Source organism: Girardinichthys multiradiatus, chromosome 5 (genome assembly GCF_021462225.1).
Source record: "Girardinichthys multiradiatus isolate DD_20200921_A chromosome 5, DD_fGirMul_XY1, whole genome shotgun sequence".
Lineage (NCBI taxonomy): Eukaryota > Metazoa > Chordata > Actinopteri > Cyprinodontiformes > Goodeidae > Girardinichthys > Girardinichthys multiradiatus.
The window spans coordinates 44207034-44318234 of NC_061798.1; the positions used below are offsets into that span (position 1 = coordinate 44207034).

General features: G+C 39.7%; 1 protein-coding gene across 1 annotated transcript; it reads right to left on the minus strand.

The window, feature by feature from the left end:
* Positions 1-5761: 5761 nt before the first annotated feature.
* On the minus strand, positions 5762-90337 carry tll1 (tolloid-like 1). The gene is made up of 21 exons (XM_047366840.1): positions 89791-90337; positions 58889-59011; positions 58653-58730; positions 56624-56797; positions 56406-56523; positions 54026-54204; positions 52323-52428; positions 50645-50769; positions 49052-49167; positions 48500-48602; positions 46850-46966; positions 46462-46607; positions 43995-44190; positions 43428-43553; positions 35394-35554; positions 35123-35303; positions 26831-26956; positions 19878-20005; positions 9452-9665; positions 8952-9202; positions 5762-8545 (listed from the first exon to the last, which is right to left on the minus strand). The coding sequence occupies exons 1-21, from the start codon at positions 89969-89971 to the stop codon at positions 8411-8413; spliced, it is 3084 nt and encodes a 1027-aa protein (XP_047222796.1). The 5' UTR covers positions 89972-90337; the 3' UTR covers positions 5762-8410.
* Positions 90338-111201: the final 20864 nt, after the last annotated feature.

Sequence of the window (111201 nt, forward strand, 5' to 3'; positions counted from 1 at the left end):
ATCTAGTTTAATCTGAAGAAGAATAACCCCAGAACCCAATGCTGCAATCACCTTGCTTCACTAAAAGTATGACACTATTATTTACCTTTAGTTTGATGAGACCAGAACTCTGTCTTCCATGGAATCTTAGATTATTTTAGCCAGACCTGAATGTTTTGACTGTAAATTAGACATTCTGTTTTACTCGTCTGTACTCCGGACATACAGGAAGAATCGCTCCACAATGAATGCTGTCTTGTTAGCACTTCACACGGCTCTGACTCATCTGCAGCACCCTAACACCTTTGTTAGGATGCTTTTTGTGGACTTCAGATCACCCTTCAAAACTGTCTTTCCTGACATGCTGGCCGTGAAGTTCCACAACCTTGGTTTATCTGCACCACTTTGCTCCTGGATCAGTGACTTCCTCACCAACAGGCTCCAGGTGGTAAGGATAGGAAAACTCACATCTGCCCCACTGATCCTCAACACCGGCACGCCGCAGGGTTGTGTTATCAGCCCTGCCCTCTTCAACCTCTTCACACACACGACTGCTCTGCCTTTTCTTTCAGCTCTCGGTGGAGGAGGACGCTTTTTCTCTGTCTCCCGCACCCCTCCCATATCTGCCCTGCTTCAGCTCTGTGTCTTGTCTTCTTTTTGGAGCCTCTTTTTGCATATCTTCCAAATTCTGAGTTATGGATTTGGTCAGCTGGTCTCTCAATGCAATTGATCAAATTTTCTCGACGAGAAGACAGGGTGAAGGAGAGCCCACTTGTCCGGACGGGACGTTTTTCTCTGGATACACAATGGACTCCTGGCAGAAGTGGAGGATTGAGTGTTTGTCGATAATGTCAGTCGAGGATGTGGAAGATGTGTATATAATTGGATGTTTGATATCAGGATTTCTGCTTTTTGGAGTCAGCGGTTACCTGGCATATCGAGAAATTCGGAGAATGTCAGCAGCTGTTCTGGCCATTGTGAGGCTGCCTGGCATGTGTGATAGGATCTTCAGGGTGATCAGCACTCAGACTGAGATGTTATGTGAGCTGAATTGCAGACTGGATGTGATCCTTACACAGGATCGCAGGCAGGTTGCGGTTCCTGGACTCAGGAGTGAAATGGGATAAATCTTGGAGAAAGTTGTTCGCTCGGATCTAGCGAAAGACTAGGAATTTGGCTGTTTGGATTCGCCTTTGAGAAGCACCAGCGAGACTCTCAAGGCTGACGGAAAATTAAGAGTCAGCCTAACCCAAATAATTATTGTTTTTCTGAATCCTGTGAGTGGGCAGCAAAGCCTCGGTGACCCGTCCCCCCCTTTGTCTTGTGTCATGATGTATGTTTGGATGGGTTGTACTGGAATTCTAATTTCCCCTCGGGGATCAATATAGTATCTTTGAATTGAATTGAATTGTATTCACAAAACAAACATGGTTGTAAAGTTCGCAGACAACACTACCGTTGTGGGTCTTATATCAAACAATGATGAGACTCATAACAGAGAAAGAGGTTCATAACCTGACACAGTGGTGCTCCAGAAATCCTGAACACCAGCAAGAACAAGGAGGTCATAATGGATTACAGGACGTCTAGGAGAACTGAACACACGCTCCACCACCTCCTCTGCATACAGGGGAGGTGGTGGAGCGTGTGCGCAGCATAAAGTTCCTGAGCATTCACATTTCCATTAACCTCTCCTGGACTGAGAACACCTCCCACCTGGTAAAGAAAGCCCAACAATGGCTCTTCTTTCTCAGGAAATTAAAGTGATCTGGACTCTCCTCAGCTACTTACAAATTTTTACAGGCCACGGTGGAAAGCATCCTGTGTCTCAGCATGACAGTGTGGTATGGGAGCTGCACAGCACAGGAGAGGAAAGGCTTTGCACGGGTGGTGAGGACAGCACAGCGGATTGAGGGTTGCCGTCTGCCAGACCTGGACTTGGCTTATCTTACACAAGTCCAGAAGAAGGCCAGATGCATTGCCAAAGATCCCACCCACCCGGGCTATTTGTCCCACTTCCGTCGGGATTGTGGTTCAGCTCAATTAAATCCAAAACACAGACTTAAAAACGGTTTCTTTTCCAGAGCTGTGAAGGCAATCGCCCCCCTGTAGACACTCAGTTGTCAATTTCATGACCAATGTCCATTCATAGGCTGCTCTACCACGAGCTGCACTTTATGTAAATACGTCATGCTACATCCCTATGTACATATTTCATACTTGTCTTTAGAGATGTTTTCAGCTGCTATTAGTGCTCCAATTGTCCTCCTAACATGCCTTATAAGTTTTATGTGTGTGTTTCTTTTATCTTTGTGTATTCTCAGTCGAGTGTCTCCACAAGAAATTTCAGTATGGGTCCATAATGACAATAAAGATGATTGATTAATTGATTGGTGGGGAATACACAAAATTGTTGTCGCAAGTCAAATACAACCAGTGCTGACCTGTAGGTCCTTCAGTGTTACTGCCAGTCTCTTGGAAGCCTCTCTGACCGGTTTTCGTCTTGTATATACCGTTTTTATTGATGTCTGTCTTTATTGTTTCAACAGCATATAAAGAAGGTGGTGAATTTTTTGCACACTTCCCCTGACTGATACCTTTGTATATTAAGATCATTTTGAAACCTCTTTGCAAACTGACTGTACCTAAAGGATGCATGTGAACAGATGTCAAAAATATTCTACTTGGACAGCTTTATTAAAGGTGAAACAGATTCTCTTTAACTCAAGACATGGTTGAAACAAGAGGACTGAATGCTTGTTTTGAATCAGAAGCTGTTTTAACAAAGAATTAATCAAAGAGGATGCATATGCAGACCTATGCAACCATGTAATTGCAACTTTTTTAACTTTGTTCCCTGATAGATTTGTATTTCAATTGAATTGTTCAGTCGATTTGGGAGATTAAATGTGGAAAAAACTTTGAAATTATTTATCTTGGTCTTACGTTTTCATACACTTTTTTGTATCACAAGATCTTGGTATTTCACAAGAATTTTTATATCCACTGTGTTTGAAGACCTACTCAGTCAACCATGGTAGTGACTTGAACCTAAGGTGTACTGAACTCCTGTAGGAGAACGCTGCAAGCAGAAAGGTCTAAAATCCAGCATTAGCTGAAGGTGGCAGCAGTAAAGTCCTCCCCGGTGATTTAATGGGGAAAGACACTATTGTACTGTATTTGTGCCTTGCTTCCAGGGAAACAAATTTTCCGGTAAAAAGGTCGGATTAACAGTTCATCAGGATTTCTGATTCTGATTACCTCAATTTCACTTATTTTCCTTACAGTGATTGAATCTGACCACTAAAGCACTTTCTGTAAAGTGTGTTAAAAAATTAGGGGAAGAATAATCAGCTTACTTCTGGAAGGTTGAGTTTAATTTCTGCACACAACATGCTTAAAATGTCTTCAGGCAACAACGTACACAATGTGCCCCACAGATCTACGCGTGAACAGGTGAATGCTACTTGTAGTGAAAAAGCACAGAAACACAGTTAGCTGGTTTACTATTTATCATTTATCATGGTATGTGTCATCGTTCAATATATCAGGCTTTCAGCTTATTAAGGAGTCCACCTTGTTTGTCCTTAAATACGTTTTACTGCAGAAGAAATTGGCAACTATTAACAACTGCTAAGTTGTCTGTTGTGTGTCCACACAACACTGTTTTGTCTCTTGAGTTTTATTGCTAAATAACTCTTGGTTCAGTTTAGTTTTTCTGAAAATGGACAATGCTCATTAATTAATATAAGGGGCTGCACGGTGGCACAGTTGGTAGCACTGTTGCCTTGCAGCAAGAAGGTCCTGTGTTCAACTCCTGGCCAGTGGGTCTTTCTGCATGGAGTTTGCAGTTCTCCCCGTGCATGCATGGGTTCTCTCCAGGTACTCCAGCTTCCTCCCACATGACTGTTATGTTAATTTGTCTCTCTACATTGCTTTCTTAGTTCCATGCACAGCCATGAATGTGTGCATGGTTGTTTGTCTTATGTGTGTCTGTGTTGCCCCGCGAAGGACTGGCGACCTGTCCAGGGTGTACCCCGCCTACTGCCCATAGACTGCTGGAGATCGGCACCAGTTTCCCAATGACCCACTGTGGAAGAAGCGGTAGAAAATGACTGACTGACAATCTGTCATGTTATTGTGCCAGATTTAGCCATAGAGGCTAATTTTCATCTGCAGTCCCTGGCAGGTTGATGATTAAAACATAACATTTTTACTAAATACCGAAGAAGTAATCAAACAACAATATGATTATTTATTATGCAACTATCACTTCTCAACATATGATTACAGATTGGATTAGGTACCAACCACTGTTTTACAGATTTAGAAATGTGAGGTTCCTCAATTCTGTTGGTAAAGTATTTCAAGTATGAACTGCCCTGTAAGAGAGGGCTAACCTTTCCGACATGGGATCTCCTCTACTTAAAGCTCTTTTGGACCAGGTTTTAGTTTTATTAATAAAATAAGTTTTTAACGGAGGAGGGGAAGACCATGCAAAACTTTATATTCTAGTGAAATATCCAAGAATTTAATCCTGTTTGCCCTCGATAATTATATTTAGTTAGAATTCTGCAGTAATAGAATGAGTTAGACTTTCTTTTTATCCAGTAATTTCAAAGTTAGTATATATAGTCTTTCTATTGATTGTATTGTAGTCTTTCCTATTTGTGTCTAACTGGTCATACAGTGACAGACTCCTGGCATTCATGTACATCTGTGAAAGTAAATTATGTCTTTTGTCTCTAAAATTAATCAAACCGATTTTAATTCAGTAAAATTGTTTTAACATGAACTTTAAAGTAAATTGTGATTCCAATACCACATCAAGATATTTATAATAATGTGCTATTGATAGGTTTTGTTTCCTGCTAATAACATCTGGGTCACAACTTATGGGCCCTGAAAAAGAACATAAGAACATTTGTTTTAGCATTAAAATGTACACGAGTTACATAACCAATCAGAGATCCTAACCATCAGCGCAGATAGTTCTTCTGCAAGTCTGTTGTTTGTTTTTTGCATTTGAATACACAACTGTCATCTCCATATAGATGAGCAAGGTCAAAGTTGAGTTCACTTGAACAAAAATGTTTCCATACAGCTATTGTATATTCCTACACACCCATTCATTCCTAAGAGAAATTTAGGGTAATCAGTTGACCTTTTAGTCAACTTTTTGGACTATGGGGAGGAAGCCGGAGTACCCAGAGAGAACCCACAAACTCCATGCAGAAAGACCTGAGACGGGGATTCAAACCTACTACCTTCTTGCTGCAAGGTAACAGTGCTTCATTTTTTTAGGCAATTAACTTGTAATTGGAGGAAAGGTCTGAACATTTTTAAAGAGATCTTTAGAGAGCCTGGAAATGACTAAATAAGGACACTTAAAAATCTGGCTTCTTGTGAGCAATGCCTACAACCAAGGGATGACTGAAGACTTTCAAGGTAGGTCACAGCATAAAATTAGGTGGTTTTCAAGCTTTGTGGCTGAACATAGTTCAGCAGCTATGTAAGTAATAAAATAAATGTAGTTTTAATGAAATCAACATGTCCGATCAATTTAGATCAGTTGTTCACTGCTATTACCTGTAAAAGTATCAATAATTGTGGCACCAGCAATTTTGTTAAAAAATATTTAGTGGAGGTTTGTTGCCCAGTAAATAAATGTACTTGAATAGTATGTTGTTGTTTTGTTTTTTTTCAAAAAATGTTCAGTGTGAGATTATCATAAAAAACATTAATACCACATTCAGCAGGGAGACATTAAGTGGGAGAGAAGTTTGAACCTGTGTGTATTTTAATGAGTGATGCAGCGGACGTCAATGTCTCTGAACTACAGACATGGACATGGAGTGAGAAAACAAAGTCTGGGATAGATCAGAGTGGGTCACTTGGAGCTTGGCACATACAATGAAATATTCAATTCAAGCACATACAACTTACAGACAAACACATAAATGTTTTCCTTATAAATCAGCTACAACACACACTTACACGTTAGAGTTTAAAACAGAAAAAATGCAGCAGATATTCGTTTGACTTCTTCCTCTTCATGCTCCAGATATACCATGAGAAAGCGTTCAGATAGAATCCGTTGGAATGCGCAAAGACATAAAGATGTTCTGTTAGCATGTGAGCGTCACCAACACAAACACGCATGCACTGTAGACACTCTACCGCACATACAAATCACACTTCCGGTATGTTTTCTTTTTACAGTAAAACCACTCTATATGCAGTCAAACATGTGTAGACAGCTATGCAAGAGCATAAGTGAGACCAGTGGAACCATAAATTTGGTTGTAAGGCATTATTTAGTGGTCCCACAGATCTGGAGAAGCTGATGTTGCAGCGTGCCTTTTGCACATTGGCTGGACAGTGCCTTGCAAAGTATTCATACCCCTTTAATATTTTCACATTTTGCCACATTACAACCACAAACTTCAGTAATTTTAAGTGAACTTAAACTACTACAAATTTTTCCTTCACTTGTGAAGTGGAAGAAAAATTAAGCATGGCTTTAAAAACTGCTTTGCTAATAAACATGAAAAATGTGGTGTGGGTTTTTAATTCAGCCCCCATTCACTCAATACCTCTCAAAGAAGTCCAGTGCAACCAAATGCGTTCAGAGGTCACCTGTGTGTAATTTAATCTCACTATGAATACAGCTGTTCTATGAAGACCTCAGAGGTTTGTCAGGCCTCGGTTGCTGGAGGGCATACTAACCACTTTTCCTTACGCTGCTGCTCTTTCTTACTACTTTCTGTTTGTGATTACCTGTGATGTACCATTAACATTATATTCTCTCTGTGTTTTGTTCTCTCCATAGAAGTTTTTACCTGGCTCAAAGTTTCTTTGTTAAGCTTTGTCATCGACTGACCTATGGATGTCAAAAACTTTATGTTCTCTCTCTGTAGATGACATACTTTGTAGTGGTGGGGATATTTTTGTTCAGGAGGGACAGGGAAGCTTATCAGAGTTGAAGGAAAGATGGTTGTAGCTAAATGCACACCAATCCTGAAAGAAAACCTTCTAGATGTTGTAAGAGATTTGAGACTGGAATGGAGGTTTCCCTTTCAACAGGAAAACAGCTATAAACATACAGCCAGAAGTACAATTGGATGGTGTAGATCAAAGCATGTTCATGAGTTAGAATAGCCTAGTCAAAGTCTAGGGCAAAATCCAGTTGGGAATCGGTAGCAAGACCTGAGAAAACTTGACCTATTTCGCAAAGAAGAATAGGCAAAAATGTCCGTATCTGTGCCAAAAGCTTAAAGTTGTCATTTGAATGAAAGTTCGTTTCACACAGTATTGACTCAAGAGGCCCGATACAAACCTACACCCCACTTTTCAGATTCCATGTATCCTTTCCTAATGCTTCACTATTATGCAATACTTTGTGTTGATCTATCACAAATAATTCCAATACTATTCAGTTTGTGGTTGTAACGCAACAAAAAGAGACAAAGTTCAAAGGATATAAACACCTTTGCAAGTAAATGTATCTCCATTAGAAAACTTTCATTCAGTTTTATTTTAGCACCATGAGGGTCTCTCCTTCGACAATAATGAGAGTTATTCCCTTCAGATATCCGCTTATATTATAAGTAAAAACAAATACTGTGGGGGTATGAAACTTAACACCATCAGTCAAATATGTTTGTTAGGGCAATGCAAACTTATAACCACGACATAAAGCAAGGCTTAACATCACTGTTACAAATTATAAAATCTCCATTATTTGTTTTCTGTTCCAATCCACAATGATCTGCATGAGCTTTAAGCAAGCAAGGCTTAAAGGACGGACTTCAGCCTTTTGTTTGTTCTTTGCTCCGCAAACTCACGCTCACATAAACACACAGTAAACACATTGGGCTTAACAATACACAGAAATAAAATTATCTGCAGCCGTTCAAAGCTGGGCTGAAGAGGCCAGTTCCAGCCATCCAAGGCAAATAAAACGTCTGTCAGCAGTCTGGGTTACTGTGGATGTAAGCAGCCATCTGGTGACAGAAAATTGCACAGAACAAAGAGCTGCACAGAACTCTTGTCTTGACTCTGTTCATTAGTCTCCTTCACACCCAGTTTATAATTGAAGATATGAGTCTAGGCTGTCCTGTAAGTGGTTTCTTTGCGTTTGTGTGTCCATGAATAATACCTCAAACAGATCCGGGTCTCCTGCAACCCTTTTTCTCCGGATCTCCTGCAACCCTTTTTCAAGACTCAGACTTGATTCTTGAATTCTCATTTTCATTTTTGCTTCGTCTCAGAGTTTGATGACTCTTTTGTAAACAAATGTTTGCACCAACAGCTGTCCCCTATCTGGGCGCTAGTCAATGTCCTCAACTGTCTGTGGGTCAGAGATATATGGAAGAAACTGTATTTTTCTTATTGCCATGCTGCAGAGGTCACAGGTCTCAGTGTAGAGTCATTTCCTGGTGTGAAGGTTCTCCTGGAACTTGCTGCTTGTGTATCGGATGTGGAAACCTTTTTTGCTGATTGTGTCGTCGCTGTGGAACCGGATCAGCATGGCATCTCCCGGGGAATAAACCCCCTCTCTGGGCTGAAGATGGGGACACAGAGAAACATCTGTGAAACAGCACTTTTGACTTCTACCAGTTGATATGAGCACTGTTACATACAGTGAAATATGAAAGTACATATTGATGATTTCAGTTATTAGCTTTTACACATCAGGACGTGGGCTGGTCGTGGCTAGGTCCTACATTTATTCAAATCTAACCTCAAGTCTGCTAAAGCAGTATTTATTAAACAAAAAAACTCTTGACATCAAATTGTTGTTTCGGAATCTTGGTCCGCTCTGTGGCCTCTATAGATGTTCTCTAATATGAATCTAATGAACTGGTTTATGCAGCAGTGTCAAACCTCAGGTTTAACTTACTTCAGAAGGAAAAAGAAAGCATCAGTTCTGTGATACATTGACCCATCCTGAAAAATCTTAAACCTACCCCTGAACCGCAGAAGCGGCCTAATCGGTGTGAATTGGCATCATATCCGTTATACAGCTCAATGTAGTCATAACCACAGTCTGCTTCCTCCTCCACTTCAAAAGTGATGAAGCTGAGCTCGATGCCGTAGCCCTGTTCGGTGGTCAGCAGCCACTCGCAGTCTGTGTGACCCGGGTAATTGTTGTCTCCAAACTGGGAGTGGGAGTAAAGGTTTTTCTGATGAGCTTCTGCTTTCAAACGGCCTCCACACTCTAAAATACAAACAGATAAAGGAAAACATGCTGGGATTTGCGATTCTAGATAAAAACATGAGAATTTTGGGGGATCTTCTGATGAAGTGAACACATTTTTTGATTGCCTCACTCATGCATGTGCTTCAATAAACCACTAGAGGGAGATGTTACTCCTTAGATCATTCACCAGTTACTGTGACTGATTCTTTCATAAACTCACACAGGGCTTCATATAGAAGTGTGTTTATGACTGGAATGTATTCGTACCTGTGGAATGAGTAGCCTGGAATCCTTTCCGTTGCACCGAGGCGTCAGAAATGAAGCGCAGGTACATCTTGTTCCCAGTGGAGACCAGGGGCTCTGGGATCTTGCTGCCACACAGACGACCCAAGATGGCCGCTGTGTCACTGTCCCCGTCAAAGGCCTCCAGATGGTCATAAGCACATTCCTGATGCTGCTCAATCTCAAATTCACTGAACACCTGCAGAGATCGGCAGAGAAAGACCAGTGAAAGATACCTCAACCAGTTTGTAAATAAAAGTAATTCCTTCGAACATTTTTAAGCTGGAGAGAAAATCTTGCTACACAAAAAGATCTGGGTTAGAACCAAACCTAAACTTGTGAATTGGATGGACTTCTTTGAATCTGGAGGCAACTTTAGAGCTAAAACAGGTTTAAATTATTTACAAAAATGAATGTATGGTAAATTACTCTGACTTAGAAGAGAAGGCAGAAAAATTCAGATAAGAGAGAAAGTGAGGCTTCTGAACATGCAAGAAGAGCTACAGTTTTTAAATGTTTCCACCAATAACTTGTCAAACTAAAAACTAAAACATTTTTCCTGATAAAAAGAACAGTATCCATCATCTATTTAGCCAATCTCTTAGATTTATTTCCAAACAAATCTAGAAATATAATAAAGAGGGACTTTTTCCATTGGTTCAAATATCCAGGCATGTTTTGAAAACAAATCTATTTGCCTTTGATGCTTTTAATTTAAATTTGTCATTTCAGACTTCCATAGTTTTGCTTAAAGTCACATATTTCTCACAGATTTCTGCCCAATTTTTAAGATTGTTCACTATAAATTTACTGTAGATGTTCTAAAGTGTTCAGAGTTTAAAAATGGACCCTGTTAAAACCAGAGAATGTGACTTATATTGACTAGGGCTGCATGACATCAGGAAAATATGCAACTGCGATAATACTGCTGATGCAATGACACAGTGATGCAATGATGATACAAGTTACAATTAACCAACATTTTTTGACTCTTAACAATATGCACCGCATGCCCGTACGTGTAGGCATTAAGGGCAGGTAGAACCCATGCAGCTGAACAAACATATTATGATATGCAGAGGTTGAACGCATGACACTTGAAATACAGCATCACACCAAATCTTGCGTCCACGGAGTCTGTCATTGTTTTTAAGGCTGACTTGACGCACATGCAGAGAACACTCACAAACAGAGAAGCGTTTCTTTCAGAAATGTATTCACTCAGCACAAGGAAAGGAATGTGGAGCGTGGGAATCTGGTTTGCTGGCTCGTTGAAAAGGAAATGGCAGAGGTGAGCTAATGGAGCGGAAGAATAGATCAACTAATACGGTGATCAGCTTATGGTTCAGGAGGGGGTTGATCCACCAGGGGGAGAGGTTGTGAGTCTAGAAGCAGCGCGGCTGCGCCGGGTCTGCTGGAGCTTCAAGTGAGGTGATCCAGACGGGGCCATTGGAGGGTGGACAGGGTTCGCTTGGTCAGGCTGGCGGAATTGCCAGGTCAGGCTGCCAGCTGGGAAATGATCCAGAGTCCAGATTATTGTTCGAGGAGTTCTTCAGTGGTGTCTCCAGCAAGGAGCGTGCCTTGGTTAACCGCAGAGGGCATAACACTCAAGCGTAGAAGTGCTGGCGAGCCACCATCATATAGTCCTCCAGCTGATGAGACAATGATGTGCACCTCTCACACCCTCGGTCCTCCGACTCCAGCGGCACCTTAGTGGTGAGGAGAGGTTAGCAGCAGGCCAAGTTGCAACCAGACTCTGACACCACCTCCCCCTCAATGGCCGCCACTTGGCGGCCCCGAGGAACTGGCCTGGGAAGCCCAGAAGTCCTGGATGAGCGTCGGGTCCAGAATGAACGACCGAGGGACCCAGGTGCAATCCTCCGCACCGTAACCCGCCCAATCGACGAGGTATTGCCACCCCTTACCTCGCCGACGGGAGGCCACGATCCGGCGAACCGAATAGGCGGGGTGGCCCTGGAAATCCCGGGCGGGCAGAGGGGGGTCGGCCGGAGGGTGCTGGATTGGATGGGTTTTACTTGGGACACGTGTAAAACGGGGTGAATCCGGAAGTTGGCAGGCAAACGAAGGCAAACAGAGGCAGGATTAACCAGAGACTCGATGGTGTATGGGCCGATGAACCTGGGAGATAACTTCCTGGACAGGGACTTGAGAGGGACATCCCGCATGGACAGCCACAACTGCTGACCCGGGGGGTAAACTGGAGCGGGGACGCACCGCCTGTGGGCGTAACGCTTGTTCAGAATCAGAATCAGCTTTATTGCCAAGTTCGTACATACAAACAAGGAATTTGACTCCGGTACACTTTGCTCTTTTGCTCTGTTTTTGCATTACAGAATATACAAATTTACAATTTACAATATACACATATATAATAAAAAGGTGCATTTACAACATCTGTATGCTGTTGTTTTGTACTTTATTGAATGTTCATCAGAGAAACAGCCTGGGGGAAGAAACTGTCTCTGTGGCGGCTGGTTTTAGTAAACAGTGCTCTGTAGCGGCGGCCTGAAGGTAAAGCTCTGGACAGTTTATGTGCAGGGTGTGTGGGGTCTGCAGAGATTTTAGCAGCTCTTTTCTTGACCCTAGACCTGTATAAGTCCTGGATGGAGGGAAGGTCAGCCCTGATTATTCTCTCTGCAGTCCTGATTATTCGTTGCAGTCTGGACCTGTCCTGTTTTGTGGATGATCCAAACCACACTGAGATGGATGAAGACAGGACAGATTGAATGATGGCAGTGTAGAAGATGACTAGCAGCTCCTGTGGAAGGTTGAACTTCTTGAGTTGCCTCAGGAAGTACAGTCTCTGCTGGGCCTTCTTTCGAACAGTGTCTATGTGTGAACACCATCTCAGGTCCTTGTTCAGAGCTGCAGTCCAATGGAGAGCCTTGGTGGTTGCGTCCCAGATGCTCCTGCTTCTCCGGACGTGCTTCTCCGGACATGCTGTCGCACTGACGTCACTGCGGTTTCCCTCTCATCAGATGGGAACAAGGGTGGTTGATACCCCAGCGAGACCTGGAACGCATTGAAACCAGTAGCTGCTGATACGTGGGAGTTGTGTGAGTACTCGACCCAGGGCAGGTAGGTGCTCCACTCAGTGGGGCTGGAGGAAGTTACACAGCGGAGCGCAGCCTCCAGTTCCTGGTTGAGCCTCTCCACTTGGGTGTTGGTCTGCGGGTGATAGCTGGGCATCAGCAAAACCTTAGCCCCCAGGGTTGCACAGAACTCCTTTCAGACCCGGGCGGTAAACTAGGGGCCCCGGTCAGACAGCACGTCCTGGGGAATCCCATGAAGCCGGAACACTTGCTTGACCAGGAGCTTGGCGGTCTGGAAGGCGGAAGGTAACCTCCTGAGAGGGACAAGATGGCAGGCTTTAGAAAATCTGTCTACAATGGTTATAATGGTGGTCATACCCTGAGAGGTTGGGAGGCCCGTGACGAAGTCCACTGTGATGTGGGACCAGGGTCGATGAGGGATGCCGAGCGGTTTTGTGGTTTTGCGGACACATACTCTTTAACATCTCGGTGGACCGTGGGCCACCAGAAGCACCTGGCAATTGCGGCGATGGTTCGACTGGCCCCCGGATAAATGGTGAACTTGGTGGAGTGGAACCAGGCAATAAGCCGGAATCGTACTGCGGGACGAACGTGCGATTCGGTGGTCCAGTTCCAGGGCCCGGGTCAGCGAGGAGGGCCCGCCGTGAGCAGTCCTCAATCTCCCAGGTTACGGCTCCAACTGTGCAACAGGGTGGCAGGATGGGCGCAGCTAGCTTCTCTGAATCATCAGAGGTAAATTGTCGTGACAAGGCATCAGGCTTGTTGTTCTTGGTACCGGGTCTATAAAAAATCAACAGGTTAAAGTGGGAAAAAAAAAGTGACCAGCGTGACTGACAGGAGTTTAAACGTTTAGCAGATTGGATATATGACAGGTTCTTATGGTCAGTCCAAACCAGCACAGGAAGGTCAGCGCCCTCCAGCCAGTGCTGCCACTCCTCCAAGGCGAGCTTGATGGCCAACAGCTCCCTGTGCCCGACATCACAGTTCATCTCCGCCGCCGATAACACGTCGTTTAAGAGAGTCTGAAACACTGCAGGAGCATTGCATAATCCAAAAGGCATTACAAGATACTCACTTTGAGTATAAGTGTCCAAGTGGGGTTTTGAATGCCGTCTTCCACTCATCCCCCTGGCGGATCCGAACTAGGTGGTACGCGTTTCTAAGTTCGAGCTTAGTGAAAATTGTCGCCCGTGAACCGGCTCGAAGGCTGACGAAAGCTGAGGTAATGGGTACTTGTTCTTAACAGTAATTGTGTTCAACCCCCTATAGTCGATACAGGGACGTAAGGAACCATCCTTGCCAACAAAAAAACTCCAGCTCCGAGTGGAGACGAGGACGGCCGAATAATGCCGGCTGCGAGGGACTCTGCTATATAATTCTCCATTGCCACCCTTTCCGGTCGTGAGATTTTATACAACTGGCTGGATGGTAATGGAGCGCCCGGTAGGAGGTCGATGGCGCAGTCATAGGGGCGGTGCGCAGGAAGAGACACGGCCTGTGACTTATTGAACACCAACTTAAGGGTGTGATATTCACATGGCACCTAGGCGAGATCCGGTGGTTGGCCCTCCTCTCCCTCCACAGGTGTTCTAGGGGAGACGGCAGACTGCAGGCAAGATGACAAGCACTGGGTGGACCAGGATTCAATGCTTAAATCCGTCCAGTTTAGATGAGGGTTATGGGCCTGTAACCACAGGAACCCCAGGACCAATAAAGTCTGGGAAATGGGGAAAAGTGAGATGTGCTCCCTATGGTTACTGGACAGCACTAACTCTAGCGGCACAGTCCTGTGGATAATGCTATGGAGTGTCAGGCCATCTAAAGCCAGAACCTGACGTGGCGTGGGCAGTAGTTCAGTCTTAATGCACTTCTGTTTAACCAGATCCTGGTCAATCAGGCTCAGCTCACACCCCGAGTCTAGAAGAGCGGTCAATGAAATCAATGAAATAGTGTGTTGATTTACTACTAGTGTGGCTGGCACAGTGAATCATGTGGGCAAACAACAAGGTTTTCGGTCCACCGGGCGCCCCATCAGAACCGACGGACCCACCCTTTTGGCCGGACCTGACATGCTGACACCAAATGCTCTGGGGAGCCACAGTAAAAACACTGGCCAGCCTCCCTACGATGCTGCGCTCGTCATCAGGGAGCCAGTCCTCCCCAGCTGCATGGGCTCGGGCTCGGCCTGGCACTGTGACTGCACTGGCTGGGCCAATGACTGTGGAGAGGTGGCGAGCTGCGCTCTATTGGCGACCCGCTCAGCACGGGTCCACCTCCTCTCCCTCATCCTGGTGTCCAGCCAGGCAGCCAGGGCAATGTACTCCTCTAATTCCTCGGGCTCATCTCATAGAGTGAGCTCGTCCTTCAATGCCTCATCTAGAGTCTGAAAAAATGTTGATTTTAAGGCGCTGGAGTTCCAGCTTGAAGCTACTGCCAGCATGCGAAAATCTATGGTGAACTTTGTTAGAGGTCGATTGCGTTGCTGAAGTGCACGAAGACGACAAGCCACACTAGACCGATCCATATCTATGTCAAATGTCAATTTAAAATCCTTGATAAAGTCCTCATAGGAACTTTGCCTCTGCCCACCGGAGTGCCCTGCCGGTCAGTAAACCTAAAACACAAGAGATCTTCATGTCGTCGTGGGGGAACGACTGTGGGGACCTATTAAACACTAGGGCGCACTGTAACAAAATCCCACGACAACTTCCAACCTCCCCAGAAAACTTTTCTGGACTGGGGGAAGTTACGTCATGACCATAAGGAAGTTGCTGCGTTGCCAGGGGCCCCGCAGCGCCTCCCGGTGGTAAGGCGGGCCTGACACTCAGAGTGTGCTGCATTAGCGCTGTCATCTGCTGTAGCTGCTGACTGACCTGCCGCCGTTGGTCAAGGAGGGAGCGGAGGGTCGAACCGTGTGGTTGGATTAATTGACCGTGCTCTGAAACGGTTTTCTGGAGTGCCTCTGCTGGGTCCGGGGCCTGAGTGTTCTGTCATCGTTTTTAAGGCCGACTTGACCCACATGCAGAGAACACTCACAAAGAGAGAAGCGTTTCTTTCAGAAATGTATTCACTCAGCACAAGGAAAGGAATGTGGAGCATGGGAACCTGGTTGGCCAGCTCGTTGAAAAGGAAATGGCAGAGGTGAGCTAATGGAGCGGAAGAATAGATCAACTAATACGGTGATCAGCTTACGGTTCAGGAGGGGGTTGATCCACCAGGGGGAGAGGTTGTGAGTCTGGAAGTAGCGCGGCTGCGCTGGGTCTGCTGGAGCTTCAGGTGATCCAGGCGGGGCCGTTGGAGGGTGGACAGGGTTCGCTTGTTCAGGCTGGAGGAATCGCCAGTGCCGGCTGCCAGCTGGGAAATGATCCAGAGTCCAGATTATTGTTCAAAGAGTTCTTCAGTGGTGTCTCCAGCAAGGAGCATGCCTTGATTAACTGCAGAGGGCAAAACACTCAGGCGTAGAAGTGCTGGCAAGCCACCATCATATAGTCCTTCAGCTGATGAAACAATGATGTGCACCTCTCACACCCTCGGTCAACCAGCTCCAGCGGCCCCTTAATGTTGAGGAGAGGTTAGCCGCAGGCAAAGTGACAACCAGACTCTGACATAGTCGTTTGCAATTGGGATATCGCTCATACTAATGTTGTGATGACGACTGGGATTCAATATATTGTGCAGCTCTATAGACAACTGAGTTTCCAGACTCATTTTTTTTCTATACATATCCAGACTTGAATAGGTATGTTTGCATGTCTTGAGAAGCTGGAGTTTACAAAGCTGGTATTCTTGCAAGCGGCTGATATTCAAAATCCCAGCCGGGATTTAAATTATGAACATGTATTTTCAAGGTTTATTACCATCTGAGATGCAGTCAGCAAGAGATATTTAGTGCTGTCTTAACACTTAATAAGCAGATTCACATTTCCTTTTCATGCCTAAATACTGTCTAATTAACAAGCTTATGTTACAAGCTTATACTCCTTTTAAAAAGCAGAAAAAGTAAAACTGAAGAATTTTTCCAAAGGTGGTATAGTTACATTTACTTGAGTAACGTTTTGAAAAAGATGTACTTGTAGGTGTAGTTTTTACTTACTTTTTACTTCTACTTCAGTAATGTTACTTAAAAGTAACGCTAATCTTGCTTGAGTATGATTCCTGGCGATTCTACCCACTTCTGGTTACTTCAATGAATGACAAACAAGCACATTTCAACCAAAAATGTACCAGAGATACATATCTGGTGAAATTCTAGTTTTTTAACAAGCTTCATTGTTCTACTGTTAGTCTCTATCTTCTGAACCTGATGTGTAAAATGAAGTGAATATACTTTAAACAGAACGTGTGCAAACCTAGAACTTCATCTAAATGCACCCCATGGTAACAACCTTTGTGTTTTAAAACACAGACGTTGGCTTCTTGCCATTGTAGCTTCAGTTACACTGATAAAGAGTTAATTCACTTACTTTACTGCTGAATGTGAGTCATATACTAAATTTAGTGTTGTTTTTTTCAATCTGAAAGAGATAGCAGGAAAGCCTTTAAGGACTTTTCACAATTGTTGTAAAACTGTATTTCTTCACAAGCTCAAGGAGGACACCCTTCAAATTGAAAAACGTTAGCCTGGGTTGCAAAAAATGTCAATCAGTTCAGTGATTCACTACAATATTTATAGATGGATCACTTAAGGTGAAAACATTAAAACCTTTGGAAAGAATATAAGACTTCACTGAAGTCACTGAAGCAAAAAACTGTATTGTTCAGGTTTCACCCTGTATAATTCACACCCTTATAATAATAGAGCTAAATAAACACACTTAATACATTCAGATTTTTAGATTTGTGAACAGAATTCCAGCACAGGTGCAAAAAGGTGCAGCTGTGTCAGTTGTCACTGATGACGTAAAATATTTCCAGTTACATAAGCAGATTAAACAAATTAAATGACATTGGATGGTGAATATGATATTCTGCAGAAAGGCTTGCACGTGGCTGCAGCGAGAAAGCAAAGTAAGAAGATGTTTTGTTGAACTACAAACTGTGATCTATAAATGTATGTGTGTGTGTGTGTATGTGCGTGCATGTGTGTGTGTGTAAGTGTGTTTAAGGTTATGGTCAGGGTTAGGCCATAGAAATGAATGGAAGTAATGCAAAGTCCTTGTAAAGTTGGAAATATATAATTGTGTGTGTGCGCGTGTATATGGGAAAGCCTTTGTTGTGTGGCTACAATAGAATATTAATGAACTTTAGGAGGACCAACTGAAGCAGAAAAAGGTGACCATGTACTCATACCTTTGTGAGGACATCTTGGATCAATCTGCTTATATTATTCACAGGACTATACAGACGTTTTCATCCCTATTTTTGAAAACATTTGATTAAAAGAAGAAAACCACATTGTAATGTGTTGTAAACAGTTTTCTCCAGATTTCTGAAGAGTTTCACTTTTGGTTCTTTGTCCACTCATTTCAGACCTGTCACTGATTTCAGAGAAAAGGTTTTTCTTTTTTTTGTTAAATCCCTTAATTCTCCCCCATGCATTATTAAAGCATGAAAAGAACAGGCTCTAGATTGCAGTGGTGTGTCTATACAACATAGACAACTTTCCACAGAACCCAATGAAACTGAATTTCTAGACATACTGTTGCAAAGATATCTTTGGTCCAATTTCTTTGGCTGAATCTTTGAAAAAAAGGTAACAGTTTTTTTAGGATGGAAATACAACTATAGCACCAATAAGCTTATTCAAACAGATCTAAATGCTGAAAACACATTAGGAAGTAGATGATCCTCTGGACTTCTTCTTGGCACTCAGACAACCATTCTGAGAACTACTCTGCCGAACCGAACACGTAAAAAAGAAAAGAAAAAGAAAGTAGATGATCAACTGAATGATGAGCATTTCTCAAGTCCTGTGCCATTGCTTTTCTGCTTTTATTCCCTTATTGGCATATGTTTTGGCAATTCTTCCTTTTGTCCTCATTCACTTACCATATTTCAATCAGACACTGCACCATATGCTGTACTGGTTGATGGGTACAAAGACTACACTGAAATTTAGCCATAAAACAACCAAAATCCAAAGAAAGCCTTTGAAAGATGTTCAGAAAACCTACATTATTGATCAAAACAACTTTAAATGACAGCGATGGGTTTGGCTGAAGAAATAACAGATGGATTGTTAACAAACTCAAACGAGTTTTTATTTATTATACCTTTTCAATTATTAGGGTTAAGTCAACTTTGAGCTTAAAAGGATTTTTTTTTAAATTAAACATAAAGCAAACAAAGAGATTTGATCCATTGATTATTTAATTCTGAAAGAAGGGATTTTGTCCTGTCTAAACCTGTCGGAGACGTGGAATTTATTTGACTTTTAACTGACTGAACAGTATAAGAAGAGTGTCACAAACTAAAGGTCAGAACCTTTGAGTCCTTCTAAGTCGGTAATGTGTTGATATTTCTTTTAAAGATTTCAGGATGGAAAACCATAAAACATCAAGCAATCAAGAGCTTGAGACATATTTCAGATGGCAGAATAGTCAGGGATGGGTAGTGTCACACCAAAAAGGAAGCACACCTTCAGTTCATTTTAGAGAATAAATGTTATTTATGTGGTTATGATGATTAATCTTGAGCAAAAGTACAATAGCATTCTAATCAAGCTCTGTTTATGTATTTACATGTACAAACACTTCATTACATGTAAGCTGTCTTGTGCAGATGGCCCTTAACATCTCAGGTTGCATTAAATCTAACTAAAAGCCTTTCACCATCTGTCAGAACTAATTAGCCGTCCCAGACATTCATATTTTCTCCAGTTTCTCCATTTGAACATGCTTTGTAACCTGGGGCTATGCAACCATAATGATTCCTTCTCCAAAAAAAGGAATGAGAAACAAGTGTTTATGTTGCTGTTCAGCAAAAGCTGAACTCAAGCCTAGAAAATCAGTCCAGCTCAGGTCTAACAATAGTGACTAAGACTGTTAGGAAATTTATTAATTAAGTCATAAATGTGCACCAAAAAGTGGAGACCTCTCTCTTTCTGTGCGTGTGTGTGTGTGTGTTTACACACAAAGACACAAGGACACAGATGGCTTCTGCCCAAGGCTTCTTACTAACACATGCACACGCAATTGCAGTTAACCCAAATATCTGAACATGTGCTTTCTCCTCCATTCACATTTAGGTCTCTTGAAAAGACCAAGAACAAAGAAATCAAGATGTAAAAAAAAGAAGAGACGCCTTAAGGCCTCTACATGCTGCATGGTTCTGCAGACAGAAAGACGAGTTGTTACTAGGAAGGCTGTTTCTCCAGCTTCATTTGGTTGCACACTTACTATCCTGACTCTGTGTCCCGGTGTGGCAGTTATGTTCCAGGTGCACTCCTTACGGCTGGGATACTTGTCAGGCCAGTTAGGGCTGCTCAGGGTCCCGCTGGGGCTGTGGATCTTATGCTTGCACTCAGCTGGACACACACACACACACACACACACACACACACACACACACAGAAACACAAGAACACACACACATAGGAAGGAAGTTAAAATAGAGGCTGTACAGGAAAAGGTCACAGGAAATGGAAAGGGAACATGAAGGGGAGAAACACAAGAACCAAAGGAGAGGGAAAGGATTTCAAAGAAGAACATCCTGGTCACAAGTTCAGGGTGAATTTTGCAAGAGGGCATGGAACACATGTAATGTGCAGACAACCTGCTGCTGCAAGACTGCTACACAAAACATTGCTGATTTGCATATTTGCAGTCCAAGTCAACATCAAAAACCTGATTGAAGAATTAAAAAAACCTTTCAGTTTGCTGTTTCTTCAAATTTATCAGGAAGCATGTTTTAAAATGGAACCAAGCCCTGTATTTCAATGCATAGTGATGTAAGCAAATCAAAGTAAGTGTTTCTTTCAATATGAACATGATGTATTCATCATCCAAAGGGCAGACAAAATACATACATTTTATAATATAAATGTTTTTGTATTTTATCACACCAAATCAGAAACCTCAGCTAGTGGGATTTTATGTGACAGGCCAACACAATGTAGTGCATAAATCTATTCAAAGCAACTGATCAAGACAGGAAAAAGGAAAGATCTCCTGATCCTATTGTTCAGGAGACTTAAGTGCTTTGTTACGTCATGGACTCTTACTTAGCAGTTCACTTTTGTTGCTGACACTGCTTGTTTCTTTTGTAAGAATTTAACCTAGAAATGTTCTAGAAATATCACATATTCATCACATGCTGATATCGTGCAACATATCAGCAGCTGAGTAACAAACAGTGCATCACACTGACAGAAGTCGGCTTCTTAGTGGTTAAAACTGGTGGTTACTTTAAAAGCTTAGCTCCTTAAAAAACTCCAGCAAACAATGTCAAAGGCAGCCACCATGATCACATGTGGCATTTGTGAGGATCTCCTGCAAGTTAGATGAATGCTATGTTGGGTGTTGAAGGCCTGAAGAAAAGATTAAAATATGTATCAAATTTATGCACATAATAAAATGGTTTGAAAGTGATAAGTACATTTATCTTATTTGACCTAAACCAGGGATCTGCAACCAGAATTCTGAGGCTGCTTGTGGCTCTTTATGCCCTCCACAGTGGCTCCTATCAACTTTGGTCAAACGTTACATAGAAATGAGCAGTGTTTTTAAATATTAAGATGATACGAAAGGGGTTTTGGTAGTTTTTCTGTGTTTTTTAACACATGCGTGCAGTACCCATATAAAGGCAACTGTGGCTCAGTAGGAAGAGTAGTCGTCTTGCAATCAGAAGGTTGTGGGTTTGATTCCAGCTTCCTCCTGCTATATGTTGATGTGCCCCTAGGCAAGGCACTTAACCTCAAGTTGCCTACCAATTTGCATATTGGTGTATGAATGTGTGAGCGTTAGTGAGTGCAATTGGGTGGATGTGGCTCTAGCGTAAAGCGCTTTGAATGGTCTGTATGACTGGAAAAGTGCTATATAAGTTCAGTCCATTTACCATAAAACCAGAATAATGGTTTTGTTCCATTAGTACCTACTCGGCTCAGCGCTACTTGACTCGGCTCAACTCGGCTCTACTGGAATTCACATGGTTTGGGTTGTTTACAATTACATTCGTGTACCACCTCAATGTGTGTATGTGACAAGCCACTACCTAGCTTCCTTTATATTATCTTATCAGCTACCAAGCACAAAAATATCTGGACCTAGTTGGACCACGCTGTTGATTTAAGTGTTGCCATTTTCATTAAAACTTGAAAGACGCACAATCTCTGATGCAAGTTTTTAGAATTAGCGGATTTGATTCTTGTAATGGAGTTGCTCTCGTGACTTAACCAGGGACACTACCCCTAGCCAATAAGTGACCGGCAGTCTTTGACGTTGCATTTTCAGCTTGACTCGGCTACCTTGGAACACCAACCAAGTAGATACCAAAAAAGGAGCTGGTACCAAGAAGCAGCATCTAATGGAAAACCCTAAAGACTGAGTTTCCTAATAGGAAATGCACTTTTTTCCTTTTAAAAAAAAAAAAAATGAAACAGTGTATTAAAAAAAGAAAGGTTAGGTGTTTTCCTTTGATCTATACTCTAACAATAGAAATAAATTGTGGTTGTTTAATTTACATGTATTTAAAACAATTTTATATTAAGTGGATCAAATTGATAAATTATCTTTTTCCGAAGGATGAAACAGTGAAAATAGGTCTTTCAGATTGACTTGTTTCTGACCCCTGACCTAAACCATCACACAGAAAAGCTGACAATGTTCAAAGTTGAAAAGATAACAAAGTTAGATGCTTTTTTTTTACATGGTGAAGCTTTTAGCTCTGGCATTTTGAGAACTCACATCACCAATAGCAGTCTATTAGTGACAAAACAGCTTTGCAAAAATATTCAACAATTAACCTTGAACCTTTTTGAAGTTTGTCACATTAAAACTGCAAACTTTAATGTATTCTATTGGGCTTTTATGTCATAGATGAAAAGTACTACATAATTGCTTAGTCGAAGGAAAATAGATACATGTGTGGCATGTGTTTGTACTCAGTGCCCTTTAGTCTGAAACCCTTAAATAAAAGCCGGTGCAACAAGTTGCAAAAGCCATATAGGGGACAGAACAAATGTGGAAGAAGGTGCTCTGGGGAGGGACTTTTTGGCTCACATGCAAAACACTTTATGTTGAGGAAAACCTTTCCTCTCTGTAAAATATGGTAATAGTGGCAACAGACTTATGGAATATTTTTTTTTAGCAGAGACAGAGATACTGGTTCAGAGTTGATGGGGCCATTGATGGAGCTAAATACAGGGTATTCCCAAAGGAAACCTTTTAGTGGTTGCAACAGTAAGTCAGCAACCCTGGCCAAATAAACAGATCTACAATGGGATGGTTTAGCTCAAAGCATACTCGTGTATTAGAATGGCCCAGTCAAAGTCCAAATTTAAATTCAGCTGAGAATCTGTAGCAAGATGGGAAAATTAATGTTAAAATTCTGTCTGTAAATGTACACATACGCGAGAAGTTTTGCAGCTGTAATCAAAGCAAAATTGCGATCTAAACAGTATTGACTCAAATGCATCCCTATCTTTGGGAATTTTATTTAGATTTTTTTTTTTATCTGAAACCCAAGCTTCTGCATTACAACAATGCAAAATCTGTGTGGATCCATCACATACAATCCCAATGAAATGCATTAATCTTTCTGTAATGTGGCAAAATGTGAAAAGGTTAAATTATATGAATACTTTTAACTGTTATTACTTTCAATTAAATAGATAACAATAACGAAAATTAGGGTGCGAAAAGATCCCTGAGCCCATGAAATACCTACATTAAAGTTTATGTGTACAACCACAGATATAAGTCAACTGTGAGCAAAACCTTGTCATGGGAATTTGGATTTGAATGACTCTGCAAGGTTACAGGATCACGAAGATTTAATGAACATATAAGATACACGTGCAAGTAGGAAGGCAGTGCAACATGCAAAGCTTTGGAGCTCCCAGATGTTTGAAACATGATTCTCTTTATGAGAAACACGGGGAGCCTTTAGTAAGTTGTTCATAAGGGTACTGATGTAGAGTATGTGGGTGTCTGCAGATACAAACGTTGAACTTCACAGAGTGAGGATTGAATAACCCCAACCCCTTGATTTTATTTAATGTGCATGGTTTTAAATGATAATTATGCTGTAATTTTCTAATTTTCCTTGTTTTGGCCCGTTGCTCCTTCATCTTATCGCTATTTGGCCATGTACAAATCAAATAGAAAACCTGATACAAGCTCTGAGTCTCAAGTTCGTTGGAGAATTTAAGGGCAAGCTTGGGACAAGTGAACCCAGGCACTGTGACTGTGAAGCAGTTGTTTGAGAAAGTACAGATTCCGCCACAAGACAAGGACACCAAATCTCAGGTGCTCTGGCACACGTTCAGAGTAGAAATGGTTGTAAATTCTTTATAGCAAGTTAGTGGTTTGTATAAAGAAGTCCTTGTGGAGCAAGACATCTGAGACAAGTCCAAATTAAATCAAGGCATGCTGTTCAGCTGGCATTAGAGGTCCAAATTAGGTGAACAGGATAACAGTAAAATGCAAGTGATTCAATAAAAAGCACCTGAACAGGCTTTCATGCTTTTTTGGAACCATTTAGAAATATAAATATTATGAACCATTGTGGGACTGGATGGTGTTGCAGTGGTCAGCAATGTGGCCTTGCAGCAAGAGGGTCCCTGGTTCGAATGTAGATCTGGGTTATGCATGGATTCAGATCTCATCAAGTTCTTGTTTATACAGTTTCCTAGCTTTGCTGTCAGTTTAAAGATGAATAATACATTAGGTGTTTCTTTAGCACGGTTGCCTTTCCATAAGTTCAAATGCCAGCTGGGCCGTCTCAGCATGGAAGTTGCATGTTCTCCCTACGCATGCGAGGGTTCTCTCTGGGTGCTCTGGATTTTTCCCACAGACCAAAAAATACAGATACAGTATGTGTGTTACCCTGTGATACCTTACTTCTCACCCCAAAGACCCCACCCCAAACCAAGACCCTGCATGGTAAGGATGGATGGATGGATCATTGATAATCTTCTCCAACATATTAATAATCAACATTTCAATTTGAAAACATGCTTCAGAACTTGTAGTACTAGATCACCACTATCTGCTATTATGGTGACATTTAGTCAAGTTATAAGTCGCTGGGGGGAAGTTTCTCAAGTCTCCAATAACTGAAATAAACATTTTCTCATCAATTCTCTGGCATCTACGTCTCCTCTAACCTTGCATCTCTGTAGGTTTAGAACCCGAACCTGTACTGTTTGTCCTAAGACCTAATTTACCACATAAACATTTAAAAATTACCTTTCAATCTTCAGCTTTATTCAACAAGGACTCTGTTTCGCTTGGTCTCAAAGAAGACATTTACAATATTAATATATAGAATATGGGGGATAAAAATGACAATAAATATATACAATGTTTTTACAAACACGATTTTTACAAACAAGATTTAATGCTCAAGGCTTTTTTCTATTTTTAAAAAAAATGCTCAAATGTAATATTCCCTCACACTCACGAGTGAGGGAAGAATGGAGCGGGAGATCGACAGACGGATCGGTGCGGCTGCCGCAGTAATGGGGGCGCTGTGCCGGTCCGTTGTGGTGAAGAGAGAGCTGAGCCGGAAAGCGAAGCTCTCAATTTACTGGTCAGTCTACGTTCCTACCCTCACCTATGGCCATGAACTTTGGGTCATGACCGGACGAACGAGATCCCAGATACAAGCGGCTGAAATGAGCTTCCTCCGTAGGGTGGCCGGGCACTCCCTTAGAGACAGGGTGAGGAGCTCGGCTATCCGGGAGGAGCTCGGAGTAGAGCCGCTGCTCCTCCACTTCGAGAGGAGCCAGTTGAGGTGGCTCGGGCATCTATACTGGATGCCTCCGGGAGGTATTCCAGGCACATCCCACTGGGAGGAAGCCCAGGACACGTTGGAGGGACTATGTCTCTCGGCTGGCCTGAGAACATCTTGGGCTCCCCCCGGAGGAGCTGGAGGAGGTGTCTGGAGAGAGGGACGTCTGGGTGTCTCTGCTGAGTCAGCTGCCCCCGCGACCCGGTCCCGGATGAAGCGGAAGACGTCGAGTACAATGTAATATTTACCCCTTTAGATATATAAATAGGCATTTATGCTCAAATAAAAATAATAGAAGGAGATTAAAACCTGTTAATGTTGAATTTCTGAATGAATAAAATAAGGTGTTCTTTTGTCTTTGTAATGACAAAGTTAACGCCTGTTATTCCCTGTCTTCATATCCTCCGCTTCATTATATTGAAGTAAATATAGTTTGGAGGGTTTTTTTCTCCTCACTCTGAGAATATTTAATAATACCTGGAAACCATTTTCTAAATCCACATCTAAAACCTTTGTTTTTAACTCGAAACAATAAAGATGATCAAATTCAAAGTATAAATTACAACATAATAAAGTGTATGTAAATAAATGAGAGTTAAACTTCTTAATGAACTAAACTGGGTGTTCCTTTTCTTCTATATATTTTCACTCGAAGTGTCCTTGTGATGTAGCAGCTAGCTTAACAGAAAGAGAATGTCGAATAAGTTAAGTTTATTTTGTTCTGAAATGATCCAAAATCATTTAATACAGCGTTCAGTTGGAGAGACTTTCATGCGGTAATTATTATGGCACTTTTTATGAACCAAAACATCCCATAATAATCCACCAGCATTACTGGCTACTAATCAAGTGCATCCTATGATCAGCAACTGCAATCTGTAGCTTACATACCAACCAGCTTTCACTTAATAGTCGAGACGGAAATGTATCAAACTCGAGTCGCCATCGCTGGTGAATGCAACTTCTAGTGTAAAAGCAGTTTTTTATACCTTGGCTGCACAAATTTTCTAAACACAAACTAGAGACAGCTATTAGTACAAATAGGGTGTTTAAAAAATCTAGATAGATCCAATATGTGTCATAGACCACCAATGCTCAGCCAGGGAAACTATTTAAGGCAGAGAGACTGACTAAGGCAGTGTACAAGTTAACATAGCATTCACTTGAATTGTCATTAAATGATTTTATTCCTGTATCAGGTAGGTTCTCTGGTCAGACACCCCTAACATTTTCTGTTGCAGATAGGGATGAGTGTCACTTAGTGGGGCCTCAGTGGGAAAATTTCAGTTTTCATGACTGGGCACATGATGTCATCATGAATGTGTTGACAACATGCATGTGCAGTTGGTGTGGAGTTTTTAAGCCAGTGTGTGTACACGTGAGTGCAAGTGGGACCCACCTTCTTTACAGTCATGTTTGTTTTCATGCAGTACAAAGCCGTGGCGACACTGACAAACGTACGAGCCCACTGTGTTGATGCACTCGTGCTGGCAGCCGCCGTTGTCCTTGCTGCATTCATCTTTGTCTGTGAGAGACACACATGCAGCACATCACTCATGTGGAAACAACTGAGATGAAGTAGTGGGAAGTGGGAGGAGAAAGGAAAACAGAGGGTGAAGGAAAAGGCCCCAGAGGACAAGGCGTGGTGGGGGGGGGGGTACGATGGAGAGAAAACCACAGCAAGCAGGTCCAGTGATGTAAGGGAAGGTGACAGAAGTGGTGAAAACATTAACATGCACCGACAGAACATTATTCAGATTTCAAGCTTAGCTTTTCAACATAAGGCACAAAATTGAATCTAAAAAAGGGTCAAGCTTTAAACATTTTATGCAGCCCAAAATTTTGCCAAAGTAACACCTGTAACCTTATAAAAGGAATTTTACAAAGGCTGGGTAATAAATGCAGAGATCAGGATAGAACGCATTAGAGACGTTAGTCCAGAAATGTTGAGTCTGTGTGTGACATTTGTGTGACTTGTAAGCCAGGTTCTCTGGTGTACCTTTCAACACAGCAAATACTAAAATGGCTACATGTTCAAATATTATATCACACCCATTCATTTTGTAAACTTGTAGAGGCCCTTTAATAGATGGCAGGTCTGTACTGACTCTTATTTAACATGAGCTTCAATGTGGCAGTTAATTCTGAACACAGCCACATCCCCAGTTATAAGAGGGTGTGCCCACATTTGCAACCACATTATTTTAGTTTTTTTGTATTTATTTGCCTGCCACCTCCATAAAAAGACTTAAGTTTGTTTTCCAGTTAACTTGTGCCGGTTAAAAGGTCACATTAAAGATATACTTTTTACCCACAAGAGAAGATCATTTAAAATTAGCAACAGGTTTGTATGAATCTATACCATCAGCAAAATTAAGGATATTACAACCACAATCTTGGGTGTCAAATATTGGGATTTTATGTTACAAAGCAACACACAATTGTAAATAATTGTAAAGTTGATAGAAAATTATACATGGTTTTCACATTTACTTTACTGAGTAAAATCTGAAAAGTGCAGTGTGTACTTGATTCCTCCCCACTTTACTCAGATACTCCTAAATGAAACCCAGATCAAATAACTGCCATCAGAAGTCATCTACTTGGTGAATAGAGCCCCTTCTGTCTAAATTATCTTCAGTATAACTCCAGGTGTTCTGTGAAGGCCTCAGAGATTTATTAGAGAACAAACACCGTTATGAAGACAAAAGAACACAGCAGACAGGTCAGGGAGAGTGTTATGAAGAAGTTCAAAGCAGGGTTTGGCTACTGAACAATTTCCCAAACCTTAGACATGTCACAGAGCAATGTTCAATCCATCACCTGAAAATGGAGAAAGTATGGCAGAGCTGCAAAGTATGGCTGTCCAGCTAAACTGACAGAGCAGATCGACAGCTCAGGTGGAAGAATCGTTTGACAATACATCTTTAGTTGTGTGATCTACAGCCCTGGTCTGCATGTAAAAGTGACGAGAAGAAAGCCAGTGTTGAAAAAAAGCCATCAAAGGTCTTGTTTCTGAGTTCTCTAGCCAATCGAATGTTTTAGATCACAGCACATTCAGCCAAAGTACAGCAATATTCCAATTTTGAATCTTTGGTAAAACAAATTATTGTTCAGAGTTGCTTTCCATACAACCTGACCGAGCTTAAAGCTATTATGCAAAGAACAATGGGCAGAAATTTCTCTGGATATACAAGTTTAAAGGTTTCTGGCACAACTTCTCTTACTTCTAAGGTCAAACTTAATTGCTCTTGTGCTGCTGTGTAAATATATAAACTCTCAAATTAAATTATATTTACATTATCGTATGATAGTGTGTTAAATATTTTGGAAAAGAAAAGCTAAGAATTTTGTAGTTCTTAGTTATTTAAAAAGTATGATGAACTAGAACTGTTCAGAACATAGCTTTTCTAAATTTTTTTCACAAATATTTTGAAGCTTTTGGACTGAGCCTCTGAAAACTCTAAATGGTTTAAATAGAAAACAAAAACACCAACACAATAGGAGTGTGCCTCTCCTCAGTCATATTCTCCCTCTCATCCCTTAATTTGCGGCTTCTCCTGACAGCCCGGCTTCGCCTCTGGGTGGCTGGCTGATGACAAAGCCGTTTAGAGAAACTGGTCTCTGCAGCGACGGAGCAGATGACAGGGTGGAGGTGAAAGGAGCAGGACTAAGTTGCACACATCTGCCACATTGAAGATAACCCGACAATTAAAATAAGGAGAGAGTGTTGTGATGTGTTCAAGCCTGGTAGCAAGATTCCCCTACAAAGAGGTGTAAGATTAGACACAGATGATGCCTCTCACCTCAACTCAGCGAGATCTGATTTTAATGAAACCACTAAAGCTGTGTGTGTGTGTGTGTGTGTCTGATATGGTATTACAGTGCTATTGTGGGCTCAGTCTCACCCTATCCCTGGCTAAGAGGCTTTGCAGCCGATGCTGCACAGTGTTCATTGAAGCCGTCTTCAGGTCAAGCACAAAATGTCCACACATACACAAAAGCACATTCATACACACATGGATTAGTAGTTGTCAAGGTGGGGTTTCGGATCGGACCAAAGTGCAGACAAGAGCTTGGCAGCCGCATCTTAGCAAATTTTTTGTTTATTCTCAAAGATCAAAAACTTACAAAACACTGCAGGTACTCATGGCAAAACGTAGCATCGGTTTCCAAGCGAAGCATAAACAAAGCATAGTCATTGGAGGGAACGGGGTTGTGACGAACAGGAACCAGCAACAAACAATGACACAAAACCAACTAATATACTGAGGGATAACAAAGGGCAGGTAATTAAAGAAACAGGGAACAGGTGTGACAAGGAGGCAGAAGGAACAGGTGAAACAAATACAAAGACTGAGCATGGTTGAAGTGACTAATAACCAATAAACAGAAAACACAGACCAAGCAAGACTATAAACAAAGATAAATAATCAAATGAAGCATTATAAAACTAGAATAACCATGAACTAAAGTAAACAGAGAAACTAGAGGGAACATAGGAACAACAATAACAACCTAAGAACAAACAAAGAACCTATAAAGAAAACCTGATTACAAAAGTAAACAAACCTAACCACACTGACTGATTTAACTTGAAAGGAAACTAGTAAACAAGAAGAGTGCAAAGGAACAAATACCAAAACATAAATACCCACAAAGATACTAAAAGAGAAATTAAACTAGAGAATCCAAGGAAGACCAAGAACTATAATAATTACAATAATAATAATAATAATAATAATACCACACAAAGTAATAAGAAAGCAACCACAAAAGAAAACTAAGAGCAAGAGGAAGAAAACAACACACACACTAGGAGGCAGGAGAGAGAACAAAACTAACTGTTATGATTTGGGTTTGTTTGGTTTTTTGGTTTCGGGTTGTTTCTTTATGTTTTTCAGAGTTAAGGTTTTAAATCGTTCTTCTGTTTATTATTATTATTATTCTTGTTAGATTTTTGAATCATGTTTCTGTTTGTTTTTCTGGTCATGCTTTAGTTTTGTTGTCTTGTTCATGTTTTGTCAAGTTTGGTTTTCAGATCTGGTTATGCTTTTGTTTCATGTTTTTCTAGTTTCTGTTGGTTTGTGTTCAAGAGTCTCTGTTTTGCTCCAGCCACGTTTTGTTCTTCTGTCAATTAAGTTTATTTGGATCACCTGCACCTATGAATCTGTCTTCTAGTCTCACCTGGTCAGGCTCCATTAATACACACCTGTTCAGTTATTCATCGCGGAATCATTTTCAAATCATGCTCATGTCTAGTTCTCAGATCATGCTCATTTCTTGTTTTGTGGATCATGCCATGCCTGTCCTGCCTGTTCGTTTATTGTTCTGTTCCTGCCTCTTCTAAGAGTGAGTTTTTGTTTTTTTAATTAAATCGTTTTGCACTTACCGCCATGCTGCCTGCTAGTCTGCATTCCGGGGTCCTCTATCTCGCAAGCCCTAACACTAACATCAAATTAACTGGAGAAATAAACAACAAAACTGCTAAGGCCAAAGAATAAGATATCCAACTAAAAAGCAAAACACAAAGACAAACAAAGTCCAAAATGTCAAACCCTGACAGTAGTATTTGGGAGGCTAAACTCTGGGCTTATTGCCAACAAAACCCTATTCCTGGAAGGTGCAAATCAGCATGCATTATTTGAACGTGAGGAATTTCTCCACAGCCAAACTACAAATTGTGGAGGCTCTGCAGGTAGTTGGATTTTTGCAAGTTTGTCTGTGAGAGTGTATGCACCGACGTGCAGACCCCCTATGTGACTCCTCCAGTTTCATTACTGAAAAAAAATAAAGTGGATCATCATGAACTAAGTCTGTTGGTATTCATCTTCCATTCTTGTGACACACGACAAAATTGTGACTGCTGAACTAATTAGAACTGCATGATATTTGGAAAACATAATGATGAAATCGAATATAATCCACCCTTATTTTCCATCCTACTCGATCTCTTTACTGTCATCACAAGCTCTGCAACACCTGATATTGGTCAATAAAATCTACATGAGCTGTTGACATAACAGATGATAAAATCCCATCCAAATTTCCAAATGTGTCATTGAAAAACAGAATTTTAAGGTAGGGCCCCTGAAACCTTATAGCTTGACAAATACTGCAACGAAGCAGTGATTTGCAGTTGAGATACTAGGCATGTTTACATGGACATAAATATTTGGAATTAAGGGGCCAGTCCAAATAAAAATGCGTCATGTAAATGCGGCATTAAGATTTGGCTCAATCCAAAAGAAATTGTATTCTGAATGAGAGGAATCCCGATTGTCAATCCGGGCATGTAAACGCTTGTTCGGATCATGTCATTCTGATTGTGGTAAACTGACCTGACTGCACATGTGTGCCCTATGTCAAAGCATATCCGCTTTTAAGGGCAAGACGTACAATTGTGGGGAAACAACTGGTCTGTTGCCACATTAAGTCTGTAGCTTAATTATGGAAAGCAATAATGCCTCAACTGCTCTCCGAGCCTGACACGGCTCCATTCTGGGTGCTGACAACACTCAGAACCAACACACTTTTGTGGTTTTTTTGGTTTTTTTTTACAGCACAGGCGAAAGTACAACTTCTTCTGTGGTTGGTTTAGGGAAATCCAGCTTTATCCAATCCAGCTTTATTTGTAAAGCACTTTAAATTATCACAGGGACCAAAGGGCTGTACAGAAAACATGAGGTACTAAAATGACAAAAAGCCAATTACACTTTCACAAAAACATAAAATAATAAAAATTGTTAGATACTAAAAACAATAAATAAAATACTAAAAAGCATAAAATACTGAAGACAAAACAAGCCAGAGTGCAATTTATTCTGTAAACACTTAACACTTAACTGGAACCAAATTAAAATGATCAAGAAGTCATAGCAAACCTGTTAACACTCTATTACAGTCTGCATGTTTTTCTAGCATGGAATAAATAAGGACACCCCCACCCCCGCTAAAATTACACACAGGCATATCGCATCTGGTTCACATGATGAGAGCATCAATAATCTGCATTTTGAAGGAGGTTTGTCTTGTTTACACCTCAGGGATTTAGTTTGGTGCTCCTGACCTTGAAAACTGGCTCAGAGTTTATCTGTTCTTTCTTTCTAGGTGAAACGACTAAAGGAGCTACATCCCTTAACATTTACTTTTCCTTCCCATAGAAAGTACTCCTGGATCAGTGCTTCTTTGTTCTCTTTGTGTCTGCTCTGTTCTCTCAAACCCCCAGTCGGTCGTGGCAGATGGCCGCTCACACTGAGCCTGGTTCTGCTGGAGGTTTCTTCCTGTTAAAAGGGAGTTTTTCCTCTCCACTGTCGCTACATGCATGCTCAGTATGAGGGATTGCTGCAAAGTCAACGCCAGTGACTGTCCACTGTCTCTACATGCTCATCCAGGAGGAGTGAATGCTGCAAGTCACTGACTGGATGCAATCTGCTGGGTTTCCTTAGATAGAAAAACGTTTTATCCAATTTGAATAAAAAGCTAACTCCGACTGCACTGTTCAATTGTTAGGATTAATTGGAATGTATGAACCTGACTGTTGTGAAGTGCCTTGAGACAACATGTGTTGTGAATTGGCGCTATATAAATAAAACTGAATTGAATTGAATTGACAGTTGAAGTGAGCGTGAACACCATGGTGAAATCCAAAGAGCTGTCTGAGGCCTTCAAGAAGAAGACTGTAGCAGATTGTGAGTTTGGAAGGGATCTAAAGAGGTCTCAAAAAGATTTAAAATCAGTTATTCCACTGTATGGAAAACAGTCTACAAGTGGAGGACGCTCATAACAGCTGTCGATATGCCTCGGTCTGGCCTGAGGACACTAATTGGCAGAATGATTTCATGATGACAATATATCAGTAGCATAAAGTAACCGTTCAGTGTTGGTTGACATTCATTAGAATAGATAAGAAACCAGGTCTGTGAAAGAGAATGGATTATTCAATGCTCCAGATAACAGGATCCATCATTTCCCTCATTTCACACAGCAAACCTGAGCCAATCGGAAATCCCAGAGGTCACATAACCTCTGACCTTTGAAGACGTTGAGGGGTTGTTGCTGATACTACTATGAGTGGGAGAGCGGCCGGGCTTTATGTCCTGGCAGGACTCAAACACAAACATGCGTTCCTGACACAGTCCCAACCTGTCTGAGGGGCGAGAGGGCAGGGTGGGTGCAGGAGGTTACAAACCAGGAGGAGGACCAGGAGACGCAGCGTGACAGGCATGTACAAAAGCCTTATATACACACAGACATGGGTATTTCTTGAAATACTAAACCTCACAATCCTACAAAAAACACAAAACAGAGGAAAACAGAATGTAAATTTAGACTTGTTAATGTCTATTTTTTAGGAGCACTGGTGCCTTCTTGAAGAAGCTTTTTCTGTTTTTATACAACTCATTTTTAGAAACTACTGTAGCTGTGCTGAAGGATTTTTTAGTGCCTTACAAATTTAAATGGAACTGCATTTTATTTACCAACTGACAACACAGAGATAATTTGAACATTAAGTCCAAAATGACTGAGAAATAATTAAAACCCTTTTTGTGAGAGTATTAGAAACATTGAACATCACCTCTGCATACACCTCTGGATTGCAAAAGCCTTGAGTTGTCCTTAATTCCTTTAATGTACAAGCCACATTTCTTTAGATTTTTTTCAGTTATATTGACATGTTTTCTATGGTTTCAGAATACTTTTCTCACTCAATTATTAAAGGAATATTCTTCCTTTAGAGCGTTAGGCCAATGAACTCTGAGCTACGACTCATTAGTGCATCCAAAATGCCTTTAAATCTAATTAAGTGCAAAAAATTGTTTTTAATGGATTATTGAAATGGGTATAAATAATGTTTAACATGCCTTTTTTTACTAAAATCTAAACAAAAACGGATACTTTTTAAAATAAATACTCCTTTTACACTATGATGTTTTATAATCTTTTGAGATATGCCTGCCTCCTTTTCTACCAGAAACAAAGTTCTTGGTTGAATGAAAATCTGCTTGGGGTATGAATAATTTAGGATGCAGATTATTAGTTTGAATCAATAAATTACTGACAACGTTTCTCCCAAATTCCTTACAAAAATATATTCATTTTAAGAATTTATTTGCAGAAAATGACAGATTCATTCAGATTTCAGTTTTCAGACCTCAAAAAACACAAAGAGTAAAAGTTAATATTTATTTTAAATCAACATGGTCAGAAATCTATATTTCATGAAACAACCTTTTCACGTTGCTGTTTGGTTCAGATGATTACTTGATAAATACCTAATTAAACAGAACCATGTGTGTTTGTGCTGGAAATCATTAGACGCTGGACTGAGCTGTAAATTCTGGTTCATTGTAAAAACAGCAAAGGTTTTGGATGGGTTAATATCTCGCCTGTGCACACACCTCACAATGAGACTGATTTTCTAGAAACATGAGCATGATCAGTGCCAGTGCTCAAACTTTCCAGATTTAAAGCTAGGAGGACAGGATCTGAGCTCAGCTTGATGTTTTGGCAGTTTCAGTGAATTCCAGTGGTGTTAACCATCAAAACCCACAAGCCACTTCTGAACTGTTTTTCATTTCTCCCCTGTCTGTCCGTCTACTCACTCTGGGTGTTCCTGTTACTCTCTGTTCGATTAAAATACATTTAATCAGAGCCCTCTGCCAAAGACAAACCCGTGCTTGAGTCTTACCTGAAAAGAAGTGAGCTTTGAAGCCTTTCTTGGAAACTGTGTTGTCTGACTTGAACTCAATCCTCATGTTGTTGTATTGAGAGGTGATGACCTCAGGGACCTCTGTGCCGCAGTATTTCCCGTGCAGCTTAGAGTCGGACGAGAGGCCACTCCGCACCTCAACATAATCGTATTTACAAACCTAAACACACACACAAGGATCATGTTAGGGTCTTAAAGCGCTGGTGCAGAAGGAATCGGTTGCATGTTGCCAACACACGGACACACTCACCTCGTTGCCCTCCAGCTCAAAAGCCTCAAACTGCATGGAAATGCGGTACTGAGTGGGGGCCACCACTTGCCACACACAGTTCTTGTTGGGTGGATATTCTTTAGGCCAACCAGGAGTGCTGATGGTTCCATTCAGCTTGGACAGAAGACCACCGCAGGCAGCTGAAAACACACAGATGTAAACAAATCAAGCCCAGCAACAACAAGCATTATTTTATATTTAAAACAAACAGAGGGTACTGACATTATGTGTGAAAATCTGTCCTTCAGTTTCAATCATTTTTATCCAGTTCACTTTATTTACGTGTTATCCCAGGCAAAAAAGTAAACAGGTTAAAGTTAGATTGAATCAAATGCAAACCCATTTCATTGGAAATGAAATACAGCTGAAACCAGTCAGATTCAGTAAATTAATCCAGTAAAAAGGTGTCCTATCTATAGGTAAAAAATAGCCAAATTCACTATTATTTACTTTTTGTTGCATTTTTCATGCAACTTTGCACTATTTTGTAAAGAGGTCACAGTTGTCTTCTCTCAACAATCTAGACTTTCTGCCACAAACACAGCATGTGACAAAGAGAGACATGACAAAAAGAGAGAAAACTGTGTCGCAAAAAGTCCTGTTTTTTAACAATTTGACACTGTTTTTACCGGCTGTAAGTGTCATAAAGAGACAAGAATATTTGCAGGTTTACCTCCAAATGCATTTGTAGTATGTCATTAAAAGCAAGTAAGCTGGATCAGAGCGATGCTTTTTACCTCGCAGAGCAAGTCAAGATGCAAGCTTCTTTTGTTAGGATTTTGTGAATTAGACGTACTTGCAAAATCAGTTTTTGGATGCGATATGTGTTTTCTGTAGAACGTTTTACCCCCATGCATTTTCACTGCATTAACCAACGTTAAAAAAAATTACCAGGGTAAAAATCTACTGCAGAAAAGACTGGTAATGAGGTAGCATTTTTAACCAGATCTTTTGCATGAAAGTGATGTACAGGAACATTGGTTTAATACACTAAAGTTTCTTGGTTTAATATCAGAATTCAATCATATCAATTTAAAATAGCCTACATCTGATTTTTTCTGTTATCTTAAACTGTAATAGTTTTTAATTGATTCCATTATCAGTTGTCTGTGGTGAAAGCTGGCGCAAATCCTACATTTAAAGTAATATTTTAGGTTTTACACTGTTTACATTCTGCCACACAAATAAAAACAACAGATTATTTAGAACCGGGGTCCTGGTATTTCTTGGGATACATCTCTCTTTATTTATTAAACATTTGTGAAGGTGACAAACTTCCTCTGACTTTAAATTTATTTTAATACATTTTCTCAACGTAAACAATTATTCAGGCTACATCTAATTTGATTTTAAACTGTTTCAAAAAAATGTTTGTAGGAATTTTTTCTTTTTACTTTTTAAAAGACAAATCATAACATTTGTGTTTAGAGCTGCTAACGTAACTCATGTACCATAAAGTTTGCCGTTTTACTGTCATTAACAGGTAACATTCAAACAATGACTGCAATTATTTTTTGACTCACTTTGTACAAATAGGTAGCCCAGAATTATTCATACCCCTGGCAGATTTAAATTTAAAGTGGTCTTTTGATTTTACCAACATGTTTCTTTTGACTAGAAGCAATATTAACATTTTGAGTGACCCATCCAGAGTCATAACTTTAATCTGACAAGGGAAAAGGACATGTTAAAGATAAGGGTGATGACAAGGAGGTCTTTCAACCTCAAATACTTGGAGCCAAAGTTAAATCAACATAAGGAGGGTTTCAGTGCAATAATGATTTGAGATGGGTATAAAAAGGTTTGAAATGCCATTTCTTATTAAAATGTGAACATAAACAGTTCAAAATGTATACACCTTTACTATTGTTTTATTATCTTTCGAAAGATGCCTTTTTTATTTTCTATTGGAAACAAATCTCTTGGCTGATTATAAAAATGCAACTGCCAGGCGTTTCAATACTTTTGGGCTAAACTTTAGAACATCTTAAAATAAATAAAATAAATTAAAATATCTTAGTGAGAAATGAAAAATATTCTTCCTAAAAGACAGGAATTAAATTATGTGTTGTGTGGGAGTGATATAATGCAATATTCTGGCTCTAATACATTTACAAAAAATAAGTTAATAAATAAGAATAAGAATAAGCGGTAGAAAATGACTGACTGAAGTTAATAAATAAGTGCCTGAAAATACTTTTGTGAATGCAGAAATACTGAATAAATTTACAAGGAAATCTAGTGAAAGTAGTTTAAGGAGCAAGCTGCAAAAACAAGGCAAATCCTCTGGAGAAGCATAGGAAACACCAGGAAGAAGCTCGCAAGAAATCCTCCAGGTGTTTGTTTAAACATTGCCAAAAAACATTAAAAATCCAGACCAGTTTCCAAACAGCATTTCTTCCTTCTGTTTCAGAATGACAGGAAGAACATAACATGGAGGGGTGGGTGAGACTGACACATGAGCCGAAGCAGATAGATCATCTGTTAAAGTACATAGAAGCAGTGTCATGCTTTGGTTCTGAATGATTTTCAACAGCTCTTGGTCTCTAGTGTTTATTGATGATGTGACAGGAGATGGAAACAGCTAAAAGAATTTAGAAATGTACGCACCCAGCCAAATAGTAAAAGTTGACAACATCAGACTATGCTGTATAAAACATAAATCATCTGCCATTTTATAGAGCCTTTTTAAACCATATGTTGGAAAAAAAAACACTTCACAATTCACATTCACAATTTCGTCGACAAACAGTCTGCAAAACCCTTTCTGACGGCAAAGAAGAATATTTCCCATGGAAATCCAATCAACCTATATTTCTATTATCAGAAATATACCTCTCCTTCAGCCCCTTTTTATTGTGGTGTACCTCAAGGAACTATTTTGGTTCCTACCCAGTTTTTATTAAATTTGCTGCCTTCGGCTCAATGTTCAGGAACTCTTGAATACCTCCTTTCATTCTTATGCTGATGACATTCAGATTTATTTCCCTTCCAAAATGGATCCTTTTTTCAGTGCAACAGCCTCTGTTTAACTGTCTACAACAGGGTTGCTCATTACGTCGATCGCGATCTACTGGTCGATTGTGGAGGCAGTACTGGTCGATTGCAGCGTGACGTTAAGAAAAATATTTGTCAGCCTATCAAACATCCCGTCACTTGATTGACATACAGGGCAACCATTCAGATGACAACTGAATTTTGACCTTTAGGTCACCGCTCATGTGTAAACGACGGCGCTATCGCAGCAAAACAAGCTAGTTAGAGAATTACCTTCAGATTTTAAGCCCTTGCTAAAACATATGCTGATCAAAATGAGTGAGAAAGCTGGACCAAGTAAGAAGGCAAAAACATATCACTTTCATACGGAATGGGAGGTGGACTTTTTTTTCACGATGTCATTTTCGAAGTGCGTTTGCCTCATCTGCCGGTCTACCATCGCAATACCAAAGAAGGGAAATGTGGAGCGGCATTTTCGGACTGTTCATGGAAAATACGACATCGACTTTCCGCCGAAAAGCCAGCTGAGAAAGAGAAAGGTGGAGGAACTAAAATCCCAGTTGTCTGGACAGCAGTCATTTTTCACTCAACAAACTTCAAAAGCGAAAGCCGCCACCGAAGCATCGTTCCGGGTGAGTCACGCCATCGTTAAAAACAATAAGTCCTTCCAAGACGGAGAGATGGTAAAAGAAGCATTCGTTGAAGCAGCTGACTCATTGTTCCGAGACTTTAAAAATAAGGCAGAGATATTATCTTCAATCAAAGCTCTTCAGCTGTCAAGACATACAGTTACACGGCGCTGTGAAGCCATGGCTGAGGATTTAACCCAGCAACCCAGTTGGACGAATCTACAGATGTGAGTGACACAGCCCAGATGTGCATTTTCATTTGTATGGTGTTTAGTGATCTTAGTGTAAAAGAGGAGCTATTGACAGCACTTCCCATGAAAGAACAGACATTTTTCAGACGTTTGAAAACTTTATAGAGAAAACTCAGCTCCCAGTGTACAAATTGGTGTCTTTCACCACAGATGGAGCACCTGCAATGGTTGGACGTGTTAATGGATTTATTGCAAAGTGCAGGCAGGACGATGCATTCCCAGACTTCTTGAATTACCATTGCATAATCCACCAACAAGCGTTATGCGCTAAAATGCTCAACATGAAAGAGATCATGGATGTGGCAACGAAGATCGCCTGTTCTATTCGAGCCAGATCTCTTCAAAGACGGTTATTCCGTGCACATCTGGAGAAGGCTGACTGCAACCACTCTGAGTTGTTGCTACATACTGATGTGAGATGGCTTAGTCGTGGGAAATTCCTCCAAAGATTTTGAGAACTCTGTCCGGAGATTAAAGAGTTTTTCTGTGTATCTGGACATGCAGAATACAAGCAACTAAATGATGGTCAATGGCTGGTTGACTTGGCATTTTTAACTGATCTGACAAACTTGTTGAATGACCTTAACCTTGAGCTGCAAGGAAAAGACAAAACGGTGACCAATATGATTAGCTCAGTTAACGCTTTCAAACAAAAGATGCAACATTTAGCCCGAAAGCTGCAGCGCCATGATTTGGAAAATTTCCAGAACCTGGCGTCAGAGCTGGAGACGCAAGGGAAGGCCCGTGAGCAGCTTGACAGTGCACGCTACTTGGAGCAGATGAACAATTGTCTGTCAGAGTTTGACAAACGCTTTCAAGACTTTTCTTTGCTCGAGCCAGTCGCTACATTCATGTGTATGTGCTATCCTTTTCAGGAAGATGCTGAGGTTGATTCACTCGCATCAAACATTGCAGCACTGTTTCATTTTAACTCTTCTGGAGTGGAAGATGAGATTTTGACTCTACAAACTGACATTGAACTGAAGTCGAGAGCTCATGGACAGTTCTGGAACTTACTCACAGAGGAAAAGTACCCCAACATGAGGAAATGTGCTACCTCCTTGACTGCATTATTTGGCTCCACTTATTTATGTGAGTCAGCCTTTTCCTACATGAAGATCATTAAGTCTAAATACCGTTCCACCATGACTGATGAACATTTGAAAATGTGCTTGAGGCTGGCTGTCAGCAGCTACTGTCCGGACTATGCATCCCTGGCTGATTCAATTCAGTGCAAGCCATCAAAGTAAACACAGGTAATAACAAAAAATGTAAATAATTATTTATTATGTGTGTTGTGCAATATTGGCTTAATCAGTAATGCAAGGTACATCAACATACATTGTACATACAAAGAATCCTTAATAAATTTGAAAATAGTTATATGTTTTGCATTTTTGTAGTGGGTAGGTTGATCATTTTGACTTGGTTGTTTTATAAGTAGCTTGCATGCTGAAAACGTGTGAGCACCCCTGGTCTACAATATGCCAAAGAGTGGTTGACACCTACATTTCTTACACAAAATAAAAAATGACACTGAAATTATTTTCTTTGGATGAGTTACGTAATATCCTTAGCTCTCTTGTTTCTCATTACCCGTGTTAGACATCTTGAAGTGTTTTTTGATTCTTACTCTAAATCAGAGTACTAAGTCAGTGCAGATTTTAATGGCAGTTTTTACCAGTTACATCAAATTTTGAAGGAAATCTTGCAAATCTTTAGGTTATTCACATCTCCATCACTTACTGTCCCTATAATATTTAACTTTTTGAGATTTTGTGACATTACATTTAGAAACTTCTTTGGGATCAAACATACAGACAGGTTTGTATAATTGTGAAGTGAAAGGAAAAGCATACGTATGGATGTGGGTATTTGTTGTGTCCAAGGAACACACGTCTAGCACAAAATGAAGAGACATCAGAACATTTTAATCTTTTTTATTTTAAGGTAAAGTAAGAATATTAACTATTATATTAAGTATTAAATATTAACATTCTGATTTGTTTATCAATTCCTTATAAGAAATGTTCAAAACTGTGGTCTTTTTACGTACTTTAAACATGTATGTATGACTTTTTTCATTTGTTTTTCACACATTAATTTCCCAAAATTCAGGTTCTGCTCTCCAGAAAGAAATATTTAGCTTAACAATTTAAAATGCACTATTTTATTGCTTTGATTACATTTGTTTTGTTAAGTTTTTTTCCTTTTTGGATTTTAAAAGATTCTCCATATTGTGGAATTAAAGCCTTTACTCTCTTTCAGATCTCAGTTTTGTTCTGCAATCTACCCATGTTCTTCATGTTCACGTGATACATTGAAACAGCCCCACGACACAGAACTCAGCCAGAAGCAAGGGTAATGTCCCACACAAATCTTAAGCATATTGCTTAGGTGACTGCTGCAAGTTAAAGGCTACGTCCTTTTGGTTCTGCAATCCTAGCTGCATGCGACGAAAGCCCTCAAAGCTTGTGATCCTGGAGGATTGAGTTGTATGATGTGAAAGAACAAAGTGATCCATAATGAGGGTTGCATGTTTATTGCTGAGCAGTAATTTTTTTTAATGGGGCCACAAACAAAAGAGGTGCTACCTGGTCCAAACGAGCCCGCCAACCAGGGGCGTCCCAGGACAAAACAGTCCCAACCCCCCAATGAATTCCAATGTCCACCCCATGAACCCCCCACCCCCATGAACCCCATGAATTTCCCCAGAGAACCACCAGGACGCAGATATTGAACACATGCCTCCGAAGCCAAATGCAATGAATCCCCTCCGCACAGGGGTACACCGCCCCAAACGAGCTTCATAACTGAAAAACCGATGAAGATACATCCATATAGCGCAGGCTCCACACACAGTCCCACTCCAAGCACCCCCGCTGCATCCCACCCTTCACCACACAGTGTGCCGCGACAGCAGGGCAGGGGCCCTGGGCAACGCCTCCGCCCACAAGTGCAACAAAGCCCCCCGTCCCCACCCCAGCTGACTGACTGTGCACCGTTGCCTGGGACTGAGATCGAAAAACCCCCAAACAATCCAGATAGTGGCAATGCCAGCCCCTGCACGAATCTACCCCCAGGACCTGACTCCCAACCACCGCCCAAAAGGCTTGTTCCTTCTCCCAGACTAGGCTACATCCGCCCGTTGAAATGCGGTGTTAATGCGTGTTGTCGTAGAGTGCATTTGGAAAAAAAAACAGGTGCCGACCCTTCCCAGACTCCCCCTGGACCCTCAATGTCTATCTGCAAGCAAGTTAACCCTTTTTATTGGGCACAGGCAACAGAGGTGAGGTTAATAAAATACAGTCCCCTCTGGATGCCATTAAGCGTGCCCACACCCAAGGTCCTGCATGTGTGTTTCATGAAAATGTTATAAGGAAGAGTGTCAAAGTAGTACTTTAAAATTGGAGCTCAGGCTACCATGGGACCACAAAATGGAAAACCCTGGAGGCACTCCAATGACACACAGACCCCAAGGGCCTACATGAGTGGTAGTGTGATGGAGCAGGCAGAGGGAGTTGTCCAGGGATGTGGAGGGAAGGACTGGGGGGCAAATGCTCTTCCACGGAACTAACTCCCTGGCCGACCCTCATAGGCACCCCCATTCACCGAGTTCCAACAAAGGAGGGAGGCACCGGCACAGCCACCAATCCCAAGGCTAGGGACAGTCAACAGGCTCTGAGAACCGACCGGAGACCGGGAACAACACCCCCAGCCCCCCTAGAACCCCCCAAACCCTCAAACTCCATCCCCAGCCCCGACACCCAGTCCCCCGACCGAAAAAGCTACAGATCCCCAATGAAAATGAGTCAGCCAGAAGCGCGCAGCAACGACCAAGAGCGTGGCCCCGTTCCAAAAAAAAGAGCAGACCAGCCGGCCCAGCGCAACAAGAATACCCCACACAAAGGAGGACACACAAACAACAATCTTAACGCAATCTTAAAGACGCACTGGAAGACATGTGGATTTGTGTCTTCCATGTTTTTTCCTGTTGATGGAAGCTCTCTGAATAATTTGGAGTAACACTTGCATCCTACTGAAACACAAAGCACTGTGATCAAGAATGCACATTCAAAGCTGAATCCCTCATATAGCTGTCACACATCCACTGACTCACACACACTCATTGTTACCTTCACAGCTCTTCTTGTCAGGAGCCAGTTCGTAGCCAGGGTCACAGGCGCACTTGAAGCTGCCGAGAGTGTTTATACACCTCTGCTCACATCCACCATTGTCTGGCTTGGCACATTCATCTTCCTCTGGAATGCACAACAGTCAAATTATGTGTGAAATGCTTTGGAGAGAAAAGCCACATGGGAAAAAAAAACAACTATCAGGTACGGTAAGAGAAGAAGCTTTATGGTATTTGCATTAAATACAGCAAGACTTGTGGTGCCATTCTTGATAGGTTCTTTTTTTAGTAGAGACATTTTATTGACACTTAAACACAATTTACATATTTGTTCACTTTTCCAATAGTTCTTACCATTAACTGCTGTTACATATATTACTGACAGGTGTACTTTTTTACAAACATAACCAGTAGGAAAATATGCTGATAGAACACCCACAGGGAATAGGGAAAGAGATAAATAACGTAAGTGAATAATTTAACAGATTACTAAGTACTTTTAAAGTGACAATAAACAAATAAATAAATAAACTGGAAAAAGACAGATTGGCTTAATTGAGGGTCTCACCTTTGAAAAAGTTGGCAGCGAAGCCAGCCTTGTTCACCGTCCCATCTGAGACAAACTTCATCCACAGAGTGTGGGAAGTGGAACGAACATCTTCAGGTTTGTCGTAGCCACAGAATCGACCAATTAGTGGGCTTGTTTCAAGTGGGCCATCACGGACCTCCAGGTAGTCGTAGGCACAGCTGTCGTGCCTCTCGATCTACACACACACATATTTATGAGCATGTATTCAGTGAGATAGTTGAAGCGAATTTCACAGTGATCCACAGTTATCCTTGTTTATTATGAAATAGCAAAATACTTGCAGCATTAATGGTTTCAAAGCAGCAAAACTAATGAACGTGTCTAAAATATCTGTTGAGTGCATTTGTCTGAAATGGGCAACTCTGAATTAAAAAATGCTTCATAATTATTCCTCAACAGAGACACATGATTAATATAACCCTGACAGCAAATAAGCAATCTGTAGTTTTCTACACCTCAAAGGAGTGAGGTGTAACACACTGCGTCACAGTTTCACACTTACATCACTCGTTACACTGCAACAGTCCAGAGTCCTGAGTTTCATCACAGATGATTGGATGTTTCAGAAAGCCAAATCAGGTTTTGCTTGCCAAGTTTATCACAAGTTTTCCTGCTTTTCTGTTAAAAGTAAAGCAGGCGACCCATGTACGGAGGCCTTGGTCCTCGACGCAGGCTGTCTTGGGTTCGAGTGCTGGCCCGTTTACGTTTACTGCATGGCCTTCCCCCTCTCTTTCCACACTATTTCCTGTCTACTTACTTTCGAAAAAGTGTGAAAAATAAAGGCCACTAGTGCCTATAAAAAACATTTTTAGAAAAAGAACATGCTACACCCTTCTGTAAATGTTGATGTGCTTCAGTGACTGCATTTCATCACCACATTCAGGCATAAAACATCTTGAGTATTTCTTTTTTATATGTATGGGAGAAGACAAACCTAAACATTATGCCTTGTTCATAAAAAGATTTTGGAAATAAAAAAGTACGATTGTTTTCATGTCGACAAAGCCTCAAAACCTCAAGTACCTAACTCTCAGTATATAATAATTTGCATGAGAAAAGAAACCTGTGCTGGTAGAGGACCAAGACTACCTCTATACTGGAGTCAACATCCTTCTAAATCCAGGCCTGAATCTAGTAAAGATGTGGAAATAGGCTTAAAATAATGATAGGAGGTGGCTTTCCTCAAAAGGTGACTGTAAGAAACTGCAGCAAAGAGTGGCATCTTGGGGTTACAGAGCCATTAGTTGCTACCTTCATGTCAGTCAGTTGTTTGGGAGACCAATAAAAAGCCTTTTCTGTCCTACTATCACAAATGTTAAGGTCTGGAGTTCACAAAATTCCACTGGGACTTTAACTGGAACCATGTGCTTTCCACAGAAGAATAGAACTTTGCAGTAACAAACCATCAGGTGGGTCTGATTTTAAACATAGCACGTATATATAAAAAGGCACCTTATACTTAATGTTAGGTATGGTGGAGGATATGTAATTCTGTGGGCCTGTTTCTCTCCTGAAAGCTAGGAGAACCTTGTTGCATGGTATCATGAACTCTTCGAAACGTCCAGACCTTTTAAATAGAAAAACCTGCAGCCTTTGCCAGAAAAATTGAAAACTCTGTAGGTTGTTATTTAATTTTCAGCAGGATCCAGAACTTATGACCAAATTATTACACAAATAGTTTTCCAGACACAAAATCATTCAAAGCCATCTAAGTTCCCAGACATAAATCCTATACAATAACTGAAGGGTGAGCTGAAGAGTAGAGAGTGTAAGAGAGGACCCCAGGTGTCAATCACCTGTTAGAGAAACACCAGAAAAAAAAATTTCTGTCCTAAAATCACAAATGAAAAGGTGTGGAGTTCATTAAATGCCTCATGGGACTTTAACTAGAACAATGTTTTTTTTGTCAATGAGACAAAGATTGAGCTTTTTACCAACAAACACTGCTGGCAGGCCTGGCCTGAAACAATGGATGAATACGTGGACATGTATCTCAGGCCCGCTGTTAAGCCTGGTGGAGGACCTTTCATGCTGTGGGCCTATATCTCTTCCAAAGGCCCTAGGAACCTTGTTAGAGTGCAAAATTCATTGAGTTTTTGAACAGGATAATGATTGAAAACATCTGACCAGATCAACTGGTTCACCAGACACATAATCAACCTTCTTCGTTAGACATTTTCATCAAGCGCCAACAAGTGTGGAAGGGGCTGTTTCAAACAAATGACGACTACTAGAAACTAAGTACGATTTATTTACTGCACATTCCTATATTATCAGTGGTTCACTGATGGACGCTTGTGGATACCGATTCTTCCTCAAACCTTCGTCCGTACAGTCATAGAAAGTGGTTTAGATTCAAGCGTGAAATTTGACCCAGACCTTCCGAGCTCATGCACACAGCGACAAGCATACACTCAGAAACACACACAGAGAGGGAGTGGGTCACCTCGAAGGCCTGGAAGCTAAGTCCAACATTGTATCCCTCAGACACAGTGATCCTCCACACACACTCTTTGGAGGGCCTGTAGTCATCGGGGTAGTTGGGAGACTGAATTTGCCCGGTGTCCTTGGTGATTTCCCCTCCACAGATCGCTGAGCAGGACAAGAGAAAGCAATACAGCAGGCAGACAGACAGGATGAGTTAGCATTAACCTGTGCTGACCACGAACCCCTGAAACGTATTCTGTGTACACTATGAATAATGAAACTAATCTTAAAAGTCATCAAATTCAGAGTGTGGGTATGTTTTATCATCAAACATAGACCTATACTATATCTGGATGCATATGCACGTTAACTGGTAATTTGTCTGATTAATTTATTGAAGCTGTTACCTTCATAAACAGCAGCAAAGCCTTTGCCCACCCAGTTGCTGCTACTGCGAAACTCGATCCACATTCTGCTGTCAGCTGAAATCAAAACTTCAGGGATTTTTTCTCCACAAAACCTGCCTGTGAATCACAAAAGCAAATCAACAAAATCCTTTTAAGTATTGACTATTAAGAAGATTTTGTATTTAAACAATTTAATTTTACAAAGTTTAGATGGCATCAGCTCCAGCTGCACAATCCAATAACCCCAAAATTTCAAACAAATGCAGCACATCTCACTGCCATCTTTAAACCTTCAATTTAACTCTAGCTCCTATTCTTCTGTAATACTTGTCTCCACCCATTCTATTCTGTCTGCATTCTCTTCATCTTCTAGATGCTTTGGATGGTTGACCACAGGTACTTAAACTCATCAACTTTCAGTAGTACTAGCACCCTTACTTTTTCACCTGCCTCCCTTTATTTACACACGTGTTTTGCCTCGCTTCAACTGACTTTCATTCTTCTTCTCTGTAGAGCATGCCTCCATCTGTCCAGGTGCTGTTCCACCTGCTGACATACAGTCAACGTGTCCATCATCTCTGGAAACAAGGAGGGGCGCAGAGCTCATCCCTGATGCAACCCTACCTCTCCCTTCAAATAATTTGCCTTTTCTACCGCACACCTACCACTGTTTCATTGTACTCATACATGTTTTTCAGCACCTTTACATGTTTCTCTACCCCACTTTACTTCCTAATTCAGCACCACAACAACAGTGTGATTTTTTTCTGACCTTCTCTATACTTCTATGACACTTTCCAAGCAAACATTACATCTGCATTGCTCTTTCTCGGCATGAAACCATGCTGCTGCTTACTGATAATCGCCTCTTTTCTAAAGATCTGCACCAACGTTTTTGAATTTCTTGAGTTTTCAGACCAGAAGGAAGGAAAGGAGAATGGATGGGTGGATGAATACAACATTTAGACAATGACATTAAAAATAAAGTCTGAAAATACTAATTGGTTTTTTTCATACAAAAAAGGGAAATATCTCAATCAAATGCCAACTGATTTACAGACTGCATTTTACAGACCCTTGCATTAAAACTGTATACATCACCTCAGTTCTTTAAAATATGTAAAATTAAACAGCTTTTCTATTTTTCAGACATCCCCCAATTCTCAGGTATTTAGAAAAATGTCCCTTCTCTTTCTCCTGGACATGTCCATTCTTCTAAAGTCTGTGATCAAACTAACTTCTCTTCTACTCTTTATCCACCTCATTACCTTTCTCTTTGCCAATCCTCTGCACTTCTTGACTCACTATTTTTTTAATGAAAATTATTAGTTTTTTGTACTATGCTTCAATAAATAAAACTGAATAATCTAGTAACTGGTAAGTCTTCGTGTGTGTTTGCTGATTTAGATTCATTTCTGCTGTTGGTCCCAGGATCAGATTCATAACAAAACATTTATGTAATGTCGTTGTTGCCCTTATGGTCACAAGTTTGAAGTAATTGTAATGTCAGAAAGACAATAGAATGATTAGTCTCAAATGGATTGAGGAAATTTTATGTTTTTAAATTGAGGTGCTACAAGCAGAAACAGCCTGGTTATTTAAAATCAGTTTTTGCTCCAGTTCCCTTCAGTCTCAGTGTCTTGATCTTACCGAGCGGTGGAGCTTTTCTCCAGTATCCATCCCGGACCTCGATGTAATCATACCAGCACAGGCTGCTTTTATATAGATCCATGGTGGTGAAGTTGAGAACAATCTGGAGGACCAAAAGGTACAGCAAAACAAACATAAGGCATTGAATCCATGTCAAAGGTACTGTGATTACTCTAGACCAATGGTTTTTAATCCTGGTCCTCAGAACCCACAGTCCTGCATGTTTTAGGTGTTTCCCTGACTCTACACACTGGACCTAAATAAATGGGTGATTAACAGGCCTTTGCAGCACTTCGAGGTGTGCTAAGAAGGTAATAGAATCATTTGATTCTGGTGTGCTGGAGCAGAGAAACATCTAAAACGTGAAGAACAGTGAGCCCTGAGTACCAGGGTTGGAAACTACTAGTCTGGATCTTTAGACTGGTGACAGAGCAGAGAAAGAAGGTAATATCTGTGTAGCTGAGGCCTGATCAACCCATCACCGCTCTCTTATTCTTATTGTGTGTGTGTGTGCGTGCGTGTGTGTGTGTGTGTGTGTGTGTGTGTGTGCACCTTCTCTCCAGGAGTAACAGATATTCTCCAGACACAGTGAGTGTATGAGGGGTATCCATTGGGGTAACCAGGTGACGAGAAGTTACCGGTTGACTCTTGAAGGGTTTCTCCACAAGCTGCAATACACACAGATGAAGTTGCATGTTAGAGACTATGTTGTGCAGGTTTGATTTTCTGTATTCCCCTTCGAAATTTAGCTGAACTGAACATTCCTCTGTAAAACAGTCATGCAATGGATGTGAACACGAATATCCAGCTTGTAATTTGTCACTCTAAGGACGTCTGACAAATCTAAAACAGCTGAGTCGGGCATTCACAGAAAATGATTTGACCATTGTTCGTTTCATTCTGAGCATAACGCTGTTGCTGTCTCTCAAAAGGAGGTCACAAAACGTGCCCCTCCTGTCCCATCATGCATGCTGTCTTTCCCCTCACAATGCCCCAGGGCTCTGTTCATCTGTCAGTGAATATGGTAGCACCCTAAAATGACCTTATGGGGTTGAAGTTGTATCTGGGTCCAGCTGGCGTACATTCATACAGTCTCGGTCTTTCTCCAGTAATAAATCGTAGCACTGGAGGATTATAGTGTACACTGAGACACAGTTGTTTGTACTTGCTTTTTATGGGCGGTTTAATGAAAGGAACAAATAAAATTAACAGAAACAGACAAAGAATGTACATATTCAACTCCAAAAACACATTAAAACGGTGACCTATCTTTACTGGTTTTCTCATACTGCATCATTGTCTATTTGGTGTATATGTGTGTGTGTGAGTCTGTGGTGTGTGTGTATGCGTGTGTGTGTCTGTGTGTGTGTGTGTGTGTGTGCGTGTGCACGTGTGAGCTGAGAGCTAAATGGTACCATTTACGTTCAGAAACTTTTACAACATTGCACCACAGCTCAGTGAGCAGCTGCAGATCACGTCAAAAACCTCCTCGCCAGGGACCAGAACAATGCCAGAACTGCGCAGGTGTGCTAAAGAACTGAACATATGAATAAGCACGTGTGTGCACGTGTGTGTATAGGTGTGTGTGTGTGTGTGTGTGTGCGTGTGTTCTTGTACTTGTTGCTGAGTGAGAACCATTTTTCGTATTTGTATCGCAAAGTGAGGACATTTTGACAAAGTGAGGACATTTTCCTGGTCCTCACTTTTTCAAATTCCGTTCTTGGGACAGGGGTTAGGTTTAGGACTAGGGTATGAATTGAGTTATTGTTAGGGTTAGGGTTAGGTATTAACTGGTTAGGGTTAGTGTTAGGGTCAGGGTTAGGCACTAAAAATCAAGGAAAATGAATGGAAGTCAATGGAAGTAACCGAAAAGTCCTCATAAAGATAGTAAAACACGGATGGGTATGTGTGTGTGTGTGTGTGTGTGTGTGTGTGTGTGTGTGTGTGTGAAGAGGTTGAAAGATCCCGTGGAGAAACAGATGACTAAATTTCAATTTCACATCTGTTTCTCAGAGTGGGATTTCATATTAAACATGCAAACAGCTTAATCAGCGTCATCATCTTTTATTTCCTTACTAGAAGGACAAACGCATATTCATATTCCCAAAAGTACAGGAACATCATAGTAAATAAATAAATCAGTACCTGGACATCTATACAGCTTCCTTGCCTGTGCAATGTCTCCTTTGCTGAGCCTGGTTCGCTGGCCGATAGCCGGTCGGACCCCATTTTCATCTCTGGATGGAAGGATCGTGTCAAGGAACATCCCACTGCCGAGCAGAGAGCAAACGTTATATTTTCCACCTCACAACATAAATGTGCCATCAGCACAGCATATTATTACTTATTCTGGTCAAAGAATTCTCTCTAATTCCAGGAAAGCCAGCCCTTTGTTGGAATTCTTATTCACCAAGAAGTTTGTTTCTAGTAGGAAATGAGAGAGACTTCTCTGAAAAGATAATAAAACAATATAAAAGCAGTATCAGTTTTAACAAACAATTTGTTATTTTTGTGGATTTCATTTAAATTTTCTTAAAATATTGTTTCATTTTAATGGTCACAAGCAGGACTATGTGTTAGGTCATATTTGTTTCTTCCAATCCTTCCAAAATAAAAGAGGAAAAATTAAAAAAGAGTGATCCAATGCAATGAAAAAGTATTGACCCCTCTTACAGATTTCTCCTTTTTTGGTTTTATTGTCAGACCTAATTTTTTTAGATAAACAAACAAACTTTAATATTAGACAAAGATTACCTGAATAAATGCGAAATGCTGTTTTTAAATGATGATTTCATTTCTTAGAGGAAAAACAGCGATCCAAGCCAACCCGGTCCTATATGAAAAATGTAAACCCCAAACCTAAATGTGCCACCCTTGGGGGCAGAACTGTCATCAAGCTTTTGCAACAACTGGCAATGACTCATTTACATAACTGAGAATGAAATTTCAGCCACGCTGGAGGGATTTTCCAGCACAAATGATCTGGTTAAGGTCGTGACACAGTTACTCATTCGGATTTAAGCCTGGGCTTTGACTGGGCCACTCCAAAACCATTTTTGTAGCCATTATCAGTGACGTGCTGCAGAACTCACGTGCAGATAAGCTTAAGGTCTCAAACCGATTTTCGGTTAAGGAACAGAAATATTTCGGTCAAACTGTAGTTTTTAAATAAAGGTTAGAAATATGTTGTATCGTTTTTTTATAATAAGATCCAAACCCTCTTAGATGAAAACTTTGTAAAAGCGAAAACAAAATATCCATCTATTGTCTAATCCTTTGTGTAATCAGATTGTGGGGATAACAGATCCAGGAGGGAGACCCAGATATCCTTCTCCCACTCTCTAACATATTCTGGAGAATCTGGAGGCATTCTCAGCCTACATTAGAATTCATAGTTCTTCTGACTGGTTCTGGTTCTGCTCTGGGGTCTTTTCCCAGGGAGACATCCTGATCAGATGTTTATACCAGCAGCTTTACTTTGAGCTGACCCTGGATGACTGACCTTTGCACCCTGTCTGTAAGACTGAGCCCGGGCACCCAACAGAGGATTCTTTTGGTCATGATCCATATCTGATCACCATAAGTGAGGGTTTGGATGTAGACATGCCAATAGTTAATGCAAACACTCCTACTTCATCCACACTCTGCAATGGAGCTCATCAAGGTTTTGAAGGTTTATTCAACAAATAAACCTTCAACACAGGGAAATGCTCAAAACAATCATCAGCATCACATCATCAGATTTTACTGTTAAGAAAAGTGGTTCTAAGCAGATTGTGACGATGTAAAAACAAACCATAGCAGTAAACGTTGGAGCTGTTACCGTGAGAATGTGTTCCTGGCGTAGTGCATGATGCTGTCAAAATCATATGGTTCTCCAAGAGAGTTCACCTCCCCTGGCTCCATCTTTAGGAAGTTGTATTCCTGACCTGGGCACACAGATTTTGCATTATCTTGACTACAGGATTGTCAAATATTAGAAATGTTAAAGTAAACATTAGTTAAAAAAACCATTAAACAAAAACCACGTTTAACACAACTAACCATCATAGAGGTCCTATTTGAGAGGGTTGTTGTAATGTGGTTTTCTTGTGAAAATGCCAAATTTGGCTTGATAATATAAAAGTCACTATCTTGTGACCATTGGCAAATTTCTTGTGTAATCCTTCAACATATTGAGGCTTTAGGATGCTTAATCTTTTTTTATACTTCCATAGAGCTTTCTGTGGCTATGAGATATATTTTCTCAAGAAAACCACACAAAAACATTGATTTTTGGTCAAAGTTTTCATACTGAGCCACACTTTACTTCTTTACATTTTGAATCAAGTGGTCATGTTTTCATTCTTTGAAAGTGGTCTTGATCAGCAGCTCTTCAGACTTCCTAGAGGTCTTACATTTTTGCTTTTCTGTCCAATTTCACATCAGGAACCGGGCATTTTCAGAGGAGTGTTGTTTTGTCTGGGTAAGCCAGTTACCTGTACTCTATGAACCATTCAGACATAAAAATGCTTCAAAACCCAAGGGATGATAGTTATTATATGTATGTAAGTTACAGCCAGAGCAAACAGATTTTCATTGGCAAAGATCAGAGCTTTTTTCAGATTGCACTGGAAAAATACTTTCTGCTCAAAGCTGATGGAAATTTTAGGGCAGGAGGAGAAAAGGGGAAAAACAGGTCATGGATGTTACAAAAGGTAAAACTCACAATTCTTTCCAAAGAGGTGTACCTGATTTGTGCAAATAATTATTATAATAAAATAAATTGTCTAATTTGCATTTAAAATCGTGCTCCTGTGGTTTTTAATACAGAACTCTGTAGCAAAGAACCATCTAAACTGTGCAGCTTGGGTAAGGTGCACTGAACTGGTGTTGGGGGATTGAGCAACGGCACAGTCAAGACTCTGTACTCGAGCCCAATAAACTCTTGTAATTCATTAAGTGAAATTAACAGGATTGAATTGCAAGCGATTTTTTTGGTCTATTTTTACAAGTACTGACACATTTAATAAATTATTTTACTGTAAAGTCAATTTATTTCTAAGTAAAACATATATAGATTTACTACACAGACTGATGTTTTCAAGCCTTTTTTTCTCTTAATTATAATGAAGAAGTATAGTGATCAAGACCACTAGCTTGAAGAGTTAAGGTATTTGGAATCATAAATATTAGATGTGATTTAGAACTTCTGCACAGTGCTGTAAAAGAACCTGAAAGGGGCATTCGTTGAAAGTGATGATGCTTCTAAATAAATGTCTTGCCCCGTAATTTGATGCAACACCTGTCAGATTGCATGAAAGTGCAGAGGGGTGGGATGGTGTAAATGTGACAGATGGAAGTGACAGTCATCTCGGCGACTTCACAGTCATTAAAAGATCCATTCACACTTCTTCCTGGAACACAGGTATGAATGTGAATTTAAAAAACTTGCGTTTACCTTTTGTGACCACTGTCGCTGTCTATAAATAGGAGACACCACAGAGACACTAAAGTCTCAGGGTCACACAGGGTAATGAGTCTCACCTGGCTGGATGTTATCCCTGATTATGGTCACATGATCGTCACGGTCAGGCCGCGTGTGTTCATGCCAGAAGCCAATGACGTGGCCGAGCTCATGTACCACAATGCCAAACTTGTCACAGTTCTTCCCTATGGAGATGGCTTGTGGTCCGTTGCCGCGACGACCAACATAGGAACAACACCTGAAATGGATCAGTATAAAGATCACACGGCACATTTAACACAGATTTAGCAGTGAACAAAAGAACAATACAGCAATAATTTTCCCTTTATTAACAATTAACTTGCAAACACATACATTACAGGAGAGGGCAAGAGCTCATATTTACTCAATACCATAATGCTGCCATCAGCAAATCTGATTAAAGTTATCTATTGAGCTGATTGCATGGTAAGGTTTAGGTGTCAGGGAAGGAGAATTTGCAACATAAATGTGAATAAATATAGGGCAAAGACAATTTTTTACAGATGGGTTGAATATCCATATGTGGCATTTAGAAGTGAGAAACATAGATGCATTGGAACCTTTTTTATTATCTTAATTTAATCATGCAGGTATATCCATTGTTAGCTGATTAAAAAATGTGATATTATATAGAAAATATATGTATAAAACAGAATTTTTATTGTGAAAAAGTGTTTATATCCATTAAACGTTTCACATTTCCTTGATGTCTTGATGTTACAGCCACAGGCAGTGCATAATTGTGAAATGGAAGGAAAATAATATTAAAATAATAGTAATAAAATAAATCTGAAAAATATGATTTGGCTTCATATTCAGCCTCCCTGAGTCAAATCTTTGTAGAAGCAGCTTTAACTGCAGTTAGAGCTGCAGGTCTTTTGGGGTATATCTCTATTTCCTTTGGACACCTGGACTTAAACCTTTACCCATTCTTCTTTGCAAAACAGCTCAAGCTCAGTCAGATTAGACAAGGAGAACATCTGTGAACATCACTTGTGTGTCTTATCATTGCCCCAGATAACCTCTGCTCAAGCAACAGGTTGCACTTTTGAGCTTTGGCGTCAAGCCAAATTTAAGGAATTTAGGTGTTGTTTTCCACTAATTAATGTTTATTGAAGGTCAATCAAACCAAAACGGTTTAATCATTTGAGAAAAATTTCCAAACTAAGAAGGTTGGTGTCAAAAGAGGAACTTAAGATGATCATTCATACTTCATTCATACTTTTATTTCATGTCATCTAGACTATTTTAATGCACTTTTCTTGACTGCCTTTAGCATGTCCAAACATCTGCAGCAAGGTCTGGACAAGCTGAAAATTCTTACTTTAACTTTTAGGTCCCCTTCAAGGCATCTGAAGCCTCTAACTGGTTTTCTTTTAGGATTTTTCTGTATTTAGCTCCACTTATCTTTCAATCAAGTCTGAGCAGCTTTCTTGGCCTTGCTGAAGAAAAGCATCTCCAGAGCATGATGCTGCCACCACCATATTTCACCATAAGGACACTATCGAGGAAGGGCACCTTCTTCCACATTTGCTGTGCCCCTTACGTTACTTTTTGGTAAACTGCAAATACGACTTCTTATGACTTTCCTTTATAAATGGGGTTCTTCAACAAGGGAAACATTACAAGAGAGCACAACTAATAGTCCTGTCAACAGATTCTCCCACCAAAGCTGTGAATCTCTGCAACCTCTCCAGAGTGTTCTCCTTACTCTGTTTGTCAGTTCAGGTGGACGTCATGGCAGGTTTGCAGTTGTACCATTCCCTTTATTGGATGACGGAATCAACATTTCCCCTCGAGATGTAGAAATTATAAGAATGGACCAACAATTTCGTGCTGGTCCATTCTTATAAAAGCCAAATATAAAACACTGAAGTTTGAGTTGAAATGTGACAAAATGTGAAAATTTTCTTCAAGGTACTGTAAATTTAAATCATGATTAAAACTTAGAGCATCAGAATGAGGATGATGCTTTGGTACTTTTCTCACAACCATTAATACTTCATAATCAAATTTAGTGCTCATGTCCTAATTTTCAACCGTCTGCACAGTTTCAACAGTTTCTTGAAGCAGTAAACCTGAATGTCCTCAGTCACTGTAAGCCTCACGACTTACAACATCCAGTGAGTGAAGTGTCACCACTGTACAAACACACTCTGACCCCACCATGCTGCCACTCGACAGAACAATGCACTTCTGCCGAGCAGGAACAAAAGAGCTGCCCGAACATACAAACACTTAAAACTGAGCAGCGTGATTGGTAGGATGGGGAAACAGGAGCAGGACAGGAAGGAACGCAAAGCCATTGTTGAGTGACCATATCGTCTTTCACTGTGACAAGGTCACTAGTGAACTCTAGGTACATACACAAAACCATACACACAATCCAAGATATACAAAGAACTCCTCCACTCTTACCCGCAGGGTCTGTAGGTGAAGACGATGTAGCTTTCCTCATCAGTCTTTTCAATGAAAGTAACACACGTCTGTTTTTCCCAGTGACGCATTGCCTGCTTGAACATGGCCCTCTGACTACCTGAAACACACACATTTTACATCCTACCTTTACACAATCACACTCGGTGTGTATTTATACTGCTGAGTGGTGAGGGACAGCAGTCCAGCGGAGTTGTTACCAGTGAAGTTTCCTCCGATGACGTAGGGGATGACTCCCCCAGGCCAAATTCTTTCAGCTCGGGATGTGGCTGCTCGAGGAACACGGCTCTTTGCAGACTCACTAGGATTGCCACCTTTCCAGGTTTGGGTTTTTGAACTGGCAGCTCCCTTGCTTTCATTCTTTGGTATGTAGTCTAATATAGGGTAAAATGAGAAAAGCCATAATAAAATTTAAAAAAGAGGTATAAAGAAAAACCAATGAATTTCAATTCTATGGTTTTATATATCAAAACATGATAAAAAATTTGCATGTTTTTAAGAATTTAAATAAAACACCAACGATACAAAAACACATGACAGATTCCACATGAAGATGAAGCAAAGCTGTGTGAAGAACTAAGTACATTTTTGTTGCTTCCATAGGATTTTATGAGGAAATTTACAGATATGTTCTGCAAAACACATATGCTTGATTTCCTGATTATTATCACTGTGACCACCTCTGTCAAAGTCAGGCTTTGTCAGATTACTGGTGTAGAGCATACAGTTGTGTGTTAAGACAATGCCAATAGGGTAAGACATCACTTATGACATTAGAAAAGCAGATGTTGCTGCCCATGAACCTGGAAAGGGTTATAAGGCAATTTCCACATAGGCTGAGGTTTACCCTTCTACAGTGAGAAACATGTAAGCTGCCAATCTTGTGGTGTACATCTGAGCAACTTCAACCTGAGGTCAGACAGTGCAATGCTCAGAGAACCTTGCTAAATAAAACCCCAAGAGCTCCAACTCAGGTTATGCAGGCTTCAGTTAGCATGAAAAAGTTTATGTCAAGACAATCAGAAAAAGATTGAACAAATACGACTCGTTTGGAAGTCCTGCTAGGGAAAAGCATCTTCTCCCTAAAGAAATATGGCAGCATAACTTAGCTGTGTCTAAATGAACCACAACACTTCTGGAACAAATTCATTTGGACAGAGAAACCAAACACAGTATATCACGACAAGCACCTCATTAGCATGGTAGTGGATGGGTGATGATTTGGGCTTGTTTTATAATCACAGGACACCTTGCAGGTACTGAATAGATCATAAACTCCTCCGTAAAAGTATTTTAGAGTCAGATCTTAGGTCAAAATAAAGAATGAAGATTTAAAAGTCCAGACTTCAACTTGATTGAAATGCTGTGGTTGGACCTTCAGAGAGTTCTGCATAAATAAATGCCTGCAACCTTAATTTTTTGTTTACTATGTCTGCTGCTGACTTAACAGACAATGCGTTGTAGTATAACTTTGAAAACTTGCACAGAGAATAAAGAATAAATACTCTTGATTCGTTAAACATGGAATCAGTAAACTTTACTAGAAATGGTTTCTGTCCAGTTCTCTTGGTTGCACAAGGGCAGTTTGTTGGTCTTCATTTTATTACTACAAATACATGGAAGGAATCACGTCCACCATCACTATTCAAACTATTTCAAAACATAAAATGTATCACAAAAATAATCAATGTGCAACAGGAAATCATTGAGAGGCTGCATAATATCGATTCTTTACAAAAAGCAGGGGTCCAAGCCTAATGCTTGGATTTAAAGAAACCTGAGACATTTAGCATTCATTTCAGCATTACTAAAATCTACTGATTGATTTTTTCTGTCATTAAATCAGAGTGGTAAACACTTTCTCAGACATATTGATAATGAAGTGATAAGAGTTAACCTTGCTCTCTTAATTGTTTTAGTCTTCTTGGCTCCAAATGTCTATAAAGTATTATCCCCCTGATGCTGCAATTTGATGCTCAAGTATGTTCTCAAATATATGGTTATGTCTTGTAACCACTGAGCTGAATCTTAAAGGTATGCACATATGTGTCTACTGTTGCTTTGCGGACGCAAATGAACTTTATGCAGGTATATGTCACAGGTCCCTCTATTATCTTCTGCTGTTTTAAAACAATGGAGACTGACTAATTAATGGCACAAAAGAGCAATAAGACCTTGTCCCTCTCTACAGATAAAAATCAATACAAGTGTGAATTTCAGATTGCTTACCAAAGCCAAATCTGCGTATCCTCTCCAGCAGAAGGTATAACGATCCTCTCTTAACAGTTTCATGTTCCCCAAGACCTCCTGATTCAAAAGAAATGCAAACAAATTCAAAACAGAGACATGCATGCGTGACATAATCTGACATCTTTCTATTTTTAAGCTACTCTTCGGCAGCTGTTGAACACACAGCACTACATGACAGTGAATCCGTGTGAGTCAGATTTAATGGATCCACTCACCTGAAGTATGTCCCTGTCGGGAGTGTGAACGCATGTGTGTGTGTTGTTTGAGGTCTATTGTTCTGTCGATCTGGAACATCTGCAGGTCCTCTTCATCTAAGGCAATGTCGCCCCAAAATACAGCTGAAAGAAAGAAGAACAAACTACTGAACACCTGCTTCCTTTTACCTTCTAATGTCAATGTGTATTTTTCTAACATTAAACAAATTAAAATTTGGACCAAAATGCTGCACTGCACAGATTAAACATAACCAAGACTTGAATTAATAACTTGTAAAACAATAAAACCACAAAGTGAGAAATCAGTAGGAATTAACAGAACAAAACATGTAGCACATGTTTAAGGTCAAATAAATATAGTATCTAAAAGCGCTTTAAATTCAGCAATGGATTAATGTTATTAGGACAATGCAATAAATGTTTCAAAGAGTCACTTGTTTTTATCTTTAAGGGTAAATTGATTCAATATCATCAGTAAAGCAATAGAAAATGATTTCATATCTCCTAAAAATGGAACCCAAAGACAACATCTATAAAAAAAAAACAGCAGTGAACCAAGAATGGAGCCTTGTGGAACTCCTCATTTAAGCATTACAGAAGCTTACAAATAATCATCCATGTGGGCTATAAAACCACTGCAAAATAAATACACCCTAAACTTTTCCAGAGTAGTTCCATTGACCTTTGTATTTATTTCAAGCACTGACAACAGAATGCTATAATATACAGTTACAAAAGCAGAACCAACACAGCAGTTTCCTCAATCAAAGGTGAAAAGATCGTTTGAAACTCTCAAAAGGACTGTTTCCGAACTATATGATTTCAATTGCTACTATTACCATATTTGTCATCATTTGTTTTTTTTTACTTATTTTTTATTGAACATTTCTTTAAACAGTCACAGTGGAGAGGTATCAACATATATACATCCATATACATTTGTTCCATATCAATGTTCATTTTGGCTTGTGAAAGTGGTATCATCCTTGTTTTTATATTCACTCAATTTTTCCCATTTTTCAACAAACTGGTCGTTTTGCAGTTTCAGTTTATAAGTGAGTCTTTCCATCACACAGATCTCCTCCACAATACCCAGCCACAGCTCCACCGTTGATGGTTCGTCTTTGTACCATAATCTTGTAATGGCTTTCTTAGTTGCGGAAAGCAAGATTTTTTACCAGGTATTCATCTTCTTTTTGAATTATGTCGTGTGTAAGACACCCCAAATAGAGTGTCTTACATGATCTGGGTATTCCATATCTGAGTATTTTTTTCAAAATAACACATATGTTATCCCAGTATCCAATTAACCTTAGGCAGGACCAAAATATGTGGGTATGGCCTACATCCATCTGACCGCAGAGTCTCCAGCATGGCTGAGAGCTGGTTACCATCATCCTTCTAATCTTTGGGGTTATGAAAAATCTGATTATATTTTTCCCATTGAATTCTCTCCAAACTTTGGAGCAAGTGGCTATACACTGCGTTTTACAGATTTTAAACCATTCTTCCTCACTTATATGTTCCTGCAGTTCCTTTTCCCATTTTTCTTTAATATATACAGTAGATGTTTCCCTGCCTCCCATCAACGCCCGATACAGTACCGAAATAACTATACATTTCTTCCCCTCATAAGCCTTCTGAAATATTCCAATTATTGTACTTATTTTAGTTTTTACCTCTTTCTCATGCTAGTCTCTTATCTCTAAATATCAATATTGATCATGATCACCCAGTCCAAATTTTATCTTGAAGTTCTGAAAACTCAGCAGCCTATCTTGTTCTAGCATTTTGCATTTCGCTGTAATCCCCTTATCTGCCCAATGCTTGAACCCTTTTTCATAAACCCCCGGTCCACACCTCAGGTCCCAAGCAAACCAGCTCAGACTCTTTGTGTCTTTCTCTAATCTATAACTGTCAACTACTGTGTTCCATATTTCAAATGTATTCCTGGTTATTAAATCTTGCTCAATACTTAGTTTGCCTAATAAGCCTTTATGTGCAACTAGATTTCTGATTTCCATTCTTTTCCTATCTATTGCCATATTTTTCCATCTTGAAACATAATCATCATTGCACCAATACACCAGGGGTCTAATTTGTGCGGCCCAGAAGTATTCCTTGAGGCCCGGCAAGCCCAGCCCTCCTCTGTCCTTTGGAAGCTAAAGTGTTTTATATCTGACCCTAGGTTTCTTCCCATTCCATATAAACCTTGATATCCATTTGTCCCGTTCTACAAATTGCTTTTGTGCTACCATCAATGGTAAGGACTGGAACAGGTATAACAGTCATGGTAAAATATTTATTTTAATTAAATCCACTCTTGAACTGAGATCAAGAGTTAAATTGACTCTAGAAATTGCACTGTGTTCTGAGACATTTGTTACTCCTATCCTACATTCTTTCACTCTATGTAGTTCTTTCTTATTCATTAGTATATAATCAATTCTGGAATAGACAGCATATGGTATTGAATAGTGGGTGTAGTCCCGTTCTGAGGGGTGAAATTCTCTCCATAAATCTAGTATAGCCATTTCTGACATCATAGTGTTCATATATCTACTGATTTGTGTTTTACTCTTTTTTGTACTAGTTGTATCTGTCCTATGATTTAATACAACATTAAAATCTCCACCACATATTATTATCCCGTCTGCTTCCAAATTAATAAGATCAAATATTTTCTCAAAAAGTGCCTTGTCGCTTTCTGGGGGGCGTATACATTAAACAATGTTATTAACTGTTTTTCCAATTTGCCCGTAATCAGTAGATATCTTCCCTCTTTGTCTTTAATTTCCTTGAACAATTTGAACTGAACATTATTCGAAATCAATGTCATAACTCCCCTTTTATGCTTCTGTCCATGAACTGGAGAAAGAATTTCTATACCCCAGTTTTTTGTACTTTTCATGTCCTTCTTTCGATAAATGCGTCTCCTGAAGGAGAATGATCTGCACCTTTTCTTTTCTAAATTTGGTCAAGACCTTATCTCTCTTCTTAATATTATTTAAACCGTTAACATTCAATGACACCACTGTTATATCATTAGCCATTATTTATCTATCTTAATTTGATTCACACCTTCTCCACCAAACAACGACCTATCCACAAAAATTAAATTAACAAAAATTCTGAACTTCGAACTAAGAGTGGGCCAAATTCCCAAGAGGCCCTGTCCCCCTGCTGGTAAGAGAGGGGGGTGACCTTTCATAAACAAAAGGCCCCCTCTAGTGGCTTTGGTTAAACCCATAATAAGTTTTCCTGACCTGCTAGATAAGTCCAACAGTCACTTGTTTATTGATTCCCCCTGTCGAGTCTTGTCTAAACTTTAGAGAAGTCTGAAGACCCAACCCTCACCCCCTGTTTCCAAAGAGGGGGGGAAAGGGTGATTACTTCCATCTGCCCTTATAGACTATTTCCAGCTTCTTACCCTTTTACGTTGAAAACGGTCAACTTTGGGGGCCGTCATCCATAGACAATTTATTCGCCAGTTACCTCGATGCCCTTAATGTCCTCATCTTTTAAATTCCTGCAGCTTTTCCTTCGCTTGGTTCCCTGCATTCCGGCCCGTGTCCTCTGAAGTGGTGGTCCTGCAGTCTGTTTTCCGTTCCTTCCCGACGCGCTGCCATAGTAGCGCCCTCTGGATTTTCTCCTCCAGTGGAGGTCCGGTGCCGCTTTTGTCCTTAATCTTCAGTCCTCATCCCCTCATATCTTTTGCAGCCTCCTCCACGCTGTTGTAAATCTTGGCGCCATCCAACAAGTGAATCCGCATCATTGTCATTGGCGTTTGGAAGCGGATTTTTTGTTCTTTCAGAGCCTTTTTAATCTCGGAATAGGATATTCGTTTTTCTATTACCTTGGTGGGGTAATCTTGGTCAAAAAATATCCATCTTCCCTCGACTTCGATTTTCTTTTTCCAAGCTTTGGTCAGAATGTATTCTTTGGTTTCATATTTGAGAAAATTGACCACTATGGACCCCTCGGATTAGCACCCGTTGGTGGCTTCTTTCCGAGGCTTCTATGAGCCCGCTGCATCTGCAGCTCGGTTCCGTCCGGTAGCGGCAGCTCCCGGTGCAGGAGACACTCCACCATTTCTCAAACCGATTCGTTGTCTTTCTCACTTCACCTCGTCCTTGAATTCATCTTTGAATTTTGTGAGGTCCTGCTTCTCCTTTTTAAATTCCCAGATTTCTGCCATGATGGTGTGTAGCCCCTCCAACATGGCCTGGAGCTGCTTCGAGTCACCGCTTTCTTCTTCCATTTGTTCGGCTTCAAAATCGTGTTCTTTGGGCGTTTTTTTCTTCATACTTCTCTCCTTACGTCCTCCACTCATTTCGTGTCTGGGCGAATCGTGTTTTAATTAGTTTCTTTGTTTTAGGGAGGTTTCTTTCGTTTTCTCGACACGGGAGCTCAGTCTTATTCTGCCATCTTGCTCTGCGTCCCTCCAGAAGCCCATCATTTTTATTTTTAATGGAAATCATATTTCATCAAGCCATTTCTCTGACTACTTGTCCTTGCAGGGTCATTGATCTCTGGTTGTTAATGGGTGAGAGACTAGGTACATCCTGTACTGCTCACCAGTATATCACAGGATAACAAAGAGACACACAACAACCATCTCCTGAGTACAATTCAGAAAGTTAACCTAACATATATGTGTTTTTTGACCATGGGAGAGAGTCAGGGTACCTGGATACATCCAATGCATGCACAGGGAGAACATAATAACTCCATGCAGAGAGGCCCTGGCTGGCATTCAAACCTTACTGCAAGGTAACTAAAACAGTGCGCAGCCCATGAAGAAACTCCTAACATAGTATCATCTCCAGACTGACAGCAAAACTGGGAAACCCTATACTTAACAGCTTAATCACATCTGGATTTAAGGTCTGTCTTCTTGTTGGTTAAGGGTAATCTGATTTGTCATAAGGGTTTAGACTCAGAGTAGTTCACTGTTGTAGTTTAAAAAAAAGGCAGAAACCTTCAAGGGACAGATGATGATTACCAAGTGCTCGGATAAAGCTCTATTTTATTAGTGCCCGAAAACAAACTTTAGTTATTTAGGTGAAAGTCAACGTTGCTGTTGAAAAGTTGCAGACTCACCTAAAACCCGAATGGAAGTGCCAACAAGTGTGTTTCTGAGAATTAATTATGATCTGCCTGATCTTAAGATTCAAAAGGTTTTTCATGCTTGGACTTATTCAGTCTGACCCAGATTGACCTACTAACACCTATTGTGAGAAGGTCTAAATTCCTTTGATTAGGTTAGTACAATGGGCTTTAGTCCACAGAAACTGTTCCATATAAGAGAAGGTAGCCCACACACAACTCCTGGAGTATAGATGTTTTTATGGACTGAGCCTGTAATTTGAAATTTTTAAACACATACCTGCTCAAGTCTAATTATTCCAATTAGTCTGGGGGTTTGGAGTGGGGGGTTATTTGCGTTGACCAAGTTGAGGATGTGGGAATGTTTGTTTGGTGCCATCCCATTGAAACTTATAAATATGACTCCCTGATAATAATTTAAAAAAGCTATTTTTAATGATCACTGATGATATGGGGCTGGATGAACGAAAAAGGAGCAGGGCATATGGCTGCCATTACCTCTACAGTAAATGCATAGTTGGACATTGAAATTTTTCTGAAAATTTCTTATTCACTAAGTCTAAATTAAGTTTGATGATAATTATTTGTTTTAGGATGATGATATATCTTTTCACTGAAAGATCATTAAAACCTTTATTTAGGAAACAGCCTCAATCTCAGTCAACTTGAAAATTTATTTTTTGTGACAAAGCGAGAGAGAGCAAGACTTTTAACAGGAAGACTGAACAGAGTATTTCAATGCTCTGTTTCATCCATTTGTGCTTTTAACCCGTCTCTCATTGAACACGCTACATTTAGAAATGTTGGCAGCTTTTTTGAAAATATAATTGTTACAGGTAGGATCTAGATTATCCCCAATATACAAACAGAAACAGCTGTTTTTTGTAATGCTAGCTACGCTAATTTTGCTAATTTAAGATGCAAAACAGAGTTTAAAATTTCAACTACATTAACATTTTATAGTTGTTTTTTGAGGTTTTGTGGAGCAGGTTGGCTTTATTTGAAGTAATCAGTCAGAAAAGAGCCAGAGAAAGAAGGGGAAGACATGCAGCAAACATCCCGAGGTTAGGAACCAAACCCGGGGCAGCCACATCCACTCTACCACTAAAGTCCCATTTATATTTTAGTTGTTAAAGAGAAGTCAGAATTGACTGACATGGGTATTGGTGGGTTTAAGATTGAAAATTGCCTATTATTTTTCCTAGCCACTGAATGAGTTGATTTTTTTTTCTTCTAGGTAAAGGTCAAACTCTGAAGAGAAGGTATGGTTGGGGTACGTTTTTCAGAATATTCAGCTGTTAATAAAATGGCTTTCTGATCTGTTTTCTGCTACAAAGTAAAACTGATTGATTCCAAAATAAGGGATTTCAGTGGCTGCATTTGTTATCTCTTGGTGATTAATTCCTCAGTACTGCGACTTGCTGACTTTTAGAAACCTTGTCATGCAACAGTACAGACTTTCACTTTAAGCTTTCTTACACACATTGAGAAACTTGTGTTTTATATCAGCTGGAGTCTAGAATAGCTTAGTCTGCCAGTTGCACTGCTTACAGACACACCAATACAGAAACACACACACCAATCCACCAGCCCGGTGGTCTTACAATGGCCTGATATCAGGCCTGTGAAGGCTTTTTCTGGAAAGTTGCTCTCATAATGACCCATAATACCTTCATCCTAACTTGGATGTAGGGCTTTATCTTAAGGAACTCTGGTTAATGCTGTGCTCATCAACCTTATCTTAATAGGTGTAAAATGCCTTTAAATAAATCAACCTTTTATTGCAGTAGCATAATCTCACACTGAAAAAAAATCATTAATCTTCTATACAGCTTATTCCATAGTGGGTCACAGGAGAGCTGGTGCCTATCTCCAGTAGTCTGAGGGCAAGAGGCAGGGTTCCTCCCTGGACAGATCACCAATCCATCGCAGGGCAACACAGAGACATATAGGACAAACAGCCATGCACACACCCACTCACACCTAAGGGCAATTAAGAGAGACCAATTAACCTAACAACCATGTTTTTGGACGGTGGGAGGAAGCAGGAGTACCCAGTGAGAACCCACGCATGCACGGGGAGAACATGCAAACTCCATGCAGAAAGACCCCTGGCCAGGAGTCAAACCCAGGACCTTCTTGCTGCAAGGCAACAGTGCTACCAACTGCACCACCGTGCAGCCCCACTGAAACAGTTTAATAAAATAAAACCTTGAACTTAACTGTATTTATTCATGTAAAAATATTTGTTCTTAAAGATAGGAACAATAAATGGTAAAGAAAGCAATTCTTGTTTCATTTAGCCACTGGTCCAAAGACTGAACAAGGATCCATATTTATCTTGCCACCACACACGCAGAAGAGGATGGTAGATGGGGGCATTTTACAGTTTGAAAACTACAGCAAAAAGTGGTATTTTTGGGGTCATGACCACCATTATACATTGTCTACATGCTAACAGGTTATGTTGGAGACATTTCAGCAAAAAACCTTTTCAGTTCCTAAATGTGTGGAGTTTGCTAACTGCTGCGAGGGCTTTACCTGGAATTGTGTGCCTAGGTCAGATGAGACTAAAATTTAGTTTTTCAGCAACACTCCAGGTAGATCTGGTGTGAAGCAAATGATTAATGTCTGAAGAAGCATCTCATTCCCATTGTTAAGCATGGTGAAGGATCTATTATACCGTGGACCTGTTTTTATTCTAAAGGCCTAAGGAACCTAATTAGAGTCCATTGCATCATGACCTCTTTAAAAAACTAAAAATGGTTAACTACTGTCTTTCAGCAGGATAATGATCCAAAATATATTTGTAGATCAACATAGAAATGGTTCACAGGACACAAAACTATCCTTCCATGGTGTTCTCAGTCCCCAGGCTTCAGGTCTATAGAAACCTTCTCTCAGAGATCCTTCTCTCTGTTTAGGTTCTAACCTTGTAAAATATGAAGATCAAGAAAAGTCCTAAGGTCAAAACGGTTGCAAAAAGTCTTTACAACAGAGGTACCAATATTTATGCCATTGTTAATTTTGTTAAAAACAAGTATTTCTTATGTGACTTTTCTCCCCCTGTGGAGTAAATGTACTCAAATTAAAGGTTTGATTTTCTAAATTATGCTATTGCAATAAAGGACGAATTAAAAATATTTTACATATTTTGCCCCAGGCTTGGCATTAAATGTACACAAATATATGACTTTGATGGCAGTGGCACCTTGCTATTGTTGCTAGGTGGATTAACAGAAAAATAGTCCAGAAATTGCAAAAAATAAATAAAACAGGAACATCCATGTCTCTCCCTTGTAGTATGCGGTATTCAATGGGGTCCATTTAGGTCTGATTGTTACAAGCCCTGTCCCATGATGATGGTAAGTCACAGACACCCACTGATTTATTTGAGGTTGATAGTTTTGTAAGGAATAATAACTTTAGGAACTGTTTAACCAAGAAAATATATTGCTTTTGAAGCTTCAGAATTGTCACACGTTTTGTTTTTGAGGCTTTTACTGTCCATACATCTCCATCAATAACCCATATTCTAAATCAAAAGGCTTAAATTCATTTTCTCCAGAATAAGCGTGTCACATAAGAGATTTTTATCCCAGATTTAAGACACAGCCATGCACCAAAAGGCCCGCCTAGAGACTTTAGTATTAGTTTAACCGCCTTGAGTTTTCACAGCTGTAACGTACTTTCAGATAGCTCTGTGATCTCATCATAAACAGTTTTTTTTACCAAAAACACAGCAGCTTTTACTATTAAAGCCTTTATCAGCTAGTACTGCATCTTTCAAACATGGTATCTTTACTTGTGGAGATACTGCTTAATGTATGAAATAAACTGGTTTGAAAATCACAAAACAAATGTTACCACCCACATGGAGAATTTAGTATGGCATAGATTTAAGCTAGTTTTAAATGTTTAACATGCCTTAGGAGAAGCTTTTTGGGTTCTTGTGTGGAAACAATTTTGGCTCCTTCTGTCAAATAAACAGCTCTTCCTAAAGGATTCAGACGTCTTATAAAGAGATAATTCATCCAAAATGTTCTGGGTGTATCCTGGAAGCTCTTCCATGTGTTCTTGCTTGGACAAAACATCCAACGGAAGTTGCTCCAGGAAACAATCACATCAGATCCATAAACCTTCCTCTTCTGGCTCTGTTCAACTCTAAGAAGGATTTCTGCCTTGCTGCACTGAAGAAAAAAATACTTTTTCTGATCCCTGTTTGGACCAGTTGAGTCTTATAAAACATGAGGGTTTCTGACCTCCAGTCAAACCAAAAAAACTATTAGTGACTTGTGGAAAATAATAGTGGAGTCCATTTACTTAATTTACTTTCAGTAGACTATGAGCAGATTATAGAAAATTACTTAACAAATCATCGGCTGGTTTGAATTTGTTTTTAACTATGCTTTATAAATAAATTTGACAGAGAAATTCACCCACAAGTAAGCATGAAGAGACCTGGTGTGGCCAAAAGCCCTGTGACAAATGTTTTCTTTTCATACCTGAGTTTTTTAGGAATTAAATAGGTAGCGATGACAACAAATTTTAAGACAGTCCCTGGAAAAGATCAAAAAACTCACAAGCGACTTAAAAAATATTAATGACCACAATGGTCAGAGCCGAAATCACTGTTGAAGGACATGATGTGCGATGGTCAGTGATTAATTTACTTTGCATGTTTGTACTTGAAATTTGTCTCATGTTTGATAGGTGTGAGCCTATCAAACATGAGATAATCCACTAATGGTTAATAGCAGGACAGCACAGGGGGGTGACGGGTAAAGGTGGGGCTTCAAGCCATAACTCCAGCCATCATTACGTCAACAGAAACGCAATAACTTTCACGCAGAGCAGAGCAAGATCGAGTGGAGCCATGCAGTGCTGGAACCGAGACTGAAAAAGAGGCATAAGGGACTTTAAATATGGCGTGGTTATTTGTGAGGGGTGGTCAGAAACTGCTGATCTACTTGGATTTACATGCACAACCATGTTTTGAGTTTACAGAGAATGGTCCAAAAATGAGGAACTTCAGTAAGAGGCAGTTGTATGGATGAAAATAGCTTGTCGGTGTCAGAGGTTAGAGGAGAATGGGCAGACTGGTCCAAGATTACAAAAAGGCAACAGTAGCTTGAACAACCACCTCACTACATCCAATGAATGCAGAAAACCATCTCTGAACACATAACACATCAAACCTTAAAGAAGATTGGCTACAGCAGCAGAAGACCACATGAAGTGGGCCTCCTGTCAGCTAAGCTAACAGGGAACTGAGGCTACATTTCACATATGCTCACCGAAATTGGGCAATAAGAGATTAGAAAAATGCTTCCTGCTATGATGATTCTTGATTTCAGCTGGTAGAGTTGGAATGTGACATCCTGACATTTGTCTGTTTACTATTATACCTTACTTATTCTTCATATGTTCCCCAGCCTTTTTACAGCTTAATGGCAAGTAAAAGCCTGCAATGTGCAATCTGTTACACTCTAAATTAGTCAAATTACAACAAGAAGATAAGCAAGTAATAAAACACAAGACACAATCCTTTACTGTAAAGTTTTAACAGAGGGGAATAACAAGAGATACTCCTTAAATCATGGAGTACCAAAACTGATCATTTTTAAAAAGACTTTTAATTTCACCGCTGGTAACAGCACTTTAAACAAGTACAAAGTACAGTATTTATATTTATGTTGTCATTACAGACAATGTCTTTTAGACCGATGAGGCATTAACACATCGGACATATATGAAATGGAGACTTAAATATTTCAAATGAATGAGCTTACTTGTAAAGTAAAATTACTTTTATGTTCCAAAATATTCTGCAAGTACTTTATACTGAGCAGGAGCAGAAAAGAAGAGACACCTCAAGAATAAATAGAAATAATGTTAAATGTCACATGACCATGAATATAACATTTTTGGAATAGTTTTTCAGTTGATGGATACACAATGCAGATAGCAGATTACATTCATTCAGCTGCTTTTTCTGTATCTACTGCAGTTCATATAGACAACACTGCTGTAGATGCCTAAAGATAACCATCTTTAGATGATTATCTGAACTTAATTATTACTCTCCATTGGGATTCGAGACACTTATACATTAACAATGGCCTAGGAGAGGCTTGTCACTTAGCTAATCAGGACAGCTATTGAAGGAAATGCGGGACAAGACGAGGCTATTGTGTTCATTGCAGTCCATTGTATTGGTGGAGACAGGAGTAAACCACAGGGACCACGGATTTACAAAATGTTACATCAGGTAGCTTTACTATAAAAGCATGTTTCGTAGGGTGTTACACAGACGGTACAGATTATGGCCGATTTGCCCAGGGTTTTTTGCTGTATGACATGAACTGATCATGATATGAGGTAGCTATTAAAGCTGCTTTGTACTATGTATGTTCTCAAGCCTCCCCAATAACAATTTGGGTCAATTTAAAATGTAAATGTAGGGATAAGAAAATGATTCCAGCCTCAAATAAGGATACTTGGTAAAATATAAAAATTGGTAGCTAATTACTAGATGTATACACTTAGTTGAGATTAATTTAGATCACTGTAATTGATTTACCTTGGTTTGGTTTATCTTATCTTTTTAAGCTTAGATTACTTCAGTTTAGCATGTCTTAATTCATTTTGGCTTAGGTTGGTTTGGCTTAATATCTTAACTTAGTTTATTTTAGTTAGTTTACCTTAGTTTGTCTTTATCTTAACTTATTAGATCTTGACGTTTTGCCTTAGTTAAGTTTAGCTTATCTATCGGCTTAGTTTTGTAACTTGGTTTAACTTAATTTTAGATTGATTTGACTTTGTTTATCATATCTTTGTTTAGCTAATTTTCTTTTTTTTGTCTTGTTTTAGGTTAGCTTGGTTTACCTTTTTTTTCTAGAGGCAACAACTATTATTTAGTTTTGACAATAGCATAAAATGTGAAAAATAAATAACCTTCCACAGCTGGAACTTGATAATTTATATACAGAAACCTTATAACTATTACTGCAAAACAAAATCCCTTCAAGTTTTAAAGAATGCATTTGTGTGAGTAAATTCACTTATTCAACTCACTTTTTGTTAGTTGTTTGCCTAAACATGATAAATAAGCGTACATTTGTTGTGTAAAGACAGGCATGGGTTGGAACAAATCTTACACAAAGCTGTAAATGTCCTAAAGATGGTTCCAGCAAATTAAATCACGACAATTATATAAAAAAATAAGCACAAAATAAATAATTCAATAAAATGTTATTCCCTTACACAGTTTTATTGTATAACAGACGTTTTAAAGGTTGAGTCTAATAAACACATTTCTTGCCACTTCACAACTACAAAAGAGGTTTATTTGATTCTTCAGAGGTTTATGTGGGTGTGCCTTTTTATATAAGGTTCCACTTGCACACGTACTTATTTTTTATGTTTCAAAGTGACCTTTTTCATCTGTCATTTCTGACACTAAACTGCATCAAAGTTTCAACTAACACTCCCTGTGATGGGGCTACTGCTAAAGTAATATCTCTGTAAAGCAAAAAACAGAACCCAAAAAAATAGCAAAGTACCACAAACACCTAAAGAAGCACCAGTTTCTTATGTACTATGGATCACCTACATTAAAATTAGATTCACCATTGTATTTATTGTCATATGTAGGAAACCTTTGTTACAGTAGGAGAAGTTAAACCTGTGGTATTTGTATATAATTACAGCCCAACAGAAGGAACTACAATGATTAAAGGCTTTACAGAAAAAGGGAGCTGACACAAGCAGAAATGCAAAGACAAAGGAGAGGGGGAGCACAGTGATAGTAATTTTGGCTCATTGATTGGGGTCTTGTTAATCCATAGGGATACCATTAATAGCCCAAAGTCAAGCCTGGGGTGAGGAAGGGTTAGGATAGTGAGGCTCCTAAGATGCAGAAGGATAAGAATCGATCTGAAAACCCTGGAACCTCCCAGGAGACCTGCCAGGAGATCATGCTGACCAGGGCCTTACTGTTTGCCCTTCAGGACGGGCATTGCAGCAAGCACACACACATTTAAATACACACACACTAACACACATTTCAATGCAGTAATGCACCAAACACAAACAGTTCTTAACAGCAGAACAGCTTTCCGACCAGTTTGAGAGATGTTTATAATATTCTGATGCTAAAATTACAAGTTTCAACAATTTTACTAAATATTTTTAAAAACTGTACCAGCCATTGGTGTTTCTTTCATGTACGGTCTTAAATGTGTTATACCTTTGCGTAGATGCATTGACCTCATTATCTTATCCTTAGTGGAAAAAGAATTTGTATTGTAGGAAAAGACAAATGTCTGTGAAGTTCCTAAAGCTGAACTGGAGATGTTTACCCTCCCTTTCACACTGTCTGAAGACCACACCATGAATAGTCTTTGCAGGGTCTTGACAAATGACAAGGTACTGAGGAGCGTATTAGAAAAGCAGTGGATTCCATGTTGCATATGAAAGGTCATTGATGATTTTGAGCGTAAAAGTGAGTGGTGCATGGTGGCAGAACTTGAAGCATATCTGAATAGGAAAAGGGCATATTCAAGACCTGCATGGCTTGATTATCAAGAATATGAAGCAGGACTGGCCACACTGACTTCATGCCAACCTTATATAGCCGACACATGCTGACAGCACTGTAACCCCGTTAATGCAATTCTCTTGGAAGTGATGCTGCAATGTGAGTCCTCTGCTGAGATTGTTTTTACTACAACTAATGTAAAACCTCTCCTGCAATTGCCTTTTGGACACAAAGCAGAAGGAATTAGGGCTATGGTTGAGGTTCTGCACAGAAAACCCCTTCGTCTGCATTTTCTCATGCTGTTGAATCCAATAATGGAAGTGCAAAAATCCCTCGTAAAATGTAAAAAAAGAAAGATGAGGAGATTGTGATATGGTTATGGACATAGCCTAGAAAGGTCATTGATGATTTTGAGAACAGATCTGATACCCATGGTAGCAGAGTCCTACTAGTATGGTGTGATCCTGGGTGTACATCTTGGGATACTCTTGGGAATGTAATGCTGATTAATAAAACATAGTAAGAGGGCAGGACAGTGTCCCAGGAACGCAGAAAATATCAGAGTGAAACCTATTTAATTAATTACAAAACGTTTAGCACCATCATGTATGTATAAACAATGAAGGAGGTTTTTTCAACTCTACAGCAATCCATCTACTTTGTAAAAGTTCTTATGGGTTGTAGAGAGAGTAGTGGGGTTTTCATCCAGTGTACAGTGCTAATTGATGTTCAAATGTTTACAGATGATGTTTTACTGAATATAAGTAAAAATAGTAAGATGCAACAAAACAGCCATGACTCATATGAGAGTTGATTTATTTTCTTAATGAAGATGGATTACCTAATTTTTAATAGATTTTGATTAAATGTCCTGATTACTGAACTCAACCTATCTCTTACAAAATCTAGCAAAAATATATGACTGTTAAAATGCTTGTAGCATGCTGTTAAAAAGTACACAGTCAAAGGATAACAGTACTGAACCTGTTCACCACTGACTTCAAGATTATTTAATGTTTTGTCTTCAAAGACCTCTGTAATTGGTACCTGAACCATTTTTCTTTGTTAATCACAGTTTCTCTGCACAAAAAACTCACTCATCTGAACAATAAAGACACTAATCTAGAATCCTGTACATCCACGTTAGTTTAGCAATTTCATACTATAATTCAAAAGAGACTATTGGAGAAACTTTTCTAGTGACACTGTGACATGTCTTTGGACTATTAACCTCCTGACTGAAAGACTTCTCTCAGCCAGCACTGGAAAAAATATCTTCAACTCTGAGCACTGGGACCCCACAAGGTTGTTTGCCCAGCCTACTGCTATTTACCCTCCTATAACACGACTATGCATTCGCATACGAGGAAAACCTTATAAAGTTTCCAGATGACACCACAGTAGTTAAATTCATTCATTGGAATGAAAAGTCTATGTAGAGGGAAGAAGTCAAACAGCTAGAGGGCTGGTGCTGTTACAAGCTGGTGCTCAACAGAAAATAAAAAAACAAGAAGATAATCAAATTCCAGAGGTCACGACCTTAGCACACACCCCTCAGCTTTAACCATCAGTTACTGAGGGTGGATAGAATTAAATTCCTGGGAGTACAAACCTTTAATGATCTCATCTTGTTGAAGAACAGCAATGTGATCCTGAAATTTGGCCCACAAGAGAATGCACTTTCTGAACACTGAGCTCTGAACATTATCAGAGATTCCTCAAACCCTCTCTCTCAGTGAACTTTTTGAAGTGCTACCATCAGACAAATGGTACGACTATAGCTAAAGCAGAACTACCAGACTGCTACACAGCTTTCTGCCTTAATTATATTTTAACTGATCAGCTATCATACATCTAGATGTTATCAGTTAAAATTTTTTTACACTATTCTGTTGTATGATCCCAGAGAAACAATCTTGATTTGGTCTTTTTTGTGTATGTCCGAGTGTTATTTTTAACATTGTTAAACATACACATCATGACAGTAATTGTTAATGTTTACACTCATGCTGAACTCACTGGGAAGCATCTAACACAAATGCACATGCACTAAGAGATTACATACTCAAGCCTCACCCAGCTCCTCATTAAGCAGATAAGAGGTCACACTGCAGGTGGGCGAATATGAATGTGCACGTGAGTGGACATGTGCTTGTAAACATGGCTTTACATTTGGAATTTCTATTATTGTATACAACTGGGGCTGTGAGTGTACTGTAATATCAAAAAGAGATTATCTTGGCCTTGTTTGAGGATTTTCTTTAAAATTAATCATTGTGCAGGCTGCTTAATCCGTGTTAACTCTTTGGGGCAACATCAGGTGCTGCAGTTGTAGCTTGCTGTTGGGCCCAGCCATGTTTGAAGAACAACATCTGAACTACACAAACACAGAGACTGGTAAACCTTTGAGATGGAATCTCCATCATATCATAGTACAAAACTCCGGTGAACACCCCTGTTTGCTCTCTTTAGGGAGCAAACAGGGAGACCGCATGCGTGAACGTTCTGATCTTGCCGGTTGAATAATGGTCTATATCCAGTATCCAAAGCCAAGTACGATCTGATATTTGTAAAGCTATCTGAGTCTGAGATTCCCAAAGAAGAGAAGGTGTCTCTGATTGAAGCAGTCATCCCACTGCCTGAAGAAGACGACATCAAAACCGCAGCTCTGCATGGACCGCACGCTGCCCGCGTGTGCCAGTTCGTAAAGCAGACACTCCCCCCTAGGTGGCTGAACCGAGAGCCGCCACCCACCACCTTATTAATCGTCCTTTGAACCTCCTCTCCTCCTTTCCACCAGAAGGTTTCACATAAGAGGTTGTGTCTGGGCAGAGAAAATTATCATAAAACAGTAGCAGAAAACAATTTAAGTATTGTGTATTTTCTTATTTTGTTGTGTATTGCTTGTTTGTAGTGCTTAACTGGTCGAGTGTTAGCAAGCTACCCACTAAGCTAATGCTAAAGGCCATTGAGCCTAGTGCTACAAGCTTGTTTGGGTTGTGTTTTTAAAGTTGAGACCAATTTATTTCAATCAGTGGTTTAAACACCAATGGTCCAGTAACTTGGATTTGCTCTGCTTATCTTCATATCCTCTAACTAATAAACTATTTTATTTTCCCTTCTGATTTGCATTGAAAACTGGTTGTATGAACACTGACAAATTGTTGTTCTTAATTAGACATGAAACTAATTTGGCCTCATTCCAAATTCCTCAAAATAGACCTTGGTTCTTAAACATAAATATTCACACTGAACTGCGATATAATGGCATCATTTTATTGGTTATTTCTTTCAGTTTATTCTTGTTTTAGTTGACTGAATGAGTTTGTTGACTGAAATATTTTAACTTAGAGTTGGATAACTCTGGAAATACATTCTTATATTTTGGAGAGAAGTTGTTTTTATTCTGTGTGCAGGGTTTGCTGTTACCGATTGCCCTCTTTTTTAAATGTTCAGTCTTTGTTAATAATAATTGATTATTAATCAGAATTCTTAATTGTTGCTAATAGCCAGATCAAACAACACTTACCAATATACCAAGAGTGTGAAAATGGTGGTAATGAGGTAAAGAAATTATCATTTAGATCTCAAAACTGAATGTTACGGCATGTTTTCCAGCTGAATGGCCTTTTAAGTTATTGCTCCACCCAAGAAAGCCTCAACCCTGTCAAATGGAAATTAGGCTGTAAAAAATGCATGGTTCAAAATAAATAGAGGCTGTGGTTAACTTAGATTTGCTGCTTTTGCAAAAGGTCTGCAAATTAAGATCTAAACAAGCATCAAATAACTTGCTTACATTTATGCATGGTGGCTTGGCTTTAATTTTTAAAATTAGAGCTAAATAAATGACCCACATCTCAGATGTTTATCCTGTTGGAAGTTTGAGATTTTATTTACAGCAGTCACTGTTTTCCCTGTTTTTTATGTCAGTGGTATTCGGTTGAAAAAAAGTGGTTGCCAAAGCTTGGAGTAAGTAACCCCCTGTGGACATTAAACCAACAATCATCAGGTCTTGAGATAATAGTCAGAACTTAAATAACTTAAATTTAGATTAAAAATGATCTGATTGTACTTTTAAAAAAATAGTTCTAGACTATGTTGAGGTAGCTTGTCCAAGACGTCATGCCTTTATAGCACCCTTGGGGTTATAACTGGACAGTTATGAGTTATTCCAACTTCAAACAATCACAGAGAGAAAACACCACAAGCACTAGAAAATGGGGATAGTTGAAGGATAGTTCAGATATTTTTAAAGGGGGTTGAACGTGAGCTAGCTTTTGTTTTTAGAAGTGGCAGTTTTTTTTCACTGGAAGTAGAAGTATCTGACTGCAGATGCCATTCATGGACCCTAGTTTAATTCATTCCAGTTAGGTTCAAAGGCTTCATGTCACAACCAATGGCGCTCAGGTACTTTTCAAAACATACAGGCTCCACTTATCTATAATCATGCACAATCCCAATTGGTCAGATTTCCATGATGTAATCCAATGCAGAATTGCCAGATTCAGATTCAAGGGAAACTACATATAGTCCAATTCTACTGAAATATAATACAGTCAAATGCATTGGATCATAAAATAAAAAAAAGTATAAACTTGTCTATCTAAGGCAGGAGTCTGCAACCTGTGGCTCTGGACCCACAAGTGGCTCTTTAAGACTTCCTCTGTGGCTCTTAATAACTTTGGATTCAAATTTGATAAAGAACCAACAACTACACAAAGATTAACTCATCTCATAATATACATATTAACAGACCTACAAACAGACCGAGACAAAAAGAGTTAGATTTCCATTTAAATGCACAGCACAATGAAAACTTATGACTTTAAATGAACTCCACGTGTAAGAAGCAACACTCAAACTAAGGAGAAAACAAGGAGAAAAATGTAATGAGACAGAATATCCTAATATCATAAGACACACAGAGAACTGATGTAACTCTTTAATTAATTTACTGTGATGATTCCTCTCAAGCGGATCATGGGTTTGGATAAGATTGTGGCTCAATTTTCAGTCAGTGTGTCCAGTATGTGCACCCAGCAGACTGACATGTTAACAGAAAGTTACACAACAAAAAACAAGGCTGTCATTATGAAGACCGTGGTCTCCTGGTTCAAAACATCAGATAATTTAAAGTGATTTACATGATACATGAGTTTGTACACAGTTACACTAAGCACAAAATAAAGAAAAAACCTTAACAGTTAAGGTAATTTTGACCTACAAATTTTAAACAGGTGGAAAGGTTTGCTTCAAGACTAAAAGCCATTAGATACTCTGTGTGTTTTACTCGTGTTTACAGTGAGGTAGCCTCTGTTTTCATTCAGAGTAAACGTCTTCTTGTTTTTCTGTAAATCAGAAAATTGTGATTAAGAACAAGCAGGACACTAACATAAACCTAAATACCCTCACAGAAAAGAAATGCTTTTGTGACTAACTGAGCTAGACAATGAATGAGCAGAATAAGTTAATCGTTAAAATGTTTCAAATGTAAAAGGACAGTAGTAATAATACCTGTTAAAACAGAAAGTTAATAGAAGGAAATCTTCTGAAGTGGTGATTGATTGTTTAAAAATATGTTTTCTTTTTTTAATTGGGTTATCAACTCCTGGTGGCCTGTCTAGTTTTTAAAATTCTAGTGTTCAACGAATCTTTCTCCACATATATTTCTGATCATTTTGCTCAAATATCTCTACATTGGTCTCTTCTGACCAAAGGACATTGTTTCATAAGTCTTGTGGTTCATTCAAATGCAGCTTTACAAACCTGGGTCTTGCTAAGGTGTTCTTGTTCTAATTGTCATTTCATTAAATGTAACATGTTAACTGGAGGCAGTAGAGTGTGACATTGAGCTATTGGGGGTTTTCAGATCTTCTCTGAACATTTAGACTCTTTGGGGTGCATTTCCTGGGATGTCCACTAGTGTAAAGATTGACAGCTCTATTTTATAGTTTCCACTTGCGAATAATTGTCCTTACTGTTGAATGATGGACTTCAATTTGTCTGGAAATGACCCTATAACCCTTCCCAGATTGATGGGCAGCAGCAACTGTTTCTCTAAGGTCAAAGCTTAACACACAATGCTCCAGAGCAGAACAAAAAAAGCTGTCATTTATTTTTTACCATAACTGTCCATTTCTTGTGGTGGTTTGAAAAGATGCGTGTCATGTCTGAAACCATCCATCCATCCATTTTCTATACCCGCTTCTTCCGTAAAGGGTTGCGGGGGAGCTTGTATGTCTGTCACCACTTTTATCAAACAATTACCAGGCAGACTTAGACATATCTTTATTTTGATTCAGATTTGCATCACCAAATAGACATCTGTACGAGATCTCCTTGCAATGACTCAGGACAAATGCAGAAACAAATCAACAGCATTGATTGATACAAAAAATAAGCAAAATGCAGCAAAACTAACACTAAATCCAAGTAGAAAAGAAAAATATGTATGAAAAAGATACATTTAAAGATGAAACCTTTTTAAAGGCTTAGAAAAATATGTTTTAGCATTTCATCTGATGCTGTTTATTAATTTCAAGTCAAAGTTTTATCATAGAAACACAATGAGGCAGAACAGAAAAAAGACCAAAGACGATGATAATAAATTTACCTAAATCAATTTTCCTCCAAAACAATCTAAAATAGGGCTGCAAGGTGGCGCAGTTGGTAGCACTGTTGCCTTGCAGCAAGAAGGTCCTGGGTTCAATTCCCAGCCTGGGGTCTTTCTGCATGGAGTTTGCATGTTCTCCCTGTGCATGTGTGGGTTCTCACTGGGTACTCTGGCTTCCTCCCACAGTCCAAAGACATGCCTGTTAGGTTAATTGGTCACTCTAAATTGCCATTAGGTGTATTGAATGAGTGTGTACATGGTTGTTTGTGTGTTGCCCTGCGATGGACTGGCGATCTGTCCAGGGTGTACCCTGCCTCTCGCCCATAGACTGCTGGAGATAGGCACCAGCTCCCCTGTGACCCACTATGGAATAAGTGGTAGAAAATGACTGACTGACAATCTAAAATATTTTTCTTGCGGGTATGGAGCACTTGGAGCTGCGTTGCTTTGATATTCCACAGAAAAATAAGTTTTGCTGTACAGAATTGGTGGGTTTTCCTTCGCCGCTGATGACTTTATGTGAATGATTTTCTGTTGCTATAAATACCATCAGGAATAGCGAGGTGACACAAGCGCCCACATCTTTAATAATTGAGCAATGTGTGGCAGATGGGCGGAGTGCCGGCAGTGCTGACTCATGGCTTCAGCAGCGCCTGAACAATCCTACACCAGAACAAACAGTGAGATCTTGCCACAGCTGCGGCATTTGTGCTGAAGCGGGAATCCTGAGAAAGACTTCGAAAGCTCAGTGGCAGCAACACTCTGCCTGGGAAAATCCTGTTTAATATAATATGAGTGAGACCAGTTGCTCCCTTACAGACACACACATAAACAGTGCAGACGACACATTGCTGTAGTTTCCTTACTACTACAAAATAGTGGAAGCACTGAACAGTAGCTACAGCCTGCTGTGACGTTATATAATCAAGCTGAAAAATGTAATCGTATTTAGAATTTTCTCTTAAGCACAAATGTAAAGAAATTGTGCCATTTATAGGGTACTGCGCATGAACAGGCACATAAACTGGGCCAAAGAGATGAGGAGGTGATGAAAATTTTAAGCTATTCCACAACTGTGGAGCTCCACTTTATGAGAGAACAACAAGAGCTAAAAGAAACAGACAGGCAGGAAAAAGACATCTGAAATTGTCTCTGTGAATCCATTTAAATAAGTGCAGAAAAGAAGCAAATGTTTTTTTGAGTCAGAACTGCACCAGACAGACTGAAGAGACAGGAACAATAATCCATCTGTTAACTCATGCCAAAAGTATTAGACTTTACTGCACACTACGAACAAAAGCATTAAACTGTGAGATACTGTGGACATTTAAAAGCTGTGAAAACTTTGACCTAAATCCAATAAACAAGAAGTTAAATTCCGGCTTGCTGTTGTTTAAGCACTGGGTATGCTTACTTAGACAGCTACGCTATATATTGGCCTTCCCCAGAAAAAGAAAAACACTGAAAAAACAGCAAGAAAAATGCATTTTTGGATCCTCTTAATTCAATTAAAGCCATATCCGAATCAACCGTTTATCAAGTTTAGCTGTGTGGATTAATGAACTCTCAACTGCAATCCTGTTATATTGTCATTTTGATCCATTTTTCTTCTTGGCTGATCCTAATTTAAAGGTTTCATTAAAGTCTGAACTGTCAGAGTCTGAGTCTGTGTGTGTGTTGCGTGTGTATTGTGTACTTGTTTATCTAACCATTCAGTGTTTCAGTTGGTGCTGGAGTTCTCAGGTGCGCTGGATGACAGGTGTTTTCCATCTGCTGATTGCTTGGAGGAGTAATTAAGTGGGAGGCTGCCAGCACTTTGCCAGAGTGTTTGCCTTAGTGGCAACAAGCACAGCCACCACTAATTTTGTGTTTCCTTTTGTTGAACTCAAGTAATCTTGCATTTTGTTCCCAGGTTTCTACCTGAGGCTTTGTTTACCTTGCTGAGTTTCGACTCCGTTCCAGAGTATCTCTGAGCATCTGGATTATTAACTACTGAGTTAAGGAACTACCTTCTTTTGGATTTCTCTCACTTCCGTCTGAACCTTTTGGACACGGACAAGCTGGTGGCTCCCCGTTTCCTTCGACTCCAGGACCTAGGCATCAGCACACCTGCTTCTTCCCCCTTCTTGAACATCGGCACCTGAGCTCCTTTTTGTTGGCACCAAGCTCACAACAGAGAAGACAACTGGACAATCCTCCTTCGCAAGTTAAGACTCTGAATCTCTCTATCCCTGGTGGTTCTAGGTACAACAATTTATTGGTGTTCCCGTCCCAGACTACTTTATTGACAATAAAAACCATAAAACTTTTCCTTCTGAGTGTTCTCTGTATGTGGGTCAAATCTATACCGATAATGAATGAACTAGATCTACTGGGGCCCATCTTTTTTCTTAAGGACTATAACGCATACAAACTCATTTGTGTATTTTTTGTGAATTACAATTTTTGTCTTGTTTGATTCTTTCCATAATTTACAATGCAGTTTGCAAAATTTACTGCAGCTCTACTATGTAAGCAGCAATTTCCAGGAAAGATTAACTAAATATAAATTTTGTTGCTAATATGAAACTATAACCCAAATACTTTCTGTGAATAATATGAATATTGTTTCCCATACAATAAAACTAAATGCCTTTGATATTATGGCAAACATCCAGCTAAGCTAGCCTGCCAGAGATGCATTGCATCACATAAAGCCAGAGTGATTTTTTGAATAGTGGAAACTTCACTTAGAAATCTCCTAGATGAGGTAAAATTGGGGCCTAAACAGGTACAGATAAACTCTGCTGACATGCGGGACATTTTTATACAGTACTCAGTCGTCCTTCAAATATTTAATGTGTAAGCCTTTTCTAATACACCACTAAAACCTTTAAAAACCTATAAATGCCAGGGAGACTGGATCTCTAAGAGCAGAACACACTGTCATTGCAACCTTTTGTGATTACACCACCGTTGTTTCAAGGAAAATAGAGGAAAGGTAGTTGTTTTCTTGGATCGCTCCTGAAGAAACAACTTGCATAGTTTGGACACTTAAGTTTGTTTAGCTTTCACTCGAGTGTGTGTGAGGATTTTATGAGAACAGTGATTTGGAAGGAAACATGAATGACTCCTGAGTGAGCGAGAGAGTACGTGCGCATGCATGTGTGTGTGTTTGCGCGCACGCGTGTGTGTCATCTCCAGCTGAGCAGCAGGATGCAGACAACCAGGAAGAGATAAGCGAGGGTGAATGGAGGGAGCTTTGCATGTGTGCATATACAGCGCGTGAGTAAGCTCGGGTTTGTGTGCTCGTGTGGGGAAATCACTTCACAAAGAACCTGGAAGTGCGCGTTCCCCTGTCTGCCAGCGTGGGACTCAGAGGAGATAAGCAGACAGCCAAATATTCCCCTTGTGTTTTCCCAGCAAAAACAGGAGGCGGAATACCAACCACTTAGACCGATGCCACAGGGTCAGGCCTGGAATGAGTTGTGCTTCCAGGTTTTACAAGCTGCACACAGAAACACAAAACTACAAAATATAAAATCCAGTTCTCAGTGTGTGCAACAAAGAAGGTTTAAATTTATTAGTGTACCAGAGAGGACAACAAATTCATCAATATACTTATATTCATCTTCATAGACACGGGCTGTTGCACACAAACTTACGTTGATTTCAGATATGTAATATATCTACATATACTGTATGTGTTGGACGCACAGAAGACTATATATATATATATATATATATATATATATATATATATATACCTAGCAAATAACATTGCTCAGCTGCTTTTTACTCAGTTATTTTAACCAACAAAACTCGCTCAGACAGTCAAACTGATGTAGACTGACTGTCTCTGTGTGACCCTCTAGTGTTCCATCGCTTAACCTGAGTATTATATTTATAAATAAAATAGAAGCCAACTCTTGACATAACTTTCCTTTAGGATAATCTATGTTGTGAAACATGTAATTCTTTTCATAGCATCAGTTCACAACAAATATCATCTCACTTTAGGAGACAAACAGGTCCAGTTCACAACCAAAAATATATAATATAATCAGTTTATTGAAATCCAATCATCACATTCAATTCATCTGATTTGATTCTTTATTCAATTCCAAAAATATTCAAAGCCAAAAATATTCCAGACAGATGTCCATGGAAGACACAAGACAAACTGTTTCGTAGATGAACTAGAACTAAATTCAATTATTTGGAGTTAACATCAAAACCAAACATATGTAGGCTATTGCTGCACTCACGCCTGGTGTCATTCACTGATTGTCCAAAGTTGTTTCTTTGTACTTTGCTAATTAGTTCTGGAAATAATTTCATCCAACATTAATTTCCATTGGCAGGGTTAAGATGTGGTTCTTGAAGTGGGCCCTAAATGCAGACAGACAGGCAAGCAGTAGCAGCAAGGTGAGCAGAAAAAAGTTTAATAAAAACAAAAATGAAAACTTACAGCCAGGCAGGAGGTAGCAGTAGCAGGCATGGACACAGCATGAGCGAAACAGTATTTATTCACCAACAACGAGAGAACAGAAAGAGGAGTATAAATAGTGCAGCAAACAGGTAAGAACAGGAAAACTGATTGGCATGAAGCAGGTAGACCGAATGAAGCTGATTATGGCGGCAGTGGCTGATACAAACACACAATAAAACCAAAGGATGAATCTAACAGAAGTAACAAAACTAAAAAGCACCATAAACAGAATAAGTCAGAAAGCAAACCTAACGGAAAGCCACCTGGAAAACAAAAACACTAACGATCAGAGGCAAGAACCAAAACTCAAACATCTCCAAATCATGATACAGCAGTATTGCTTTTTTTGTAGAATTTAAAAATGGGCATGTTTATCCCTAAAATTCCTGGTCTTAAAAATCATGGAAGTCCTAAAAACAGAGAATAAAAAAGGGGGAAGAGCCCAAGACATTTTTTATTTTAACCTAAAAGGCAGCAAATAAAGCCAAAGACTACCTTTCTTTAACAGCTTCAAAATAAATTGCTGCTTGCAATCTCACCCTTATATACGATCACCTGAAATGTCTCTAAAAGCACAAAAGAAAAACAGCTACAGAATTCTTAACTCAAGGAAATCAGATACTTGTTCGAGTATGTTCAGTTTTCAGCTTGGGAGTATAATAAATCCTTAATCGAATCATTTTATATATATATACAATATATATATATATATATATATATATATTCCTAGCAAATAAAAACATTGCTCAGCTGCTTTTTACTCAGTTATTTTAACTAACAGAACTCGCTCAGACAGTCAAACCGATGTAGACTGACTGTCTCTGTGTGACCCTCTGGGGTTCCATCCAAACACACTCCCACAACACAAACTGTATGTTTGTAGCACAGCTGCAAGCCACAAAGCTGTAAGGAGCAGTGGCAAAAAAATCACTTTTACTCAGAACTGTGTAATTTACACATAAAAGCACACACAAGCTGCTCTGCAGGATTGTCAGGTCTGTTTATTTGGTATGAGGGGAATGCAAGTGGATCAGCTCACAGATGGTCAGCACTCTGGGTGGAGTTCATATTTGTGTCATCACAGAATACAAGAAGAAACGAAACCACTAAATAACACATATGGGTACAAAAACATAAATCCGGACTTTAAAAGATAATCACCGGTCATAAAACCTGCACAAAGGGGAGGAGAAGAAACGACACGAGAGGTTCAGGGTCCTCTGCTGAAAATCAGAAATGGCGATGAATTAAAAAGCCTCGCCAGGAAGCTTCAACACTCTTAATCAATAAAATTGAGCTGTTATTGCAAACAGCTGATAAACGCACACCTTTTCACTTGATCCCTTATGATCTCAATATTTTGTTATCACACAAATTATTGTTAGTCAATCAGTCATTTTCTACCGCTTCTTCCATAGTGGGTCACGGGGGAGCTGGTGGCTATCTCCAGCAGTCTATGGGCGGGAGGTGGGGTAAACTCTGGACAGGCCGCCAGTCCATCACAGCAAATTATTGTTATTAACAAGAAAATCATCCTTCCTATCATTTCTAGTTGCTGTCATATCAGAACATTTATTACTTTGATAACACACATACACCTCTAAAGGAAATCTCATTTATGGTTAGAAACGCAGAGTGATGTGAAATAAAAAGAATCAACTTTTCCTTGGCTGCTTTCCAGATAAAATTTTCCTAACCCCTCCGACAAGCTACTGCATATCTGCCTTACATTTCAACAGAGTACGAAAATGCGATCTTTTAGTAAAAAGACACACTGTGGCCATATGCTGGTATGATATTCCCACAATTTGTTAACCTTAAGTAAGAATTTCTCAGATACAAGTAATTAATGCAACATTTTATTTTAAAAAAATGGATTAAATTATCTAATCGACAATTTAGCAGCATGTTTCACAGAGTATTTTACGTTTTTGCCATTCTACTTTTATATAAACACTGGGAGACCAAGCTGATGTTAGTTGGTTAACTGGATGGGCAATCTGCTATGGTAGTCAGCCTGCAGCCAGCTGGTAAACAGACAAGTCGCTTCTACTTTAACTCCCAAATGTTGTTTGAAAACAGAGTTTCCTGAATACGACTTATGACAGGAAATTTGCAAACAACTAAAGTCGTCTTTCTTGTAAGTATGAGAAAAATGTAGCTGCATTGTTTCAGCCAGGTGACCAGCAGTGCTTCAAAAAGCTAGAGAACTCCAGTCATTCAAGTTCTTTCTCTAACATCTCATTAGAAGAACTTAAAGTCTACTTCAGTACTGGTAACCAGCCCATGCCTATGCTCCATCGCCTTTCTATGCATTTGATGTGTAATATGATCTCAAGCTAAACCCAGCTGAAACCTATTTAGCTTTTTTTACATGGTGAAAAATGCTGTGGTATGAGTTTCTTCACTTAATGCTAAAACTACGGTACATTTACAACACTGCTCCAACATGGAAGTGAATGCAACTCAAATGTTGCAGCCATAACCTTAAAATACCATTACTTAAAGGGGACATATCATGCAAAACCCACTTTTTTAACCCTAAATTTATTTTTTTTCTGTTCTTGGAGGCTGTAGGAGTGCAGAAAAGATTAATTTAGTCTCTCCATATAATATAAATAAATATCTTTATATTCTGTTTGGGTCATTTTTTAGTCCAATCAGTTTTTTCTATCATTTGTTTTTTGAACTCTTACGTCACAGTATTTGCTACAGAACAGCTAAATAAGGTAGTGAACTTCTGGCCAACTAATTTCAAGTATCCACCATTTTTATTTCTCACTGCAATTTTGTAGTCCAAGCTCAAGTATGCCAACGCTGCAAGCGAATAAGTCTAAATGTTCAGTTGTTTGTTGAATTAACTAACACAATTCATTACACCGTCTCCCAGCATCAGAACCTCTTCGAAGTGCCTGGTTAAATTTTATTTTACATGGAAATGTTCCCACATCAGTGGGGAACTTCATATTTCCCCACTTAAAGGACGAGTGCCTTCTGCAACCTCTGCCAGTATCAAGAACGATTTGCTGAAAGATTTCATCTGATTAAGGGGTCGGTTCCTTCTGTCTATGGAAACGACAGACGCAGTAAAGTGCTAAGCGGCAAATAACGCTGAAATTACAACAAACTTTATTTTAGACATGAATTTATTGTGTGTTTATATGAGGTCCTGGCCATTGTACTGATAGCAGTAGCATTGTGGTTCTGCTTATGTTAGTGCTGTTTGCTGCTTTTAGCTCCTTGACGAAATAACTGTACTGTGTGTTCTGAATAGTATTATTACATTAACAGTTTTGCATTGTTTTAGCCGTTTTTGTCTTGTTTCTGTGGCGCTAGATAATTGTATCTCTGTTATCAAACTACAAAAATGGCCGAACGGGTTAAAGTGGAACGCTCTTTGATCTGCAGGGGGATGGGGTGTGAAAGGCCTCAATAGTATTTAAAGAGACGGCACGAAAATGAGTTGCTCTCAGACGCACCTCAGAACAGGGGTAAAAGAGGAGCCTGTGGAGCTACAATAACAGACCAAATCATTGCAGTTCCACTTTATATAGACCACAGCTGAATGATTTAGGTGTCAAAAGGAAGGATTTAAATGCATGTTATGTCCCCTTTCAATCTTTTGCTACACTACGCAGACACTCTCTCTGCACTAATAAAGATCCCTTTACCTCTGCATGCCAAATGCTTAGAGTGGCTCCAGCAGGAGTTCAATCTAACCAATTATTTGAGAACGACAAAAGTAACAAACTCTACTGACGCAGTAGCGCACTGCTAATCTTTACACCCTTCATCCCACTATCAACACTGCACAAAACAACGGTGTATCATGACTGACTTGATGTTTTGCAAAATGAAATTTTTTTCTTCAGGTTTTGACCCTCAACAAACATGTTTTTAGGTATGCAAACAAGGGTGGCAAGATAAGAAACACAGCGAAAGCAGGTTAACTTCATGAAAAAGGTAATGAGATGCATCTACAGAGATCTATTTAGTTTAATTCTACTGGCGACTTTATTCTCACTTTTACCTTACAAACTCAACAACTTGCCTCCAGTAGGTTGTGCTCTTTAAACATTGATGCTATCATGCTTGTATCAATCTCTAGTATGTTAAAGACCATAAATCCTTTGAAATAAAATGTCTCTAGATATTTCTGTGATACTTCTAGCCCTGCCCTAAAGTGCTATTAGAGCTCAAAAAATAACAGCCTATTCGATAAAGGAGAAGAACTCCAGTCAAGTCAGATGAACAGGATAAAATAAATGAGGAAACTGTGATAGAAACTGGACATTTCTTGCATTTTTATCCAGCTTCACTCATCAAAATGTGCTACAAATTTACTTTATTCTTGTTTTGTATTTCTTAAAGAGCTTAAAGTCGGTAAGACTAAGACCTACTTACTTACTCTGTTCCTATGCTCAAACTTTGAGAATGTATTCAGTGATTCAGGGGGCTGTAGGTTCAACTAGAAACCAGGACTGTATGCTTAGTGTCTGCTCCAAGTTAAAGTACTTTTAGACTGGCCAATAAAACAGCCGAATCCCAACCATGCATTAAACAAGAAGTGTCAACTTTTGCTTTCTGAGAGACAATTAACAGTGCATGAATGTAGGAGAAACTCTTTAGTTCCTTATAATAGGACTATAAATTAAACTTTAAAATGATGCCTAGATGGTGCTAGGTCAGGAAGAGAGTTACAGAACTTTAAACTGATGGACACTAAATAATAGGAGACAGAAAAAGCATGTGCAATCAATTATGTTGATTTCTAGCTTTTAGAAACTATAGCTGATGGCTGGTTGTTTATTCCTGAGGATGAAAAAGCATCCCAAAGTTACTCCAGATATAATAAACTTACCCAGATTTACACTACTTAATCAGACACTTTGCAGACAATATACTGACTGTTAATTCCATCCATCCTCACAGCCATCCATCCATCCATCCATTTTCTATATCCGCCCAGGACTTTCTTGCAGCAGGGCAAGTGCCACCAACTGCAGCTTCAAGACAGAAACAACCTTTAGTGTCGTGGCCATTTTTCTCACAGTATTTTCTAATAGTGCAAACATTGCGGGCTGCATGGTAGCGCGGTTGGTAGCGCTGTTGCCTTGCTGCAAGAAGGTCCTGGGTTTGACTCTGCCCGGTCTTACTGCATGGGTTTGTATCTCTCCGGGTACTCTGGCTTCCTCCTACATTACAAAGACGTGCCTGTTAGTCTCTCTAAATTGCCGTTAGGTGTATGAATGAGTGTGTGCATGGTTGTTTGTGTGTTGCCCTGTGATAGACTGGCGACCTGTCCAGGGTTTACCCCACCTCCCGCCCATAGACTGCTGGAGATAGGCACCAGCTTCCCCACATCTCACTATGGAAGAAGCAGTAGAAAATGACTGACTGACTGCATACACACGGTAGGTAGTTCTGCCATCAATTGTTTTTATCTTTTTGTGCTTGTGGCGCCCCTAAAAAGATGCTGCCCTGAGTGGTTATCCATATTGCCCATTTAAAAAATTGCCACAGATCCAGAAGCAAAACTTCCACTGGAATTGTTCTAATAGGATAAAACAGTGCCATTTGGCCATCCAGCTCTGCTTAAAAAAGGAGTAGACTATTACACTGAACCTTAACGGAACCTGGGGACGTGCTAGTTATTTTAGGAACACAGAAACCTGTACAAGAGTCACTGTGTGATAAATAGAGAAGCCCCTGTGATGGTATACTTAATTTCAGCTGGGGGGGGGGGGTTCATCTCCACTAATGGCTGACTGAACATCTGCACACATGCGCAAAGTCTAACTGGAACAGTCTTCCAGACCACAAATCGGGAGCTCTTCACGTCTCAGAACCCAGTATGTTTTTGCCTACTGGTGATGCCCGATGTGAGAGCGATGTGCTTTAAAGGTGCAACTCGAGGCGAATGCGCGGATCCTGCAGCAGGACCCTCTTACGGCTGCAGGATCATCGCAGACGCATGAAGGATGGCTGAGGAGACTAATCTGGGCACGAGCGCACACACGCACGCGCGCTGTCATTGCTCATACACACATACACGTGCCTGATCGGACCCAGATGTGTGAGAGGATCACTGTGCCCACACGCAGAGGCAATTATCACTGTCACCATTTCACGTTATAAAACTGCATTAAAGTTGAAAATTGACTTACCAGCTTTGCACGGGTCTTTGTAGTCAATGCTCTCCACTTTCTCCTCTTCATAATAATCAAATTGGGGCTCCTCGTAGTCGAAACTGTTAGAAATAGTAAGTTTTCCCCAGAAAGTCAACCCCGCAAGCACCAGCGTAATCCAGCGCATTTTAGCGGCCAGTGCCAAGGGCACTCGGTCCATCTGCGGACTGAAATTTACAAATAAAGGCCTCTTTACACTTCTCCTTTGCTGTTCGGAGATGGTCAGTGGGGTTTTATAGGGTCATGGTGATGATCGCGATCCTCTCTTGCAGCTTGGTTGTGGTTAGCAGGGAGTTACTGCGCCTGGTGCTCCTTCATGGTTAACTGTGAGTCACTCAGCGCTGAGAAGCTACGCTGTCCTCCGCCGTGGCTTTGCAGGTGAGACTGGAGAGGGAGAAACGAGAGAGAGAAAGAGAGAGAGATAAAAGGGCTTGGTGGCTTCTGAGCGTAAAGACGCACGGCGGACTCTGCTGCGCGCACACAAGAAACATCCGCGTCGCATATTTCCCGCCTGCCTGCACTGATGTCGCTCCCTCTCTGGGGTTACAGCCTCTACTGTCTCTCTCAGCCTGTGTCAGCGCACTGTCCTCACACGCATACACACACACACACACAAACACACACACACACCACCCCCACCACCGCCGCCGACTCCGCATACCTGCACGTTTTCAAAACTTTTTTTTAACTTCTTTTGTTCTCATTCAGAGTTTCTGCAGCTGTTTTTCACCCAACAAAAAAAAAATAAAAATAAAAAATCAGAGCCTTTTTCCTCTCTGATCTCAACGCATCACTGGTTATTACAGGGTACTGGACCGAGATACATACAATAAAGACTGTTTGCATGAAAAAACCGGTAGCGCTAAAAGTAACAGGGCCTCAGCAAGTTTGCCTGCGGGTATTCTGGTTATTTAGAGAAAACTGCCAAGTAGGTGACAGCAAAACCATAAATGCTCGGAGAGATGCATATAAGAAACCCTTAGGATGTAGCCATGGTGTGAGAAGTTAATCTTTTATTCGCTGCTTTTCACCTCATTGTCATGAAAGAAGCAGAAGAAACAACAATTCCATGCATTAAAATGGGGACAAACAGCATGATCAAATCTGCAGCATGTAAAGTGGCAGGAAAACAATAAAAAATAACTATTTTTAATGTGTAATCATAATTAAAAAGTTAAATGGCAAGAATAAAAAAAATAGCTGTTTCCCTGTTGTTAAATTCTTCAAAAAAACAAACAAAAATTTACTTTGATGCAAATATCTGGAACTTAATGCAAATCGATAATAATAACGGTTAGGGACATACATTTTATGCATGAATGTTGTGATCTTGTCATACCTTTATTTTCTGCTGGATTTGAAACTGTTCTGTCAAAAGAAAATGCTGAATATTTGTTTCTCTTTCATGTATTATAGTCCTTCGAAATAAAAGAAATCGTAATTTGTCAAAATCATAATCGACGTGGAAAATGGAAATCGGCATTGTCCAGAAAAAAACTGAAAATCTCTTGTACCTATTTAATTACATTTTTGTCCTACAGAGCATAGCAAGACAGGCAGAAAGACAGATCTGTCACATTTAAAATAAACGTAAGTGAAGAATTTTTGCCATTTATACTCAATTTATACTTAATTTTTTATCATTTGGGGCTTTCTGTGTCGCTGGAGGATAAATATGACATTACCCAGAGCTTCACTTCCCTTAGCCACTCTATGCCTGAAGTGTTAATAAGTCAGGAAATGGCTACCAGAAACTAGACACTCACCAAAACTTGCCCTTATCTACAGTCAGTGTAATGTCATGGCTGCACAACGAAACAAGTATATTATGGGTCCACTTGAGCCTGTGAGGAGGATGGTAAAGAAGGTTAAGAAAATCCCCAAAGTTCACAGCTAGAGAATGCAGCAGAGAGTTACACCATTAGACTGTATCTACATGCAACCTATTAAGTGATATCAGAAAAAAGTATTTTCTTTTCTACCATCACCAACATAAACATGTTGAGTTTGCAAAAAGCTACTGGAACTTTAATCACAACTATGCGCTTAGATCAGATGAGACTGAAATTAAACTCTTCAGCAACCAACAGTCCAGAAAGAAAGGATGAATATTTAGATCACTTCTGATGCCGACTGTTAAGCACGGTGGAGGACCTGTGGTGCCATGGGCCTGTTTATCTTCAAAAGGCCCCCAGACCTTGTTAGAGAATATTTCATCAAGGAATCTCTGAAATACCAGGAGATTTTGAATAAACATTTCTCAAGGAAAACTGAAAATAATTTATATTACTGCGTCTTTCAAGATGATTGTAATCCAAAACATAAGGCCACAGGGGAACAGAAATGGCTCATTGAAAACAAAATAAGCTTTTCTTCATGGACATCCAAGTCCCCAGACCTAAATCCCACAGAAAACATGTGGGCTGAACTAAAGAGATGAGAGTATAAGAAAGAACCTTGCTAAGTTTAACAGAGAAATTAGTGCTAGTTTATTCCTAAAAGGTGGATTTATAATGTAATATGAGGTACCAAATATTATGCCACGTGTAATTTGATTAAAAATAACTATTTTTAAAATTGGAGATTGTGCTACTAAATCACAAGATGAATTTATTTAAAGACTTTTTACACATTTTAACCAGGGGTTCCAATAAACATGTTATCTTGATGTCTCTACTCTTTGCATGAATGCATGAAGTAACATGGATCTCTAAAACTGAGGAAAACGTTCACTTGAATAGGCTTATTTCTAACTTTGCACCCAAAAGGTCCTAGTCTATCATCTGCAGCTTGACCACAGACACAGGAGCAGTGTAAGCAGCAGTTGTTGACAGAAAAACGCTGCAGCCTGTGAACACCTTGCCAAGGTAAATCCTCCGCAAACGAGCTCACCCTGTGCGTCTCTGCAGTTTACCTGCTGCCTTTACCTGTCCGGGGGCGCGTCGGCTTCCCGTGGAGTTTGGAAGAGACCCATCATGCTGTACATTTAGGGCTGCTTTATTCTCCCTCAGGAGGTGTCACTCGGTACCGGCGGTTCTGAACGTGTGCGCTAGCCCCATGTATCACCGGGGAGATTACAGGAGCGCTGTCTCTGTCCCTCCTGACTTAATCCTGCCCTCGGGGAGAGGTGACGTCACGCTATCAATCCATCCGCAAGCTGTCCACGTCCCCGGGTGCATGGACGCAAATCCCCTGGAGGTGCCACAGAGAGACAGACACATGTGGACTTAATTTACTGCAGGTCAACACACTTTTGATCTTTGTCTCCAAAATAGATCTCAGTGATTTTTTTTTAACGCCAGAAACAAAGTTAAAGGAGCAGCAACAGCCAGCAGGATGGAGCAGCTTTCTGAAACTAACTTGGATCTAATGGTCTAGGAGGGTTTACATTTATTTAAGTGGTAAAAACTTATCGGATGTGGCGCATTTTTAGCTGTTCAGAAATGCGACGGTAAAACTGCTGTGGAATCCATCCCCAGCAAGTGGCGCTAAAGTACTAGTGCTTAGATCAGCAAAAAGGTGGCATCTACAGTGACAGTGCCTTGCAAAAAAATTTTATTTGTTTACATTTTGCCACGTCACAACCTTTAAACTTTCAAATATCTAAAATTTCTATTTTATTAGCATTCTATGTCATTCACAAACACAAAATAGTGCTTAGTTGTGACGTGGAAGAAATATGGTGCATGATTTTCTAAACTTTTTATGAATGGCTTTGCGTGTGGACTTTTTTTCAACAAGGACTTTGTTTAGGCCACTTTTTCACAAAGACCAGATTTGTTGAGTGCACATCTAATGGTTGTCCTATTTGCAGATTCTCCCAGCTGAGTTGTGGATAGCCACAATGGTCTCTTCTGAGGCCTTTGCAGAACATCAGTTCTTTTTTATTATTATAGTATCATTCCTGCTTATCAGTGAAACCCAGGTGCTTCAAAACAGAAGGAAACTGTTTTACAATCCGGAACTCTGTAGAATGCTATAAGTCTCCATTGACCTGTGAACACCTTTAGATCCATCAGGAACAAGCTGCAGAGTGTCACTAGGATGTCTGGGATTCCCTCCTGAACATGTAATCTCCAAAGCAAGATCATGGATTGAGTACATACAACAAACTACACCAACACTGCACTTAACAAAGACTGTTTCTGGTGTAATAATGAAAATGAAATTATATATTTAAGTTATATTTTGTCTGCAGAAAAAAACGTCTGGTCCTGCAAAACCCTTCAAGGGGGACTGTATGTGTTTTTTAGGTGTGCATTTATAGTAACATTTTGTGTCCTATGTAATTACACAGGACACAATATGCTAATTAAGTTTGTGGAAGGCATTGTTTGGAATTCTTCAACCTCTTACAGTAGTTATATGTGAGCAACATCTAGCCAATCTATTCAAGAAAATGCTTCCTTTCCTAAAAAGGATCCATTAATTGGAGTTAAGTGCTGTGCACAGGTATTTGTGTCCTTATTTAAAGCATCTATTGATCGGTGAGTCTCTAAAACTACGTGAAAGTATCTTGCCAGCATTTTGACCCTGCACACTGACCACCTCAGCCACTCCCTGCATTCACTTCCAAACAGACACACAAAGGTAAAGAGAAACACTTAAACTGAACAAACAGCCCCTCGAGGCTCCGGCTAGTGCTGTGCTCTGCAGCTATTGTTATTATTATTAGCCTTGCTTTCCCTGAAAACACAGGTCCCTGAGAAATCTATAGGCAGCTGCCTTCAGTTCCACGATGTTTGCACTGGACCTACATTTAAGAGGAATGACTTCTACAAAAAAAAAAAAGCATTTAAGTAACGAAACTGGGAATTTAAAATTTGTTTATATTACAACTTACTGCTGCCTTAACCTCCAGCTAAAGCTGAGTTTTTTCAGCTGCAATAAAGGTTTGAAATATTTCAGTACAATATTTTGCTAAATTAGGGGGGGGGGGGGGGGGGGGGGTTTCCTCTGCTTTTGGTTAGGTTTGCTCTAATTAAATTGCTTTTGTGGTTGTTTTAAAATTAAAATATTTATTTTATTATACAATTGAAACAAGATGTTTACATGCAAGGTATAAAAAGAAACAAACCTTTTTTCTGAGTCCAACATCATAAACAGCCTAAACTTTTCCTGATTTAGGATAACTAAATTGATGTATATATCCTAAAGGCCTGAATGAAAGATAACTTGTTGTTCAAATTCTTACGTTAAGATTATCTATTAAACTGTATGACTGTGGTTAAACATTTAGCTATGCTTTCACAATCGTCTCACAATATTTTACAGGTATTTTGGTCCCTTCCACCTGACAGAACTGGTGTAACTAGGTCAGGTTTGTAGGCCTCCTTGCTCCTACAGCCTTTTCAGCTTTGCTCACACATTTTCTATTGGACTGAGATCAGGGCCTTGTGATGGCTGCTCCAAAACATTTAACCACTTTGTAACTATAACCCTGCATGATTAGGGTCATCATCCATTTAAAAGATATATTTGCACCCCAGGCTGATGTGTTGAGGTGTTGCTTCAATATCTTTATGTATTGTTCTTTCTTCATAATGCTATCTATTTTGTGCACTAGTCCCTCCTGCAGCAAAACACCGCCACAACATGATGCTGCCAACTCTTCACAGTTGTAAACTGTAAACTCTTCACAGTTTGGATGGTGTTCTCAAACTTTTAAGCTTCCCCCTCCTTTCCTCCTAAATATACCTCTGGTCATTATGGCAAAATACTTACATTTTAGTTTAATCAGACCACAAGACATGCATCTGGAAATGAAGTTGTTTTTTTTTGTCCTTTAGTGCATTTGTGAACTGTAATTTGGCTTTTTATGGTCCTTTTAGAGTAATGGCTCCTTCCTCTCTGAGTAGTTTCAGCCCATGTCAGTACAGGACTTGTTTGACTGTGGATAATGAAACTCTCTTACCAGTTTCAACCAGCATCTTCACAAGGCCTTTGCATTTGTTACAAGGTTGATGCATCCGCTAAAAACACATTAAACTATAGGATACAGATCCTGTATCCTTCATTAAAAGCATGGACATTCCCATGGTGTTTATACTTGGATATAATTGTTCAAACAGATGAACATTGTCGCTTCAGGCATCTGGAAATTGTAGTGGGATGAACTAGACGTGCGGAGGTCCACAATCATTTTCCTGACATTTTCCCGATTTCCTAAGATTTTCCCATGCTTTCACAATAGTGTTTGAGGTCTGAAAAGACATCCAGCTGTGCCTCCACTTAAATGTTGTGAGAACCTTACAAAGCTATGGCATTATCATGAGGCCTGTCCTAAACTGTTTAGTCATAATCTTAGTTTATGCCAATGTATTCATTTGAACTGAATTTAGAAAAAGTTTTTTCTCCCCAGGGGCCAATTAAGCGCAGACAGGATAGTTGTACATGGACTGCACCAGAACAAACAAGATAAAAGCTATTAAAAACTATAAAAGGTATGTAAAGTATTATAAAATATTTGTGCAAATTGCAGTCACTCAAGGACAGGTATGAAATTGTTCCAACCAGACTATGACATTTGTCATTGAAGGGATTTTTTTTATTTCTAAAATAATCCCTTTTTTTTCTGGCACTTATCGAATAAAAATATATGTGGTAATCATAACTGACCTTAAACCAGAAAAGTTTAGGCGAAGTTAATGTGTGGCAGTGAGAATAAAAAGGTGTTATGTGTCTTTTTATACAGTGTATGTAAACATCTGGACTCTCGCTCTGTTTGATACAACTCTTTGCCAAACGTTTGATTTTAAAGCCAAATGCTAATTATATGTTTCTTTTGTAGAGGCGTGCATACATACACATAGTTGTTCAAATGCATTTAGAATATAAAATAATCTCTGAATTTCATATTTTGCTTCTAAGCAGATATACTTTCTTGTAATCTCTAATCAATACTTCTCCAGGCTTTCTAAATAACTTTCTTTTGGCTTTTGCTGCATGGTGACACATTTGTTAGTGTTGCCTTGCAGTAAGAAGCCCCTGGGTTTGAATCATGGCCAAGGACCTTCTGCTACGTTGCCTGTTGTCCTTATGCATGAGCAGCACTTTTGATTGACACCTCATTATGATAAGGCATTTATTAGAAATGTGTATATATTTTGGTTGCATGGACATCTAAAATCTAAAACCTCAAATAAGTGGATATTTGGTTTCTTTATGACCTTTATTGAGGCTTAAGTATAAGGTAAAGCCCAAAACAGCGACAATAAGGCAGTTGTTTTGCTGAGTTTACTACAGAACAATAAAACAAATCCGTTAATCGCTTTTCAGTTGATATACGGCAGCACAAGAAGATTCAGAGCAGACAAAGGAAAGAGAAGACAGCTGAAATGAGAAATGCACCAAAGGTAAGACAAAACATGTTTTTTCTCACGTCTGCTGACTGTGATAGTGTCTTAAGTGTTTCATGAACTTCCCCGAAAGGGAGCAAATATTTGGCCTGAGACATTCATCACCTTTCTGTTGAAATGCCACAGGAAGACAGTCTGCTGACTCAACAACATTGCAAAACGGTGAATAATAATCCTTGGATATTGTTCAGTAGGTCCAAAAATGTCTTTGAAGTTTAATATCCTCATATGCTGCTAAAATTTAGTTTTGCCTTTACTGGTGTCTTGGAAGTTTTTCAGCATTGAAAACTGACTTCCACAGGAGGATGTAGTCGGAAACTTTAGATTCAAAGTTTGAGGTTTAGACTTTGATGAGATGGTCGTTAACCCACTCAGATACAAGAACCACATTTGAGCCATGGGTAAACAGAAAGAGCGGAGGGAAGACAAGGAACAGAGAGGAAATCCTCTGTTTGAATGCCAAGCTGCGAGTCCCATTCTTTCCCTTCTGTTCTTTTTACCTCTTTTGTGCAACACTCACAGCTCCGACTCTGCACTTTCATCTCTCTACCTCGTGCATAACTGACTGGCTGTGCACGTGCCAGCTTAGTGGCCCAAATTAAACGACTTTTGTTGCTCCTTTGAAAAGATGACAGAATGGTTCTGTTATTGAGGCAGTACAATTTTAGTGAAAAAGAACAAGAGCATTTTTGTTAAAAAATTAAAATGACAAAAAGTGAAACACTTTCAAGAAAGGTTAAGCTTGCACTAATAGTACATTCTCTTTAAATCCAGGCATTGTGTAATTTAAATGTAAACGAAATTGTAGTGGTTTGTGGGTATACTTAGCTTTTCACAAACATTTCTATTTTCTGATGCTGGAATCTGTGCAATGAACCAGCAACGAACAACAACAACAGTGAGCTTAAATACTGAGGTAAGAGTGGAGAATAACAGTTAATGCAGGTGAGTTAATCAGGGGAATGTGGAACAGCTGGGAGAGGAGAGTGCTGAGGGAAGAAGACTAATTAACACAGAGGTAACTAAACAAGACATAAAGGAAACTACAAACCAAGGAGAAAAAGACTAGTAATGACCTAAGATAATAAACTAAAATACGCAGACCACATGAATAAGTAAAAAATTAAACCTAAAGAAATAAGTTTATATGGCAACACCTTTGTAAAAATAATTACACAACAAGGAAATGTACAAAACACAAAACCCCAACACTCAAGGATCATAACCATCGGCTTTACAGACACAACTATTACACATAAATTTGTTGGGACCCCTTGTGTAAATGTGCAAAAGGACTTTCAGGTAAGTTAATTTTTATCAGCATAATTTCATAATGAAAAATCTCACAAAAAGACAAAAAAAACTCAATTTAAGGAACAAATATTTGAGAATATAATGAAATGGATTTCTGTTTCTTTTAATCACCGACCACTGAGTTGAACGAGGACTCATATATATTTTCCAACTGAGCACAATGAGAAGCTTAGTGAAGGATGCTAAAAAAAATCCCTAAAGCTCGCTGTTAGTTAGAGAACCGCATCAAAGAGTGCCATTTTGGGGTCGAGAAGTCTCCAGACTTTGGTTTGTCACTGGAACTGTGCATTTTGCAAGACAGTGGTGCAGGAGAAATCAACATGATTGAGGGTAACAGAAAGATCTGACAAAGACTACAAGCAAGTCAGGAGTACTGAGGAAGGTGATTACAATTGTGTTTGAATGTGAAGCAGCTGTGGGAGAACATTAACTGGAGCCACTGAGAGAGTATGTAGGTGACACATGATAAACACAGATGGGGATCAGAGGAAAAAATAAGGCACTAACAGTAACACACACAAACAGTGAATAACTAAGCATAACAACAGACAGGAGTCCAATAAAAGTTTGGTCCTCAACCCTGGTCCTCAAGACCCCTTGTCCTGTATGATTTAGGTGTTTCCTCGCTGCTGCACACCTGACTTTAATCGTTGGGTGATTGAATGATCCAAAACGTATCGTCAAATCAATACAGAAATGGTTCACTAGGTCCAAACTGAACCTTCTTCCAATACCATCTGATTCCCAAGACTATAATTCAGTGGAAATCCTGTGGGGCCAGCAGAAGAGAAGAGTACATAAGAGTGGATCCATCCATCCATGAATTCCATCCTTCCATCCATCCATCCATCCATCCATCCATCCATCCATCCATCCATCCATCCATCCTTCAATCCATCCATCCATCCATCCATCCATCCATGAATTCCATCCTTCCATCCATCCATCCATCCATCCATCCATCCATCCATCCATCCATCCTTCAATCCACCCATCCATCCATTAATCCATCCATCCATCCATCCATCCATCCATCCATCCATCCATCCATCCATCCATCCATCCATCCATCCATCCATCCTTCAATCCATCCATCCATCCATCCATCCATCCATCCATCCTTCAATCCACCCATCCATCCATTAATCCATCCATCCATCCATCCATCCATCCATCCATCCTTCAATCCATCCATCCATCCATCCATCCATCCATCCATCCATCCATCCATCCATCCATCCATCCATCCATCCATCCATCCATCCATCCATCCATCCATCCATCCATCCATCCTTCAATCCATCCATCCATCCATCCATCCATCCATCCATCCATCCACCCATCCATAAATTCCATCCATCCATTCATTCATCCATCCATCCATCCATCCATCCATCCTTCAATCCACCCATCCATACATTAATCCATCCATCCATCCATCCATCCATCCATCCTTCAATCCACCCATCCATCCATTAATCCACCCATCCATCCATTAATCCATCCATCCATCCATCCATCCATCCATCCATCCATCCATCCATCCATCCATCCATCCATCCTTCAATCCATCCATCCATCCATCCATCCATCCATCCATCCTTCAATCCACCCATCCATCCATTAATCCATCCATCCATCCATCCATCCATCCATCCATCCATCCATCCATCCTTCAATCCATCCATCCATCCATCCATCCATCCATCCATGAATTCCATCCTTCCATCCATCCATCCATCCATCCATCCATCCATCCATCCATCCATCCTTCAATCCATCCATCCATCCATCCATCCATCCATCCATCCATCCATCCATCCACCCATCCATAAATTCCATCCATCCATTCATTCATCCATCCATCCATCCATCCATCCATCCTTCAATCCACCCATCCATACATTAATCCATCCATCCATCCATCCATCCATCCATCCATCCATCCATCCATCCATCCATCCATCCTTCAATCCACCCATCCATCCATTAATCCATCCATCCATCCATCCATCCATCCATCCATCCATCCATCAATCCACCCATCCATCCATTAATCCATCCATTAATCCATCCATCCATCCATCCATCCATCCATCCATCCATCCATCCATCCATCCATCCATCCATCCATCCATCCACCCATCCATCCATTAATCCATCCATCCTTCAATCCACCCATCCATCCATTAATCCATCCATCCATCCATCCATCCATCCATCCATCCATCCATCCATCCATCCTTCAATCCATCCATCCATCCATCCATCCATCCATCCATCCATCCATCCATCCATCCTTCAATCCATCCATCCATCCATCCATCCATCCATCCATCCATCCATCCATGAATTCCATCCTTCCATCCATCCATCCATCCATCCATCCATCCTTCAATCCACCCATCCATCCATTAATCCATCCATCCATCCATCCATCCATCCATCCATCCTTCAATCCATCCATCCATCCTTCAATCCACCCATCCATCCATTAATCCATCCATCCATCCATCCATCCATCCATCCATCCATCCTTCAATCCACCCATCCATCCATTAATCCATCCATCCATCCATCCATCCATCCATCCATCCATCCATCCTTCCATCCATCCATCCATCCATCCATCCATCCAATTTAAATTAAGACAAGCAAAAGAAAAGTAACAGACAGGTTAAACAGGGACTGAATTATTCTACACTTAATCACATATTCATTAAAACATAGTTTTCATTTGTGAAAACTTTAATCTTTTTGTGAAAACAAGAAATGTGCCAGGGATTCATTCATGCAAGAACTGGTACTGCCTGCAGACAGTTTTACCTGAAACTCTTATGAACATAACTTATAATTTTGCACATCAGCTCAGATCTCGTTGCTGCACAGCTACAAACCTGATCATCAGCATTTATCGTGCTTGGATTCATGACCCATCAGACACATCGCCCTGCATGCTTTAAATGTTTATAGATGTTTCCTCCTTTAGCACTTCTGATACTAAGTTTTCAGGCTAAGTAATTCCTTCAAATCGTGAATCATATATAAAACATGCAGGAAAGTGGATGCTGAAGACCAGCGCTGAGAAATGCAAGGTCAAGCTGTCTTTCGGTGCTTTCAGGTGCCCTGGGAACGTATGAACACCAGGGGCAGCCTTTGAGCAACCTCCTCCAAGAGCTTTAAGCAGTTCTGATAATTCAAACTGCTGCTCAACACGTAAACTTCAGTGGGAACAGGCCCTGTTGTCAGCCAGATAAAACATTCACATTCAGGCATAAATTTAATCACAACCCTGAAAGCCATTTATGATAAATTTACATGAGAAAGTCATTAGTAATGTTTCTGACAAACAGTATGTGCAAGCTATAACTTTATGAGGTTTTTGGGATTGAGGTGAGTTTAAAATTGTAGAAATTTAGAGCTTTATACGTCATACAAAAACAATTCAATTATTTTTTTTAACTTCTGCAACAGCAGGATGGAAGGTGGATAAAAGAAGTTCAGAAAGAGGTGAAGCTAAGAGATTTACATGAAGTGTAAGCCATAAAATGTGTGAAAACAGAGAGCAATAACTCTTGAAGTGACTAAATCCTCCCTTTTACACCTTCCTGCTACTGTGAATGCTGAAGATGCTGAAAGTGTGTATGGAGCAGTTCTTTGCAGACACAGCAATTCTTCAGGAACTGAAATGTCTGTGTGTGTGAGTGCGTGTGTGTGTTTAATTCAATAACTACATAAATCTGTTTACACTCACACAGTATGGCTTAAAAAAGTAAAGTAACTTTTAGGGTGTAGTCCTGCCTTATAGGGTTAACATGAGTTCAGGTGTACATTAGGGTTTGACTTAGTCCCCATAAATTCAGTTGAAGTAAAAGCAATGTCCTCTAGAATTATGGAAACTCAGCACTGCTCCCTGCAGATATGCTTCCTTTCAGACAAGCTGCAGAAATAAGGACAGCATGGACCTTTCACTATGAGTGTGTGTGTGTGTGTGTGTGTGTGTGTGTGTGTGTGTGTGTGTGTGTGTGTGTCTACTCGATGCACAACACATCTTAGCATTGCTCTGATAAATATTGACCTGGGGGGAGCACCTTGCACACCTTGGACAGATCACCATACATCACAGGTTTTCAGTGAAGAAAAAAAAAAATCTAACCACAACTAAATATCATGAATATTTAAATTATATACAGCACATGTAAAAGTATTCATATCACTAGAAACTTTTCAAATTTTGCCACTTTGCAGCCACAAACTATAATACACTATGGACCAACAAAGTAATTCATGTCTGAAGGTACATATGTTTTAAAATGTTTTTACGAATATTTTTCATGACTGTGACGATCCACAGATGTTTGTATTTTTGGTTTTCGCATGTTTTTGTATTTAGATTATTTTTGGGTTGCTTATTATTAATGTCTTCAGGGTTTTCCCATACATTAATTTCTTTGTGTTGAGTTTCTTTGTCCCTTCTTGTATCCTACTATTTGTGCATTCTGTTTAGACTTAGAGCTGAAGATAGCCAGCTCTATCTGTCATTCTTCCTCTACTGCTTGTCTTCCCAGCTAAACCAACAATGCACCACAATATCTGCATCCAAACTGAATTCCTATGTCTTGCTCCATCAAAGGTCGCTAGATACTTAGGTATGATCGATGACCACCTGACCTTTGAGGATCATGTTGTCTCCATCGCTTGACCGCGTCGCTTCGCATTGCTAACCATAAGAAAGATCAGGCATGCCTATAACCCAACACCACCTAGCTCATGGTTCAGTCCAGGGTCATTTCCGGGCTGGACTACTGTAATGCCTTCCTAACTGGTCTATCAGCCTGTGCTGTGAAAACTCAGAAGATCCAGAACTCGGTGGCATGTCTGGTCTTCAATCAACCTATAAGACCACACATCACCCCTCTGTTCGTTGAACTGCACTGGCTTCCCTTAGTAAATTGAAGTCACCGATGGAAGCCCAGAAAGTTCTTAATGGAACGATTGCTATCTACTTGAATGCTCTCACAAAGATCTTCATGAGATTGTCGGCTAGCAGAGTGCACTCCATGCTCAACACAATGCAGATTATTTTCATGTGTCGTTCCACGCTGATGGAAAGACCTACCGAGCACTACAAGAACCATGTCTCTTTCTGCACTTCTCTCTATGCCAGCACTTCTATTTCTACAGCCCTGCCACCTCTGACACTGATTAGTGGTCTTCCTACTAAGTAGCTTATTGTTAGCTTAGATGTTCTATATTCTCTGCTTGAGTTTGAGTGTTAGTCCTTCTATCGTTTGGTTGTTAGATCCTTTTGCGTTTTTGTTCACCTTCCTCTGTGTTCTTTATGCGTTTATTAGTCACCTTCCCTCAGTTTTCCCAGAGTCTCTTCTTTTTCACCATCTTCCTATATTTAGCTACACCTGCTTCTCATTCCACTCATTAACTCCCCCAGCCTCTCAGTTCTCTCACCTCCTCACCAGTTTCTTTTGTTACCTGTTTATCAATGTCTGTATGCCACCCCCATACTTTACCTTGGGAATGGTGTTTTAAGGTTATGTGTACATACAAACCAAAAAGTTTGAAGGTCATGAGTACTAAAAATGACACAACTGGGTGTAAGCTTCTCAGTATAAATTTTGAACATAATACATTTAACACCAAACCCATAGACCTTTTTCTGACACCAAAATTAGGTCCCAAATGCAGGTAGATGCCCAAATTCCCAAAAGGTGTAAACTCTAATCAACAGAACTGCTAATGCAGAAAAAAAGCTAAATATTTAGGACCTACTGTACCAGAACCAGGATGTGGAAGCTTATTCCACATCCTAAGAGCAGCAAAGCCAAAAGAACAAACACTCCATTGTTTTCAGACTGAAAGATGTCACTGACTTTGTTTCTCATCCGTTCTTAAAGAAATTTAAGAAGAGATACCATTTATTATTTTTTCAATCCAAGACAATATTCGACATTGGGTAATTATTCTTCAGCTATGAAGGGCTACAGTGTAAATTCAACATATTTTATATATTAAATAAATATCATAAAATGATCTAAACACTCACACTTTCCTGGCTCTCCTTGCTCTTTTAAGGCATTTAAAATAAAGAAAGTTACTTTCTTCACTTCACCAATTTTAACTGTTTCTTGTATGTCCATTGCATGCATAAATATAGATTGCAATGTGACAAAAACAGGAGAAATGGCAAAAGAGATAAATACATCTACAATGACCTGTAGCTGGTAAACTACTAATTTTTAACAAAGTTGCATCTTGTGGAGCAGAAATTTATCCATGATAAATGCTTTTTTCCATGCAACAACCTAGAAGAGCAATTATAGGAACATTCTTAACCTTCTTGTATCATGTTTGAATGGAAATAAAAGTAAATGAAAATTTAAAAATTCAATTTTTCTCAGTTCCCTAAGTAATTTATTGTGTCCACTACACTGTCAACAAAAAAACACTTTATTTACTCAACTTATAATTGCTGCAGCAGCCTCATTTATCACCTAAGTGCTGCTGACTTGTTTTCAGTCTGTAAAACATCAGCTGTTGTTGCCTAATATCAAATTTGACTGATGTCGCCTGTCTGATCCGATTAATGTCTTCTTCCCCCACAGAACAGCTCTCCTCTGAGCCCCGCTGCATCCTCAGGCCAGAGCTGGTCAATCAATGGTATTGATGACAAGATGCTAATAGCAGATGCTAATAGGGCCGCTATGACTAATAGGCTGAGGTTCTCATTGATCTGCAGAGTTAGCATCCAAAGTTTAAACTGCAGACTCAGCCGCATAGTTGGAGTAAAAGTGCCACCGTTGCTTGGTGAGTAAAAGTGTGTACTGAGAGGAGATAAATTAAGTAATGACACATTTTTACTGAAGGCCAAAATACACAAATATCAAAACAAAGTACATGGAAGTTTGGCTGAATTAAACAGCCTTATTCAAAAAGTTATACTGATTTCTCGCTGGTCGTCTTCACATTGTAAGATTAAAATAGTTATTTTTGAAAGCAGGGTGTGACTACTTTTAAATCAAAGGAACAGTGGATCTGAAGAGGTAAACATGGCTCAAATTTGATAGAAATAAAGTATTACAGTCTATAGATTACTTATGCGTTCTTTAGCAGAGTTTGGGGTGCGTGTGAAGTTGAAGACTCCCCTTGGTTTTCCACATTTCTTTAAATTCAGCATTTTTCTCAACAATTTCTTCATAGATCTACAAGTCAGCAAATACAGAGATAAAGCAAAACATGTTTATAAAGCAATCAAATGTAAAGTTGTAATAACTGACTGAGTCTTTCTAAACTTATACCTGTTTCCGGTAAACTCCTGTATTTTCCTTTAACTGATAAGTTTTGTAGAGTTGACGAGAGGAATACGTTTGAGATAATATGAGATCCTCATTATGCGTTCGTTCAAAATGACTGACATTTTTTCAGTATCAAGTTTTTTTTTTCACAAAACTCGGCAAGTCTCACCTTAAATAGTGCTGCATAGCTGAGACATTTTCTTTACTCATTTAGGTGAATTTTTCATCTCTCATGCCCCATCAAATTAACCTGCTGCTCAATGCACACCCTCCATTTCTGCTACCTGTATGATCCCCTCTCTTTTCCAATGGTTATAATCAGTCTGACAGAGAGAGGTATCCCAATCGTTGTGGTTTTTAGTATAACAATGGCCATCAGTCGGCTCTAGATGGACAAACTGTCTACTTTTAAGGCTAGGCTTAAAACTTTCCTTTTTGATAAAGCTTATAGTTAGAGTGGCTTAGGTTATCCTGAGCTATCTCTGTAGTTATGCTGCTATAGGCTTAGGCTGCTGGAGGACGTAATGACCACTTTCACCCTCTTCGCTACGTTCTCACACTACTCTCTATTTTTGCATTATTTGCTGTTATTTCAGCTTTTAACTTTGTTCTCTCTCTTTTCTCTTCCTAGAAGCTACACCTGGCCTGACTCTGTGTCTACCTGTGACACCTTTCTGGAGAGGGGCATCGTCCGAGCTTCTGCTTGCAACAACTTAATGCTCACCCTCTACCAATGATCCACATGGTCCTGTCTTTCAGTGTTTAACCCTTTCTCTCTCCTAGACATGGAAATTGACTGAGCTTAACTGTAACTAACTCTATGTGTTCTCTTTCAGACTCTAACCTTGAAAACTGGCTCTGAGTTTATCTGTTCTTTCTTTCTAGATGAAACAACTAAAGGAGCTACATCCATTAACATTTACTTTTCCTTCCCATAGAAAGTACTCCTGGATCAGTGCTTCTTTGTTCTTTTTGTATCTCTGCTCTGTTCTCTCAAACCCCCAGTCGGTCGTGGCAGACGGCCGCTCATACTGAGCCTGGTTCTGCTGGAGGTTTCTTCCTGTTAAAAGGGAGTTTTTCCTCTCCACTGTCGCTACATGCATGCTCAGTATGAGGGATTGCTGCAAAGTCAATGCCAGTGACTGTCCACTGTCTCTACATGCACATCTGGGAGGAGGGAATGCTGCAAGTCACTGACTGGATGCAATCTGCTGGGTTTCCTTAGATAGAAAAACTTTTTATCCAATTTGAATAAATAACTAACTCTGACTGCACTGTTCAATGTTTAGGATTAATTGGAATGTATGTACCTGACTGTTGTGAAGTGCCTTGAGACGACATGTGTTGTGAATTGGCGCTATATAAATAAAACTGAATTGAATTGAATTGAATTGAATTTAGCTTTTATCCCGGATTTTACCCCCCCCAAAAAATCAATTTTGCCTCGTGTTCCAGCTGAACAGGGTAACACCTCCTTATCACGTTGACTCTATTTGCTGCACAATATATAATAAGAAATATGTACATCTATTGAGGAGGGTGGGGATCCACATTACCAAAGTCACTAGTGGCATAATTATTGGCAGTCTTCTATAATATTTCACAAAGTTGGAGTGTACAGAGAAACAACGATCTTTAACTTTTCTCCTCCACACAATCTCTCTAGATTGTCCCGAGTCCTGGGTCCTCTCTTATGCTCTCCTTTCCACCCCACAGCTTTTCTACAGGATTTTGGACTTTGTTCCGGCCTTGGAGGAAGGCTGGTCTGTGTCCGGTGAAGCCTTTCTGTGTTTTGGATCATCATCTTGCCCATTTTCAGGTTTCTGCAGAGGCCTCCTTATGTATATTTAAAAATCCCTTGGATTTTAAAGACTTCATGATACCATACACTCTAAAAAGGTTCGTTGGGATTCTGGAAGACAGACGGGCCCACAGCATAACAGATCCTCCACCGTACCTAACAGTGGATTTGAGGTGCTTTTCCATGTATTCATCCTACGTTTCATGCAGAACCCACTTGGAGTGTTTATGTTTGTAAGGGTAGAACAGAAAATATTTTTTTCCAAGCATTCCACATAAACAACTGGTTCCAGTGTTGACAGCATCTACTAGTTGTTCTGGAAATATGGTGACCCTAGAATCCATCTTTGTCAAAAGATGTTCATCCTCCTCACCAACCATTTCCATTTCCTTCCTGATCTCTATTTGCTCTGTTTTCTTTTTGCCATATTTAGACACAGTTGATTTCACTTATTTTAGCTCATAAACCTCAGGGAAGAACAAGAATTATCTGGGCTATGGATTGATTAGAGTAAAAAATACGTGATTTTGTGCTTCAAACAAATGGATTAAAAGAATGAAAATGGGTCAGCCTACATGAAAAGTACCAGGAAGATTTATAAGAATCAAAGAGAAGAGGGTTTCTTTCTAACATAAACAATCTACTTTTTATTCAGATTCAAGTCAATTCATTTAATTTATACAATTCACAGCAAATGTCATTGCAATGCACTTTTACAAGACGTACCAATCCAGTTCGTTTTCAGAAATGTATCATCAATCATTCAAATTCAGTTACATGCACAAAATTCGATCTAAGCCATAATGCCACTTGTTATATTTAGTTTCTCTGATTTATCTAAAGAACCCCTGTTGACTTTGCAGTTTACTGATTATATCTATTTTAAAACAGTTTTTAGGGTTTTCTAAAGTTTTTTACAAATGTCAGATTTTAGCCCCAATATATATAAATATCAGAAGCGAAATTATTGATTGTCAGTTGCATTCAATCTGGGTTAAAAGTCCTCCTTAGACAAAGATCATATATTCCACAATCAGTCACTTCTAATTTGAAATGACTACGTAAAGCTTGCACACACAGGAAAACTGCACAAGTTGCATTGAAAATAACTAAGCTGTGTGCACATCTTTGACTGACTCAGTGTATTTACATCTAATTTTGTCCCTTGTCAACCTGAAAATATCACACTTTATAAAATAATAGGGACAATCAAGATACAGAAAACATTGTATACTATACGTCATGTTATTAATTACCTTTACGAGAAGATAAGTGATGCACTAATCTGTGGTAAAATGTCCTGCTGGAAAATAAAATGCCTTTGTGCGATGAAAATGTTTCCCTTATGCAGGGAAGTAGACCAAAACTAAAAAAATCTAATGAGGCAGATATCTTAAAGCACATAGAAAACCAAATTTTAAATGATCTGGAGGAACTCTTTGGTTAAGTCAAGCCGCGCTCCTCTGGGGTTAAAATGAGTACAGATAGATATTTTTCTGCCGCCTAGTGGCCAGAAAAACAAAACAAAATCCACTCATTGAGAACATTGTTTGTATATTAAATGTTTGGAAAAATACTATTTTATAATAAACAATAACAACAAATATGTCAAACAATGTGTTTTGGACTGTTGCTGAGTTAGCCAACTTTAAAAGAAAAATTTAAGAAAATATTTGTGGATTTACTTAATGAAAATAGATGGTTAGTTGTAAATATATACAATTATTCTCTAAACTTCTATCAGTAACTTGGTAAAAACATTCTCACAATCAAGAAATAAATATTAATGGCCAAATTAGCTCTGGCAGTTTCAGCTAAATAATTATATTCCGACAAATAAAGCCCTTTACCCAAAATTAAATTAAATGAGGAGGGTTTAAATAATATAGAACAATTTGAGGAAACCTAAGTAACATGATATTCTGACTTTAGTTACCATATTCAAATGTTTATTATCATGTTTTAAGGCTTCAGCATTTTATTTTACAGAGATTTCAGATTTGATTTTGAAGTTTGAAGCCTTTCTTTGTCAGATGCATCCCAATTCATAAAAAAAACATTTTATTTCCAGTAATGAAACTACTTCTTCATTACTTCGATTGATGATGTTGAGCATCAGCTTCTGAACCAAACCCTGACTAAAGGTGATTCATACTGGCCTTATCAGATCTTAGATCTTAGCTTTTTGAAAACCGACCATAGGTTCTCTGTGGGCTTAACATCTGGGAAGTTTTATGCATTTCCAACATTTTACTGTCACCATCTCTGAATTAAATCGTTTTCAGTTTTGTGACATAGAGATCCATCATGTTGGAAAATCCTCAGATCATCTCCAGAATATTCCTGGACAGTAGAAGCTGCTTTTTGTTTATCTCTCTCTGTGGCACTGTTGTTGGGTAGATTATTACGTATCAGGATGCTACACTGTTGACTCATGGTATTTCTAATCTTTAATTCAACTAACAAGAGTTTTCAAACATCTAAAACAGTTAGAAGGCAAATTCATCAGAGAAAATAACCCTTCAGTCTTCATCCAGCCTTGTGCTTCCTGCAAAAATTTTGACTATTTTCCCCACCTGAGATGTGGAGCTCTGCAGCTCCTCCAGAGTTGCGGAGGGGCATATGGTTCTTCTTGCCAGACCTGTTAGTCTGGTCCTCATGATACTGTCTGTTTACTAAAGTTCTGTAACAAATGTCTGAGGGCTTAACAGAAAAGGGTAGACTTTGTTTACTGGCTGTCAGGGTGTGTCACCTTTTGGACTCTGTGTTGGCTTTGTGTTTTGTTTTCTCCTCAGTTATTTTGAGTGTTAGGTTGTGTTTCTCTCCCTCCTCGTTCATAGCTCCTTTAGTTAGTGTCATCTTTCTTAGTTACGACTTAGTGTGGTTTTTTTCTTTGTTGTCATTATTGCTATTATTATTATTATTATTATTGTGCTGTGTTTATCTTATTTCTCCAGCCCCTCTGGTTAGGTTGTGTTTACTTATTGTTTACATTTTGTTTGTTTACATCCTAGTCCTCGTGTTCTCTGCTTCCCTTCCTGTCAGTTCAGTCTGTGTGGTGTTAGGTTTGGTTACTCTGTAATCTGGTTTGCTTTATGGGTTCCTTGTTCGTTCTTAGGTTATGGTGTTTCTTATGTTCCCTCTAGTTTCTCAGTTCATGATTATTCTTTACTCTCATGCTTCATTTGGTTATTTGTTTATAGCTTCGTTTTGGTATTGTTTATTAGTCCCTTGTCATGTTTTAATCTATGTATTGTTTTCACCTGTTCCCTCTGCCTTCCTGCCTCCTTGTCACACCTGTTCTTAGTTCCTTGACTACCTGCTTTTTTCTCGCTCTGTATATGAGTTGGTTTTGTTTTCATTGTTCTTTGCTGGTTCCTCATTTCACACCCGATCACAACCCCTGATTAAGTTCAGTCTTTGCTACGTTCCTGCAGTGATACTCGTAAGTTTTGGACTATTTCATGCTTGTACCTGCTGTGAGTTTTGTTACGTTTAGCTTCCTGTGAATAAAACTGAAGACTGCTTGAAATGCTGCTTCGGTCCACCCCAAAACCCCACCGTGACACTGACTGGTTTACCTTTCAAGAGACCTAATTTCTTTTTT

What these genes read in the sequence shown, in the direction of transcription:
- tll1 (XM_047366840.1), bottom strand. Translation starts at nt 89,971, where the DNA reads ATGGACCGAGTGCCCTTGGCACTGGCCGCTAAAATGCGCTGGATTACG. An exon ending in CAAAGACCCGTGCAAAGCTG is followed by an intron (nt 59,012 to 89,790) that starts GTAAGTCAATTT and finishes TCTTTCTTTCAG; the next exon opens with CTGTATTTTGGGGCGACATT. An exon ending in GCCAGGAACACATTCTCACG is followed by an intron (nt 50,770 to 52,322) that starts GTAACAGCTCCA and finishes TCTGCTCGGCAG; the next exon opens with TGGGATGTTCCTTGACACGA.